This window comes from Balaenoptera physalus (genome assembly GCF_965194825.1).
Source record: "Balaenoptera physalus genome assembly, chromosome: 11".
NCBI classification, from domain to species: domain Eukaryota; kingdom Metazoa; phylum Chordata; class Mammalia; order Artiodactyla; family Balaenopteridae; genus Balaenoptera; species Balaenoptera physalus.
Window position 1 is genome coordinate 29511904 of NC_138896.1, and position 118518 is coordinate 29630421.

Sequence of the window (118518 nt, forward strand, 5' to 3'; positions counted from 1 at the left end):
AACAATCATCTTATGTTTTCCTCTGAGTCATATGTTTTCCCTTTTTCAAAAAGTGGAGAGCTGTAATTAATAGTGCGCTTCCTGCTAATGCCACCTTACACAAATAACGCCCTCGTGGGTCCTAGGTCTAGGGGTGTAATGCTGAAATAGACGCCGTCCATGACTTTATGGAATTTATAGCCCAGCAGGAGGCGTGGGCAAGTAACAGACCTTCACCACTTCGAGTTATGCGTGTTCCGGGAGAGATAAGCATGGTTGGCTACGGAAGAACACAGAAGGGGCCCAGGAATCAGAAAAGGACTTTCTAGAAGATGTGAGATTCAAAGGATTACGGGTTGGTAGAGGGCATCCTTCAGAGAGCGAATTCCAGGAGAGGATAGAGGTGGAGATGGAGAGAAGGAAAAGGGGGGTGAGGAGAAGGAAAAGGTGGGGGGAGGTGGGCTTTGAGGTCAGGTGCAAGAGGATAGCCAGTGCTGGTCCTGAAGGGGCTGTGAGCCATGCCCAAGCATTTGGCCTTTATCCTTAGGCTACTGGAAGAGTTTAAGCATGCTGATAATTCCATGAAGACAGCAATTGAGAGGTTGCTCTGACTTCGGGGAAGAGAATGGATGGGAGTGAGGTGGTGGACCAAAAAGCACTGAGGAGACCACTGGTGGGATTTTAACCCAGGGATGTGTTTGTGGTCTGTGCCCGCTCACACCCACAACCCAGCTTTTCCCCCCCTTTCTACCAGCTTCTGAGTACATTGCTCTTCAAAGGCTGACTGTCACCCCTCAGAACAAGGTGGCAATAGTCCAGGCCTCTTGATAACACAGCTTGTTAAAACCAACACGCCCACAGTTCCAGCCTGCTTCCTATTGGAACCGAGCAGGACCCTATGGGGCCATCCCAGGGCAGACCCCTCCCCCATGGCCTCTGCTTTAGCTCCTCTCTGAAGTACCCAGATAATCGTATTTCATGCATATTTCCTGAGTTTTTCAGATGCTAAAAACAACCACCAGATGGAAGAAATTAACTACTTGATGATCATGAGCATGTAGCCCCCGGGACCTTCTGGCACCTGATATTGATAATGTTCACCCCTGTGACCCCAGCCCATCAGAGAATTGTGCAGGAGCTGATCACATACCCTGGGACCCCTCTCCCTCATCTGGCCTTTAAAAATGCTTTGCTGAAACCCTTCAGGGAATGTGGGGTTTGGGGGACATAAGCCCCTCGTTCTTCTCGCATGGCCCTGCAAAAAAACCTTTCTCTGCTCCAAACTCCAATGTTTCGGTTTGTTTGGCCTCACTGTGCGTCGGGCACACAACTTGCGTTTGGTGACACAGTGGCAGGATGGGCTTCACAGATGTACCACCTACATAAGCCGCAAACAGCCCTGTTCTCAGAAGGGCCCGCACTTGGTTTAAGGTTCTACTGTCATCTAGAAATCCTTAATTTCTGAAGGAGTGACCTCACATTTTCATTCTGCACTGAGCCCCACCAATTATGTAGCGGGGAGTCTTGCTTCTAGCAATCTATGGATGTTTGCCTTCAGAGAATTCTTTAAACCCTAGGGTAAAATGGCCTGAGGACTTGAGGAAGTGTTCCAGAATTAGACACAGACTGTCATCAGCGTTTCCAGAGACAGAGCTGAGAGGGTCTTTGCCTTGGCTGGCAGGCAGACCCTTCTCAGGCCTGTTCCGGCCTGCCTCTTACCGACGGCTCTGCAGCATCGCATCTGGAGTGTGGCCAGAAAATTCTTCAGCTCGGTGGAAGAGGATGAGGACGTGCTTGACTTTTGCAGAGTTAAACACTTGGAGAAACTTCAGGAAGAGAGCACTTGGTACAAGGTAAAGCTAGCTGGCCCATCAGCCCCCCTGCCTGCTGCCCTGCTAATTCTCACTTCCACGATTCTTAGCATGTTTATTCTCTTCTTGCCAGTGGCCAAAGGACACGTTTAAATGTCTTATTTCCTCTGGGGAGCCCGGAGAGAGGTAACAGGCACCTACTACAGGAAATCATGCGGAGAGGATCTCTTATTTAATACGGTTCCCAGATTACTTCCCTTCCCCCAGCCTCCACCCCCCACCTCCAGCCACACCGAGTCACCCAGTTTCTTCCTGCAGCAGAGACTAGACGGCAGTTCACCTCTGCTCCCTGAGGTCCCCGTGAGCCGAGGAGCTGAAGTCTGGTCTTGGGCAACCCCACCCTCTCCGCAGCTGTGATTGAAGGGGAGGCCCTTCAGTTTCACCTCCCCAAAGAGGTTCTTGGGAAGCTCTCCAGTACAGGGTTAAATTTCAGGAGGCTGCAAAGCACAGACGAGTAAGGTAGGTTCCTGCACTCTTTTCTTTTGTCTTGTACTGTGAACAAAGCTGTTCTGAAGCGTGTGTCCATATGGCTTTTCCAGTTGGCTGCATGTTTTCAACCTCTGCGTCTAGTTGAGGTTTACTCATTTACAGGATGTGGGGAAAAAGAGTGAGAGGGGAGATGACTCTTGGGGGTTTTGCTTTTGTACATCTTTGGATACAGAATGCCACCCAGAATAGTACCTAGAACACGAAGCCGATTCTTCTTTTCTTTGGAGGGAAATCCCATTAGAAGTTGCACTTTGGGGGCTTCAGTATATGAGAAAATGTTTACCACCTGCCTTTCCTTTTCAACAATGTAGACCCTTCCCTTGATTTTTTTTTTTTTTTTTTTTTTTTTTTTTTACTCCTGTCTGAGTTTTTCCTTTCAGTTAAAGATGCCTTAGAGCTGATAGGGTATTTTCTGACAGGAATATAAATAGGTGTTTCTAATTTCCAGTGCCTGTGAGTTATAAGAAATCAACAAGCACTGTGTTCAGGACCAGGTGGACTGCCATGTTATTTTCCAGAATTTTCTATGAAACAATTGTTCTTCCTGAAGCTTCCTGAAACTAGATGCAAGTGTCTCTCAAGTGATGGCTGAGAAGGCTGATTTTATTTGCTCTGTTGTGATAATTGTCTGCAGATATGCTGCTCCCCTTAGCTGGCTGCTTTTTCAGTCATTACTGGGGCTAGATTTGACGTGTCCACTGAGACCCAGAGGGGGGTCTAGACTTATTCAAATAACACTACATGCTTCTTTGACTTTTTTTTTGCCTCTTATGCTTTCATTGTTTCATCTTCGTCCTCACAAGCCACCCTTCCTCTGGGAGAAAGATTTTATAGCGACTTCATAGAATACCAGTCTACACCTGTTTATTTGAACATTGACTGTTCTTTCCTAACTTTATTTAGTTCAGATGCTCAAAACTTCTTGCCACTTCTGTATTTTACCCCAGCAGAGTCTCCCTCCATTCCATCCTCCATATCCTGCTACAGGGTTCTTGGGAATATGCAATTCTCTTAATGTCACTCTCTTCAGTGAAATATCTCCATTGCACCCCATTGCTTACAGCCTTGCTTCCTAAAGGGTAGTCCAGGGACCAGCTGCATCAGGCATCATTGGGCAGCTTGTTAGAGATGCAGGTTCTCTATCTGCTCTGCAGATTTACTGAATCTGCATTTTAACCAGGTCCCTGGGTGATTCACATGCATTAAAGTTTGTGAAGCCCCAACTTAAGGAAGGTAGACAAGACCTTCAAGGTCTGGCCCTTTTCATCCGGCCAGCCGTACCTCTCACCCTCTGACTTTCCAGCTGTACCCAGTACCTTCCATTTCCCCAATATGAGAGAGCTCTAATGCCTACCTATGTCTGTGTGTGCTGTTCTCTCTGTCCCCGATAACTTCATTCATCTTCTCCACCCAACTACCCACTGCAGCCTGATTGTTCCTCCCCCCTCCCCCATCCACTTCACCTTAAACTAAATGCCCATCAAGTCTGCGATTTTATGGCAACTTAGCGAAGTGGCTTCTGCCATAGCCCTTAGTACATTAAGTGATCATTGCTAGGTTTATTATTTTCATCCTTGAGGAGTTACTGGAGATTGACTTCTGAATCCGTAACACTTGAACCAATGCCAGGTACATAGCCTGTGCTCAGTGTTTTTGAATTCATGAATGAATGAATGGATGAACAAATGAATGGATACATTGTCTGAAGAGGCCTAAATCATCCCCAGATGGAGGTCTATAGTTTGAAGTCTTCCAAGGAGATTGCCACTCTCTATAATATTTTTCCACACTCTCTTTTATGAGACTTGCTGGATTCATTTTTTTCACCAAATATTTTGAGTACCTACCCTGTGCCATACCTTTTCGAATCTATTTCTTTATGTCGCTGTGGATAGTCTCTCCCAGGAGGTGTTTCTCTATCAGTGCCCCTCATTCGCCACCACTCCAAGTCAGAGACTTACTCATTTTTCAGCAAATAGGTACTGAACACCTTTCCCGTACCAGTTACCGTGCTACCTGCTACAAATACGATGACCAGCGACACAAATGCGAGCCCTGCCTCCATGCAGCTCCCCATAGAGAAGATGTGCCTTTTATCATTCTCTGTCTTGTTTTTCCTTAGAAAGTCTGAAGGAAAACTGAAAGCCTTATCTTTAACCAAAGCTGGCACATCCAAGTAAAGACAGCAGGAGCTTGAAGGCAGAGTGATTTAGTAGAAAGGAAGCTGGGCTGTGTTTCAGCACCTTGATTTAGTCCAGCACCTGCAATTCCCTAGCCAGGTGACCCTGGGTGGGTCCACATCCATTTGCTGGACCTGGATTTTCTCAAGTGGTGAACAAGATGGAGAATTAGAAGGAAAAGAGGCCCCTGCCTTCTTGAGTGTACAGAGAAGATAATATCCAGGGAGCCTCTGCACTCACTTCTGTCATGTTATGTGATGATTTGAAGGGCAGGGCTCTGCCGTTCTCTGGGTCAAACTGGCAAAGGGGAGATCTTAAGGGAGACATTTCATGACTATGCCCATGGGCTCAGCTGTGACATTAATGTTGTCCTTTGGCACCTTCCATCAAACACTATGTGGCAATGGCTTCCAGGGAGCAGCGCCCTGAAGCTTAGAGGAATCCACTTGGTATTCATTGTTGGGTGGAGAGCTGGTTTGAAGTAGGGCAGCCGAGGAGGAAGGCAGTGTCACCCTCAGGCAGTCTCTGCTTTTGGAAAGCAGTCAGGAGAAAGGAAGGAAGTAGCTCCACCAAGTAGTGTAGGAAAAATCTGGAAACTTATAGACACAGAGCAAAGAAGGGATCCGTGACCCTCGCTGTGGCATAGTTGTAAGGACTCCCTTTCTGATTACACTTGGGTTCTTTCGAATTTGTGTTCATTTCACCTAGAATCAGAGGTTGGGGGCCGGGCATAGTATCCTTTGTCCCCGAGCTTTGCACCCTCATGGGGTGCATGCACAGCCGGGAGGAAACAAATACTTTCTATTTGTTCTCCAGATACAGCCACCAGGTTTAGGCTGCAACACACTCTTTAGGCACTCGCAAGGGTTCACCCTTTCCCTGTCTGAGCCTTCTCTTCCTGCTCCATCATTGTGTGCAGCTTCCAAACGAAATGCCTTCCAAACCTTCTGAGTTCCTTCTTGCTTCCTGTTCCTCGTGCATCTCTTTGCCTCCAAATTTCCTGCATACTCACCTTGTGTATAGTTGCCTCCCAGCAGGCAGAGTGTTTTTTTGTTTTTTGTTTTTAACAAATCTTGAAATTTGAAATATTTGATGGCTTTCCAGAATCCCTTTGAAGAAGATCCCTTTGATAAAATCTCTTTTCTTTTTTTTTTTTTTAATTTTATTTATTTATTTATGGCTGTGTTGGGTCTTCGTTTCTGTGCAAGGGCTTTCTCTAGTTGCGGCAAGTGGGGGCCACTCTTCATCGCGGTGCGCGGGCCTCTCACTATCGCAGCCTCTCTTGTTGCGGAGCACAGGCTCCAGACGCGCAGGCTCAGTAGTTGTGGCTCACGGGCCTAGTTGCTCCGCAGCATGTGGGATCTTCCCAGACCAGGGCTCAAACCCGTGTTCCCTGCATTGGCAGGCAGATTCTCAACCACTGCGCCACCAGGGAAGCCCAGGCAGAGCGTTTTCTGATGGTCATTTCCTAACTCCTCAAGTTAACATTAATCTCTATCAGTAAGCACACCTTGTAGCAACAGAAAAAAGAGGCTCACCTACATGGGAGGTTTCTAATGACCTACTGCAGATCTCGGGGTGTATCTGAGATCAACCTTGCCTGTACCTGACCAACATTTGTTTTTTCATCAGAGGCATGGAGTGGGCTAGACAGAGGTAGACCCATCTCCTTCAATAAGTGGTTGTATCTCATCAAGTCTTAGATTTGTTTCTGAAAATGCAGATAATATTTACCAAGCAAGGTTGTAGAGAAGATTAATTAGCTTAAGTACCTAGTATGTTGCCTCAAAAAATACATCAGCTCTGAAAAAAGGAGGCTGACCAAGAGGGTGAAAGTGAGAAAATTGTCATGTGCAGAATAGTTGAAAGAACCAGAGGACATTTGAAGTAAGAAGTAAGTCTTGCAGCCCGTGAAGGTTGCCTTCAAATATTTAAAGATGGCTCAAGGTGGGAAAAGGGGTCAACAGAGGATGGATCCGTGGAAATTACAGGGTAACAGGTCTTAGCTCAACATACAGAAGGATTTATCCACCATTTGAATTGTCTAAAACTGGGTGAGCTGCCTTGTGGCAGGGTGAACACCCTGTCCTGGGCAGTGTTCCAGCACCTTGGAAGACCATGGCCAGGGTGTTCCCAAAGGGATGCCCGTACTGGGTGGAGTCTGGGTGATGACCTCGAGGTCCTTCCCACTCAAAGCTACCAAGAGTCTCGTGATGCCAGGGTTCCAGCCCAAGCCACCAAATAAAAGTCTGCAAGAAAAAGCATCAGACTACAGAGTGATCGGGGCTGCCTTTTGACTAGCTAGCCCTACCCATCAGCTGAGATGCTTTTTAAATAGGGTCTTTGCAGCAACAGTCAAAAGGTTGGATTTCCAGGAAAAAGCAAAAAAAGAAACGAGAACAATGAGATGGGAAAAGTTCACTCCAAACCGCTCTTCTTGGGTTACTCTTTAACTAGATCGTGGGTTACTTCTTGTGCTGCAAACACATTCCTATTTGATGGAAAATTGCCACATTTTGGTACATTTTCAGCCAAACTGGGATCAAGCAAGTTAACAGCAAGACTCCGAGCTTTGTCCCTGATTTTTGCTTTATGTATAAAATGAAAACACGACGATATGTCTATGTATTCTTTGCCATCCCGAAATCTAATTTTAAAAAGTGCAAAATAAATGGTTCTACCATCCTCTAAATTACGGGGACTGTGAATGTGGTATTTGACTTTTGGGGGGAGAGGAGAGCTGGCTGCAGCTGGCTGCCTGCTCTGAGTCAAGTTCATCAGCCATTGTTTTCCACCCACCTTTCCTTTTCTGCTAAATGAGCCACATGATAACAGCCTCTCTGCCCGCCAAGGACCTGGAGGCTTTTACAAAAGGGAGAATTTAGCTTAGGGGGAGAGGGGCCTGCACATATCACTCACTGCTCCAGGTCTGCTCAGAGGCTTTGCTAATACTTCATCCTTCCAGGACTCAGAAGAACTTTCTGGTCTTGCAGTTTTGGACCCTCACATCTTTTCTGCACTTGCTTGGGCAGCATCTCCACGTGCTTTTCATTTCTTCCATCTTTGTTTCGAAATCTCAGGGAAAAGAAGCTGTCGCTCTTTCAGTAGAAGTGGATGTCAGTAAATGCTGCATTTTGTCAAATTGAAACAAAACTACAATATATTTTATTCTCCAGGTTTACCCAGGCTCACTTTCTTGAAAACAAAATTTTTAAAAATCTCTTGAAATATAATCAACTATGCAGGACAAAATCACAGAAACTGGTGCAGACCCGCATGTTTATTTTTAGATGCCGGCCCAGCACCACAAAGCAGCGGTCTAATGTCCAAACTAAGGCCCTGGGAATTTCCTCTAACAAGCCTGTGCTTCCGCGCATTGTCACAGTACAAAGGGCAGCAGGGGGCCTGAGTGCAAAGCTCCGGGTAACCCTGCCCCCATGAAATCTGGAACTTATCGTTCCCTCGGTCTACATGGTCCTCAGTGCTGGGGTCAACATGCAGGTCGTCCGGCAGCTCTGGGCACATGCAAATGAGTAGACGTGTATGATTATCTCATCTAAAAATATCCCAGAGATCAGTAATGGCATTTCGGAAATAAAGTTTCAGCTTTCTATTTGTAGTTGAGGATCTACTCAACCTTCACCCTTGTCGTGAAGTGGATTCAGGTCTAGCCCAGAAACGGGGTTGTCATGCTAAGATCCTGGGCTAGATTGCAATTAATAAAGGGGTTTTAAAGCATATTATAGTTTTTAAAAAGCATAGATGCATGTACACACAGCGCCAACACACACACACACACACACACACACACACACACACACACACACACACAGGAGAAAAGACACCTGAGTCACCTAGATCTTTCCTATTATCCTAGACCAGTTTCTGATCCTTGATTTATTTATCTACAAAATGGATGCAATAAACCTCACATCCTATTAGTTTTGGGAGAAATAAGGTGCAATATTACAAATAAACTGACCCAAACTAGACTTTTGCTCAGAGTTTTGCATTTTGGTCTTAATATGCTTTGAGCTCCTTCCAATAAATTTTTGTAAGAATATTTGCCATCAAGTCTCCAGGGGGTTTTGTTGTTGTTTGGGGGGTTTGCTTTTTTGTTTTGGTTTTGGTTAGGTTTGGGTTTTTTTCCTCCTTGCAGAGGAGGAAGCCTAATTTGTTACTTAATGGACACACTTTACTAGGAGAGGTTTCATGCCTTTGTCAAGCGCTCCCCACTCCTGGGAAGGTCACTGCACTATGAGTCAAGGTTGCAATGCTCAGGCTTGCGTCTGGGGGTTACTGCGGAAGAGGAAAGGTGGGTCTCAGGTCTGCACATAGTGGTCCATACCCACCCTGTGTGGGGTCTACCATCTGCATCCCAGCAGCCTGCTATGAGGATGGGGCCCCTGCACAATCAGAGACCCCAGGGGCCAGGGGACCTGCACATAAAAACGCCAGCCCTGAGCCTGGAGAAGATCGTCGGGCTTTGCCAGCAGGTGGATGGCCAGGCCCCCTCTGGGGTCTGCAGATGCAGGAAAAGCTGTTCTAGCCCTTTGGTGAAAAATGCGCAAATGTTAGTAAAAAAAACACCTTTATGGATTGTTTTGTTTGCAAGTGTTTATTATCAGACACCCCTGAGGGGTTCACAGGGCAGGTCATGTGGGGCCTGGGAATTTCCTTCCACAAAGGCTGTGCTTCCTCTCTTTGTTACTCCTCAAAGGACAAGTGGAAGCATTGCTCCAGATCCTTACTTAACCCTTTCTCCTGTCTGCCTGCCGCATTGCAGACAAATCCTGCTGCCAGCCTTTGAAGGAGCAGAAAGATTTCAGACTTGGGTTGTGTGTGGGCACCCACAAGTGCATATGCAGAACAGGCTTTGTGTGTGTGAGAGTGTGTGTGTGTGTGTGTGTTGGTGGAGGAGATAGGCAATAAAGCGTAAAACTTACTTTTTTTTTTTAAAGCTCTCATTCAATATCACAGCATACACCCAGGCATTGTTCAGACCAGGTACAATTTCTGCTTTATTTACCATAATAGACTTTTGTACTAAAAATGCTGACGCAATTTCAGTTCCCTGTCCCCAGGGCGGGATCCCTCTAGAATGATAGTTGCTCTTCCCTTTTGGAGTCGTGCTAAAGCAGGGGCACGATGAGTGGAAAGATCTTTCATGAACCAAGTTCTTTATGGAGCACATGCTACATACCTGAGCTCCACCAGGAACCGAGGGAAAGTAGAAGTTCTGCCGGCAAGAAAGTGCAAGCACATCTGAATTTTTATACCTAAATCCAGACACACACGCTCATGCGTTGTACGAGAGAGCACAAAGCAGCCAGGGAACACTGTGATCTAAGTCCAGAAACCTCAGAAGAGGCACCTGAGCCCTCATGCTGCTGGAGACGCTAATGATTCCCAGACACATTTCCCCACCCACGCATGGGGGACACACACACGTACGCACGTGCACACACACCTCACTCTCGGGAGACAGCTTTGCCATCTCAGAGGAAATCGCCTCTCACCACCAGCTCCACGAAAGTATCTCCTCCCACACCCATCTCTTCCTCCTCCTTTCCTGTCTCAAGGGAAGAGACGGCCCTTCCCTGCATCCAAAGCTCGGCTCTCACCCCCCCCACCCTCCCAGTGGTCTCACTACACTCCCCTCTGACTGGCTCTTTCCGCTGTCATTTAAATCTGCTTAAGACCTCCTCATGGCAAAACAACCTTTGCCGACCATGCAGCTACTCTTCCATCTTCCTTTCCTCCCCACCGGGAAATGCATGAAAGAACTGTGGATGACATCCTCGTGTCATCATCAACCATCCACCCAGGAAACCATTCTGTTCTGTCTCCTCATCTGCCCGACCCGCTGGGGCACCTTAGCTGCACCTTGGCACCTTAGTCTTGCCAAGACTCTCACTTCATTGTCTACGGCATGTGACCTCATGGACTGCCACCTTCTCTGCTCTTGTCCTGCCTTCTGGGATTCCACAGTCTCCTGGCTTCCCAACTACTACTCAGTTTTCTTTGCAGGTTCCTTTCCCTCTGCTGTTCCCTCCACTTCCTGATGGCCGTGATCTGGACCACCTTCCCTTCTCCATCTGCATCACCACCCTGCTGCAATTCATCTCTCTGTCCAGAGTCCTCTTTTCTCCCTTCTCTGTTAAGTAATCTATTGATCATCCAAAGCCTATTTTATTTTATTGTTTTATACAGCAGGTTCTTATTCAAAGCTTATTTTACATGCCACCAGATTACTTCCTTTTTACAAGTCTCTCCATCCACGTGCAGATCTGACCTCTCTTCTCAGAGTCGTCACAGTCCTTCATTATAGTGCTTTTTGTATTTGTATTCTCAGTAATTGTTCCCATGCACTTCTTTCCTAGGACATAGAGATGCCATCTCATTGATCTTTTTATTCCTAGCCCCCAGCACAGCACCTGGCACATTGGGTTTTCGATAAATGTTTGATAAAGAGTTGGGAACATCAGAGTGGCATTTAACAAACAGACATTTTGGTGAACTTATCCCTGAGCTTAAATAACATCTTTACTGTTTGAGGGTAAAAGTATTAGTACATTTTTATTTAAATATATAATTAAATTAAAAATATAAAAATTATATTTAAATATAATCTTTAAAGTTAAATTACTCACATTTAGACTACTAACAATATTTCACTTTTCCTTGAAATCAAAATCACAGTTCCGAGCACTTCCTATCTGAGTGTTCAATCTCTGTTTAAAAACCGAAAGGAATGACAACTTGATTTCATGTTAAATTTAAATTTCCCCTCAGGGAAAACGTCTGAATGTGTCCTGAATGACACCGCATTTTCGTGCACCTGAAGTGGGGTTGCCAGGTGGAACAGAGCTAATATTTTGTCAAGGTTTTGCCACTTCACTGTGCAGCTGGCATTATGTAAACTTTCCACAGCTGCACCTGCAGGTCCGTTGAAGCCACAGAGATTGATTTGCCGAGTTGTTTGAAGGAGAACCAGGGGGACCCCAGGACAATCAGCCTGATCGCTGAGTCAGGGCTGAATCCACCCAAGGTCCTGTCTCCCGGGAGCGCGTAGGGCAGGGATGGGTCTCAGAGGCTCACCCAACCCTGGGCGGTGACAGTATTCTGCATCCTCCCTGGGGCTATGAGGAGAAAATATGAGAATCGCTATTTATGTTGAAAAAGGTCATCCCTTTAAAATCTCTGTGTTAGGTTTTTGTAATAATGCATGTAAAATATTAGCACAAAACAACGGAAAATGGCATGTAAAATATGAGAGATACAAAGCATCGTTTGTCCAAGTGTGGTCTAGAGATCACCAAGAGGTGAACGGACTGGGGCACTGGTCATTGTGCAAATCGCCAGGCTCTACCTGGATCTATTAAATCAAGCCTGTGGGGGGAAGTGAGGCTGGGGGTGGGAAGGACATTTTATTACCCATCAGTAACAATATTTAGGAAATGCCTGCCAGCTTCTGTTTAGAAAAGTGTCTACACTGGGCCTCCTTACCCTCCGTGCGTCCCACCGGGTAGGTTAATGAGTTTGCCATCTGGGCTCATCTTTGCTGTGACATCCTTCCTGCTGAATTTGTAGCCCTTCTCTGGGCCACAAGTTTGGAAGAGAATCCTATACCGCTTTGTACCATCCTTCACACCATCGTGTGTTTAACTCTTTGTGTATTTAAATCTTGGCAGCTCGTCTCAGCGATACGAGATAGTATAGAGGCAAGAGCTGGGTTTGGAGTTTGGATTCTGCCTCAAATTCTTGCATGTGACCTCCAATCTATGTTGTTGTTGTTGTTGTTGTTTTTTAATTTAATTAATTAATTAATTAATTTATGGCTGTGTTGGGTCTTCGTTTCTGTGCGAGGGCCTTCTCTAGTTGCAGCAAGCGGGGGCCACTCTTCATCGCGGTGTGCGGGCCTCTCACTATCGCGGCCTCTCTTGTTGCGGAGCACAGGCTCCAGACGCGCAGGCTCAGTAATTGTGGCTCACGGACCTAGTTGCTCCGCGGCATGTGGGATCTTCCCAGACCAGGGCTCGAACCCGTGTCCGCTGCATTAGCAGGCAGATTCTCAACCACTGCACCACCAGGGAAGCCCTCTACGTTGTTCTTTGAACGGGGCTTGGCAAGTTGATTAACCTTTCCAAGCCTCCCTCCCTTGAGTGGGAATAGCTAACCAGTTCCCAGATTGTTGTGAAAATTAAATGACATCATGCACACACAATTTTTGTTAAAGGCACTCAGCACAGACCCTGTGACAGAGTAGTTTCTCAGCAAGAGAGAGCAATTAAAAATAACAACAAATAAACAACAAGCTCCCACTGTATAGCACAGAGGACTATATTCAATAACCTACAATAAACCATAATGGAAAAGAATATAAAAAAAAGAATGGATCTATAAATGTATAACTGAATCACTTTGCTGTACAGCAGAAATTAACACAGCATTATAAATCAACTATACTTCAATAAAAAAATAACAACAAAAGTTTCATCAACACCAACCACTGAGGAACAGAGATGAAGTCATTTGTCCAAACTTACATAGCTAGTAAATGGTAGAGCTAGGACATGAACCCAAGTAGTCTGGTGCTAAAGCCCATGCTCTTAACATTTTATAGCACCTCTAATAATGTGCCACCTGGGGAGTCATTCCTAACAGACAGTGATGGAGGACCAGCCTACGCTGTGTTAGATGCTAAGCACGCAGCAGTAGACAAACAAGGCCTTGCCTTGGCCGTGAAGGTGGGGGCTAGGAGAATCATAGGATAGAGGAGGAGCTCACAAATAAACCTCTCTAATGCAGTTCAGAAAATGCCTTGATGGAGGGAAGTGAGGGGCAGAGATGTATGCAAAACTAGATGGAGTCAAAGCAGATTCTTGCCTGGAATGACCTTGACTGGGGCCTTGAAAGACAATGGGTATTAGACCAATGAAAATGGGGCAAGGTGGCAGTTCTAGTCAGAGGCTGGAGGGCACAGTGCTTGGCAGGGCACTGAGGGGCTTCAGAGAGGGGAGAGTAGGAAGAGAAAAAAGTGATGGAGAGAAGTGAAGATGGGTGTGTAGGCAGAAGCTATAATTATTCAGGGTTTTAGCTGAAGATAGTTGTATGTCATTTTAGAGAGAGGAGAGACTTTCCACAAACTAATCCAGCAGCTCTCTATCTGCCAGTGTTTCTCTAAATGTAGGCAGAGCTTCTGATTCTACTGGCCTGGACCTGGAGACAAGGCATCAGTACTTTTGCAAAGTGAGAACCACCGTGGTAAAAATAATCATGCTATATCTCAGTGATTAGTAAGCTTTTGTGTGCATCAGAATCACCTCTGAGAATTTGTTTAAACACTGCTGACTGGATCCTACCCCAGAGTTTTAGATTCCGGAGGTCTGGAGTGGGCTCAAGAATTTGCATTTCTAAGGAATTCCCTGGTGGTCCAGTGGTTAGGACTCCATGATTTCACTGCCAAGGGCCTGGGTTCAATCCCTGGTCAAGGAATTAAAATCTCACAAGCCGAGTGGTGCGGCCAAAAGAAAAAAAAAGAGTTTGCATTTCTAGCAAGTTCCCAGGTGGTGCTAAGGCTGCTGGTCTTTGGCACTTTACAGAGCAGAATCTCCGAGTGTGAAGCCAGGAAGCCAGGAACTTAGGCCATAGTATTTGGGTGATTCTTAAGCTGCACTAAAATCTGAAAATTCCTGGGAGGAATGGTGATTGAAATCTCTTATCTTCTTTGCTGTAATGCTCCTTTAACTTTTAAATATTTCTGGAGCTTAAGAAAATCGAACCCCAATATTCCTGATATTCTGGTTCATTTTGCTCTGTAAATGGTCAAAAACTGGTGACATGTAGGGTTCTTTGGAATTTTAAAAATCAGCCCTTTGAAACGTTTGTTTGCAAAGCAGGAAGTCACTTGCTACCCAGGGCAAACACTCAGGTGGAGGGTTTGTCCCTTTGGAGGCTTTAGCTCTGCAGCTTTTGATCAAGTTTCTCTATGTTGTTTTTTGTTTTTTGTTTTTTACGTGTGTGTGTGTATATATATATATATATATATATATATATATACATGCATCTATTATCTATCATCTATCTATCTATATCTATCTATCTACATAGAGAGACCAAAATGAATACTAGTAATGCCTGCTGCTCTTAAAATATGAAATATTTAGTGATCTAAATTTGATATCTTGGAACAGCAAGCCACCATGCATGTGCTGTACGTGGCCACCAGTGACCCAGCCATTAGGTACGTTCTTGAGGCAGAGACAGCACTTGCATTACAGTAAACAAAACAAATAAACAAACAATAAAATCACTACACTCAAAAATTTTTATTGATTCCCTGGATAGTTACTTCCTTAAGTTAACAATAATCTTAATTAATTTATTAGATTTTATTTATAAATAAATTAGGAAAAGGTAATCCTTAAAGTTCTTGTGATGTTTAATTATTTTTTTTAATTTTTGAATTTTATTTAATTTATTTTTTTATACAGCAGGTTCTTATTAGTCATCAATTTTATGCACATCAGTGTATACATGTCAATCCCAATCTCCCAATTCATCACACCACCATCCCCACCCCTCCACCGCTTTCCCACCTTGGTGTCTATACGTTTGTTCTCTACATCTGTGTCTCAACTTCTGCCCTGCAAACCGGTTCATCTGTACCATTTTTCTAGGTTCCACATATATGCGTTATTATACGATATTTGTTTTTCTCTTTCTGACTTACTTACTTACTTACTTACTTACTTTGTCTCAACAAATGACCCAATTTCATTCCTTTCTATGGCTGAGTAATATTCCATTGAATATATGAACCACATTTTCTTTATCCATTCGTCTGTTGATGGGCATTTAGGTTGCTTCCATGACCTGGCTATTGTAAATAGTGCTGCAATGAACATTGGGGTGCATGTGTCTTTTTGAATTATGGTTTTCTCTGGGTATATGCCCAGTAGTGGGATTGCTGAATCATATGGTAATTTTATTTTTAGTTTTTTAAGGAACCTCCATACTGTTCTCCATAGTGGCTGTATCAATTTACATTCCCACCAACATGCAAGAGGGTTCCCTTTTCTCCACACCCTCTCCAGCATTTGTTGTTTATAAATTTTCTGATGATGGCCATTCTAACTGGTGTGAGGTGATACCTCATTGTAGTTTTGATTTGCGTTTCTCTAATAATTAGTGATGTTGAGCAGCTTTTCATGTGCTTCTTGGCCAACTGTATGTCTTCTTTGGAGAAATGTCTATTTAGGTCTTCTGCCCATTTTTGGATTGGGTTGTATGTTTTTTTAATATTGAGCTGCATGAGCTGTTTATATATTTTGGAGATTAATCCTTTGTCCGTTGATTCGTTTGCAAATATTTTCTCCCATTCTGAGGGTTGTCTTTTGGCCTTGTTTATGGTTTCCTTTGCTGTGCAAAAGCTTTGAAGTTTCATTAGGTCCCATTTGTTTATTTTTGTTTTTATTTCCATTACTCTAGGAGGTGGATCAAAAAGAATCTTGCTGTGATTTATGTCAAAGAGTGTTCTTCCTATGTTTTGCTCTAAGAGTTTTATAGTGTCTGGTCTTACATTTAGGTCTCGAATCCATTTTGAGTTTATTTTTGTGTATGGTGTTAGGGAGTGTTCTAATTTCATTCTTTTACATGTAGCTGTCCAGTTTTCCCAGCACCACTTATTGAAGAGGCTGTCTTTTCTCCATTGTATATCCTTGCCTCCTTTGTCATAGATTAGTTGACCACAGGTGCGTGGGTTTATCTCTGGGCTTTCTATCTTGTTCCATTGATCTATGTTTCTGTTTTTGTGCTAGTACCATATTGTCTTGATGACTGTAGCTTTGTAGTATAGTCTGAAGTCAGGGAGTCTGATTCCTCCAGCTCCTTTTTTTTTCCTGCAAGACTGCTTTGGCTATTCGGGGTCTTTTGTGTCTCCATACAAATTTTAAGATTTTTTGTTCTAGTTCTGTAAAAAATGCCATTGGTAATTTGATAGGGATTGCATTGAATCTGTAGATTGCTTTGGGTGGTATAGTCATTTTCACAATATTGATTCTTCCAATCAAAGAACATGGTATATCTCTCCATCTGTTGGTATCATCTTTAATTTGTTTCAACAGTGTCATATAGTTTTCTGCATACAGGTCTTTTGTCTCCCTAAGTAGGTTTATTCCTAGGTATTTTATTCTTTTTGTTGCAATGGTAAATGGGAGTGTTTCCTTAATTCCTCTTTCAGATTTTTCATCATTAGTGTATAGGAATGCAAGAGAGTTCTGTGCATTGATTTTGTATCCTGCAACTTTATCAGATTCACTGATTAGCTCTAGTAGTTTTCTGGTGGCATCTTTAGGATTCTCTATGTATAGTATCATGTCATCTGCAAACAGTGACAGTTTTACTTCTTCTTTTCCTATTTGTATTCCTTTTATTTCTTTTTCTGCTCTGATTGCTATGGCTAGGACTTCCAAAACTATGTTGAATAATAGTGGTGAGAGTGGACATCCTTGTCTTGTTCCTGATGTTAGAGGAAATGCTTTCAGTTTTTCACCATTGAGAATGATGTTTGCTGTGGGTTTGCCGTATATGGCCTTTATTATGTTGAGATAGGTTCCCTCTATGCCCACTTTCTGGAGAGTTTTTATCATAAATGGGTGTTGAATTTTGTCAAAAGCTTTTTTTGCATCTATTGAGATGATCACATGGTTTCTATTCTTCAATTTGTTAATATGGTGTATCACATTGATTGTTTTGCATATATTGAAGAATCCTTGCATCCCTGGGATAAATCCCACTTGATCATGGTGTATGATCCTTTTTATGTGTTGTTGGATTCTGTTTGCTAGTATTTTGTTGAGGATTTTTGCCTCTCTATTCATCAGTGATATTGGTCTGTAATTTTCTTTTTTTGTAGTATCTTTATCTGGTTTTGGTATCAGGGTGATGGTGGCCTCATAGAATTAGTTTTGGAGTGTTCCTTCCTCCGCAATTTTTTGGAAGAGTTTGAGAAGGATGGGTGTTAGCTCTTCTCTAAATGTTTGATAGAATTCACCTGTGAAGCTCTCTAGTCCTGGACTTTTGTTTGTTGGAAGATTTTAGTCACAGTTTCAATTTCATTACTCGTGATTGGTCTGTTCATATTTTCTATTTCTTCCTGGTTCAGTCTTGGAAGGTTATACCTTTCTAAGAATTTGTCCATTTTTTCCAGGTTGTCCATTTTATTGGCATAGAGTTGCTTGTAGTAGTCTCTTAGGATGCTTTGTATTTCTGTGGTGTCTGTTGTAACTTCTCCTTTTTCATTTCTAATTATATTGATTTGAGTCCTCTCCCTCTTTTTCTTGATGAGTCTGACTAATGGTTTATCAATTTAGTTTATCTTCTCAAAGAACCAGCTTTTAGTTTTATTGATCTTTGCTATTGTTTTCTTTGTTTCTATTTCATTTATTTCTGCTCTGATCTTTATGATTTCTTTCCTTCCGCTAACTTTGGGTTTTGTTTGTTCTTCTTTCTCTAGCTCCTTTAGGTGTAAGGTTAGATTGTTTATTTGAGATTTTTCTTGTTTCTTGAGGTAGGCTTGTATAGCTATAAACTTCCCTCTTAGAACTGCTTTTGCTGCATCCCATAGGTTTTGGATTGTCATGTTTTTATTGTCATTTGTCTCTAGGTATTTTTTTATTTCCTCTTTGATTTCTTCCGTGATCTCTTGGTTATTTAGTAACGTATTGTTTAGCCTCCATGTGTTTGTGTTTTTTACATTTTTTTCCCTGTAATTCATTTCTAATCTCATAGCATTGTGGTCAGAAAAGATGCTTGATATGATTTCAATTTTCTTAAATTTACTGAGGCTTGATTTGTGACCCAGGATGTGAGCTATCCTGGAGAATGTTCTGTGAGCACTTGAGAAGAAAGTGTAATCTGCTGTTTTGGATGGAATGTCCTATAAATATCAATTAAAGCTATCTGGTCTATTGTGTCATTTAAAGCTTCTGTTTCCTTATTTGTTTTCATTTTAGATGATCTGTCCATTGGTGTAAGTGAGGTGTTAAAGTCCCCCACTATTATTGTGTTACTGTCGATTTCCTCTTTTATAGCTGTTAGCAGTTGCCTTATGTATTGAGGTGCTCCTATGTTGGGTGCATATATATTTATAATTGTTATATCTTCTTCTTGGATTGATCCCTTGATCATTATGTAGTGTCCTTCCTTGTCTCTTGTAACATTTTTTATTTTAAAGTCTATTTTATCTGATATGAGTATTGCTACTCCAGCTTTCTTTTGATTTCCATTTGCATGGAATATATTTTTCAATCCTGTCACTCTGTCTGTATGTGTCCCTAGGTCTGAAGTGGGTTTCTTTTAGACAGCATATATATGGGTCTTGTTTTTGTATCCATTCAACAAGCTTGTGTCTTTTGGTTGGAGAATTTAATCCATTCACTTTTAAGGTAATTATCGATATGTATGTTCCTATTACCATTTTCTTAATATGTTTTGGGTTTGCTTTTGTAGGTCTTTTTCTTCTCTTGTGTTTCCCAGTTAGAGAAGTTCCTTTAGCATTTGTTGTAGAGCTGGTTTGGTGGTGCTGAATTCTCTTAGCTTTTGTTTATCTGTAAAGCTTTTGATTTCTCCATTGAATCTGAATGAGATCCTTGCTGGCTAGAGTAATCTTGGTTGTAGGTTCTTCCCTTTCATCATTTTAGGTATTTCATGCCACTCCCTTCTGGCTTGTAGAGTTTCTGCTGAGAAATAAGCTGTTAACCTTATGGGAGTTTCCTTGTATGTTATTTTTCGTTTTTCCCTTGCTGCTTTCAATAATTTTTCTTTGTCTTTAATTTTTGCCAACTTGAGTACTATGTGTCTCGGCATATTTCTTCTTGGGTCTGTCCTGTGTGGGACTCTCTGCGCTTCCTGGGCTTGGGTGGCTATTTCCTTTCCCATGTTAGGGAAGTTTTCATCTATAATCTCTTCAAATATTTTCTCAGGTCCTTTTTCTCTCTCTTCTACTTCTGGGGCCCCTATAATGCTAATGTTGTTGAGTTTAATGTTGTCCCAGAGGTCTCCTAGGCTGTCTTCATTTCTTTTCATTCTTTTTTCTTTATTCTGTTCAGCAGCAGTGAATTCCACCATTCTGTCTTCCAGGTCACTTATCCATTCTTCTGCCTCAGTTATTCTGCTATTGATTCCTTCTAGTGTAGTTTTCATTTCAGTTATTGTATTGTTCATCTCTGTTTGTTTGTTCTTTAATTCTTCTAGGTCTTTGTTAAACATTTCTTGCATCTTCTCAATCTTTGCCTCCATTCTTTTTCCAAGGTCCTGGATCATCTTCACTATCATTATTCTGAATTCTTTTTCTGGAAGGTTGCCTATCTCCACTTCATTTAGTTGTTTTTCTGGGGTTTTATCTTGTTCCTTCATCTGGTACATAGCCCTCTGCCTTTTCATCTTGTCTATCTTTCTGTGAATGTGGTTTTTGTTCCACAGGCTGCAGGATTGTAGTTCTTCTTGCTTCTGCTCTCTGTCCTCTGGTGGATGAGGCTATCTAAGAGGCTTGTGCAACTTTCCTGATGGGAGGGACTGGTCTATGTTTTTAGAACAACTTGAATCTGAGTCTTGATGGAATGGGCTGTGAATGTGGAAATGTGAGATGTGGAATGTAGAAATGTGGGTGTCTTTGAGGGTAGCCATGGCTAAGGCCAACATGTGTCCCAAGGGTTGTTATTTCCTCCTTCATATATAAGGCAGGAAGAGGCTGGGAAACCCAAAGTCACCTAGAACAAGAAAGGAGGGAAAGGATAGATGGGGAAAAAGAATCCTGGATGTTTAATGTTTCCCTTTGCCTATAAAAAACAGAAACCCCCAAAACTACCATTTTTTTAAATGTCATGGTCACAAACTAAATTTCTCACACCAAAGATTTAGAAGAAAATATTCATGTGACCAAATTAACAATCCTTAGTACAAGTGAGTGGTGAATCAAAGCAAGTCTCCCAGGAACAGAAATAACTACAAATCATAAAAATCCAAGTTCCTCTGAGGGTTTTATTACCAGTCTGGTATATTAAACTCTTCTACGTGGAGTATTGAAATGCAAATGCCATTCTGAATATCTGGAAGCATCTCTTTCATCCAAAGTAGAATCAATTCTATTAACTATCTCTGTTTCAAAAAGAAGAAATGGGCTAAATATATGCTTTAAGATTTTTCAGTACTACACAGTTTTTCGCCTTCATTTACCAGGAAAATTAATTAGTGGAGTTCCACATTCTATATCCTTACAATAAAATTCAACCTTTACTGAAAGTCACTTTGGAGTTTTGAAACAATGAGGTCAAAGGGAAATTACTAAAAATAATCAGAATGAACTGTGATTGTATGAAAAGGAAATAAGCAGAAAAGTACTTTCTTTGAGTCCAAGAAACAATAAAATTTTATTAACTTGCTCTTTCCCCTCATTTGTTTAATTTTCACCTAGGGATTTTAGTGGAAGCCCCCCAAATACACCAGTTTGGTTGTCTAGTTACCCTGTGCCTCCCCAAGCTCACAGGTACCCGGTGCTCTCACATTTCCTGATGTCTCCCCCACACCTTTGAACTCACCTGGGTTCCAGCCCCAGCTTAGCCCTGCCCGCTCATGTTCGATCCAAATGCCTGGAGCTTGGCCACTCAGCTGACTGTGTTATGGCACGATTCCTACACATAGAAAAGAATCACTAGTTAAACGAGGGAAGAGTGGGTCTCTTTTGCTTTGCAGTCATCTGAAAAATGGGGGAAGAAAAGGAAAAATAAGGTGAACTGAGGGGAGAGGTAAGGTCCCCTGCAAAGCCCTTTGTGGTGGAACAGGGTGGGTGGTCTCTAGGACAGTACTTCTCAGAGTTTAGTTTGCACAGGAGTCACCCAGAGAGCTTGTTCATAATGATTCTGGACTCCACCCTGAGATTCTGGTGAGAAGGTTGCAGGCAGGACCAGGAAGTCCCGGTCAGTGGACCACGTGGGCTTCTTAAGCATCCTCCCCATGAGAATCACTGGGATCCAGTCCAGATGCCGATCGGTACCCACCAAGAGCTTCCCTCATATGGTGGGAAGAGCAGTGGGCCCCAAGGTCTCACTCATGGATCTGAGGTGCAGGGGAGGAGAACAACAAAAAATAGAGAAATAGATGAGCGTGACTTGGCAGTCAACAAGTGGTCTAAGACCAGCAGAAAGGCAGGGCAGGAGAGGAAGATACTTTGAAGGCACCCTGAGCATTGTCCTTTTTCTAGCAAATAGTTTCCAGAGCAAGTATTGGAATTTGTTCTGTAGGCTTTCCATGGTTGAAGAGTGTACAGGCTTCCCAAACACAGAAAATTAAACTATGAATCATGTTGACTCACGAACTACATGTCATAAAAAACATTTCTGGTTGTCGATAATTCGTACCATCACCTCGGAACTAGGATGGTAACTGGTGGAGGGCACTTTGCTTGGGAAATTGGGATACACATTTGAAGGCTGGCGCTGTCATAGGCTGACCTGCCCTGGTTAATACAGATAAGAAAAATTGAGGACCCAGTGGAACACACAATAACGTGAGGTTTGAGCTAGTGAGGCTGGGGAGGGATGGGGCAAGGGTTGGAAACGGGATTTCCAGTAACTTGTTAGAAAGAGGGGCGTGACGCCACCTCCACCAACTCATGTGAATACACACACATACTCCTTACTGCCTTTATGTTTCTACATAGCATTTTTGCTCATCTGGTACATAACTTATTTGTCTGTTGATTGTCAATATTACTGTATCAGTCAAGGCCACACCAGGAAGGAAATCGCTCTCAAAGGTTAACTGAAAAGGTGAAGGCATTTGGTCAACAAGCCGCTAGCAGCACCAGGAAGCCCTTGATCACCTCCCGTAGGGCAGGAAGGGGCCAGAAGTTTTGGATGGGGTGTCAGAGGAGCCTGGCAAGACCTGTGGATGTGGGAGAGGGGGTTCCCCAGAATCCATGGCTGAGGGTGGAGCCCCAAAAGGAGGGGGGGAGTACATCCCTGGCTCCCCTTTCCTCCCATTCTACGATCTCCTGCTAGCATCTCCCGCTCTCCCAGATGACAAGGCACTGCAGGGTGTGGGGTGGGTCCCCCGGGGCACAGAGCAGGGCAGAGAAGGGTGGAGATAAACCGAGAGGCCAGCCAGCACGTTCCTCCAGCTGGAATGAAACTCCTCGGGGACAGTTGTGCTAGTTACTGCTTATCTCCAAGGCCTCCATTAGTGTCTGGTGCACAGGTTTTCAACAACATTTGGTGAAGGAATGAATGATGCATGACTTGGAAGAAGAGGCATATTGAAAGAATTCCACAGAATGTGTGATGCAAACCCCACACACCGTCCCTATTATGAGATTTAACTCAATTCATCCTTGCTCACAATGCTTTCATGCGGAGGGATATTTTGAGGGGCAGGTACAGCAGGAAGACCTGGATGTAAGAATGAGAAGATGCCCGGCATCTGATTATACACATATTATACTAATAAGTTATCAAGAAATTCACTTTGCCCATTTCTCTTTTTATGTTTTAAAAAAATTTTATATTAGAGTATAGTTGATTTACGATGTTGTGTTAGTTTCATGCCCACTTCTCAGTCTTACTCTGTGAGCAGCCAGACTTGATTCACAGTAATAGATGGGCCCCAAAGCTGTACATCCAACAGCACAACAGCAGGGGTCTGAAGGTTCATGCTCTGGTTTCTACAGATGCTAGAGGCATGGGAGGGTTCACCCCCAGCCAACCCTACCCCAGGCAGGACAGATAGGCCTAGGACATGGGCTGCTCTGGTTCTATCTTCGCCAACTCAGAGGCTCTGAGGCTGAGCTTTACAGACTTTCTGTGAAATGGGGATGACAATCGTCCCCCCCTTTCAGAGATGTGAGGCCCAGCTGGGTCCTGACCCACTGCCTGGCAGTGTATAAACACTTAGTAGTAGCCTTAAGGATTGTTTCTTGTCTCTGCTCCTGGGAGAGGCGTGGGACATGCGGCAGAGGCTCTGTTTTTTGCACTGGATCCTTGATCAGTGAGAGGGTCAGGAGGGAACAGGATAGACCGCCCTGGAGGAGGCTTTGCCCAATCCCCAAAGCAGGGCTTCCTGCTTCCTTCCTTCAGGATTAAGTGGAGCGAAAGCTGGTTTCCCTTCTGACCCCCAGTCAGCACCACACACACACTTTTTTTTTTTTTTCCCGGTGGCCTAGTGTGGCTTAGAAGTGTACTGAGAAAGAGACTGTGCAGTTCTTCCTTCCTCAGGGTCAGGGAGATGTTTCCAGAGGGAGCTGAAATGAGGAGCAGGTGGGGGACTCTGGGAAGATGAGCTTCCCTTGGAGAAGATGGGCAATGCCTTTAGAGTCTGGGGGTTCACGTGGTCTTCCTTTACTAAGGGCTCGCCTCCACTTACATTGGCTGGTGGCAAGTCCTTCCTCCACGCTCTTCGGGTCTGTATCGCTAAAATGACTGCTCCAAGTTAAAACAGAGGAGGCTGATAAAGAGAGAATGAGCTCCCCTTTGACACCAAGGTCTCCTGTAGTTGCATGACAAGCTTACAAGAAACACTCTGGAATCCGGGGCACGAGGGTGGGTGGTGGGGAAATGTCCCCCCGGGTACAGGCAATAAGGTGGTACATGTCTTGAGAGAACTTAAAATCAATAATAAAACCAACTAAAAGTACTTTTTTTTTTTTTTTAATATGATCACCATTCAGTGGCAATTCCAAACAATGTCAAAATACTCTTCCAAAAAAAACTTTTGTTGGTCTAAGTTCTAAACAATTGTTGTCATCACGGGTGAGTTTCAGTAATAGAATCTAAGCTACTAGTTACCATATTTGTATTACTTATTTTTTATTAAATTTTATCAGAGTATAGTTGCTTTACAATGTTGTGTTAATTTCTGCTGTTCAGCAAAGTGTATCAGCCATACGTATACACATATCCCCTCTTTTTTGGATTTCCTTCCCATTTAGGTCACCACAGAGCATTGAGTAGAGTTCCCTGTGCTATACAGTAGGTTCTCATTAGTTATCTATACATAGTAGTGTATATATGTCAATCACAATCTCCCAATTCATCCCACCCCCCTTTCCCCCCGTATCCATATGTCTGTTCTCTATGTCTGTGTCTCTATTTCTGCTTTGCAAATAAGTTCATCTGTATCATTTTTCTAGATTCCACATATACTTAATAAAGATTGTGTTCTACATAGAAGTTAATTCAGAAAACTCAGTCATATACTGGCTCCGGGCACAGAGGGACTCCACTACATGTTCTTGTTCCACGAATAAGTTCCTAATGGTTTGGAACTGTCTGAGGTTGCTTGAAGTGACTCTATCTCCTGGGGCATGACATATCCCTGCATTTGAACAGTAGGCTAAAAATAAGTAATATTAGCACAGTAATTGTATAGACAAATAAACTGAACAAGAGTTGCTTCAATTCTGTCATTCTGTGGGACTTCATAGAGTTTTGATTTGTGTTTAAAATTGAAAACAGTGAAGGAGAGTACTACCCGCATGGTGTACTCTTTTTATTTGATAACTACACATTTTAGCTCACACCTCAATGTTTTACCGAAAATTAATATTTAAGTGAAAAATTTTTCTCTTTTTTAGTTGTTTTAAATCTAAAGAATTAAGAAAATAAGGACTATTACTGAAAATAATGTTCTCATATAAAAGAGGGTAGAGTTAATAAAAAATCTGGTCCAGATGTCAAATATACTAGATGCTTCCATGGTCCAGAATTATGAGTGCGGGCTGTTGCCTTCTTCAATTGGATTTTACAATGCAGAGAAGTGTGTGTGTGTGTGTGTGTGTGAGAGAGAGAGAGAGAGAGAGAGAGAGAGAAAGACAGACAGAGAGACAGAGAGACAGAGAGAGGGAGGTGTACACGTGCATGTGTGTGCCCGTGTGCATGTGTGTATTCATAGGTTTAGGGAACCAATTTTCACTCTTTGTCGTTACGTGATTCCTGGGAAATTTTATGATGCCAACCATAGAAGTATACTTAAATATTTCTCCTGTTAGTATACATATAAATATCCCTGATCAGGCATTTGATGTATAAGGTGATTCTGGCACTTCAGAAGGGACGATATGGGAACATTTCTCATGTAGACCAGTAAGTGATCCAAGGGCTGGAGCTCATTCATAAGAGTGCCCTTGTTTAGTGAGGGTCCAGCCGGTTCAAATAAAGAGTCCCAGGAAGAGGTATGTGTGTGAATATCCCACTGGGTAAAGCACAAAGTCCAGATCTCACTGACCCTAAGTCAAATGGAAAATGGAACAACATTTGAGGAATTCAGGAAAAGACTAAAAATATCAATATATGTTGTTTTCCCTCTCTTAATCTTCCAGGTCAGACAAGGTAAACTAAAGGGGTGTGGTCCTGGAATCACCATGTAATTGTTAATAGGTAGCTATGTTTTGTGTACTATGCATCAGGTCTAAAAATAGTTCAGTGGTCCCAAGAGGCCAGGTTTAAATTATAGATGGTGATGTAGTTAGGAACGGTCTTAAACTTGGAAACCTGGACTCATTGTTCTGGGGTAGGTCGTGGAACTATGGGGAGCTGGGCAACTTCCATGCATCACAGTGACAGTTTGCACAGTGCTGGGCCATTGTCAAGGGCTGTAGCGGCCACTGTGAACACCTTTCCCTTCATCTCTTAACTCCATCTGTCCCTGAAACACTCATAAAGTACAGGCTAGAATGCAGGGCAACTAAACTTTGGGTTTACCAACTTGATCACCAAGCACACTGGAAGGTCAGACAGGGTCTCAAGAGTTTGCCATCATGGTATGAAATGGAACAGACCAGTGAATAAAGGAGATTCCAAAGAGATAGCTTATGCACAACTTAGATTTTGGGAGACAGAATTTCATAAACCTATGGGTAGGGCACTCGAAGTGAACAACTAATGCTTTTCCCAATATTAAAACAAGCAAGTTGTTTTGAATAGGAGCTAGTTTACTGAGTAATATGTGTAGCATCTGGAAAGGGAGTGCCTTTCCATTTTCTTTAAAAGAGATTCACTTCAGGTAAAATAAAAAGTGGTGCTCGTGGTCTAACAAGGTCTTGCTAATGATGGAATAGCTCGTTTCCCCAGGGCTCAATCACAAGCCATCTGGTTTTCCAGCATTCCACATCTCTAGGCTTTTAAAAGCACATTCTTCCTGCTCCCCAAGTAGCTGAACTTCAGAAATGTTGATTAATTTCCATTTGTGCTTCATTTTCCATTCTCACCACTGTTCTCCCAACTTTATGCTTCTCCTCAGTGAGCTTATTTTAGGCCCCTTCTTGGGGTTGGAGTTCAGAACCATTGTTGTTCACAGACACAGGCATCAGCCCAACCTTTTCCGAGTTCTTTCTCAAACAAATGTTGTCATTGTGCCTGACATAGTATGTATTCTTGAAAGAGCATTTTAAAAAGAATACATCATGGCTCTGAAGAACTGAGGGAAGTGGTGGTGGAGGGACCCCACTGTTAAGACGCAAACCAGGAGCCATGGAGCAAGGACTCAGGAGGGAGGTGGGATGTGTCCCTGGGGGATGGGGGGTGGCCATCTTTAGCACAGGGATGGCCTTCGCTGGTTGACCAGAAGGTGATATTGACCTAGTAGTGTTACCTTTGCATTGTAGGTCTTGGGAAATTTATTGAGCACCTCTTATGTGCTGGGGATTTCTAGCTCTACCTTAGAAGTTATTTTTACTCTTTGGCTAAGATGGTGGAATACCTCCCCATCTATGTAGGGGGACTCCTGCAACCCTACTGGGGGGCCTTGGTGGGCATGGTGTGTTAGCAGCCAAAACCACGCCATGACTGTGCCCTTGAAAACACAGGATTCTCCTGATGGTATAGACATCCTAGCCCCTGAAAAGGGGATGAGCCGTAAAACAAAATCTCCCCTTGATTCAGTCATTAAAAATGTATTCGTTGAATACCTACTATGTTCCTTGTCACAGCTACGTAGTAGTTTCATATTTTCTATTATAATCTCACCTCCAAATTAGTCATTTTAACTAATAATTTTAAAAACTAATAGTTAAAAAATAGGTTTTAAGTGATCAGTTCTTGAGTGTCCATTTTTCTTTCTTAACTACATTATCTTAAGTTCATGGACGTCACATGAATAAAATTTGGCGGTGCGTCCACAAACTTGAATGGGAAAAATATATCTTTACTTTTACTAACCTCTAACTGCAATTTAGGATTTCCTTTAATTAGGAACCTAGGTAACAAGCTACAGCAGTATTAGCGGTACCTATGACTTTGTCACCAATAGAAATCGCAGATACTTTAGTATCACATTACTATGTTGCAGACCCTCAAAAATCTAATTTATTCCCATCACCACATGAATTGTGTGATAGTTATTAAAGCTGCCTCATTAAATCTTTTAATTGATTAAATTAAGAAAGAAGTAAATATATTACTAAATCACATCGTTTTAATATTTTGATAACTATATTTCAATATAATTATTTTCTCTTGTAATCCTATGTATTTTGTTCTATACATTTAAAAGTGTTATTCTGAGAAAGAATCATAGTCTTCACCAGATGGCCAAAAGGGTCCATGCCCCAAAATCTTTTTTTTTTTATCCTACAGTCCTTTCATCCAGGGCCAGGGAGATACAAACTCTTTCAGTCTTTATATGTCTAGAAATATCTTTACTTTGTCCTCATCCATGAATGTTTTTTCAAGTGTGGAACCAGGTGAGGCCACCCTGGAAGAAAGTACAGGTGGAAAAGGATGGTGGGACCATGGACAAGGCTTGGGGCAGGCTAAATTTAGAGGGCAGGTAGAGAAAGAAAGGGCACCAAGGGGATTGAGAGGTGGGAGGAACCCGTGGGGTAGGAAGAACATCAGAAGTCTGGATGCCACAGAAGCCTGAAAAAAATGGGATTTCAAGGAGGCAGGAGCAGCCAACTCTGTCACATGGTGCTGCAGGGTCAAGGAGGATGAGAACAGCAAATGGACCATTGACCATGGTGATGTGGAAACCATGGTGACTGTCATGAGAGTCGCTAGTGCAGAACTAGGGAAGGAAGATGGATTTGACTGACTTGGGAGCCAAAGAAGAGGGGTGAAGAAGTGGAGACAAAGTCAATGTATTCAGCTCTTTGGTCAAGAGTTGCTGTAAAGGGGAGCAGAAAAATATTGCAGTCAATGAGGAAAGAGACAGATGTCAAAGGCTTTTCAAGAGAGATTCTAGAGCATGTTTGTGTGCTACTGGGACTGATCCAGTGCTGAAGATGAAACAGGAAATGGCGCCCAGAGCCGAGTGGAGGAAGAGGCAGGTCGTCGGCAGGAGCAGGGCTGAGTCATCCTCTCAAACCAGAGGGCAGAAAGGGCAGTTCAGGTGCAAGAGTGTGGAAAGTTTGCACATAGGAAGATGAGCATTTGATTGATTCTGTTTTCTCAATGAAGTAGGAGGCAAGACTACAGCCAAGAGTGAGGAGAGAAGAGAAGATGTGAAATGGTGACTTTGAGGAGTGAGAAAACTAACATAAATAAGAGGATTGTCGGGCCATGTGATTGAAGCAATTCCACCAACAATTAGCAGGATAATTTTAATAAATAAGCTGTTTGTCTGCTCTCAGGCACAGATAAGAACTGCTCTCTGAAATACTCCCCCCTTTCCACTATCCCCCACTTCTCTCTAACCCCATTGCCCTCTTTTGAAAAAACATTTTATTGGACTGTAGTTGATTTACAATGTTGTGTTAGTTTCAGGTGTACAGCGAAGTGAATCTGTTATACATATACATATACATATATCCACTCTTTTTTAGATTCTTTTCCCATATAGGCCACTACAGAGTTTTGAGCAGAATTCCTGTGCTCTGCAGTTGATCCTTATTAGTTATTTATTTTATATATTGTAGTGTGTATATTGTCAATCCCAACCTCTCAATTTATCCCTCCCCCCTTACCCAATTGCCTTCTTGTTATTAAAGCCACTTTGATGACTTAAACTAATTCATACTTGTATGCAACTCATTGGAAATGGACAATACGTCCACCTTTCAAAGGCATTTGAGTCAGAGCAGAGGTTGTTCCTTCACTTAAAGCAATTTGTCTCTAAAAGTGTAAGTTTAGGAATTAGAGGCAGGTGGACATAGGTTTTTCTATTGCTTCTCAAATCCTCCCACAGAGGTGACAGTCTACACTGCTGATGTTACCTGGCGCCATATTTTTCAGACCATTATGGTGCCCTTCACTACACTTTCAGTTCAGCTGTATCCTAACACAATAGAAAGAATCATTTAACATTCTTTCTTGAAAGAATATAGGCATTGGGATAATTTATTTAGAGCATCATTTCTGGCACTAATTAAATTGTGGACCAAGCATCATAAAGAAAAGACTACAGGTTTAACACAAGTTTAATACTGTCTCTCTCTACTCAGAAATCATCACTGTATCTTAGGCATTAGATATAGGGATCAACCCCTTACCTGTACCTGGGGAATTGTCTTAATTTAGAGGTAAGAAGAAAGGGTATCTGAGTATCCAGGGGGGGTTGGGGCAGGCGCCAAAGCACAATGTTAAGAGTCCTGCCTGGGAAGACAGGAGATAGCAATTCCAATTCTGGTTCTGACACTAATGGATGTTGTGACCTTGGTGAAGCCTCTCAACTCCCTCTAGCATGGTCGCTAGAATGAATGATCACCAGGTCCCCTTGACTCTCAAATCCTGTGATTCTGATTTTTCTCTTGGCATGTATGACTCTTCAGCTCATATTTGTCTGGTGGTTTTAGCATCATGGCTATTCACTCATTGACTTGATGAATTCTGAGGAAATCACCTCTCCAATCAAAGGCAAAAATGGGGGAACCTTTGTTTTGGTGGCAGAGGAAGTGTTGAGGCCCTGAAAACAGTAAAGAGCCAGGGAATCTGGATGGAAAGTGCCCTTATGGGGACGAGGGTCTGCCGGATGTTAGCAGATACCCTCACTGCTGCCTGAGGCATATGATACCTGCCGATGCGGAGCACCTGCACCCAGGACACACAGTGAAGGAGCAGAAGTTAGGAGAGGAGTGACCACCCATGTTCATGTACAAAGGAACTTGCACACTTGAGACCAGATGCAGCTTCCTTCAAAATAGCTTCCTTCCCAGACCAAGACAAGAAGGAATGCCCATGTCCTCAAATACCTAGCTCTTCTCCATGTTGCTGAAAGTGAGGGTAGTGGGGATGGGAGCGGGAATAAAGGAGGAGGAGTCAATGATACACGTGGTCCATCAATAACTCTGACATCCATGCGCATCAAGGCTGCAGCATGTGGCTGACTTATGGGCAACAGTATGCACTTCCTGCTACATGGATGGGATAGTGGGTCACCTGTAAGAGCCAAAGGTGGAATCTAAAGGCTAGAGATGATTGCCAGGCCATTGATGGTCAACCCTGCATAAGAAAAGGCCAACAAAGGCCAAGAAAGGGCTGTCGATGACACCTCTACAGATCTGTGTCCTGAATCTGTCTCCATTTTCCCATATGCTGTCTCTCCCTCTTCCAAGAAAAGGCAGGGAAGGTAGTCTTGGCAGTGGTCCAAAACAGGACTTCACTTGGAGGGTTCTTTGGATTTCTGACCAAAGCTAGGACCATCACGGGAGACATAAGAAGGTGGGTAGAATATGGCAGTCAACTGTATCCAATTGGTCCAAAAGATGGAAAGCTCTGGGATCTACCACAGCAAAATAATATAAGTATCTGAAAGATACTTACGCCAAGAAGGCATAGTAAATCTGTCTATTGGTGGAATGGATCCAGTAACAGCAAGTGCAAATAAAACCTGAGAGGCCGCAGCTGAGTACAAATATGACCAACTCCAATTAGCAGAGTCTCTGCCAAGATATACACACGAAAGATAAGAATAAGACCATTTGTATACCATAAAACCGCCCAATTTTCTGTCGGTTTCTTCCTTGCATAAGGACAGGTCAGTGCCAGAGGGGAATTTTCCTGGCCTCGTTATAGAAATAACAAAGGAGAGCTGACCCTGAGTCACACTGGGTCAAAAGCGTTACCAACATCTGGTTGTGGATTAAAAAAAAACAAACAGGGCCTACCCTGCCAAGACGTGGAAGTGTGAGTGTTTTACAAGTAGAATAATTATGGACTTTGGTGTATACTTCTGCTGTGTATATACTAGCATCATGGCATTCTTACCTTTGCTTGCATGTTACACTTTCAAATACGCTTCTTTAATGAACCAAATAGGCATCTCTCCCCTCAGGGAGCTTACACCCTAGTGGAGGGTTAGAAGGTGGAGACAGCCAATAAAATAAATAAGTACATTATAGTATATTAGAGGTGATATGTGATATGGAAAAAATTCATCAGGGAAGGGGGTTGGGAGGACTGAAGTGTGACATATGGTGGTCAAGGAAGGCCTCACTAAGGAAGCAATGTTTGGGCCAAGGTGGGAATGAGGTGAGGGAGTGAGACACGAGGATATCTGGGCTAAGAGCATCCAGGCAGAGAGAATGGCCAGTGCCAAGACTCTGGGATGGAACAAGCTGGCTCACAGGAAAGCCAGCATGGCTGGAGCAACGTGGAAAGAAGGAGAGGAATTAAGGGAGGATATGGTGGGAGGAGCAAGGCTGCCAGTGGTGTAGACCTTACAGGCCACTGAAAAGACTTTCACCTTGACTGTGTGAGATGAGAGCACGGCTGAGCACAGGTGGACATTACATAGCTTATATCTTACGAAGACCACTTTAACTGCAGTCTTACACAGAGACCAATTAGAGGTAATGATGACCATCCAGGCAAGAGGTAATGATGGTTTGATGAGAGTGATAGCAGTGGAAGGGGTAAGAAATACCCAACCACGTGTGTATTTCGAAGGTAGACAGGATTTGTTGACAAATTAAATATAAAGTGTGCAAAGGAGGACTCAAGGATGAGTCTTAGAGGTTTGGTCTGGCTAACCTGGAAGGATGGAGACGCCCTTTCCTGAGATGGGAGAGACTGTTGGAAAAGCTAGCTTGGGAGGGAGGATCAGGAGTTTCGTTTTGGACATGTTCAGTCTGAGAGCCTATTGAAGATCCAAGTGGATTTATCAAGTGAGAAGTTGGATATACTGGTCAGGAGTGCAGGAGTGAGGTCTGTGATTGAGGTAGATGTTTGGAAGTCATCAGCACAAAGATTTAAACCACAAGACTGGTGGAGATCACCCGGGGAATAAGTGTCAACAGAGAAGAGTTCCAAAGACTGAGCCATGGGACATGCCAATGTTAAGAGGAGAACCCAGCAATGGAATGAGATGAAGCAGTTTCCTTTTGTTTGCCTTTTAAAAAAAATTTTATTGGAGTATAGTTGACTTACAATGTTGAGTTAGCTTCAGGTGTACAGCAAAGTGATTCAGTTGTACAAATACATATATTCATTCTTTTTCAGATTATTTTCCCATATAGGTTGTTACAGAATACTGAGTAGAGTTCCCTGTGCTATGCAGTAGGTCCTTGTTGGTTATCTATCTTATATATAGTAGTGTGCATATGTTAATCCCAAGCTCCTAACTTATCCCTCCCTCCCCACATTTCCCCTTTGGTAACCATAAGTTTGTTTTTGAAATCTGTGAATCTGTTTCTGTTTTGTAAATAAGTTCATTTGTATCATTTTTAAAATTAGATTCCACATATGAGTGATATCATATAATATTTGTCTTTCTTTGTCTGACTTACTTCACTTGGTATGATAACCTCTAGGTCCATCCATGTTGCTGCAAATTACATCATTTCATTCTTTTTTTATGGCTGAATAATATTCCATTGTATATATGTACCACATCTTCTTTATTCCTTCCTCTGTCACTGGACATTTAGGTTGCTTCCATGGCTTGGCTATTGCAAATAGTGCTGCAGTGAGCATTGGGGTGCATGTATCTTCTCAAATTATGGTTGTCTTCAGATACACGCCCAAGAGTTGGATTGCTGGACCATATGGTAGTCCTTTTGTTTGCTTTTATAGATCACCTAGGACATGCCAGCACCGAGTGAGGAGCTGGGCATACGATAAATAAGACAGGGCCCGGCCCTCAAGGCGCTTACAATCAATGCATTAAGCATTAAAATGATCATTTGAGTGCAGTCTGGTACCTGCAGAAAGACACATACCTGATAGTTTGGGGTCAGGGAGAAGAAACACATGGCCCAGCCGGGGAGAGCTAGGAGGGTCCTTGGAAGAAATAACATCTGCAATTTAACTGGACATTAAAAGTTAGCCAGATGAAGAAAGGAGAAGGGCAGAGGCGTGACACAGCCTGGAGCATGCTGGGAAAGACACATTTATTTGGTGCTGACATTTCTGCCTGAGCAAATAGCTCTGTCTCCAATGAGGTTATCCCCTCAAGTCCTAAGAGACGCCTCATACTAACGCAAACATAGATTAACACGACTAGTGAATTAGTTACTCAGGCTGCACCATCGCAGTCTGGTTGAAGTCTGGGTTCAATTTGCCACCAATTACAACATCTTAGAACTCAGGAGAAGGGCTCAGTGCCAGCCAACGGCAGGGCAGCTGTAGCTGCGACAGGGCAAAGTCTTCCCATCAGAAGTGAATTCTGGGTTGCAGACGAGACCATATGGTGGTTCCGTTTTCTATTTGTCTTTGTTTTCGTTGTAAAGTGAGTGCCACGAGCACAGAGTGTTCCTAGCAACAAACAGGATGATGGATGAGAGCGGAATTGCTCTTCAGTGAGGCAAAGGGACAGCCACCTTGACAGCGCCCTGTCCCATGTCAGAGTTGATGGGGTCCCACAAACCAACGCAAACAGGGAAAAGACAGCGCTTTCAAAGAAGCATTAACCCAGGAGCTGACTGACAACAGGGTGTTTTTTAAGACAAGATGCATCCGAGTCAAGGTCCCCCACGTCGTCACTCTTTTTTGAAGTATCAAGGTCTGCAAGCTTTTCTCTCCTGGAGTGGGCGAACTCTGTCACCAGACATTCAGTTCTCTCTTACAATTACTTTCCAAAGCCGTCAGCCCGCAAAGTTCTTTTAGTGTCATTTACCCCCATGATAATGTACAGGTTCCTCCTACGTTTTCTTCATTCCTTCCAACACAGCTGGTGTCATTCATCTACATCTATACTAATCCACTCAAGATACCCCCAAAGGAACCACATCTCATGACAAACACAAGAAGGTATATTTTAGAGGCATCTTCAAAGTGCCAGTCTGTGCGGAACCAGAGGCAAAGCCAGCAGAAAACAAAGGCAAAGACGGTACCAAATCCCTACATGATATTACAACAAAAACCTCTTTTCTGCAGAAATAACAATAGCTAACACACATGCTCACTAAGTGCCAGGCACTGTTATAAACCTTTATACATGTTTGGAACTCAGTTAATCTTCCCAACAACCCTGAGGTAGGTCTTATTATTACTCTGATTTTACAGATGAGAAAACTGAGGCACAGAAAGATGAAATAACCTGTTAAGTTTCTGAGGAGCTACTAGTGGGCAGATCTGGTGTCCACACGCTTAACCCCAGGCTACTTTGCGTTTTCAAGACTCAGGTGTTTTCTACTACTTAAATTTAATATTGTAAGTTTTTAGTGTAAAAAAGAATCTGGAATGTCTTTGTCCATTTCATATAGAAAAAGTCAATACCACAAATATTTAGCATAAGAAATTTGGAATACATTTGACCCTTGAACAACGTAGGGGTGAAGGGCACCCACCCCCGCGCACTCGAAAATCTGTGTATAACTTCACAATCAGCGCTCCGTATCCTGGTTCCACATACAAGGAGTCAATCAGATAACTGTGGATCGTGTCATACAGTCATGTGTAGTTAGTGAAAAAAATCGGCGTGTAAGTAGACCCACGCACTTCAAACACACATTGTTCAAGGATCAACTGTATTCTAAAATATGATTTAAGCTATTTGGCTCTGTGTGTATGTGTCTTAATAATCTTCTTATTTATTTATTTACTTATTGGTCAAGGGTAGTATTTTATTTGTTTATTTTTTATAGAATTACTCTTTAAATTGAAGTATAGTTGATTACTATGTTTTTTAAAAATGTATTTAAATTTATTTTGAAATAGAAATTCACAGTTCTTGTTTGTGGGTAAGATTAGGCCATGTTTTCTTATCTGTAGGGATGTTATTTTGCTCCTTATTCTTTTTTAAAAAATTTTTATTGGAGTATAGTTGCTTTACAATGTGTTAGTTTCTGCTGTACAGCAAAGTAAATCAGCTATATGTATACATATATCCCCTCTTTTTTGGATTTCCTTCCCATTTATGTCACCACAGAGCACTGAGGAGAGTTCCCTGTGCAATACAGTAGGTTCTCATTAGTTATCTATTTTATATATAGTAGTGTGTATATGTCAATCCCTATTCCCAATTCATCCCACCCTTCCTTCCCCCCTTGGCAACCGTAAGTTTGTTTTCTACATCCGTGACTCTATTTCTGCTTTGCAAATAAGTTCATCTGTATCATTTTTCTACATTCCACATGTAAGCAATATTATATGATATTTGTTTTTCTCTTTCTGACTTACTTCACTCTGTATGACAGTGAGTATTTTCTATAGAATCAAAAGATTTATTTTTCATAGTGATTCACACTTTACTATAGGTAATGCCATTAGAACTGGATTAAATAATAAGGCCCCCTTTACTGTGCCACTGACAGTAAATCCAGAGGTAAAGTACATCCACAAACGTGCCACATGTCCAAGCACACCCAGGGCTCAGCAAGGAGAATGACATCACTGTGCTTTAAACCTATCACAATGCACCCCCTGAGCACAGCCAGGCCCAGGCTGGCAGCAGGGAGGAAGTGGAGAGTAAGCTGTCAGGGGGCAACCAACAACATCTTCCACAATGGCATGGAGTGGGCTGGAGGATACAATTGAGAATCAGTACCGAGAAGTAGAATAATAATATTTTGAAGTTTCATCTTCTTTTTGCCAAAATACTTCACCATTGTCCCCAGCCTGAGTACAACTGGTGGTTGCTGACTTTCCTTCGGGGCAACAGCTCTGGCTGGAAAGGAAGGCTGGCAAGGAGGGAGGGAGACGGTGTGGGACAGGGAAGGCCCGTGAGCTTGGAGGATTCGAGCCCAGGTCTCCAGTTCTGGAGCTCTTCCTCTATGCCAGTCTTTTACCAGAGCCTATATAATATACGGCCTCAGCAGTATTATTATTCCACTTTCACACATAATAAAACTGAGTCTCAGTGAGGTCTCATAACGTGTCCAAGGCCACAGAAATAGGAATCAGTGGCCCTATGGTTTGAATCCCTACAGTCTGACTCTGGGGTCCTGGCACTTACACACAGTCCTGACACTAGGAGGGTTTCTCTCAATGCGGTCTGGGGACAGCCTGCGTCAGAATTAATGGAGCACTTACAATGCAGGTTCCTGGGCTCTAGGACAGCCATTCATCAGACTTTCTGTGGGCAGCGTTTTAGAGTAGGAAATTGAAGATCATTCCTCACACTGAAGTTTAAGAACAATTAGATGACCACCTATTACTTCCCATCTGTGTTCTGACCTTGGGCAAGTCACTGTTTCTCTTTGGACCTCAGTTTCCTCCCTTGTAAAAAGAGGATGAGTAAGGTCACTTTCGGCTCAAAAACTCTGATTCTGATTCTAATTCATTTTTAAAAAAATTTTTATTGGAGTATAGTTGCTTTGCAATGTTGTGTTAGTTTCTGCTGTACAGCAAATTGAATCAGCTATATGTATACATATATCCCCTCTTTTTTGGATTTTCTTCCTGTTTAGGTCACCACAGAGCATTGAGTAGAGTTCCCTGTGCTATGCAGTAGGTTCTCACTGGCTATCTATTTTATACGTAGTGATTCTAATTCATTTTAAACCCAACTACCTGACTGCAGCCTGCCAACCTGCCTTTTTCCAGGTATCTCCTTATCTTTAAACATTAGTGTTATTGAGATGATATTTTAAGTGTTACAGAATTTGTAGTTAGATGCACAAATATTCATAGAGTTTCCCTGGAAATCTGGATGCCCCTGAATGTGACATATTTGAAGTGCAACCCTCCCTTAAGCCCAGGGCTAGGACTGAACAACCTCACTAGGTCTTCTCATATTCAAGATTCTTTTAATCTCTGATTTCTTAGTGCCACTAGAAATGAAACTCATTGATAATTTTAATTTCCCTTCTGAAAACACAATCTCATTTAGTGGACGTCTTTCAAAGGTTTAAACCAGGCATCCTACACCGGACATGAGCTCGAACACATTTGCGGTTCTCTCTGGTTTCATTTTCTGAACTTTTTCTTGGAGAAAGGGAAGCAAAAACTAGGGCATTGGCCAAACAAGTCCGGCCACTCAGTGAATAGGTTTCCAGATAAGAATGACCTGAAGGACTTCCCATGGGCGTGAGGGAAATCTCATACGCCATCCAGGGAAGAGGACCAGGAAATCACTTCTTGTTTTCAAACAGCGGCTAGCCATCGGGGATGGCCCTGTGAGGCTCGGAGGACCACGGCAGGAAGGCACTGGTCAGCAGTGAGACTAAGCTGGGCTTGGAGCTGCCGGACCTGCCTGAGCCCTCCCAATGAGTCCTGCTTGACTCTCCCTTCACTGATCATGAGGCTGTGGGGTGAATGGCCTCGTAGTGGAGACCTGGAAGTTTGTTAGGCGTCTGATCAGAGCAGGAGCCGGCCTGGGACAACGGTGCTGGGCAGGTAACAGGCATTTCTCCTAATGGGGGTCTGTCTCCCTTTGTAGCAAGACCTCAGGGGCAGCTAGGTCACTCTGACACTCCTTTAAGGCATCTTTCAGTTACGACCCTCTGCCTGATTTTCTTTTCTGTAGCTGTGACATGTATGTTGGGAGCACAAAGCATGTCTGGTCAAGGGCATTTTGCATGCAAGCTGTTGGTTATGTTGGTGAGACTGCGTTTAGGGAGACTGAGTGTCAGGCAGTGAGCTGGGATGCTTTTAGGATTTCCTCTAAAATAAGAAAAGCTTTCTTTTTCTTTTTCTTTCTTTTTAACGAGTTTTCCCATCCCTGAGCCAGAAAATACCGTAAAGACCAGAGCATTTTTGAATTGCTATGTGAGTGCTTCCGTGCCAGGCAGCAGGGGAGGCCACCCCAAGTGTAGCAGGAGGGCCATGGGTATCCTCAGGTCTCAGGCAGTCCTGGGAATGTGAAATGTAAGATGCTGCCCCACCCAGACTGAGGGGAAAGGGGTTTGCAAGTCAGCGCTGGGAAGGATGTCAAGAAAAGTGCTGGGATCAAGAGCAGGCAGGCTTGTCTCGAGTGTTCTAGAAGGAAGGAAATGCCGTATGATGTGTGGTTTGCTTAAACCATTTTTTTTTTTAACATCTTTATTGGAGTATAATTGCTTTACAACGTGTTAGTTTCTGCCGTACAACAAAGTGAATCAGCTATACGTGCACGTATATCCCCATATCCCCTCCCTCTTGCGTCTCCTTCCCACCCTCCCTATCCCACCCCTCTAGGTGGACACAGAGCACGGAGCTGTTCTCCCTGTGCTATGAGGCTGCTTCCCACTAGCTATTTTACACTCATGCCACTCTCTCACTTCGTCCCAGCTTACCCTTCCCCCTCCCCGTGTCCTCAAGTTCATTCTCTATGTTTGCGTCTTTATTCTTGTCCTGCCCCTAGGTTCTTCAGAACCTTTTTTTTTTCTAGATTCCATATATATGTGTTAGCATACGGTATTTGTTTTTCTCTTTCTGACTTACTTCACTCTGTATGACAGACTCTAGGTCCATCCACCTCACTACAAATAACTCAATTTCGTTTCTTTTTATGGCTGAGTAATATTCTGTTGTAGATATGTGCCACATCTTCTTTATCCATTCATCTGTTGATGGACATTTAGGTTGCTTCCGTATCCTGGCTATTGTAAACAGAGCTGCAGTGAACACTGTGGCACATGACTCTTTTTGAATTATGGTTTTCTCAGGGTATATGCCCAGTAGTGGGATTGCTGTGTCATATGGTAGGTCTATTTTTAGTTTTTTAAGGAACCTCCATACTGTTCTCCATGGTGGTTGTATCAACTTACATTCCCACCAGCAGTGCAAGAGGGATCCCTTTTCTCCACACCCTCTCCAGCATTTATTGTTTGTAGATTTTTTGAGGATGGCCATTCTGACCAGTGTGAGGTGATACCTCACTGTCGTTTTGATTTGTATTTCTCTAATGATGAGTGATTTTGGGCGTCCTTTCATGTGTTTGCTGGCAATCTGTGTATCTTCTGTGGAGGAATGTCTATGTAGGTCTTCTGCCCATGTTTGGGTTTAAACCATGTTTTCTTGTACTTTGTAGAAAGCCAGGCCACACCACTTCACTGCAGCCCAGTTTTTCCCTTCATAAAGGGCTAATGTTTGGGGCCTTTCATTTTTGAATTACACAAGTAATGCATGACTATATTCTTACTGTAATAGACTATGTCTAACAATTTTTCAAGCCCCGCACACCCGATATGCATTAGTTTTTTCCCCTCCCCAAAGTTATCCCAGCAGTTGTTTGCTGTGTGTATTACCAGTTAAATGACTTATTTTTCTGTCTTCCCAGCTCTTAGGACAAGTCAGGGCACGTAGGAGTACAAGAAATTCTCATTGTCAGATCCATGTATTGGTCTTTAACAATACCTTCCTCTCACTGGAAAGAAAAAATAATACATGGGGAATGTGAACAGCTCTTTTAATATTTAGAAAAGTTTGAAAGAGTTTTATTCATTTTCAGCATTATTATTTTTGTGTTGGTTTTGGCTTTGGCAACTAATAGTATTCATAACAATTTCCCAGGGATTAGATTCTAGATTTTTCAACTAGTAGTTTGGGCTTCTCTCCTGAAGGCCATCAAAGGCATTCTGTTCTGGAAAATAAAAGAAAAGAAAATTAATCGGATAGATAGATGGATGGGATGGATGGATGGATAGATAGATAGATAGGTAGATGATAGTTAGCCAGCTAGATTAAGTGGTTGGCTCTGGAAAAATGCGGAGAGGGTGGGAGAGATTCCCTTTTTATTTAATGGATAATAGTTGGGTTTAACAGATGGGTTCATTTTCTATTTCTTTTAGCTTTCTGTAAAAAGGTGACCTTTTATTTTTTTCCTTCCATACATTATTATGAGACAAGTGAATAAGAAAAAAACACTGTGAACAAGTCGATATGGGTCATGGAGAGAGGGTCTGGAATGAAGTTGCATGAGCAATGTCAAGTCCAAGAATAATCACAAAGTACTTTCAGTTGCTATTTGGCATTTTCTTGCCCTTCCCAAGGTTTGTCTACTCCAAACTAGAGGGCCAGTTGGCCCTGCTGATTTTGGACATTCTCTGGTGCTTTCTTGACCATCCTGTTAAATTCGCCTGCCTTGACTCTTTCTCGGGGTAATTCAATTAATCATTTCACCCTGCTGCACAGTGCTAGCCCCTGATAGAGACCTCCTCATCCTTCACCATGTCGTAAGTAAAGCAGGTAGCTTGTTCCCATTTTATGGAATACAAAAATGAGAGGCTCAGAGGTTTCGTTGTTTGCTCAGCATCTCTCAATTAATCTTTTGGGGGCACTGAAATAAGAAGAAGCCCAGATCTCTGCCTTTCCAACATAAGGATAAAAGTCATGTGGAATAGAGAATGAATGTGATTGACTAGATTCTATCAACTTGGTAGCAGCATGGATTCCCAGTTGTGCTGGAAGTCTGTAGACAGATTAAGCTATTACCTGGTCCAGATTTTAGCAGATTCTAATGCCTGCTGTCCATTGGTATCACCCCCCAGAAACTTAACAAGAAGAAAACAATGCCCAGACACTTCCTTGGAACAACTGAGTCAGAAATCTCCGGAGAAAGGGCTCGGGCATGGTTTTTTGTTTGGTTCGTTTGTTTTTAAACCTCCAAAGTGATTCTGTTACGCAGTGAGGGTTGAGAACCACTGAGTCCAAACTGTAAGAGATAAAGTCTAAATTGAGAAGCAGAAGTGATACCGCTTCATGGAGCCGAGAAGTTGGGGCCAGAAGTGCCAGCAGCTGTGAACATCATGTATTAGGATTCTGGCGGCTCCTATTTATGAGAGGAACAACCCCCTCTCATGTCTGCAGGTGAGAATGAAGAGGCATCTCCACTCCCCAGACAATGGCACTGCCTTTCAAGTTTAAATCCGAACAACCCCACTGGCTTCCCTGCAGATTCACTGGCTCCCTGTTACTTGCAGAGTTTACAAAATCAGATGAAATGTTTTAGGTAAACAGGACGTGCTCTTCTACCGCCAAATGACTACGGGGGTGGGGGTCATCTATTCTACTCAATGTCATTTTAACATGTGTCTCAGTTCCCAGAAAAAGAAATACTAATTATCCTTTGCATGATCCGCCACTTTCTGGATGGATAGACAATAATTCAGAGCTGTTTGGTTTTTTTTTTAATAGATTTTATTTATTTACTTATTTATTTTTGGCTGCGTTGGGTCTTCGTTGTTGCGTGCGGGCTTTTCTGTAGTTGCAGCGAGCAGGGGCTACTCTTCATTGTGGTTCGCAGGCTTCTCATTGCAGTGGCTTCTTTTGTTTCAGAGCATGGGCTCTAGATGCACGGTCTTCAGTAGTTGTGGCACGCAGGCTCAGTAGTTGTGGCTCAGGGGCTTAGTTGCTCCGCGGCATGTGGGATCTTCCTGGACCAGGGATCAAACCTGTGTTCCCTGCATTGGCAGGCAGATTCTTAACCACTGCACCACCAGGGAATCCCCAGAGCTGTATTTTAATCAGAAGATGTGTCCCTAGAAACTTCCTCGCCGACATTTCTCAGTATAATCCAAATTAGTATCACTCATCGCTGTAATTTTTGTCTCCTTTATAAGGAGCACTGGGTCGGGGGGGGGGCCCTCTCAGCCTCAGTTTCCCCAGGTCCTGAGAGTCTCAACACAGAGTAGGTGCTGCAGGAAGGCTTGTTGGGTTAAATATCTGTGTTGACTGTGGAGGCGCTATGAATTCACACGTTATTTACCAGCTCAGCATTTCAACTCACATTGTCTGATTCTAGTGATGATGGTTAAAATAACTGGAGTCTTGCCTATTTCCTAAAAGATAATCACAAAGGTGAAACCTTTAAAGTCACAGCTTAGTGGAAGCATTTACGTTGATAGGTGTGCAAAGAGCTGTGGAATTACAAAGACAGAGAATCCTTTCCTTTAATCAGCTTATACTCGGAATGGGAGGCAAGGCACAGGCCTTGGGAATTTTAATAATAACAGGCAATATTTACTGAGTATTTATTATGTGCCAGGCACTGTGTTCAGTGCTTTACAAAGACTGTTAAGTCATACAGTTATTCCAATAATCCAATACCTCAGGTACTATTATAATACCTACTTTATAGACAAAAGGACACACAATTTTAAATACGTTGCCCGAGGCACACAAAGCTGGCAAGTAGTGAAGTTGGGATTCCAGCTCAGGCAGTCTGACTTACCAGTCCAGAGGCCTAATTACTATGCTGTGCTCCAAAAACCACAATAGTGCTGCAAAAAAATCCAAATGCCAGGGCCAGCAGAGTAGCGGAGGAGAGAAATGCAGTGTGTTCCAAAGAATGATGTATCTCTCGAAAAGACAAGAAAAGAGGCATGTGCTATAAAGGGTAAGAGCTCAGATTCGGCAACAGAGTTGGCTACATACTGTGTGACTTGGGGTGTGTGATTTAATTTGCCGAAGTCTCAGTTTCTCCATCAGTAAAATGGGGATATTGCTACTTCAAACAATATAGGATTTAAGGATTAAATGAGCCTAGTACATACAGAGCGCTTAGTCTAATGCCAGCATATAGCGAGGGCTTGATAAATGATAGCAATTGTTGTTACTAAGGGAATAAGCAAGACCTGAAATAATGAGTAAATCTCAGAAGGGAGGAATGGGTCATTTCAGCTGCCAAGAATAGTGTGAGAAGAAGCTAAGAGGTAGCAATCCATTCAACGAATATTTGTTGTTCATATTTAGGACACATTTTACAAAAAAAGGTACAATAAAAGCTTGTGAGTAGGTCAGCCTGTTCTGTATCCAAGTGTCATGGAAGAAAAATGTAGCAGGGCTGGGGTTTTCCTTAGGTGGCGGTGACCATGCTTGCCAGGTGAATCAGCCCAAATATTCTCTGGGCATTTGAGAATGTTCAGAGTACTTGAATGTGGTACAGTAGCAATCTATGAAAAATAGTGTTCTAGGCAAATGAATCAGCTGATGGTACTGGATATTGGACAGGGAGGAAAGGAGGGAGGGTTCAGGAGATTGCTGCAGTCATCCCGGTGATAATGATAATGACGAGATAGTAGTGTCCACACCAATATGGAGGCCAAGGAAAAGAAAACATGGCAGTGGAGGTATTTACAGGACTTAGCAAATGGTGGAATTGCTCCTGCCCTGGATTCTTGTAACCAAGAATACCTGTGGGGTTGTGAGTCTGTGAAACTGAAGAATGAAGCCAGCAGCTGGCAAACCTGGGAAGAGGTGGGTTAGGAGAGAAGAGACACATTAGTTCTGGATGAGCTGAATTTAGACCCAGGTGGAAATAGTCCAGTTGGAAAGATGCTCCTAATATTTAGCAAAGAGATCAAGGTGGAAATAAAGTTTGGGGACTTTTCATGTAAATTGATAATTAAAACTATAGATGTGGACAAGCTCCCTAAGAGAAAGGGTGTCAAGGGAGATCATCCAAGGACCCAAGGGAAGTTTGGAGGGCCTACAGTGAGACAGTGTAGGATGAGGCGGATGGAATCATAGGAGGTGAGAAAGGAACAAAGACTGGAGCGAGGAGAGACCCCAGGGGAAAAGAGGGGGCTGTGAAGGAGGAGGTATTAAGTGTGGTCAGAAACCAACAAGAAACCAGGGAGGACGAGCGCTAGTGAAGAATGTCACACTTTAGAAAATACTTTTTTTTTTTTTAAACATCTTTATTGGAGTATAATTGCTTTACAATGGTGTGTTAGTTTCTGCTTTATAACAAAGTGAATCAGTTATACATATACATATGTCCCCACATCTCTTCCCTCTTGCATCTCCCTCCCTCCCACGCTCCCTATCCCACACCTCTAGGTGGTCACAAAGCACCAAGCTGATCTCCCTGTGCTATGCGGCTGCTTCCCACTAGCTATCTATTTTACGTTTGGTAGTGTATATATGTCCATGCCACTCTCTCGCTTTGTCCCAGCTTACCCTTTAGAAAATACTTTTCATAATAAGGTGAGGACTAAAGTCAGACTATCCAGATTAAGGAAATTTTGGAATGGCCATGACTTCTCAGGCTACTGTATTTGGGGGGAAAAATGATACTTTTTTCATTTTAAGTAGCACACATACATACATTATTCTTAAAGTCTAACAAAATGGAAATTTAAGAGAAGTGAAGTCACTGGCTAGGGACACCCATGCCTGATGTCAGAGATATGGAGTGAATGGGGGCTGGGAAAGGAGGGAACACAGAGGGCTAAGATGGCCCTGCCGAACATTAAAATGTTGTAATAATTGCAACCACAAGGTAGATAAATAACTGCTGCCCCGGGGGCCCTGGAGTGTCCGGAGTGCCCCCTCCCACCTCTGCCTCGGTCACCCAGTTGCTTGCCTTGGACCCTTGCACAGACCTCCCCACTAATGGTAATGAGGGCCCTGAGGCCCCTCCTCTTGCAGCGACCGGGGACTGCTCTGATTGGTCCACTATTGTTTTTATTAGAATACTCAGTATTATTTTGAATCTCACCTCGTAAAGAGTAGAACCACAGAACTGTAAAGGTTTGGACCAACACCCAAGCCCCCTGAGGCTCTATACAGCCTGGCAGCCAACCCCAGGGCCACCCTCCATGGCAGTCGAAATGCATTGTTTTGCCAGGGCTTAGGGAAACCCCTCCATGTGGTAAATGAAAGTAGCAAGATGGTTGAGATAAGAGCAGAGTTAGGAACTTAGTGTTTTCATGGAGATGGCAATCTCTTGCTCAAAGGTTAAAATCCTCCAGTGATTTACAAGGAAAGAAGGATAAAAGGTTATCAATGCCACACACATGTGCAGTGTGTTTTAGAAAGCTTGACCCCATTGTGTACAAACAAATGTTCCTCTGTAATCTGATAGGACTGAGCTACCCTGACACAATGCTACTGCAGGACTTTATTTTAAGGCAAAGGAAAATTAAATAGAAAAAAAAAATTTCAAGGCAGTTCTTTCATTGGTATTGTGTTTCGTGTTTGTGTTAAATAAATATTTAGCTTATAGTTCTGCATGTGTGACGGATGAATCATCTCATTAGATAAGGTCAGCAAAGGTAAGTTTTATCACTTCTGTGTTTGAAAATACAGATCTGTGAAGGCGGGCTCTTAAAGTGGCCCTTGAGGGGCACTTCTGCAATTCAGGAGGGAGGTTATTGATGACATCCTGTCTTAATTGCAACCCCGAGCAAAGAATAATAATCTCAGTCAAATTTGCAATGGAAGTCCTGAAATTTCGTACTACCATTCATCATCTGCCATCAAGAGGAACTTTGCTTTGAATTATTCTCTAGTAGTAGTATAATATAGTATGTGCCCCAGAACATAGGGAACCGGGCATAGGAAGATATACCATTGGCTTTTTCAAAGGATACAATACCTGTCCAGTTAGTCACACACAGGCCAAGGGTTAGTAAGATGCATGGCTTCCCCTGTTAGTGTCCTAGCATGCAATGCAATTCTTCCTTTCTTAAAAAGAAAGCCACGCATATAACATCACCTTCTGTGCATGACACAGAAACCAAGCAGTTTACCTATGGGAAGAATCGCTACTCTCTCTCCTCCACTTTTTAACCAAACATCTTGAGTTTTATGTGCCCACCATATTCACAAGTCCTGACCTCCCATTTATAGCTGAACAGAGCAGGGAATCTCCAACCAGAAGACAGTCGTTTGCCTGAGCATTAAAGGGTGGATAGAATTTGAATCTGTGGTGATTATGTTGAGGTGAAGGGGCAGGAAAAAAAAGGGAGATCAAGAAACCAAGTAAATGATGACAGGATTACTTTGGTTTTGCCAAACACTGAAAGATAGTTTGACCATAATAACTACCCTTCCCCACTCCCAGGATTAAGTCTCAAAGATTAATGTTCATATTATTACTTTTGCATGAACACTGGGAAATCTCTTGCACTATTTTAAATTATGAAAAAGCAGCCAGCTACAGTAGTGAAAATATGATAGATGCTTATGAAATAAGCCAGCTCCAGGTCACGAGGGCCTTCAGCATTAGCAAAAGCCATTGCCTTTGTTCCGAAAGCAGCTGGGAGCTGAACAGAGGTAACACACGAGAAGAGCACTTCCAGAAGGTCAATCTTGCATCTACATAGGTGATGGGCAGAGAGGAAAAGAATCCAGCCATCGCAGTGGTGCATGTGAGGGGCAGTGAAGGCCTGGACTGTGTAGTCAACCAGAGATGGGAGAGATAAGTGCAAGAGATAGTTTCGATTAGGCTCAGAAGCCTAAGTGAGGTTACAATGGATTTGAAATAATTGTGAGAAATTTTAGACTCTTTGAACAGCATTGGCACCTTCAGAGGCCAATTCCTCCACCCCAAATTTGAAATCACCAGGGGCCATCAGCTCCCTGGCTTTGCTGAGAAGAAAACTGAGACTCAGAGAGGTGAAGTGACTTGCCCCAGTTCACGAACCAATCGGTGCCAAAGTGAGGCTAGAATTCAGTTGCCTGGTCTAAGGTCCATATAGAGGAAGTTTTTCATTTATTCTCATTGATATCCCACTGAGAAGATCTCATAGGCCAAATGGTACCTTTTCCCAATGGAATAGATTGCAAAATTTATAATTTTGTCACTACCACATATCAACTGTGCAATCTTGGTGAGCTACTCATCCTTCTAACCTTCCATTTCCATTTTTGAATATGGAATAATTAGGGATAATTTAGTGGTATCATAGGATTATTGAGAGGGTTAAATGACGTAATCCTTGGAGAGAGCTTAGCACCATGCCTGAAACAGATCCAGTAAATGACAGGGATCTATCACCATCAGCATCACCATCATCATCACCATCATCACCATCATCATCACCATCATCATCACCATCATCACCATCATCATCACCATCATCATCACCATCACCACCATCATCATCACCATCATCACCATCATCATCACCATCAGCATCATCATCACCATCAGCATCATCACCATCATCATTGCTGATAATTATTCTCCACCATCCTATCACAAACAACTTGTCTGACTGTAGGACAACATTATTATCTATTGATAGAATTTTAAGAATCCTTGGTTGAGCTCTTCAGTCCTGACTGACTCAACGCCTAGCTGCCTTTGAGACACATAGCCCTTACCAAGCCCTAGTTTTCTCATCTAAAAACTAAGAGGTGTATGTGTGTGCATGTGTGTGTGTGTTAGTGTGTGTGTGTGTGTTTGTAGAGGGCTGGCAAGAGTGCTTGAACTAGAGATGAATTCTCATTTGTCTTTCAGTTTTAAACTGTGTATGTTTTATGCTCTATTCAGACACACCAATAATCCATTTTTCAATTTTCATAAAAACATTCCCAGAATAAATAGTAAATACTGGGCAGCAGACCAGAGGGCCACACTCACACTTTCTGAGTGATAAAAAATAAAAAGAGGTATCATTTTTATTGAATTCTATATTAGGAGCACTGTAATAAAGTCCTGCAGATTGGGTAGCTTAAACAACTGAAATTTATTTTCTCACAATTCTGGAGCTTAGAGGTCTGAAATCAAGGTGTTGGCAGAATTGGTTTCTTCAGAAGCCTCTCTCCTTGGCTTGTAGATGCTGTCTTCCTCTGGTGTCTTCATGTGATCATTCCTCTGCATGGGTCTGTGTCCTAATCTCCTCCTCTTATATGGTCACTGGTCATATTGGATTAGGGCCCCAACCATATGACCTCATTTTGATGCAATGACCTCTTTAAAGACCCTGTCTCCAAACAAGGTCACATTCTGAGCTGCTGGGGGGTTGGAATTCAACATATTAATTTTGGAGGACACAACTCAGCCCTTAACAAATTCAGCTGTGACCAGGCATTTTTGTGCTTCGTGGGCACGATCTCTAATCTTTACAACAATGCTGCAAAGCGGGTACTGTGATCCCCATTATTCACATCAGGAAACTGAGGCTCCATGGGGTTAAGTGTCTCACCAACAGTTACTAAGTGATGGAGCTGGAATCAGAACATAGGCCTGTTTTGCATCAAAGCTAGTGCTCTTTCCACTACAGTCTATTATAGGAAGGAGAGAATCACTGGACCCCTAATGTCATTACATGCGTTTCCTTTCCAAGTCAGAGCAAAAAATAGCTCTGCCTTCTCTGTTGATGGTGATTGCTCAGGAGAACAATGCACTCCCAGGGACCGTGGCCGAGCCTTCATCACAGTGGTTGGACAAGCTGACCCAGGCAACGTCCACAAGGAGTTCAAGGGACAGCTAAACATCGCCCTTTGGGCTGCTTTGTTCCCTTTAAACAGAGACAAGGGCCTCTGCTTATGCTCTTCTCCTTTGCCTGGGATTCTCTTTTCTTGCCCCGTTATACATTAAAACATTGCCCATCCTTCAGGGTCTGGCTGGCGACCTCGGTCACTCCCAAACTCACCCAACTTCCCCCTGTCCAACTTCCCCCAGTCATCTCATCCCTTCACACTGCAACTCACTTTGGAGACACTTACTTACTAGCTGGGCGGCCTGGGCCAGTTCGGTAACCCCTCTGAGAGCCTTCACGTTCTCATCTATGAATTAGGATTAAACACCTACCTCACAGGCTTATTGTGAGAGGCAAATTAAATGAATGAACATATTAATTGCACTGAGGGCTGTGCCTGGTACCTAGTAGGCATTTAGTAAATAGCGTCTTTTATGCTTACATTTTTTCTTCCAGTCTCTGTTTATGCCTTCCCGATGAGATTGAGAACTTCTTAGGGACAAGGACCATGTCAATTCATGAATGCGTAGCACGAATTTAGGCCTACAGAAAGTTCTCAATGTTTGTTGGTTCGTAATTGTGCACCATGATTGATTCTACGTAAGATATATAATACAACCTCAAATAACAGACTTGGCTGCTTAATTGCATCAAAAACTATTGGGTAGATCACATTTGAGTCCATACTCCCATGAAACCATTCATTCATCCACCATTGGTTGACTGCCTCCTAAATGCATCCCCCTTAAGATTCTGTTTCTACGTAGTTTCTTTAGCAGACAGAGGACTATAGGCTGGTGATGGAAAGTGACAGGAGTGTGGATAGAGCAATGGGATGCTGAAAACGTGGACCTGCAGACCTCAAACCTCCCTCTGCATCAGAAACAGCTGGCACAGATACAGATGCTCAGCTCCCTACCCTGCCAGAAATGCTAATTCAATTGGTCTGGCATGATATTAAAACAACAAATCAACAAATGAAAAGAGGAGAAAAAAAAAGAGAAATTCCCCCAGGTGCTTGTTCTGATGTGCAGCCAGGGATAAGAACCATTTAAGCAGATGAGGCTCAAATACTCCAGGGAACTTCCTTCCAGGGTGGTGGTACCCAGGCAATGTTAAGGGGAGGGGCTGTGCTCAGGGACCAAGCCAGGGGCAGAGCCCTGGACTGCAGGAAGGACGAGGCACCTGGGCAGAGGCTGATCAAATGTGGGCATGCTTTCACCTCTTGCCTTCCTTCTCCCCAGGAGGAGCCAAGGAGAGTATCGAGGCTGGGGTCCCCAGGGGAGAGGGGCCAAGAACACCAGAGAGCACAGGAGGGCAGAGCTGTGTAGAGCTTAGGAAATCATTTCCAGAACGAGTCTCACGATTGCCCTATTTATACGGAGCTTGGGATCATAAATTGATGATGACATTGGGTCATCAGACCACACAGATGTGGCCATTTCAAGAACAGGCTTCTAAACTTGCAAGGTGTACAAGCCTCTTGACTCCTCCTCCCACCCCCTCGATCAAATCGCGGCAGCTCAGGGCTGATGAAGGGTTTCCTGGAGACCAGTTGATTTGAAGCACTGGTTGTTTCAAAGATTTGGGAGAACTGTTCCCTGATGTGTTTCAGGTCAGTTTCACAATGAATATTCCTGGTGCACATCCCTCCAAAAGAGAATGTTGTCAAAGACTGCTCCAAGGAACCCAGACCCTCGTCCTCCAAGTGCAGTGATGCTGAGAATCTTGGCGACTTCCTCCCGGCATATGAGGCATATGATGTCAGGGTGCTTGATTTCCCTCCCCCTCTCTTCTAACTTCACAGACAGGAAAACAAGAGTCTGAGGAACCAGGAAGTTGCTCATCACCCCAGGGTTACTACTGAGCATGAGGTCATATCTCCCAGCTTTTTCTAAGATACAGCGGGCTCATATAGGTTGGTGAGATTTAGTACACAGTGTCCAGAATTTATAATCTAAAAGAAGAAAGAAATTGGAAATGACATCAGATATTTTTCTTTCTCTTTCTGCCTCTGCTTGTCTCTGAGTTTCTTAGTTGTGGTCTGCCATTTACTCCAGGAATTTGGAATAAATATAAACTTCTCAGGGATTTACAATTAAAGGGGCCCTACTGAAGATATATTGCCTTGACGTGGGGTGCTACTCTGGGCTTTTCGTTGGATGGATTTGGATTCTCTTCCCCGTTAGCCAAGTTAAACAGCCTCCACCAGCTTCCTCACTGACGAGAACAGCTGGACGGTTACTGAGACGTTATTGATATAGGCGAGAATAGTGTGTCTTCAGAAGGCTCTCCTCAAACATAGCAGGAACCCTAAAAACTGAACTGATCTTCAGCTGGTATCACTGTTCAGATTGGTCAGGCTCGCGCCATATTGGTTGTCAAATATTTTTCATATTACCTCTCCCTCAAAATGATGGCCTTCTTCCTTCAAGTGGAGGACCCGCCCTTCACCCTTACCATGTAATTGATGACTGTATGTAGCTGTTATCTTTCTTCTGTATCCAGAGAACATCCCCTTCCCACAGTGCAGTCCTTCCTACATCTATAGTTCTACTGAATTGTGATTTTGTGGCCACAAAATAGGTCAACAGAGAAAAGGATGTCAATTTCATCAAGAACTATGTCCAGGGAGGCTGGGGGAAGATGGGGACAGTGGACAGTATTGGACAGTGGCTATTATACAAAAGGACCAGACATGACCATTTAGGTTGTGACCATTTATTTGGTCATTATCATGCCCAAGATAATCCTTGCTAACTCTGACAAAGGCCAACATTGGGAAACGAGAGAAAGATGTGGAGTCAGCTTGAATTCCTTTAATACCTGAGTCCCTCCACGGCTGTCACGTACTAAGGGAGGCTCATTAACTATTCAGTTACTAACTCTCGTCTCCTTGATTAACTGCCTCAAAATGGAACCAGCCAATACAGTGCACTAAGTCAATGCCTAAAAGATTAAATTCCCTCCAAAATACCCGATTCATCCGCAAAACAGCTATTCTCCCCAGGCTAAATCAGCCTGCTCCACGCTCACAAAAGCCTACTCCCTTCAACAAGGAATAAGTGGTTATGTTTTCCCTGCAGTAGATGCATCTGGTCTTAAATATATATTCCTGTTACCCAAATTGCAAAGCATTTTCCAAAAGCCATTGCGTTGTAGAATTTTTAAAATGTATTTGATTGCCAGATCTGCAAATTGGGTCAGTTTTCCAGGGCCTTATTCTTCCTTCTTTTCCACTGGGGAAGAGGAAAAGGAGGCAGCGACAGCTGGTGATTGAAACACAATCCTCCCTGGCATGTAAATCTTGGCTATCTCTCCGTGTGTTATCCTGGCCAGGTCCCCTGGTGCCCCCGGCAACGCCTGGACCAAGGGCTGTCCTTCTTGATGGCTGCCCTCTGGATTCCACTAAGGTCAGGGTGAAACCATTGCAGCCGGCATCCCTGGAGCTCTGCATGGCTTTTAGTCACATCTGAGCCTCAGAGAAGTCTGTGAGAGAATTAGAGGAGGTCTAAGTATCCCCATTTCATAGATGAGCAAACTGGATGCAGAGAAGTGTCAAGGATGCAACTAGTTTGTAGTCATCCTGGATCCTAAGCCATATCTCCTTAGTCAAGTATTCTTTTCACAAAAACACATGGACATAAAAATGTCAGTAAGGAAAGGAATCTACACAAAGCAGTGTGTCGTGGTCCTCAGACCCATGAGAGGTGGGATTATTCCACGTGATACTCTAACTTTCAAATGCAACAATGATTAATCTGGTCGCTGAAAAACTTTGTTTTCATTGCCAGCATTGCAAAGAGATAGCTGTAAAAAATCAATATATTGAGATATATTATATGTCAATATTCCATATTATACACTCTAAAAATTTCTAAAATACAACTTGTATTTTTTTGACTAAGTCCAGGATTTTTCATACTAATGGGTCATAGCCCATTAATGTGGGTCATAAAGTCAATGTAATGGTTTACTTCCAGAATTAAAAGAAAAAAAGAGTGTAAGATAATAGAATAGAATTGAAACTATCAGAGTGTGTTGCACATAGCAAAGGGAAGTACTGTTCTCTGAATCCTTTTGTTCATATGCTGTGTACTGAACCACAAGGTTAAAAGTATTTTGTACTGAGTAGTCTTTCCCTTTTTCTTGCTTTCCCTCTCTTTCCTCTTTCTCCTTTCTCTTTCCTTCTCTCTCTCCTTCTCTATGTCTCTAGGAAAGGTACCCAAACATCTGCCATCTTTGTCCTGTTTGCAGGTACCATCGCCAGCCCTCCCAACCCCCATCCTTCCTAAAATCATCCTTCCCTCACCCGGGGTCTGGAGCAGACACTGTTCTCTACAGTTGATGTATTTATGCTCTTTCCTTTCTCCCCTTCACTGAAAAGGTCCTTTTGTAGTGCAAACTTTGAGACAGGGTTTGCTAGTTCTTTCTGTGGTTGATAAATGAATTACTGTATCTCTAAACCATCTTATTTCCATTTCAGGCAAGGCAACTCAAACTTGAAGACATGAAATCCCCGAGGAGAACCACTTTGTGCTTCATGATCATTGTGATTGTTTCTTCCCAAGCTACACTGAACTTGAATTTCGAGTCTATTGTTTATCCTTCGGTGAGTAAATCCTGCTGTAAATGTCTGCTGTGAGTAAATATCTGCTGTATTTTCCCTGTCACATTTTTCTGATTTCCTGGGAATGTCACAGACGGAAATTGCTTTAAACAAATGTTTAGGGTCTTTGAGAAAATGTCACAAATGGTGGGAGGGGGTGGTGAACATAAATGGATGTTAAGGTATCTACTGGGTTACAACTTGCCACACTCTGAAATCAGTGGTAGCGTCAAGGGAACATCCTCCTGGCTTCCCTCCTTAATGAATTTGCCACTTCTAGGCCTGAAGCTCCACCCTGTGAAACTGACAACAACACCTATAAAGCAGATTTTGAGGACTGAGCAGGACCTATGTTCCCAAAGGATTCACTTGAACAGGAGCATCAGACTAGAACACATTTCAAAAGGTGTTAATTTGTGTCTGTGTTATAATCACAGACTGATATAGTTGAAAGGGCCATAGATATCATCCAAGCTTTTTGCTAACAAATTAGCCAGGTCGTTTACCTTTGGGAAGTTAATGGGAGTTTAGCTTAACTCAAGAGGGTGATAAGTACCCCCTTGTTCCTTGTGGGAATCCTTGGGATCTTCTTTCCTTAGGTTACTCCATGCACCAGAGACAGGGCATGTTACTGGTCATGAAATCTCACGAGACTGATGTGATTCTCTCTGTGTCTCAGTTTTCTCATCTGTAAAATGATGAAAATAAGAGTATTGATTTACTGATCTTTATGAGAATTAAATTAGTTAATATTTATAAGATGCCTTAGAACTGTGCCTGATACTTTTTTTAAACATCTTTATTGGAGTATAATTACTTTACAGTGTTGTGTTAGTTTCCGCCGTACAACAAGGTGAATCAGCTATATGTGCACACATATCCCCATATCCCCTCCCTCTTGCGTCTCCCTCCCACGCTCCCTATCCCACTCCTCTAGGTGGTCACAAAGCACCGAGCTGATCTCCCTGTGCTATGCGGCTGCTTCCCACTAGCTATCTATTTTACATTCATGCCACTTTCTCACTTCATCCCAGCTTACCCTTCCTCCTCCCTGTGTCCTCAAGTCCATTCTCTATGTCTGCAACTTTATTCCTGTCCTGCCCCAGTTTCTTCAGAACCATTTATTTTTACATTCCATATATACGTGTTAGCATATGGTATTTGTTTTTCTCTTTCTGACTTACTTCACTCTGTATGACAGACTCTAAGTCCATCCACCTCACTATAAATAACTCAATTTTCTTTCTTTTTATGGCTGAGTAATATTCCATTGTATATATGTGCCACATCTTCTTTATCCATTTACCTGTCGATGGACACTTAGGTTGCTTCCATGTCCTGGCTGTTGTAAATAGTGCTGCAACGAACATTGTGGTACATGGCTCTTTTTGAATTATGGTTTTCTCAGGGTATATGCCCAGTAGTGGGATTGCTGGGTCATATGGTAGTTCTATTTTTAGTTTTTTAAGGAACCTCCATACTGTTCTCTATAGTGGCTGTATCAATCTACATTCTCACCAACAGGGCAGGAGGGTTCCCTTTTCTCCACACCCTCTCCAGCATTTATTGTTTGTAGATTTTTTGATGATGGCCATTCTGACCGATGTGAGGTGATACCTCATTGTAATTTTGATTTGCATTTCTCTAATGATTAGTGATGTTGAGCATCCTTTCACGTGTTTGTTGGCAATCTGTATATCTTCTTTGGAGAAATGTCTATTTAGGTCTTCTGTCCATTTTCAGGCTGGGTTGTTTGTTTTTGTGATATTGAGCTGCATGAGCTGCTTGTATATTTTGGAGACTAACCCTTTGTCAGTTACTTCATTTTCAAATGTTTTCTCCCATTCTGAGGGTTGTCTTTTCGTCTGGTTTATGGTTTCCTTTGCTGTGCCAAAGCTTTTAAGTTTCATTAAGTCCCATTTGTTTATTTTTGTTTTTATTTCCATTTCTCTAGGAGGTGGATCAAAAAGGATCTTGCTGTGATTTATGTCATAGAGTGTTCTGCCTATGTTTTCCTCTAAGAGTTTTATAGTGTCTGGTCTTACATTTAGGTCTCTAATCCATTTTGAGTTTATTTTTGTGTATGGTGTTAAGAAGTGTTCTAATTTCATTCTTTTACATGTAGCTGTCCAGTTTTCCCAGCACCACTTATTGAAGAGACTGTCTTTTCTCCATTGTATATTCTTGCCTCCTTTATCAAAGATAAGGTGACCATAGGTGCGTGGGTTTATCTCTGGGCTTTCTATCCTGTTCCATTGATCTATATTTCTGTTTTTGTGCCAGTACCATACTATCTGGATTACTGTAGCTTTGTAGTATAGTCTGAAGTCAGGGAGCCTGATTCCTCCAGCTCCATTTTTCCTTCTCAAGATTGCTTTGGCTATTCGGGGTCTTTTGGGTTTCCATACAAATTGTGAAATGTTTTGTTCTAGTTTTGTGAAAAATGCCATTGGTAGTTTGATAGGGATTGCATTGAATCTGTAGATTGCTTTGGGTAGTAGAGTCATTTTCACAATGTTGATGCTTCCAATACAGGAACATGGTACATCTCTCCATCTGTTTGTATCATCTTTAATTTCTTTCATCAGTGTCTTATAGTTTTCTGCATAAAGGTCTTCTGTCTCCTTAGGTAGGTTTATTCCTAGGTATTTTATTCTTTGTGTTGCAATGGTAAATGGATGTGTTTCCTTAATTTCTCTTTCAGATTTTTCAACATTAGTGTATAGAAATGCAAGAGATTTCTGTGCATTAATTTTGTATCCTACTACTTTACCAGATTCATTGATTAGCTCTAGTAGTTTTCTGGTAACATCTTTAGAATTCTCTATGTATAGTATCATGTCATCTGCAAACAGTGACAGTTTTACTTCTTCTTTTCCAATTTGTATTCCTTTTATTTCTTTTTGTGCTCTGATTGCTGTGGCTAAAACTTCCAAAAGTATGTTGAATAATAGTGGTGAGAGTGGGCAACCTTGTCTTGTTCCTGATCTTAGTGCAAATGATTTCAGTTTTTCACCATTGAGAGTGATGTTGGCTGTGCGTTTGTCATTTATGGCCCTTATTATGTTGAGGTAAGTTCCCTTTATGCCTACTTTCTGGAGAGTTTTTATCATAAATGGGTGTTGAATTTTGTCGAAAGCTTTTCCTGCATCTATTGAGATGATCATATGGTTTTTCTCCTTCAATTTGTTAATATGGTGTATCACATTGATTGATTTGCGTATATTGAAGAATCCTTGCATTCCTGGGATAAACCCCACTTGATCATGGTGCATGATCCTTTTTATGTACTGATGGATTCTGTTTGCTAGTATTTTGTTGAGGATTTTTGCATCTGTGTTCATCAGTGATAGTGGCCTGTAGTTTTCTTTTTTTGTGACATCTTTGTCTGGTTTTGGTGTCAGGGTAATGGTGGCCTCGTAGAATGAGTTTGGGAGTGTTCCTCCCTCTGCTATATTTTGGAAGAGTTAGAAAAGGATAGGTGTTAGCTCTTCTCTAAATGTTTGATAGAATTCACCTGTGAAGCCATCTGGTCCTGGACTTTTTTGTTTGTTGGAAGATTTTTAATCACAGTCTCAATTTCATTGCTTGTGATTGGTCTGTTTATATTTTCTATTTCTTTCTGGTTCAGTCTCGGAAGGTTGTGCTTTTCTAAGAATTTGTCCATTTCTTCCAGGTTGTCCATTTTATTGGCATAAAGTTGCTTATAGTAGTCTCTTAGGATGCTTTGTATTTCTGCAGTGTCTGTTGTAACTTCTCCTTTTTCATTTCTAATTCTATTGATTTGAGTCCTCCCTTTTTTTCTTGATGAGTCTGGCTAATGGTTTATCAATTTTGTTTATCTTCTCAAAGAACCAGCTTTTAGTTTTATTGATCTTTGCTATTGTTTCCTTCATTTCTTTTTCATTTATTTCTGCTCTGATCTGTATGATTTCTTTCCTTCTGCTAACTTTGGGTTTTTTTGTTGTTGTTGTTGTTCTTTTTTCTCTAATTGCTTTAGTTGTAATGTTACGTTGTTTATTTGAGATGTTTCTTGTTTCTTGAGGTAGGATTGTAATGCTATAAACTTCCCTCTTAGAACTGCTTTTGATGCATCCCATAGGTTTTGGGTCGTCGTGTTTTCATTGTCATTTGTTTCTAGGTACTTTTTGATTTCCTCTTTGATTTCTTCATTGATCTCTTGGTTATTTCATAACGTATTGTTTAGCCTCCGTGGGTTTGTATTTTTTACAGTTTTTTATCCCGTAATTGATATCTAGTCTCATAGCGTTGTGGTCAGAGAAGATACTTGATACAATTTCAATTTTCTTAAATTTACCAAGGCTTGATTTGTGACCCAAGATATGATCTATCCTGGAGAATGTTCCATGAACACTTGAGAAGAAAGTGTATTCTGTTGTTTTTGGATGGAATGTCCTATAAATATCAGTTAAGTCCATCTTGTTTAATGTGTCATTTAAAGCTTGTGTTTCCTTATTTATTTTCATTTTGGATGATCTGTCCATTGGTAAAGTGGGGTGTTAAAGTCCCCTACTATTATTGTGTTTCTGTCAGTTTCCCCTTTTATGGCTGTTAGCATTTGCTTTATGTATTGAGGTGCTCCTCTGTTGGGTGCATAAATATTTACAGTTGTTATATCTTCTTCTTGGATTGATCCCTTGATCATTATGTAGTGTCCTTCTTTGTCTCTTGTAATAGTCTTTATTTTAAAGTCTATTCTGTCTGATATGAGAATTGCTACTCCAGCTTAGTTTTGATTTCCATTTTCATGGAATATCTTTTTCCGCCCCCTCGCTTTCAGTCTGTATGCATCCTTAGGTCTGAAGTGGGTCTCTTGTAGACAGCATATATGCAGGTCTTGTTTTTGTATCCATTCAGCCAGTCTACGTCTTTTGGTTGGAGCATTTAATCCATATACATTTAAGGTAATTATCGATATGTATATTCCTATTACCATTTTCTTAATTGTTTTGTGTTTGCTTTTGTAGGTCTTTTCCTCCTCTTGTGTTTCCTGCCTAGAGAAGTTCCTTTAGCAGTTGTTATAAAGCTGATTTGGTGGTGCTGAATTCTCTTAGCTTTTGCTTTTCTGTAAAGGTTTTAATTTATCCATCAACTCTGAATGAGATCCTTGCTGGGTAGAGTAATCTTAGTTGTAGGTTTTTCTCCTTCCTCACTTTAAATATGTCCTGCCACTCCCTTCTAGATTGCAGAGTTTCTGCTGAAAGATCAGCTGTTAACTTTATGGGGATTCCCTTGTATGTTATTTGTTGCTTTTCCCTTGCTGCTTTTAATATTTTTCCTTGTACTTAATCTTTGATAGTTTGATTAGTATGTGTCTTGGAGTGTTTCTCCTTGGATTTATCTTGTATGGGACTCTCTGAGTTTCCTGGACTTGATTATTTCCTTTCCCATATTAGGGAAGTTTTCAACTATAATCTCTTCAAATATTTTCTCAGTCCCTTTCTTTTTCTCTTCTTTTTCTGAGACTCCAACATAATTCGAATGTTGGTGCATTTAATGTTGTCCCAGGGGTCTCTGAGACTGTCCTCAATTCTTTTCATTTTTTTTTCTTTATTCTGCTCTGTGGTAGTTATTTCCACTATTTTATCTTCCAGGTCACTTATCCGTTCTTCTGCCTCAGTTATTCTGCTATTGATTCCTTCTAGAGAATTTTTAATTTCATTTACTGTATTTTTTATCATTGTTTGTTTGCTCTTTAGTTCTTCTAGGTCTTTGTTAAACGTTTCTTGTATTTTCTCCATTGTATTTCTAAGATTTTTGGATCATCTTTACTGTCATTACTCTGAATTCTTTTTCAGGTAGAATGCCTATTTCCCCTTCACTTGTTTGGTCTGTTGGGTTTTTACCTTGCTCCTTCATCTGCTGCGTATTTCTGTGTCTTCTCATTTTGCTTAACTTACTGTGTTTGGGGTCTCCTTTTCGCAGGCTGCAGGTTCATAGTTCCCATTGTTTTTGGTGTCTGCCCCCAGTGGCTAAGGTTGGTTCAGTGGCTTGTGTAGGCTTCCTGGTGGAGGGGACTTGTGCCTGTGTTCTGGTGGATGAGGCAGGATCTTGTCTTTCTGGTGGGCAGGACCACGTCCGGGGGTGTGTTTTGGGGTGTTTGGGAACTTAGTATGATTTTAGGCAGCCTCTCTGCTAATGGGTGGGGTTGTGTTCCTGTCTTGCTAGTTGTTTGGCATGGGGAATCTAGCACTGGAGCTTGCTGGTCGTTGATTGGAGCTGGGTCTTAGCGTTGAGACGGAGGTCTCTGGGAGAGCTCTCGACAATTAATATTACATGGGGCCGGGAGGTCTCTGGTGGACCAATGTCCTGAGCTCAGCTCTCCCACCTCAGAGGCTCAGGCCTGACACCTGGCCGGAGCACCAAGACCCTGTCAGCCACACAGTTTTTAATTCTTCTGATTTCCCGCAGCTCTACTTCCCATCTGTGATTCAGCCAGTCGCACAGCTGCTAGTGTTGGAGGGTCTCCTGCAGAGGCGGGGCGTGGCTGTGGCTCACTGCGGGGACAAGACACTGGCAGCAGAAGTTCTGGGAAGTACTCTTTGGTGTGAGGCCTCCCGTAGTCCCGATAATATAGTTTTTATTTTTGCGGTAAATCTTTTCAGCAGCAGTGAGCAGAGCCAGGAATACGCTTGGTCAACAAAATAATGTTAAACACAGTCCTCTTAAAATCTGATGCAGCATCAATAAAAGTAAAATTATAATGATGGAGCAGAAAAGGAAATTATAAAACAGAATTTTGGAGACAAGAAGACAAATAGTCAACCGGCAATCAGATTGGAAAACTCAAGAAAGCTGAATCTTAAGCCAACAGTGGAGAAAGCTAGCTTAATATTCATCAGAATGTCCAATAATTGATGAAACCCTCTGAAAGTGGGGCATGAAGAGAATGCTGATACAAGGAGACCGGTTGAAGGATGTGGGAAAAGTGGTGGGGTCCCTATATCCCCTCTCCCATGCCATGCACTTGGGCAAGCTGCCCTTCCTCCACCCTGGCAGAAGTCTGGAAGTTTATTCTCTGGAGAGGGTAAAATGCAGGGTCCCTTTATCTGATACACTCGAATATAGTCACAGATGTATTCTTCCAGAAGCAGAAACATTCACAACTGACTCACACAGGTTACATGAGATTTTCTCCAACAGGCATTTGGAAAAAAAGAAAAGAAATATGAGTCCTGACCGCCCTCCATCCACTGACCCAGTAAACTCCCTGTGCCTGATACATGTTTAAAAAGGCTCTGTCGGTGTTTGCTATTATGATTTCTCCTCTTGTAATAGTATTTTTTTCTACTGACTTTTTAAAATACTTTAGTGCTACTTTATCCAGTCTGTCACTATAGTTAGAGCTTCGCTGGTAGATTTTACCATGATAAAATGTCTCTTTTTGCCCTGTTTGGTACTTTTCAATTTTAATTCTTTGTCTTATATTCCAGTGGTCAGTTCTGTTTTTTATTTGTGTTTGCCTGATCTTTGTTCTTTATTTTTTGTTTAGCTTTCAGTATATTCCTTTGTTTTACTGGTTCTCTTATAAACAAGGAATGTTTGAGGCTCTTTTTTTTTAATCTGACCGTGATTTGGGGAGTATAATTTATTCACATTTGATGTCATATTTAAAATGCTTGCTCTTACTTTCAGGATGTTGTTTTATGAGTTTATGCATTTCCTTCCTCTCTTCTGTTTTTGTGTCTTTCTTTATTTGGACCTAGGTTTTGTCTTTTTTATTTCTCTTGGGAGGTATACTTTGTATGTCTTCTTCCAAACTCCGATATGCAAGATGCAGCCCATGCAATCATATGCAGCAGCTTGCTCTTATAAATAGAGGAGGGAAACAATACTTCCTGTGAGTTTGCACGGTCAGTACAGAGCTCTACTTACCCCAAGCATGTGGGGAGAAAGCCGGAGCCTGAAGTGATCTCAGTAATGGGCTCAGCCTTACCTCTGTTCCAGAGTTTCCCAGTGTTCCTAGCTGCAGCAGTACCCTCCCACTGGGCCAGCTTGGCCCTCATCACAGCATCCTGACAAAGCCCCTCCATCTGCCTCGTGGCCCAGGCTGATCAGGGGATAGGCCTCCCAGGACTGCGGGTGGAACTTTAAATTTCTCTTCCTGAAAGCTCCCACCACCATGCCAAAAGGCCCCAATTGTCCCCCCCCCCTAGATCTGCCTTCAAGATATAATATCTTCATCCAGCCTAGAGGCTGAAGACCTCCATTGGAGAGGTGCCCTTGAACCTGCCTTATCAGCTCATGCTGCCCTAAGTGGCCACTCAGCTCCCCCTTTTACCATTTTAAAAGCAACATGGGGTGATGAGCTTTTAAAAAAAACTGTGGTAAATACAAAATTTACCATCATCACCATTTTTAAGCGTATAGTTCAGTAGTGTTAAATATATTCACATTTTTGTGCAGCCAATCTGCAGAACCATCTTGCAAAACTGAAACTCTGTATCCAGTAAACAATACCTCCCTAGCTCTGCACCCCCTAGTTCCTGGAACTCACTATTCTACTTTCTGTCTCCGTGATTTTGGCTACTCTAAGTACCTCATGCAAGTGGAATCATACAGTATTTGTCTTTTCATGACTGCCTTATTTCACTTAGAATAATGTCCTAAAAATATATCTATGTTGTAGTAGGCATCACAATTTCCTTCCTTTCTTAAGTCTGAATATGGATCCATTGTATGTATACCCTACTTTGTTGATCCATTTATCCATCAAATGGATCGTATGGTAGTTTTTTTAAAATTAATTAATTTATGTATTTATTTCTGGCTGTGTTGGGTCTTCGTTGCTGCGTGCGGGCTTTCTCTAGTTGTGGCGAGCGGGGGCTACTCTTTGTTGCAGTGCGCGGGCTTCTTACTGCAGAGCACGGGCTCTAGGCGAGCGGGCTTCAGCCGTTGTATCACGCGGGCTCAGTAGTTGTGGCACACGGGCTTCATTGCTCCGCGGCATGTGGGATCTTCCCGGACCAGGGCTCGAACCTGTGTCCCCTGCATTGGCAGGTGGATTCTTAACCACTGCGCCACCAGGGAAGCCCCTAAAAAAGCAGTTTTCTTCACCCGATTCTAGACCTGCTAAATCAGATTAGGGGAGGGAGGGAGGTGATCCTTAATGCTCACAAAGATTTGAAATGCTCTGCACGAGAGGATTGAAATGTACCTTGATTTTAACCCACAACTGCCGGCAGCAAGTCCTTAATTTTTTAGCACCCCTGGAAAATGGGAGAAATGAAATCTCAGCTTGGGAGAGCTTCCCAAAGGTGACCACCAGTAGTCACCTTCTCCTGGGCTGAGTTCCCCAGCAGCAAGCCATGAAGAGTGGACAGAGAAAGCTTCCTAGTGGCTCCCCTTCCCCACCCCCAAGCCCCAGGGAGGATGGAGGCAGCAAGGCAGTGGAAGAACCTTTCCTTCTGCCCAGGCACAGAGCCAGAGAAGGCTCCAGGGCAAGCCGCGCAGGAACCAGCCCTATACATTGCCTTTGTTATTTCTTGGTTTCTGCACATTTCGGTAGAGCTGAAATAATCTCACTGCAAACGAAGCAGCACCCTGGGCTTTGGAAATTCTAATCGTCAGCCATCATTCCTCTGTTCATTTCTTCAAGAACATTTGTGAACTCTCAGGTCCCTCCACAGTTCCTGTGGACATGAATACTAGTCGTTGAAAAGAAGGAGGGGGTGGAGGAGACAATAGAGAAAGAAAGAGAAAAGGCACTAGTTAAGAGATACTGGGTCTCCGAGAGGAACCCAGTTCCCCCACAGTTTCCGGGGTATCTCCTGATAAGACAATGCGATGCCTACGTGGATAAGCGCAAACTTAGGGTGCAGGCTAGCTGGGTTTGAGTCCTGATTCTGCCATTTCAAGGCTGTGTGACCTTAGGCAAGTTATTTGACCTCTCTGCGCCTGTGTTTTCTCATCCGTGAAATGCAGATAATAACGGTATCTATGCCTCAGATTGTCATGAGGATTAAATAAATAAGCACACACCAAGTACTTAACAGTGCCTGGCACAGGGTGTTGAAGAAGTCTTAGGAATTATTATTTTTGTTATCATTATGATGTGAGATAACTAGGAAAAAATGGTAGAGACCACAGATGGCAGAGCGAGCTGTCTCTCGGGTGGTGTTCATTGGTGTGTGGGGTTCATGGTAAAGCACACACCCTGGAGGGCAGGGGTTATTTGGCTCTTCTACTGAGACTTAAGGAAGTTTGGATTGGGAAACACATCACAGGAAAATTCACTTGGAGGCAGGGATGAGCTAGGAGCCCCATATCAGGTCAAGGTAAGGTTATAAGCTACGGAGCTGGCAGTGAACTCAGCAGCAAAGCCAATCAACGTCAGTTCTTAAACAAAGAAGCCACATGATGACAGTAGATGAGCCTTATGGAGATGAAGCAAGTAGCAGTATGCAAATAGGGGGGGTCCATGTGAATGGTGCCCCCAGAACAGTGTGATGCCCTGTCCCAGAATAGCACTTACTCTGTCACCAAAACTATTCTAGTGTTTTACATTGATTAATCATTTGATCCTCACAACAACCTCATGAGGTAAGCTATTTTTATCCCTTTACTTTATGTGAGTACTGAGGCACTGAGAGGTTAAGTAACTTGCCCAAGGTCACACAGCCATTTTATGGCAGAGTTAGGATTTGAATTCAATTTCTGCAGAGTCCTTATGCTTAATTATTGTACTATATGATCTAACTAACATTTATTAAGAGTTTACTATGCTCCATGTTGTGGTTGGCTTATTTCTCATAACAATTCTATCAGGTCAGCACTATTATTATTCCATTTTACAGAAAAGAAAACTGAGGCTCAGAGAGGACAAGTAACTTCCTCAAGGTCGCGTAGCTAGTAAGGGCCTGTACCCAGGCATTCTGGCTCTAGAGCTGGCTCTCAAAGCCCCCGCCTCAGAAGGCAACCATCGAACCATCTAGGAGAAAAAGGGCCAGAGGAGGAGAAAATAATTTCTAAGTGTGCACAATCTAAACAGCCCTAATGTTGCAAAAATATTGGGATGGGGACAGGCTGAGTGTGGAGGAGAGGTCGTGAGACTCGTCTAAAAGGTCATGCGAATGACTCAGGGTTCATGTCTCAGTACAGTGGAGGACAGCACCATTTATATTTCTTGACAAGCCTCAGGCTGCAGGAACTCTGAGAAACTCAGATAGGCTGATTTCTTCCGCTCCTGCATCTAGAGACTGGTCTATAAAAAGTCGATGCCCAGATCATACCACAGAGACGAATCCATTTCATTTCCCCGACCCTTCAATCACCGGTTGCCCGCCATCCCCGGGGCACAAGGTGCTGACCCAGAATCTGCAGCCCTACCCTCAGCTTGAACATCCCGGGGCACGTGAACAGAGAACCATCGTGAAAAGACGTCTCTAACACTCACTGACTACTTTCTAAAATGTTCTTTCAGCTTCTCCGTGAACACGAACTAGCAGGGGAGGACCCAGTAAGGCAAAAACGAGCCGGTATGTAACCCTTTGCTTGGCCATTTTTCTAGTAAATCCCATCAAATGACATTTGTTTTAATTTTTTGAAACACTGGGATCCACATAGTTCAGTCTCTGAGCATCTCAGGGTTCAATTTCTAGAAGTAACTGCAAAGGAACTGCATTCTCTATCAAATGACATTAAAGGGATCTTATCAGCACATTCAAGGCTCGTGTCCTCTCCCATCACCTCTCCTCAGAGCCTGAAGATTTCCCCGAGGCCCCTTCCTTCAGCTGCCCTCCGCCACCACCAAAAAGCCTGCTTCTCTCTTCTCAACCCAGCAGCCTTGCCTTTTTACTTTTTTTCTTTTCTTTTCACCTCGTCTCCTCTCACTCAGCACTTTATTTTGTGGATCAGTTGAATCGCTAGACCCAAGTCCTTTTCTGCCTGCCACTCCAGTTTCCCACTGAATTCCAAAGAAGCTGTCTGGAAAACACAGGGCTCTGCCCTTTGGAGGGTTGGGGGCAGGTGAGAGCTGTGAACACCTGCCGGTCCTCAGTTTCCCCTCCCTCCTGTGGGACCCTGAGCAGGTGGGTACATCTGGAGGCTGCATTTTCCAAGGACCAGCTCCTTCTTCCACCACAGCAACCTTGCAAAAGCATCAAGCTGATTTTCTCATTTCCCTGCAGAAAATCCTTCAAGGGCTGCCAATTGCTTTGGAGATAAAATCTGATTATCCGCTCACTGGACCCTATGTGCTTTGCCCACTCACTCTCCTTCTGCTGCTTTTCACAGAGTCTGTATCCCACCCACCACCCCGCTTTGCTTGTCTGGGGGACTCAGTTCCCATGGGCTCCTGCCCTGGAAGGTCTTCCATCAATTGCCCAGACAGGGAGGGGCTGTTTTCCTGGGTTCCCATTACCCACAATACATCCTCGTAGCCCAACATTTATCCCAATGCATTGTAATTCTTTTGCTTCCTGTTTGCCACTCCCAGGAGACACGAGCTCCCTTGAACCCTCTTCCTCTCTGCAGCCTGGCGTGTAGCCCAGTGTCCCAAAAGATGAGTGAAGAAATAAAGAGTCTCTGTCATAGCTGCCCCTGTGTGAGTTCAGAGGATATGTTCCTTTTTGCTAAGAGTCTGCTGGCTTCGTGGCTGGACCAACCTTCTAGAAACTTCTTCACTTGTAACATTGGGACTGAATCCTTTTCCAGGCATGTTGGGACTTGGTCTGTTCAGTCTAGTGGTCTAAAAGAGACTTTAGGCTGCCAGAGGGAGCAGGCTTGCCCCGAGGGCAGGATAAAGGCATCTGGTAGAGCCCTTTACAGGGCCATAACAAGATCCGCCTGCAGCCCCGTGCGTGAAATGAGAATTCAACCATATTGTATTAAGCTCTTGAAATGCTCGCCGCAAGTTCATACCATTGGTCCTCTCTCCTTCCCTTCCTTCCCTTATTTTTTCTATTTTAACCTTGTTTTATATCCCTATGGGATCCTCACTTGCCCTCCTCTCCTTCCCTAAAGTGATCTACAGCACAGACTGTACTTCCTGTGCTTTAAAACAAGCATTATCACCTCTACCCCCTCCCTGACAACCCCTTGAACCCTCCCACCCCCATGACAGGAACAGGACCAGAGATGTCCCCACTCAATATTTTGAAAGACTTTTCTTCTTAAAATCAAACCACTTAAGTACCAGCTCCAGGTTCTGCCAGCTTCTTCTAGGGCTCAGGCTGCCACCTGCCTCAGGACCAGTTGGTGACCTACACCTGGAAAAATAACATCTTTCTGCACTTCCTGGCCTAGCTATTTATGATCTTTGGTGACAGCATGAGAGGTTAGCCCTCAGAGAGGAAACCACTTCCACTTCTAAGGATTTGACATTCCAAAATTTTTCCAGACATGCTTTCATTAAAAACAGTCACGATGATGATAAATCACCATGAAAACATGTTTTCCATTTTTTATACATGGTTTGGGCCTCTAGGGTCACTTTGGAAGTGTTAATGACTCAACCCATCATCTGCAGAAGAAGGATTGGCCTTGGTACTTGTACAAAATCACTGAAGTAAGAACTGGTCATGGAAAGGCCCAGGCACTAGGCAGCAGATACTCAGAATATAAGTTGCAATTAAGAGCATTGCTCTCCAGGAAAACTAGGAAAGCAAGCAATAGGAGGGTTACATTCAGCAGATGCCACACAGAAGTGTCTGTGCTCTGGAGCCTTCATGCCAGAAAGGGGCAAACAAAGTTTCCAAGACAAAGAGAATTCTCAAAAGGAATTTCCTTTTGAGGCACTGGACCAACTCTTTAGAACTTTAAAGTTTGATCCTATAAAGGTAGGATCAATACTCACATTTATTCTCAGAGCTATGGACTTCTTCCTCTACCACATATTATGTATCACAAATATATCACACACATCCAAACACACACATATATATATACATACATACAAATATACAAATATCTTTTTACTGTACAGGGTTGTTGAGAGGATTAAATAATATTATGTACTTATTTTTTAAATGTTAATATAGTTATCTGGGGTGGGTATTTGATGTTTTTGTTTGTTTTAATGGTTTTTAAAATTAAAAACAAATTTAATTGATTGATTTATAAAATTATTGCCTTTGACAGAGCCTGAAATATCCCTGGTACAGAGAAGGTTTTGTAGAACTACTGAAGGCAGGAGGTTGAATGCCACAATATTAGCATTTTAGGAAAACTATTTCAAAATTCTGTGGGGGCAGAGAAACCTTCACCAAAAACTTGGAGGCCAGAGGCAAGAAGAGTATGAACCTGCTTGTTAGTGGCTATTGGGGAGCAGAGGGAAATAAGCATCCGTCAAAGCCTCCAGAATCCTGTCCTGATTCCACCAGGAAGTGGATTCTAGACCAGCCGAGAGGCTGGCACAGAGAAGGCATTGGTGGAAGCCATCTGAAGTGAAAATTTGCCAGATGGTTGCGGTTGAAGGAATTAGATGAAGAGGTTAGTGCTGGGAGACCAGCAAAGACCCTCAGCACTGTGGACTGTCATTGGCCCTGGTACCTGGAATGACGTTAGGAAAGGAACATGGCGAACGCTTGTGAGGGACATTTTGAGAATTGGATCAAAAGGAGTTGGGGACAGACTTGACATGGGGGTGACAGGGAGGGATGATCTATATGATACTTGGGAGTGCACAGACCCGGGTGACTGGGGAGGTGGAGGCCACAGGTAGAAGCCGGAGCTGGAATGAAAATCTTATTTTGGAAGTGCAACAGTCAGAGGGAAATTTAGTCTTAAGGGCAATCTTCACGGGGAACTGAAAGCAGAAGTTTCTTGGGAATTCCCTGGGGGTCCAGTGGTTAAGGCTCCATGCTTCCACTGCAGGGGGCACGGGTTCGATCCCTGGTTGGGGAATTAAGATCCTGCATGCTGCATGGTGCGGCCAAAAATAAATAAAGTGCCGGGATGGACTGATTTTAAAGTTTTTTTTTTTTTAAAAAAGAGGCTTCTTAGGTTGGAAGTAACGCAAATGTGTCCTCAGCATCAATTATGAAGTTCCCCAGGTCAGATTTCTGAGCTTAACTGGGAACGTGTCTTGGGTCCTGGGCTGAAGAGTCCCCACTGGTTCTTCTTTGGTTTCAAAAGGAATGTCTCGTAGGAGAAAGGGAGACCCAGGATGTCCTAAGCCCGAGCTGGAGGCACTTACATCTTCACAGATTCAGTGAGAGCAAGGTTCCTACCAGATTAGGCTGCCAGCTGCCAGCTCGGAAATCCTGACCTTTCTGCAGACCTGCAGCCCGGCCGGGTGTGCTGTCTCTTTTTGATCTGTGTTCAGGAAATGCTGTGCATTCTCCAGGTTGAGGAACAGATTTGGGGATTTTCCTGGCTTTAATCTTTCTTATGATAACATGTGGCATTTCGTGCTCCGAGCAGGCAGTAGTGGAGGCAAAGTAAGAAGAGAAGGCTGGTGCTCTCTGCCTGGTGGGGATTTTCTTTGCTTACCTATCTCAAAAGTGAGACCTGATTGGAAGAGAATTAGGTTTAGTTGACCTACCAGCAGACGGCTGCATAGATGATAATCCTTTCACTTATTATGATCAGTATTATTATTTCTACACGCTGCTTCAGAATGGCTATTCTATGCCAGGCAATTTGCTAGGGGTCTTCATACCCCGACTCCTTAACAACAAATTCTGCAGAGAAAATAGTGCTCCTAATTTACAGATGAGCAAAGCTTGGCTCACTGGGGTTCAGTAGCCTCCCAGGTGAGAGGGCATTTACCCCAGCTCTCTCTGGCTCCAAGTCCTAGCTCATAGTTAAGAGTCAGAGTTTTCAACATGACTTTCTGGATCTTGCCTGTGAGATTCCGTGCCATGATTTTTTTTTTTTTTTTTTTAGCAAAGAAGGGTTTTTAATATTTAATTAGTATACATTTATTAAGCACCTATTGGGCACAAAAAACATAAAACATGCTGACTGCTGCTATCAACTTTTAATCTGGTTGTAAGGATAGGATACGCACGCATCATAAGTTAAATTCAAAGTCTGTAAGATCCAAAGCAGAGTCACCCCATACTGGAAGCCTGAAAAAGGCAAAGCTACTGCCTAGAAAATGGTAGGAGCTACAGAGAGATAGATCTGGGCTAAATGTAAGTTTCTAACAGAACTAACTAAAGGTGGGTTGGACCGTCTTATCTGGAGGTGAGTTTCGTGTCATGCAAGGTATTTAAGCCAATCTGAATAAGCACCTGGCAGGAGTGTCTATAGGGGGCATCATGGCATCTGATGAGATGATCTTTAAAATACTCGACTTCACAATGCCTTGATTCTGTGAGTCCTCAGGTCACTGAACACGCATAGACTCAGAGAGTGACCAGGAGAGAATTGATTGAGGTTGAGGCATGAAAGAAGGAGCAGAAATGGGACAGAAGAAGGGAGGGAGGCGGGAGCTCCAGGCAGAGGGAATACGAGGAGATTAATGACGGTCTGGGGCTTTTTCTTATGCATATATTGCAGAAGGAAACTGCATTCTCTCTAACCACATTTAGAGGAAGTTTACGCAGCTGTGATTCTCGGAGCAGATTTGTTGAGTGAGGGCCACTAGCATCGCTTTACATGGGGCTGACTTTGATGACTTGGGTGTACGATGAGCTAGTAGAATTGATTCTTTTGTCCAGGCCTCACAGCCCATTGTTTTATGCCACAGTGCTGCCCTCCGTCTCCCCCATCCATGCCTGCCCCCCAAGACCATAGCCTGGGGTTCTGGCAGTTTTCCTCTGTGTGAACAAACCTTTCAAAACCTAAAGGGAGAACAGGATCTTTGACTCTCTGCTGACAAAGGTACAGCAGATCCAGAAGAGGCTGCCACATTGGTACCTACGAGAACACGTCAAGAAGAAAGCAGAGCAGGTAGCTTTTAATATTTACCTGCTACAGGACTAAGGGGGAGAAACGAGAGCCAAATCTTCAGTGATAAAGACGCACGGGCCCCTTTGGTCAAGAGAAAACCATACGAACCTCATCTCTCCCGAGTGATGTCAGCAGGCTTCACTCTCTTGCAGGTGACAGATTCATTTATACATTGACTTAGGCCCCGACTTCTGAGAAGCCGTAGTTCCCAGGAGAGTGGCCAGGCAAAAATAGTCTTGTTTGCTGAAACAGCTGTGATGCAGACCCAGAACTGCTTGTCACAGTTTGTGGCCAACTTTCCAGAAACGTCTCTTTAAGATAAGCGCAGTGTGGCGGGCAGTGATTGATTAATGGGAAAGGAGAGGGGAAATCCTGGTTGGTTTGTGCCTCCCAGGCCAGGGGTAGGCCTGCGTCTGTGACACTGATGACCCCTGGAATGTGTTACCTTCCGCTGGGGCATCGGTAAGTCAGAAGAACTCAGACAAACAACACCAGGGCGAAGGAGCCCGAGGCAGAGAGAACACACTGAACTGTCTGGAATCAGGTGGTCCAGAGGCAGCAGAGAAGCATGGAAGGGCCTCTAAAATACACACTTACACAGAGCGGGAGGAAGCGTCCTGCTCCTCCTGGGTCCCTTGTAGCCTGGGGCAAGCCCACCAGCATCGCTTTCCGAAGCTCTGAAGTCCTCAGGTTTGCAGGAGGTGAGGTGGAGGGGGCGTGGCCTTTCGACCCCAAATCTTGGGCCCCTGACCCCACCCTACACAAGTCATACTAATCCTGAGCGTCTGGGCTTCTTCCCTTAAACTCAGATGCTCTCCCTGGGCATTACAGGGACCGGAGGCCCAGTGGTGTTTCTGTGTCCTGCTTGCCCGTAACACCATGATGCTTTGGGTTCAGGGCCAAGCCAATGGTCCCTGGTAGGTCCAGCCGAGCTAGCTCTATCTTTGAAGTTATTAATTACTGCACGCCCACCCCACCTCCAAAACATCCTTTATTCTCTTTTCCTGAGGAACACATGGCACCATTAGGGGTGATATGATTCTATCAGTCACACTGTCAGAGTGAGGTAATGGAAAGAACCCCATTCTAGAAGTCCAGAGATCCAAGTTCTGGGCACCACCAGCAAGCAGCAGGAGCTGGGGCAAGTCATTTACCCTTTGGGGGAATCATTCTTCTCATGCCTAAAAGCAGAGATTTCTGGGACTAACTTATAAAGATTCTACTTTGACTCACCTGGGTTGAGGTTCCACAATATCTGTGTGTGTAGAATCCCTACGTGTGGATAATCACCAGTCAGGAGTGGGGACCACTGGAATAGACGATTTCCAAGGGCAAGCCTGTAGCCTTCTGAGTTACTATGGTGTTTTTGAGCCTGTTTTGAAGAATTGACCATTTTTCAAGAAGACATTTCTTTCTCTATTAAATGTTCCCCATCCTTACCAGTCTCTATGGAAAACTGGTGCTCAGGCTGAGGGTTTTTCTGAAACTCCCTTAGAAGTTGTCAAGCACATAAAAGGTGGCTGAGGGGAAGGGGGTCTTAGAGGCTGGTGCTTTAATTAATATTTGCACAAATGCCATAGACTAGAACTCGCTAAAGTCACAGGAACTGTCCTCTTAGTGGTATTTTAAGCTTTTGGCTCAGCTCCTTGTAGGATCTCAGCGGAAGAACTACCTTGGCTTCAGTGGGGAATGACGACATCCAGGAAGCACCATGTGCTTTTCAGGCACACTGCTCATTCTCCAATTACGTCTGTAAAGAGCAGAGAGAGGTGGGCTCAGGGATGGGTGATACTGACGACCCTCAGGCAGGCATTGAAATCATGCTGGGATCAGACCTTGGGAGGCAGTAATGCAGGTGACGGAGTGGGTGCTACGGGATTGTTACTGACCTCACTCATCTCAAAAGCAGCTACCGTCCAGGAAATCCTGTTTACATTCATTCCTGGGAGGAGAGTAGACTGACCACAGCAAAGAGGATCCTGGAGCTTCTGAATCCTCCGGAGGGTATAAACATTGCTGCATTACTTTTCAGGAAAAAGAATGTGCTCTAAAACAGACCTTATAAATATCATGCAGCCGCCCTCCTTGCAAATGTTCCCAGCAGGCCACATACTATGTCTAGGGTTAGGATCACTCAGATTAAGATTAGCAGTCCTTCCAGGAAGCTTGTTTGCATCACAGAACCGTTTGCAAATCAGAAAGAAAACAGGAAATTTCAAGCAATGCCATAATATCGTGACAAACTGAGATTCCGCACTGGGTTTTAAAAGTCACTGTGTTCTACTTGTAAATATATTTTTATAAGGAGGAAACATACCTTAAGATGCATTCCTAATTTTAAGAAAATGTGCCCAGACATTTTTTACAGCAAGTTAATTACAGCAAGTTGAAGGATGCCAAAATGAAATAATTCTCAACAAGGTTGATAAGTAAAACCAAACTCCTAGACAAACATAGTTTACAGCTGTAAGTGGACAAATATTACCATTTTCTACAATAAACATTTATAATTTGGAGTTTCCCATGGTAAACTTACTCCATTTTAGTGTTTCTCATAAATAATCCTTGGAATATTTAAAACAAATCTTGTGATATTATGGGGGAAATTCTTTGTCTTTTTAGAAAACAGACATAGAATTTTAATGTTATGGTTTTATATATATACATATATATATGTATCATACTTCCAGATTTTACTTATATTTTAAAGTAAAAGTCTTGCAGGTATTCACTAATCTTTTCCTTATTTGACTGACAAGAGAAAATAAGCCACAACTTGTCTTCTCAAGGCATCTGTATTAAAAATTCTCCTATTTTTTTGAAGGTTCTTCATTAGCTACTAACCAAGCCCATGGCTTCTGCTCCAGTTATATATTTCAACCAGGAATGAGCCAAAGATTCTGGCCATGACAGAAAGGTGAATCTGTGACTCAACTCAGAAATCACAGGTTTATCAAGAATTGATTGGACATGAATTAATTATGTGCTGGGCTCCATGCCAGATGGAGGGGGTAAGGCCATGAGAAGTGAAAGAAGCAGTTCCTGCCCTTGAGAACTTACAACCAACAGCCCAGACATGATGTAATAGTGGTACTTATGCAGGAACATTCCAATAGATCTATTGTCTGGCTTGCCTGGATTGGGAGGCAGACTCATCTAGAATGCCAGCCGGGCAACCAGTCTTGAGACAATTTGGAAGAACGATGAACTGCTGAAGATCTCTTTCATTTTAATTTCCAATTTGCCAATTTTGCTGTCGTTGAGTACCTAGCATGTGCTGGACACCAGAGATACAGAGTAAGAACAAAGAGCCCACGCTGTGCACACAGGCTAAGAACAAAGGGAATTAACTACATGACTTTTCCCAGAGGTCTTCAAGCCGTGCTTGCATCCTTCAGCTCTCAAAATACATGCGTGACCATTGAATGGTGTCAGAAACATACTGACTCATTCTGGTGAGTCAGGACCGTGGCTTTTATTGCCTAGACGGTTGCCAAGCCTCCCTGCTGGGTCTCCCTGCTTCTATTCACGTCCCATTCGAGTCCATTCTCCACACAGTCACCCTTGGCCTTGGACACCAAAAGGGGTGTGGGAATGGAGAGGATGGACAAGTCCTGAGCTTGGCCTGTGAAGTTCTCAAATGGCCAGAGACCACAGCGCTGATACAAGCTAGATCTGTTTCCTTTCTCCTCTAATATAGCAAGAGTCATAGACAGGAAGAATCATGAAGGGAGGGCTTGGTGGTGATCAGTAAACAAACTTCTTCTTCTCTAAAAAAGTTCATTAGAAATTCTTAAAGGCTGATGTGTCTGGCATCCACATGTCCCCGTCATTAGCTTTTTTTCTTTTTTAATTTTAATTTCTATATTTATTTATTTATTTAACCGCACCACACGGTATGCGGGATCTTAGTTCCCCGACCAGGGATCGAACCACCCCCCTGCAGTGGAATTGCGGAACCCTAACCATTGGACCCCAGGGAATTCCCAAGAAACTTCTGCTTTTTGTTTTATATTGGAGTCTAGTTGATTTACAATGCTGTGTTAGTTTCAGGCGTACAGCAAAGTGATTCAGTTATACATGTACATATATCTGTTGTTTTTCAGATTCTTTTCCTCTATAGGTTATCACAGAATACTGAGCAGAGTTCCCTGTGCTCCACAGTAGGTCCTTGTTGTTAATCTATCTTATATATAGTAGTGTGCATCTGTTCATCCCAACCACCTAATTAAAACGTCATTGGCTTTAAGTGCTGAAAGGTCCATCATGTTCTCTCTCTGCCCGCCGCAGTGAGTTCTCACAGCCTTCGTATGCTTTCGTTCCAGTTGCCATGAGCCGTCCTGCAGCCCAAGAGTTCACTGTTGATGTTGAGGTCAGTTTTGAAGACGCCTCCTTCCTGGAGCTTAGCAAAGCTTACTTGAATAACCTCAGTTTTCCGGTTCAAGGGGATGACACTGACCCAGCTACCAACATTTTGAGCATCAAGGTGACAACAGGTGGGTAAAAGACACATTGCTTGAAATAGGAGGATTGGGCCAATCAGGAGAAACGTTGCTCTGAGCTCCTTCCTTTTAGAGGGGGATGTGGGGTGTGGAGGGGGGTAGCCTGGGGAGGGTTGACCTCAGAGAGGATGCAATGGGATGGCTGGGCTGGGTAAGGAAGATTAGACTTAATGACCATGATACTCATATCTAAGCACCCCAAATTTTCTCTGTTCCCCTCTTCCTGTGCCTCCCCTACCCACTCTTCCAACAGCTTACCTTATGATCCTTTCAAGAAAGGCATGTTTTTTGATCAAATTTTTTAAATTGGAGTATAGTTGATTTACAGTGTTAGTTTCCACTGTACAGCAAAGTGAGTCAGTTATACATACACATATATCCACTCTTTTTTTAGATTCTATTCCCATATCGGTCATTACAAAGCATTGAATAGAGTTTCCTGTGCTATTCAGTAGGTTCTTATTGGTTATCTGAAAGGCATTTTTAATCACAATACACAAAACTGAGGATTTTTAAGACCAATGTGTATCAAGCACTAAATGCGGTTAGGTGGTCCAGGGGTGGTCACTTTTGCCATCCTCTTAAGGCACATTTGTATTTTACATGGGAGTCAAAAGTTCTGTGAATACCACCTCCACATCCATCTCAAAAATAAGTAAATGAAAAACAACAACAAAAAAAATAAAACAACCGAAAAAATGCTTTTCACGTCAGCGAGAGAGAGATTTTGACAAAGGGGATCTTGTTGGTTCCCTTCGAATTACCCCCGGCCAATGTTCACCACACTCACTAGCAGCCTTGACTTCCTCCATTGCTTCTGCTTCTGCTTCACCCCCTCCTGCTGCTGGAACACAGGACGGGAGCGATGTCCAAGGATTCCGGGGGACTTGGTTGTCCCTCCTATTTCAGGAACAATTATTTGATGGCTTTCCTTTGGGTGGTCACTCTGTGGGCCTTTGCCTAGATGCCCACCTGCAGAACAAACAGCTCACAGTGATGTGGCTTTAGTCCAGTTTTAGACATAAATTCCAAGCCCTCTGTTTTCAGAGCATTTTTCAATGTCGATTTTTAATGGGATTGAAGTCTAGGCTGTTCACATTTGACTTGAAATGTAAAAGGCACAAGTTTAGAATTTTACTTATACTCTATATTTGTTATCTATTGCTGCGTAATAAATTACCCCCAAACTTAGCATCTTAAAACAACAAACTCGGAATTCCCTGACGATCCAGTGGTTAGGACTCTGTGCTTTCAGTGCCGAGGGCCCGGATTTGATCCCAGGTTGGGAAACAAAGATCCCACAAGCCGCACAGCATGGCCAAAAAAGAAACCAAAACAAAACAAACAAAAAGCAACAAATGTTTATTATGTCACACAGTTTCTGAGGGCCAAACATCCAGGAAGAACTTAGCTGGATGGCATTGGCTCTGGGGTCTCATGAGATGGTAGTCAAGCCATCAGCCAGAGTTGCAATCACCTGAAGGCTCAACTGAGCCTGGAAAACCCACTTTCAGGCTCACGCATGCGGTTGTTGGCAGCCCTCAGCTCCTCCCTAGCTATTGGCTAGAGACCTCAGTTCCTAATCATGTGGGCCTCTCTATGACATGTCCTCATGCAATGCAGCTGGCTTCCCCCAGAGCAAGTGATCAGAGAGAGAGAGAGCGAGCATAGCCAAGAGGGAAGCCACGGTGTCTTTTATAACCTAATCTCAGAAGTGATGCACCGCCACTTCTTTCTATATTCTCTTGGTCACACAGACCAACCCTAGTACAACATGAGAGGGAGTTATAAAAGGGTGTGAGTACCCAGAGGCAGGGATGGGTGGTGCCATCTTGGAGGCTGGCTGCCATACTCTCTAGTCCGGGAATCTGTTTAGCACTTCATCATTGTAGGCAGCCCCTGGGATAGTCAGAGCTGTCATTTTTTAGGTGGCCGTGCCTAACAGCAAGGTGACATGTACTGGAATCATGAGAATCTCATGCAGTACTACTGAACCTCCCAGAAGGGCAATATGGAGTGGAGTTAGGGTTTCCTACAAATATAAATACTTGTCATCTATAAACACAAAGGCGGTAACTACCTTTTCTCTCCTCATTGTTCTGGTTGATGACAGTCTGCAGACCTATTGGAAATGAAACCTGGTGCTCCTGTGAGAAAGGCTATAAGTGGCCTCAGGAAAGGTGCCTCCACAATCTCACTTGTCAAGGGCATGATGGCTCCCCTTCAGGGCATCATTGCAGTTGCCTTAAGGGACTGCCTCCCAAGGGACCTTTTTGCCAGCTCCAGGGAGGTAAGTAACTGCTCACTGAATGTTTGTTTGTTGAGTGGCTATTTGATATCAACTCAACCAAATGCTCCTCTGTCCTGTGTGTACTCAAATGCTGACATGGGATTTTTAAAATATTGCCCTGTGTTCTTCAGCAGATATTACCCTGCGAATGTCGGTCAGACTCAATGTGGGCTTTCAAGAAGAACTCAGGAACTCTTCCTCTGCCCTCTATAGGTCCTACAAGACTGACTTGGAAACAGCGGTGGGTTTTGGTCCCAGGAGGCTCTTAACCAACAAACTCTGAGCTGAACTGAATCTATTGCATTTACAGTGGGTCGTTTGCTTGAATCTGTCAGAATTTATGAATGTGAATGTTGAAATTATTTCTATACCTCTGGGATGATGAATTAAGAAGCGCTCAAATCAGACAGTGTTCAGGGGATGATTTGACATCATCTTGACCTATAGGTGGAACTTCTTCCCAGGATAGAATTGATTCACATAAAATTTGATGGCATCAACTCACAGAAACCTACTAAAAGGTCCAAGAACCTGGTCTAAAAGCACCAGATGGTGCATTTCTATTTGTCTTCACACATCACGTGGGTGAAAACCCTAACATCTTTTGTGCAGACCAGCCCAAGTCTGGCACAGAGGATTCCACACCACTCTACACTGGAGGTCCCAAGGCATTCACACTTAAGGCAGATTTAAATTTACTCATGTAGATAGGTTCATTTGTGTCATATTGTAGATTCCACATAACAGAAACAGACCTAGAGAACAGACTTGTGGTTGCCAAGGGGGAGTGGGGGAAGGGGAGGGATGGATTGGCAGTGTGGGGTTAGCAGATGTAAACTATTATATATAGAATGGATAAACAACAAGGTCCTACTGTACAGCACAGGGAACTATATTCAATATCCTGTGATAAACCACAATGAAAAGAATATTAAAAAGAATGTATACATATGTAAATTTACTCATGCAAAAAAAGAGGATATTCTCTCATTGTAAACTGTGTGCCAGACACTATTCTAAGTGCTTTACATTAGATTAATTCATCTAAACCTAAATGCTTTGCTTGAGTCAATTCATTTGGAATAGAGCTTCTCAACGGGTGTGGTACAAATTGCTACAGGTGGGCTGAGGTAATGACTCCCCTTAACTCTCTGGGCAGCCAACCCTCTGCCTCAAGCCGGGAGCAGCCTCTTGCTTACCCAGTCAAATATTGCCATTGTTCATGGGCGCCATGATGAAACTCTGATACAGAAGAGCTGTAGGATATCTGATTTGCATATCCGACATGTAATAGTTCTGCACAGCATGAGAATTCTCCTCATGCACACACATGACACACTAAATTATACACTTTTGAGGAAAAAAGGAGAGTTACATGTTAATCTTTGGATCCCACCCATCCAGCTACTTAACACAGCACTTTGCACATGGCATCCGCCCTGTAAATATGACTTGATTCAAATTGAATTTCCTGTGGGGTTGGAATTCAGGGAAACAAAAGGAAGTAAAAACATCAGTAAAAAACACATTGGCTCAACCAAAGCTGTGATATGTTAAGTGAGGGATCCGATCCGGCATTGTGGCAGCCGCAAGAAGGCACCTCGAAGATTTCCAACTACAGGAAATGCAATTGACTGAGGGCCCCGGCTGCTACCGCGTGGAAGTGCTTGCTGCCTGCTGCTAGTGAATGAGCAGGGAGGGTCTGTCTAGCAAACGTGGGACTCCTTTGAAGGCTGTACTGAACCTTCCCAGGCTCAGTCTAGGATGATTTCATCCAGCCTCCCCTCCTGTCCAATTTCACTCGGGTCTGATGGCTCTTCCTGCCTTCCCCACTGCCTTCCCATTTTTTCCCCCTAGGCATTTCCCGAAGTACATTTTTTGCACATTTACTCTGGTGTTTGCTTCCTGGAGAACCCAGAATGACCTAGGTGGATAGGAATTACTTCTTCAAAGATCTGCCAGTGCTAGCGCTAACAAAATATACAGGAGAGCATTTTACCCAGGGTGATAAGAAATAGACACTTTTTACTCTGTTTCAAATTGTTGACCCGTCTCTCAGTGGACCTTGATCTATGACACTTGTCTTGCTTGATTTTCCAGTTCCGGGAGGGTTACAGTATTTTACCAGGCTTCAAATTGGTGACAGTGACAGAGTTCAGGTAAGAATGCTATAACTGGGTCATTTTTACCCAATGGCAGCTACCAAAACGTTAGTGAAAAAGCAAAAGCCCGTTAGAAGGGCACCATCTGGGATGCCCAATGGGAGCAGTCTGGTCAAGGTGAAGACAATGTCAGATTTCCAGGGCTTAAAGTGAAAGGAAATACTGAGAACAGCAGCTCACTCCTTAGAGATGTACCTACTTAGAAGGAAGGTGAGAAAAAGACTTGTGTTCATTGTATGCACGCAAGAATTTTGCAAACAAAGATGTGGGATACGTTTGTCATCTAGGGAAGTCAGAAATACAGAAATGAAATAAAGTCATGCATGCAATGATGCCTTTATTAAAAAAAGTTAGCCAGCTAGCCCTGGCCACAGAGCTGCACACTGTCACGTGAATGCACCCCTGTGGAGTTAGGCACCGGGCAGCCCTGAGTGTGTTTGCACAGTGTTTCAAAAAGTTAGTTGCCAATTAAAAAATGCAGAATGTTTACAGAAACATTGAGGATTTGGGCTTCACTGGATATTCAGCACAGCTGGTAACCTGGGCCAGCAGACTGTGTGACAACAGTCTCTACCTTGTGGCTTATATCCTTTGACCCCCTTGTAGGATTCAATTCACTCTGCCCCATCTGGCTATTCCAGTCATTGATGTTACCCATCCGCAGACATTTGAGTGTTCGAGCCCTGCCTCAGGCTTTCAGCTAGAGCTTAGAAACAGGTTGGATTTCAGTGGACCCTTGAAGATAAAGTCCCCGGGCTCTTCCTGCCATTTAGTTTTCTTTATGCAAATAAACCATAAGGATCTAGACTCTTCCAGCTCACTCACTGCTTTACTGAACTGAGCGGTCTCCATCCAGGCCTGGAAGTGTGGTTGTGGTGTATGAAGTCACGACATCAGCAGCATCGCCTGAATTAATGCGCAGAGCAAACGAGCAAGTAACACAGAACCTCAATCAGACCTACAAGATGGACAGCAGTTCCTTCCAGGTTACTTACAGCAGTAAGTAGAACATCGCTACATTTTTCCAATATGTAGATTCTACTTAGATACGGTAACAGCATTTATCGTGATGCTTAAACCTGGGAAATCACATTACAGTGTCCTCCGTGGAGAGAGGACTCTCCAGTTCCTGGCATAGAGGTTTGGTGCCTTCTCCCCAACTTAGGCCAGTTCAGAGCCTCCTTACACTGCTAATACCACTGAGACTGGGGAAGGGGGGCGGTGCCAGGAGGGAGAGATTTTACAAGGGGGCCACAGAGCCATCTGGGTTTATGGAGTTTTTTAAATTAACAGACCCCCAAACATCCAAAAAAGTAGAACTAACGTTGTGGTGGTGGAAGTGTGGGATATTCATGAAATGCACTGATATTGACTAGGGGGACCGTTGTTACTTTAGAGCAGTAGTTCTCAAAGTGTGGCCCCCAGACCAGCAGCATTGGTACCATCTGGGTACTTGTTAGAAAAGCAGATTCTTGGGGCCACCCCAGACCAACCTGGGCCAATCTGTGTTTCGGCAAGCCCTCCAGGTGATTCTGATGCATGGAAAGTTTGAGAAACACTGCTTTGGATCAGAGGTAGCAGTGGTAAGAGTCCTGGTATTGTAGATGCTCTCCCTCATTTTACAAGTGGGGTATAGAGTTGAGCTCTGTTGTGTAATTAGGTGGGTGAATTGATTGTTACTTGGGGGATAGAAAGGGGAGCCAACTGAGCAGAGATTTGGTGGACCAGCAATGCCCAGTAGGTGTTCTGTGTAACTCAGGTCCGTGGTTCCAGAGTGAAGGTGACTCCCCTTTGGAACAACACAGGTCACCATGGGGAGGGCACTGCAGGGATTGTCTGAGGCACAGCTGGAAGGAAAAGCGCCCCTTCTCAAGAGTCAGACCATCCTTACAACAGGTTCATACTCTTTTTCTTTACATTCGCTGCTAATATTTTTAGACATCGGATCATTTTTAAAAATAAAATATTGAAAGGGATATACACAACGGTAAGAAAGTGCTACAACATAAGAAAGAGAAAAACAGCAAGATAAAAATTCAGAATGAATAGGGCAGCAACCCCATAGATGAAAACTGAAAAATTCAAGGCAGGGAAATAAGTGGTCTCCAGGTGCAGACTCACATGGAAGTAATCCCAGCATCGCCACCCCCTTCCTGAGTCCTAACGCCACCCCACCAACCCCGGCAGATGCTTTGGCCTGAAAAAATTTTTTTCTTTATGGTTCTGAGGGCACAGGAGAATAGCAAGCTCTAGCATACATGAGCTTCAATTACGATGACTCTTCCCCCAAAATTTCAATTGTGCTGAATATAGTCAGCCATTTACAGGAATAAGTATCCAGCACTTTTCCTGATCGGCGGCTGACAGTCCAAAACCACCAAAGTGCTCTAGTGTCTGTGGCTTATTCTTCCAAAGAGCCATGAAGTTGTTGTGAATGACACTCGATGCCCCTTTTTGCAAGAGAATCTACCATTCATCTCTGTCCTTGATACGCACAGCCTTAGACCAATGACCATGAACTATGTCACATGCAACTCCACCCCCCGGGAGCTTAAATACCAGTCTGCTCTCCATAGGGTTAGTGGGGTTTATCCAGAATACAAGTATCCAAAAAAGTCAAGTAGCTGAGTAGGTTTGTTTTTTATTTATTTATTTTTTTGGCCGCGCAGCATGCGGGATCCTAGTTCCCCAGCCAGGTATCGAACCCACGCCCCATGCATTGGAAACGCAGAGTATTAACCACTGGGCCGCCAGGGAAGTCCCTGGGTGGGTTTTTCTTAAATTATAATTTTATCTGGCGGCAGGAGTGAGGGGTGCAGGGGAGAGGAAGAGAATAAGAAAGAAACATGCTGAATGAATGAGGTGGTATCAGGAAATTATTTTTAAGTCCATCTTCATGAAACAGGAAAGGCACATGGCAATCTTCAGAATAGTCCCTTTTATTTTGTCATATATTAATCCTCTGGTGATGTTTGATCAATCAGCAGGGTCCCTTAACCAGAACACCCCTTTCTTTAATCACTCCCAATATATTTATGATCAATTCCATATAACCATGGAAATCCGGCAGTTTTCCTGATCATTGTAATTAACAAAGGTACTAATGAAAAGCGGGCACTGTTATTGTATCTTTTCTATGTTAAACCCAGTGTGTTACACATTTTTCATCTTCATACATCCTGTGAGGTAGATACTATTATCACCATTTTACAAGTGAGGAAACGGAGGCTTAGATTTAAATCATTTGCTCAAGGCCACATAGTAAGTAACATAAGTTTGTGTGCCTTCCTGGTCAGTTCACTACATGAAATATTCACAGATGACCTTGCTTCCTAATAGTTGAATGAGATTTTCTGAAATCTTATTTTATCCAGGAGCCTAAAAAACGGGATAAGAAATATTTAGATACCTTGATATTTTGACCAGAACATCATAGCACCCTAAATTACTTGTATGGTATTTTAGTCCCATGTTTACAGTACGAACAGGGTGTGGTGTGAGCAAACCAAAAGAACCATCCAGAAGAGGAGTTGCCAGACCTCCTTCCCCAGCTCCTCCGATTTTCTCAACACGTGGAGCTCATGAAGGACATAGCACAGCTTAGAGGGAAAAATCTGCATGTTGTGTAAACAAGGGACAGCCATAAAAACACACACAAAAATAGCAAATACTGTGTTTTCATTTCTGTCTGTGAAATGGCTTAATACCAGGGTTCCCCAGGACTTTACTGTGAAAGCAATAAGAATAGTTACTGTTCCTCCAAATCACCTCCCGTGGTAGCGCTCACTGCTCCTATTTTCCAGGCAAGGGAGCTGAGGCTCAGAGATGCTAAGCAAGTTCCCCAGGGCCACACAGCTATGCCTGGTACAGAACCAGGATTCAAATACAGACCTGTGTATCTAATAAGCTCCCACTCTTATGGGCCCATGGGTGTTAGGTCTTTAAAAACATTCTTATTTCCCAAGCATACTTTACTGTAAAAAATTAATTTATTTTCCCACTCTTAATTCATCAGAGACACAGGACAGAGCTTTCAGTCAGCATGAGGTATCAGTTATCAGTAAGAAGCAGTTGCTATCTTTCAAATCAGTAGCAAAGAAACTTGATGTTTAGATTAGCTGGGGTGGCTTTTTCATAAGCAAACATGCAATTTTCTACCAGACTATTTAAAAATTTTTTTGCATTTTTATTTTATTTTATAAATTTTATTGAAGTATAGTTGATTTACAATGTTGTTTTAATTTCTGCTGTACAGCAACATGGTTCAGTTATACATATATATTACACATTCTTTTTCATATTCTTTTCCATTATGGTTTATCACAGGATATTGAATATAGTTCCCCGCGCTATACAGTAAGACCTTGATGTTTATCCATCCTGTATATAATAGTTTGCATCTGCTAACCCGACACTCCCAGTCCTTCCCTCCCCCAACCCCTTCCCCCTTGGCAACCACAAGTCTGTTCTCTAGGTCTGTGACAGACTGTTTGAAATATTGAAAATAGCTTTGGGATCCCCATTAGTACCATTGAGGACTGTTAAACCTGCAAAGATCCCAAACTGGGAACCATGTCCCTAGTAGCTGGCAGACTGTCACTCTGGGGCCTCAGATCCCAGCTGCCCAGGGATGGAGTGAGGAAGACGTGTTGCCTCATTCATCGCCATGGAGATCTTTTGAAAACCCCAGTGGTGGTGGCATTCAGGGAGTAGCATTAATTCCATTTATTTGCTTTGGGACCCTAATACCTTTTGTTTGGGTTTCCAGATGAAACAAAGTTCTCCATCACCCCAGAAATCATCCTTGAAGGGGATACAGTAACTCTGATGTGTGAGAACGAGGTCTTGTCCTCCAACGTATCCTGGCAGCACGTGGAAACAGGCTTCGACATCCAGAACAGCAGCAGATTCTCCATCTACACCTACGTGCTCAACAACATGACCTCCGTGTCCCGCCTCACCATTTACAACATCACTCAGGATGACGCGGGTGGGTTGCCACCCAGTAACCAGGGCGAGGAAAGGAATGAAGGGCTAAGAAAGAATCAAACCGTGGTGGTGTGTGTAGATAGCCTTTTCCTCTTCAAAAAGAAGTCAGCAAGCTCAGCTTTTCAAAACTGAAAATTAATCCCATGACAAATGAGCCAAGCAAATTTAGCCTTGGGAGACAAATATAATTTTCCACATTTACCGAAGCTTATGAGTTGGAACCTAAGACAAAAAGTAGACTCCTTTTTTTAACATTATAAAAAAATTTAGAAGAGCCTTGTTGAGGTAGAATTGACATGTAATAAGCTGTACATATGTGAAGTGTATAATTTAGTAAGTTTTGACATGTGTGTATACCCGTACAACTATCACCACAATCAAGGTAGTGAACATACAGGTCCCTGCTCTCCCCCTCCCCATTTTCTTGTCCTCTGTTTTAATCCCTCCCACTTGTCCCTCCCCAGCAACCACAGAAGCATAAGTTTTATACCTGACATTCTAGAATTTAATAGCCCCATCGTAACCCAGATGTCAACAGGGGCATCTCTTTTTCTCTGAATGAGAAACTGGGCTGCAGACACATGGGTTCTATCATATGTTTGTTGACTCTGACCTGCCACAGAGTTAAGTAGGATGCCAGAATTATCCATGATCTCCTAATTCTCCAAGGTTTTCCCATTTTCCCTTTCTACCTCTGAAGCATCCCCACACTTTTTTTCTTACTAGCGAGGACTCAGATTTCTGCTCTTTCCTGAGAACAGCCCTCTACTCTTTTACCTATGGCATCAGAAATATCTGCCTTGACCTTCTGCACTTCCTGAATGTTCCTTTAGGGCTGTTTAGACCAAGTCTCAGATGCTTTTGAAAGTGATGTTTCATGAAGTACCATCATGACACGTGAGATGAGGCTATCATTCTTCTAAGGAAATAGACATATGTAATAGTAATCATAAATGCCTTTGTGTATTCGATACAGGTGAATATATTTGCAAACTGACATTAGATATTTTTGAATACGGGTCCAGAAAAAAAATAGATGTTACATCCATCCAGATTTTGGCAAGTGAAGACATGAAGGTGATGTGTGACAACAAACCTGTGTCTTTGAGCTGCTGCAGTGAGATGACGGTGAATTGGAGTCAAGTTGAATGGAAGCAAGAGGGGACTGTAAACATTCCAGGTGAGACTGTTAGAAGCCCTTTCCCAAACAGGTTTTTGCCTCTTGGCCAAGTGAAAATGGGAGATGCGGTCGGTGAAAGAGCAAATGTCACGTGGCTGGGTTTTTTTCCAGACTGAAAAAGTATGAGGTTTGATGCCAGCTCCAGCTTAGCCATTCTAAAACAAAATTCCCAAAATACATACACACAGGTTTCATGCTTGGGTTGTAGACAAGATTCTGGCAGAGAAGACCCAAGAGGGAGTGACGGGATGATGTAGGTCCATGGTGTCCTGCCTACAGACAAGACAAGCTTGTCCCCACTGCCCTCTCCTTTCCCTCTTCAGCAAAGAACCAAGGATGAGGTCATTGGCTTTGCTTTGGGGTCTGACTCTGAGAGTCTCATTCCTGTGTCTCTCCTCTTGGTGTCTGTCCTTCCCACTTCTCTGCCTTTGTAACCACGTCTCTTTCTGTATTATCTGACTCCATTCTTCTGGTTTTATATCTTTCTCTGTCAACCTGTGTGTCTCTCAACCAATGTCAATTTCCAATACTGTCTGCAGATCTGAGATCTCACTGGAAATTCCCCACCTTCCAGTTTATACTGGTGAATGATAAGAAGAAGAAGAAATTAAAATAGCATCGGTGATTCTGTTTTGTATACTAGTTTATGATCAACCAATTTTTAAAAGATATGTTACCACTTTTAATCCCATTTAAACTTGACCACAAGTTTGAAGCTGGCATTTTTTTGCCTCCCAATTTCAAATAAGGAAATCGAGGTTCAAATTAAATGACTTATCCAAGGTTGTCATAATTAGGAAAAGAAAAGAATTGGGACTCACCTTGTTTCACAGCCTTTGCCTTGGTCAAACTATATCACACATGCCTGGTGAGCCAGCACTAGAGTGAGTTGATCCAGCAGAATTTGTATTGAAACAGAAGACTGTTTTCTGCCTAGAAACCTCACATAACAAGATCCAATCTTTTCCTTAAGAAATGACAGTATTATTTGCTCACTTTTTTTAGTAAAAAATCCTTAAAGCAAAATGTGGCTTTACCCATGAAATACATCAGTGTGGTGGAGCTTTTATTTTATAAAGCCGTTGCTATCAGACATTATTAAATCATAAATAAAATAAGGATCAATTTGGATGTAACGTTTTCTGAGCACATCTAGTTTGAAAAGCACATTTGTTTTCTACCTTAAAGTGCTCCAGAGAATGGGAAAAGCATCTGGTAACTGTTGAACATATTGACATATGGTCCATTTAGTCACTTCCCTAACTTTTAAGGAAGAGGAGGTGTAGGCATCCTGGAGGAACTGCCAGATGGGAGATGGACCTTGCACAGTTCCCGGAGCACTGACTTAGACGCTTTCAACTGTGAGAGGTGAAAAGCCTCCCCATCCGGCAGAGGAACCAGGAAGTCTGCTGTGCAGACACTCAGGAACTTCTCTGTGGCCACCCCTGCTACAGACATTCGTAATGCCCAGGGTGGGCTGAACCGACTGGCAGAACAATGGATTTCCTGCCACAGGGCTGGCCGCCGGGGGATCGCAGGGTTGTTTCTCTGATGAATTTAGCCCCTGCTTTCAACACCCTGCCCTCCTTCCGCCTCCCTTGCTATCCCCTCTCTGTGGCAGTCTTTCTCCAAATTCCACCAGTTCTTTTATCACCTGTTTTTCCAGCTCAGCAGAAAGCAGTCTAGCTAGATAATTCACCCCAGAGCTTCTAGAAGTGAAAGTATTACCTCTTCTCAGAAACGGTTGCACTGGATTTTCGAAGCATTTCTGGCAAAGGATAAGACAGAAAGGAAGTAATCTGCAGTGACAGAATTTTTAGCTTTAAGAAGGTGGTCTTTTTCGAATAGAGAGGGCTTTCTGGGGCTATTTCAAATCATGGGGCATGGGTTGATGATATAAACGGTAATGGTAACAGAAGTAATAGTATTAATAGTACTACTACTAGTAGTAGAAATAACAGAGGTACTAATAGTCATTAGTACAGCTTCTAGTTTGCCTGTACTTAGCACTAGCTTTGCCTGTATGGGAAGGTACTGACCACTTGGGGAAATTTAAAGGCAACAGCGTTTGTATTCTCACCGTAGCTCTTGTTATGTGATGATGAAAAAATAACAGAGTCTATTCCCCCTTTGACAAAACAGTTTCCAGACGAGTTCGTCAACTTCTTCTTTGCCCTGCCTACCATGTTCCCTGGGCCCATGGTCACGCAGAGTATGCATAAGAGATTTGAGTCTTTACAAGAGGGTGTAAAGTCAGCCCTCTTGGCTGACTGTCAGGGTGTAGATGACCACATGGAAGAGCTCCCTGAGTGACTCATGGTGGGGAGACAGGCTCAAACGCCACAGTCTCCCTTCTTGTGTCTTTTCTTCCCAATGACCCCACTGACATTTTTAATTGTGTGTTATTATTTATGCTTCTGTGCCATCTGAAATGTTATGTTTGTAGCTCAGTAGGGCATAAGTAAGAGATAAGTGAGACTTTTTTTTTTCTTTATTGAGTAGAAATCGGTCTTGTGGCCTTCAAGTCACATTATAAAGGGCCGCTAGAAACAGGCCTGCCTCGGGGGCTGAGGCGAGACCTAGAGAAGCAGCTAGAAGTGGCAAACAGCCCCGTCAGAGGCGGCCTCTTCCAGCCTGGCTGCCCCGAGGGTGCCCACAGTTGTTTTTTGAAAAAGACCAGCTGTCAAGGTTCCACCTGAGAGCCACTCATTCACAGTCTCCACGTTTGGGCTCCAGGCAATTTAATTTTCTTCAGTTTCACAGGAGATGTTATTGTGAGAACCACGGATTTCATCCCATCCCTCATTTTACGCATGAGGAGACTGAGGCTTTCCGTGAGCTGCCCACCATCTCCCCGAGAGCACCAAGGGTTCCCCTCCTCACCCACCGCTCTCTCTCCTCCCCCTCCGCGCCTCTCTCTGTGTTCCTAATGATGCCGTAGACAAATCTGATTTTAAACAGTGATTTCTCTATTTGTAGGAATGCACACAGAATTGGGCTTAAAAAAGGAAAAAGAAAAAAAAGAACTTGAGCCCAGTCTTCTACTCTAGAAAAATTAGCCTTACAACCCGTGCTTTCCAGTAAGATAGAATCTGGTCCTCAAGAGCTGTCATTCCAGCTCTGCCCTCTTCCTGCTGCAGAGCAAGTTGGGTCATCTTGACTCTGAGAACTTCCATCTTTTTTTTCTTTTTTTCTTTTTTTTTGGCTGTGCCGCACAGCTTGCGGGATCTTAGTTCCCTGACTAGGGATTGAACCTGGGCAGCGGCAGTGAGAGCACTGAATCCTAACCACTAGATCGCCAGGGAAGTCCCAGACCTTCATCTTTTAAATAGTGACAATGGTACCCACTTTGCGAGACTTTTGAGAGGAGAAAAAAAAAGAAGATAAATGTCAACATTTAAAACAGAGTTGTATACTTTGCATCTGCCACAATAACTGCTTTCTGGTAAGGATGAAAGCTTTGCAAACCATGCCTTCACGTATCCTCAGTGTCGTGAGAAATTTTCACTGGATATTATTTAACCTTGAGCAGCAAACTTGTAACTGCCTACCAGCTCTACTCCAGAAAACAGAGCGTGAACTTATAGGCTGCATTCAGTAACTTCCATTGTTCTGCAGTCAAGGGAGAGGAACGATAAAGGATGGAGTGAGGTCCTGGAGGAATTAGAGAAAGTAGGTTTTCCAAAAATAAGTAGAGGGGTGAGCCTTGGAGATGAAAGGGACATATGCACCTATGAACTAGGAGGTAATTTACTCAAGGTGGGAAATCAGTTTGGTATTCTGAACAACCATTTTGGGGACTGGGGAGAAAAACTGGTGACTTATCAATCAAAATATTTTAAATATCATTGATCATCCAGCCAAGGCTGGATGGAGTTCATCAGAAGGGTTTTTTTTTTTCTTTAATTTTTGGAAGACTGCCAGTGTTTGAAGAATGCCTGGCAGAAGTACATGGCAGAAGTACATGGCAGAAGGCAGGGTTGGAGGAGAGAGAGTGAAGGAACAGGAGTAGAAAAAATGGCCAAGAAGCTGTTATAGAGCCACAGGCAGGATGTGAGGATGGCTTGGAGGGCACAGCATCTTGGGAATGGAAAGGAAGATAGGGAAGAGCAGCTCTTCTGAAGGGTAGATTGCTGTTACCCTGAGAAAGCATGACGTTGAAGCTTCCACTAAAACATATATACTAATAAGAAGGAAAAAGTTATGAAAACAGGTCTCAAATGAGGTGAATATCAGAGCTCCGTGTCCTGTTTCTTCCTCCTTTCAACAATAATAATAGTCAAAATAATCTGACATTTTTTTCCTTCCAGTTGAAGTCATATCCAAACACATGGCTTCTTTTTTTATTTTTCACACTCCAACTGCCATCACGAAGGGTCTTTGTTAGGGGTCAGCCCCAGCCAGGCACTGTTCTAAGTGTTTACCCAGTAACTCCTTTTACCTGACTACAATCCCAGGTCACAGCTGTTATTATTTATTCTCATTTTACATCTGGAGAAACTGAGGCACAGAGTGATTTAGTGACTTTCCCAGTAGTAACACCCTGCTGGTAAGTAGTAAAGTTGGAATCTGCAGCCGGGCCACCTGGATCCTGAGGTGGCAGGGCTAACCATTACACCATCCTGCCTCTCCATTCAAAGAGAAGAAATCGAATGAAATAAGAATTCTTTTTCACTGATTTGCCTTCTTTGTTACCAAATCAGACAGTCAGCCAACTGTGACAGTGAAAGAACCTCTTATGTTGTTGCAGGAAGCCCTGAAACAGACACAGACTCTGGCTGCAGCAGATATACCCTCACAGCCGATGGCACTCAGTGTCCGAGCGGATTGTCTGGAACGACAGTGGTCTACACGTGTGAGTTCATCAGCGCCCACGGAGCCAGAGGCAGTAAAGACATAAAAGTGACATTCACCTCTGTGGGTAAGGACTCTTTCACTAGAATTTTTTGCCTTGCACTTCAAACTAAGGGCTGCCAATCAACTGCGAATATCCATGAGCAGTAAAGCAGGGCCTTCCATGGTAGTGAGAGTGTGATTGGGGTAACGACGTAATGAGATTTCCATCTCTGCCATTTAAATTCTTATGAAGTCTTTAAAAGCAGGAAGGGTAGGGGTAAGAAACAGCGGTTGCAGGGAAGGAACAGCCTGCATTGTACTAGAAAGACAGAAAGTGGATGGGAAGTAGGGTTTCACACTCAGATTAGTCACTGAATGAGGATAACACCGCTAATTTCCCACTTTTTCCTCCCGTAATCCCATTCTCCCTCCCTTGAATTCCAATAGGCTGGCTCACTCCCCACCATCCTTCACCCCCTCTTTCTCTCCCATTTCATCTTTTCCAGAGAGAATGCTGCCGGAAGATTTAAGAGTCTGGTATTTTGTGATTATTTTACAGTTGTAACAAGTGGGTTTTTAAAAATATTTTAAGTAATTCTAAGCCTCTTAAAAGTATCATTTCTTCTGCTCATATCATAAAGCATTATAACTTCATCCTTATCTGCCAAAATGGAGCAGACAAACGTGTTTTTCTACCCACCCATCATACAAAAACAAACTATTATATTTAGATAAATCCTCAGTTCCGCCTTCTGAACAATTTGGAGAAAGGACTGAGATAAACATACTTGTTACTCTTGTTTCCATTTTCTGCTATAGTGACTTAGCACTTTTACAAAGATCAAGATTAGATTTATCTGAAACATTTTTGCTATAGAAAAGTTCAGGGTGTTTTGAGGTATTTGTGGTTTTCTAAAGTGAGAGCAGTTATACTCTGCAAGTTTTAACTCAGAGAGTTGTGTTGATTCCGTGGGCTTTTGGCTATCTCAGGGATATGCTTAGTCTTCGCTGAAAACCACTGGTCTGGTAGTTTGATTCGCATCTGAGAATCAAGAGAACCAGATTGAGGCTTCCACGCGCCTTTTCCTTTCCATCCTCAGAAACAACTCAGCCTTAGAAAAACCATCTCAAGATCCTTATAGCCAGGGAGGGCAACATGGGGGGCATATGAATCCCTTCTCTGTGACTTTGGGGCTGCATCTGAACATTTGAATCCCAACTTCTGGAGGGTACTATGGAAAGCCCTGATTTCTTTTGTTTATGACTAAGAATAAGATTTCACACTGATTGGAAAAGCTGGCCAGCATCTGTGGGCTCAAGGTATAACATTGTTCACGTAGAGAAGACAGAGTGAATGACATTCTGAAATGACAGCTATGCTCAAAGAGGAGTAGAAAGTGAATCAGAGGCAAAACCAGTGGAATGTTCATAGAAGCTTTTATATTTATAAGGGTCTTGTTAACAGTTTCGGTGACTAGTTCCTCATGAACTTACAAGGAAATTCTCAGAAATAGGAGTAAATAGGGACTTAAATTAGGGTGCCTGTACTTCCCAGCCCAGGTATAATTATTTGGGCAGTAAACGCTGTGATCCCTGTACTTAACATGTAATTCCAAAAACCACTCGTCTGCTTAGAAAGCAGTGGCTGGGTACTGGACCCAGTGCTAATGCTGGGGATGTGAAGACGCAGATGAGAGGGTCCTACTCTTAAGGGGCTCACATTTTTATGGAGAAGAGATACAGAAGAAAGAAATTAAAATACAGTATGGTATTTTTTGAAGTTATTTTAAAAGAGTAGAGAATGATGTGGTTATAAGAACTGAGGCATTGAGTCCCCCTTGAGGCGCCTGGAAAAGGTTGGAGGGGAGTTCGGGTTAAGTCAACACCGTAGTTTACAACCTTTTGCCCTGCTGATCATTAGGAGATAATGCCAGCCACAAAGGGGAAGTGCACGAGTTCCCAAGGCATGTGATGGAAATGGGTACAGTTCAGAGCACCACCGAGAACAGCCTAGAAACAAGTAAAGCTCCGGAGCAGCAAGGTACCAATCCCGCATTGACCCAAGTAGAATCAGGACAGCCCATGCTTTCTGTCTCTATGTGAAATTTCACTCAGGTGTTGATGTCACCAGAAAGACTAAACATTTTACTTGTTATTGGTTTTCTTTTGTCTGTTTTGTCTGCATTCTTTTAGCCAACCTAAAAATAACCCCGGACCCAATTTCTGTTTCTGAGGGACAAAGCTTTTCTATAAAGTGCATCAGTGATGTGAGTAACTATGATGAGGTGTACTGGAACACTTCTGCTGGAATTAAAATATACAAAAGGTTTTATACCACGAGGAGGTATCCTAATGGAGCAGAGTCGGTGCTGACAGTCAAGACCTCAACCAGGGAGTGGAATGGTGAGTGGAAGCCCAGATACTCTGGACCCTGATGCCTGGACCCCTGGAAACACACTGTAATCATTACCATCCATGGAGGGCCTGCCCTGGGCCATGCCTGTGCCAGCCACTCTATATGACATATGTACTCACACTAAATGCAACAGTCTTCTGGGGGAAGATGTCACTATTCCCATTTTACAGATGTGCAAAGTGAGCCTAGGTTTCCACAACTTAAGCTGTAGAGCCAGGATTAGAACTAGTCTCTTTGATTCTAGAGTCTGTGCTTTGCCATGAAGAGGATTTTTTTTTATTGAAACATAGTTAATTTACAATGTTGTGTTAGTTTCAAGTGTACAACAAGGTGATTCAGTTTTATACAAACACACACACACACATACATATGTACTTTTTTAGATTCTTTTCCATTATACGTTATTACAAGATATTGAGTATAGTACCCTGTGCTATACAGTAGGTCCTTGTTGTTCATCTATCTTATATACAATAAGCCCCCTACACATGACCGAGTTCCGTTCCAGAGCGCGTTCGTAAGTCCAATTTGTTCATAAGTCCAACAGAGTTAAGCCTAGGTACCCAACTAACACAATCAGTTATGTAGTACTGTACTGTAATAGGTTTGTAATACTTTTCACACAAAAAATACATCAAAAACACAAAAAATAAAGAAAACATTTTTAATCTTACAGTACAGTACCTTGAAAAGTACAGTAGTACAGTACAACAGCTGGCATACAGGGGCAAGTTTGCATCTTTGAAAGTTCACAACTTAAAGGTTCGTATGTAGGGGACTTACTGTATTAGTGATTTGTATATGTTAATTCCAAACTCTTAAGAGGATTGTTTTTTTAAAGTATTTTTACCAGACTCTTGTGTTTCACCCAACTGAGGTATAAAAATTCTGCCTAAAGATTTTATATGCCTGGTTCCGAAGGGGGGAAAAACACATTTTTGTTTTTCTACTTATCCCTAGACATTGTTTAGGTTGGGAGGAAATGCAAATTTTTGAAAGAAAAGGGAATTTGATAGAATTGCTTCAATAATAGCTGACATTTCTTGAGCTGTTGCTATGTGATAGATATTGTTTTAAGTAGTTAAGTGTATGAATTAATTTAAAACAATAAACCTAGAGGAGAGTGCTATTATTTTCTCCATTTCACAGATGAGGAAACTGAGGCCCAGTGAGGTTAAGGAAACTACCTGCGGTTATACATCTAGTAGACAGCAAAGTCAAAGGGAAACAGAGACTGTTGCTACAGAGGCCAACTCTTAACTACTCTATTCTAAAGCTTTCATGCATTATAAGCTTAATCAGTCCAGATCCTGTGAGTTCTTTACTTTTTCATATAAGACCTAGGCAGTATTGTAGAAATAACTACTTATTATCTGGCTGGACTTGGTAGATACAATCAGGAAATGGGAGTCTTTTTCTCCTGTGCTGAACTCACACAGGACAGCTGCTCTGCCCAACTGACCTTTCCTACTATCAGGCAATAACTTAGGAAGAGCTGTGGCCGGTCCGGTCACACTGAACTATTAAACAGTCCCAGACTCAGGTGCTAAAAATCATCTAGTCTCATCTAAATCAACTACACTTTTATTTTATATTCAATGTAAATTTCCCCTCCCTCCCAATGGGAATCAGAAAGCGTTTCCTCTCTGTTCTCGTTCTACGTGTTTTCCCTCAGGCTAGCAGCTGCTCTGGCTCCTCCAGAGTCAGGGCAAAGAGAAGGAATGTCAGGAACATTGAAAGGACCTGCTTAACTGTAGATGCTGTTATAATCTTCCACTGTCCCGACGACAGCTGATCCAATGGTGGTTCATCCTCTGATGGGCTCTGGTGTGAAGTCCAATAGGAAAAGTTCCTTTCATGAAGCTCAACCCAAGCCCTGTCCGCAGTCCACTCTGCTTCACCAAGCACTGGGCATGCAGGCAACTCCTGCTGCAGCCTTCTCTTTTCACTCCTGCAAAGTCGGCCCACTCTCCTCTTTAGACTTTTCTAGATAAGAGTCAGACATCTGATCGCAGAGTCCACAGACCAAGCTCTTCCAAGAACTCACAGTCAACCTCTCTCCCTCCCTCCCCGCTCCCTCCCCACATTCCTTAGTGGTGCCATGAGGTCCCAGACCAGAGGCACCTACTCCCTTAGAGATGGGGAGAGGGGGCCTCGCAAGACCACAGCGCTCCATCTCCCTCTCACTGACAACTTTCCTCAAAGAACTCCCCAGCCCAGCACACACCAAAATTTGCATTCCGCCCCCCGTGCAACCCCTGTTAAAGAAAGAGCCTTGGAGTAGGTATTGTGAACCAGATTTGAAATTCAGTTCCACCCCCAACAGGCTATATGACTCTGGATACGCCACTTGATTTTATTCGAAAGTAAGTGAATATTTAGGTGGCGATGAGTCAGTCCTTCAAATGCATAGCGAACCCAGGAGGGGAACCGATGGAGCATTTTCTAGTCCAGGGCCCGGGGGTGGGGGTGGGGGGGTGCTGTGCCTGTGCCCCAGCTTGACAAGGAAAACCAAGCCTCTTCTCAACTTTCTCAGCAAATGTCTTTTTGGAGCGATGACTTCGTTCCATCTCCTCTTGGCTTCCTTCCACTCAGGAACCTATCACTGCATATTTCGATACAAGAATTCATACAGTGTCATGGCCAAAGATGTCACCGTCCACCCGCTGCCCCTAGAGCCCGATATCATGGTTGATCCTTTGGAAGCTGTCATTCCATGCACAAGCTCCCGTCACATCAAGTGCTGCATTGAGGAAGACAGAGACTACAAGGTCATTTTCCAAGCTGGTTCCTCGTCCTTTCCGGCTGGTAAGATGCCCACTGCTGAATTGTAAGGACACATGATTCCGTATATGTGGAGTCTAAACATTTACTCTTAAAATAGGGGTAAAGAGACAGAGGGATTGCTTCAGAGACATAATGTAACAGAGGGAAGCCCATGAGGCTTTATTGCCTTCTATTTTGCTATGTGACCAGTGGCTCATTGGTTTGTGACAAAATCTTGAGAGTCTGTGAGGGTGGAGCCCACTGTTTTTAGTGACAGCTGTTGAAGACAGTATTAAGTGACCGTCACAAGCCTTCTACGCACTCAGTATAGTAGACTCGATATTCTGATCACCCCTCCCTCTATGCTATGAGTCAGCATGCAATAAAAGTATGGCAAAAATCCTTTTAAATGCCCAGCTGAGCAGGCAAGAGAGTAAGAGAAATAACCAAGGGTCAAAAACATAGAAGAAAAGAAAAATAGAGGTGATGCTTTAGCTAATTCTGGAGTTTCCCTGAGGGCATCTGCCAATATCAGAAACCTCAGAATCCTGAATTTGAATTTTAAGGCTCTGAAGTGTATGAAAGAAAAGGGCTTGCTCCCAGCGCAGTAACTAAGGCAACCCACCCCATCAGCACAATGTCAGGACCCTCAGACAATGACATGCTCAGTAAAAGAAGAAGCTAGAAAAACAAAATTCATCTGCCAGAGTTAAGAGCTTGGCCTCAGTGCTGGGTGGGCAAAAATTTCCCCTGAGACGTATAACTGTCCTGCCTTCATTCAGGTTTGGGGCTTGAATTTATACTACCTATGTGGTCCAATAACTCCAAGCTGAGGAGTAATCAACTTAAAGTAGCCCGTTGGTAGCACTCAGTGGTACCTGGGCAAAAAATTTAAATCCTCTCTGGTAGAATGTACCCTCCATCCAGATCCCTCAGGATTCCTGTAGATTAAGGTCAACCAAATATGAACTCACAACCGCAAATCGTAATGCATGGACACCTTCACGAGGGATTTATAAGCTCATTCATACTTTCAAGGACTGTTCTTTGGAACCTATGCTTAATACAAAACATAACAGTAGGCAATGAAAAGGAGATGAAAGAAGTGGGGCATGTATATCAATATCTAGAAGGGCATATGTTGTAAAAGACAATACATAGAGCATTAAATATACAAAATGAACACTACAGATAGAAAGAACAACGGAAGTTCAGAAAAATGGGGATCCCCTAAAGACAGGACAATTTAGAGAAGGCTGCATGGTAGGGGGGATATGAAATCAATCTGGGTACCGAGCTATTTAAGCGTTTTAACATTCTGTGTTCAACACGCATGCATTCACTGCTTTCTTTGTGTCAAATACTGAGCTAGACACTGGGAGATGCAAAGATAAATAAGACCAGGTATCTTCTCTCCAAGAACTTAGGGTCTGGTGGAGGAGACAGATCTGTAAAAAGATGACCTCTAAACCTATGCGGCAAAAGCAGGATAGGATAAAGGCACAGAACATGATGGGATTTCGCTAGGTAGAGGGAGGTTGAGAAAGCATTCTGATTGTCCAGAACTGGGTGGGCACAGATTTGGAGCCATGAATGGTGGAGGTAAGGTTTTGGCTAGCACTTATGCCAATGTGGGCTTACTTACTTCTAGGCTAGAGGCATTTTGAAAACCACATTAAAATGAATGTGGCACATTCTTGGGGAAAGTTTGGACAAGTTTATCCACATTGGATGATTTTAACAAAATTTGTGCTTTGAATACTAATGCTTTGACTTCATTCTTTCATTGTACCTTAGCAAAAGAAGTTAATGGAAAGCAAGTGTGCTACAAACACCATTTCGTGGCAAACTCAATTTCCTGTCCAGAAAATATGGATGTGTTTTGTCACATTACCAATACCGCTAATAATTCAGTCCGGAGCCCATCTATGAAGCTTAATCTGGTTCCTGGTGAGAGCATTTTAAATTATTTTAAAATGTTATAGTCATGAGCAGGGATTCATGTATTCATTCACTCCCTCATTCATCCATCAATAGATATATGTTAATCACTTTCATGTAGCAAGCCTTGAGCTAAGCATGGGGCTTTGAAAAGCAATAAGCTATGTTTCTTGGCCTCAAGCCTAGGGGAGAGATAAATGTGATTTAAAAATGTTATCACATATAATGTGGTAGATTCTAAACTAGAGACAGTTGTGGGTGGCTAGAAGAGGCTGCCTGGTTTAACTCTGCTAGTGATTAGGTGGAGAGAAATTGATCAAGAAAGCCTTGCAGATGAAGCCATATTTCCGTACATAAAAAGGATCAGAAACTATGTAAAAAGAGTCACGTAAAAAGAATCAGAAACTGTCTTTCCCATCCTTTGTCATCAGTGAGCCAATATCCCCCTAAATACTATTTTCAAGGTAAAAGGTCGTGATTTGTGGAGCCATCTCTGTAATAAATAACCCATACCGAAGAGCTCTCCTCAGTAGCAACCGAGGGGCAAGTGGATAAAGGATGCTCCTGGGCTTGCATCATAAGCAATCCCCTCCCCCCAGAAATCTTCTCTCTAATAGAACCCGTGATGTCTGTAGGATCCATGGCTCCATTGCCAAGCTTGTTTGAGTTTACTGAGGGATCTGAGGTCCTTCTCACATCTGTTGGTATCTGAGCCCTAGACAACAAAGTAGGAAGCAATTTAGAGCTCCCTATCTCTCTGAGTCACGGTCCTCTGGACCCCACCAAGCACACCTCTTCCAGGGGGCCGCCAAGGTCATTTCTCCACTGTCCCCCCATCTTAGCCTAGGCATCATCATGTTTTATTCACTTACCTTTGTTCTGCTCTTCTTTCTTCATACCAAGTCTGATTCCTCTTCTTTTTCCTAATAGAACATTACTTAGGTATTCCAAGATTTTACACAATGGCTGAGAACTCAATTCCTGCTCAATTTAAAAGATGATGAGAAGGGGGGTCTGCTCATCAGAGAGTCAGGGTCCCCTGGAGACTAGAGATTCTGCAATAAATGCCATTTTCCCATTCAAGTCTGTCTTGAGTAGAGGTAAAGAAAAGTCTTCCTTAAGGGAAACCAGAAGGAATAAATGCTTAGGAATATTGCCCAGAATATTCAGGTCATGGGTGCCTGGAATTCCTACCACTAATTATATCCTTGGATTAAGGTGGTGCTTCTCAAACTTGGCTGCACCCTAGAATCCCCGGGGAAGCTTAAAAAACTGCTGATGCCTGAATTCCAGCCCAAGAGGTTTTGATCTACTTGGGCTGGAGTGAGCCTGGACATTGGTATTTTCCAAGCTCCTCTGGCGATTCTAATACACCAGAGTTGAGAATCCCTTGGATTAAGTCATTATGTCCCTAAGACCCTTGTTAACCTGCCTATCTTTTATCTGGATGAGTACACATCAAGCTCTCATTATTTTCCATGGCTTAGATTTTACAGACATCAGAGAGAAGATTCCTGGAGGTCAGAGGTGGGAATGAGGCATTGAGGAAATAAATTCTGTTAGAAAAAGCCAGCGCAGATTAGAATCGGATTTGCATGGAAAGCACTAAGGGGCTTTAGAAAATCAGGGGCAAAATGTAGAAACTGGGCAACTCCGAAAAGGTCACTAAAAGGAAAAAAGGAGATGAGTTCAAAGATCAAAACTCTACCTAAGCCTGACCCTATTTCCACTATCTTTTCTCCTCTTTTCAATTGTCCTTTTTATGTCCATTTTTCCAATGCAGGGGAGAACGTCACATGCCAAGATCCTATCATAGGTGTTGGGGAACCCGGAAAAGTCATCCAGAAGCTTTGCCAGTTCTCGAATGTTCCCAGAATCCCTGGGAGTCCCATTGGCGGGATCATAACTTACAGATGTGTGGGCTCCCAGTGGAAGGTCAAGAAAAACAACTGCATCTCCGCCCCAATAAATACTCTGCTCCAGCTGGCTGAGGTGATTCTTAAACCCTTGACTCTGAACTCTTGGTGGGGAGATGTGTCTAGCTGATCCTGTTTCTCAGCACTTAGGAAAATGGGCTTTGAGCTGCTTTGTGTTGCTCTCAAAGCTATACTTATTTAATTCCAAAGAAGATGCAACCCTAGAAATGCTGAATATTTTGCTTGAATCCAAATATGGAGGCAGCGAAATACGTGTTCTGCTCTAGGACCAGCTGTACAGCTTCACCTTGACTTCTTAATACCTTGTTTCCATTACTGCCAAGATGGAAGTCGTGTTATCCCCTCTAACTGCTCTCCTTTGAAGAATTTTTATATCACGCTAATAGCGCTAATCTTTTCAGAAAGGGGAGCAACACAAAAAGTAAGGTTCATCAGTCAGAAAAAATAGTTTGGGCTTTATGTTTTTACAAGTCTGAGATTTCCTTAATCCTTAGAGTTAAACTATAGTTATAGAAGGGCCTAGCTGACCTCTCTTACCTAGAATAGAGGTTACTGCCATGTGGTAGAAAAAACATGTTTCACTTCATCAAAATAAATATAAATTACCTCTCATACTTAAGTTGCTGAAAGTTCGAGACTCCTAAAATTCCATGAGTTACAATAAATGAGGCAATTAGTGGGGTTATAGCTCATGGTAACATCTTCAGACCATGAGCTATATTTGGAGCTAACATCTGGTTAGCTCCAAATCCTCGCATCCTGAGAAGAAGGACTGAGAAAAAAGGGTGATATTGGTTTGCATTTTATCTAATTATCTCTTGTCTTACATCAAACTCATTAAAATACCGATTATGTATAAAGCATTATTATAGGTGCTATCAGGGTAAAGAGGCCAAATCAGAACTTGACCTCTGATTGGATACGGAATGCAGATGTTATATATGTATTAATTTGGGCTAGGATAATCAGGAAGTTCTGCTTGAAAAACTTGGCATCTGAGTTAGACCTTGATGGGTAAAGCATCGGGAATATAAACTATCCCAATTGAGGAAGATAGAAATTATAATTTGAACTCAACATTGGGCCCTGGTCCCAATTCTAGATACTACATACCCTTTCAATGGAAAGGGGGCATGCTGACCTGTCATGCTCCGTCTAATTTATCCATTCAACATGTTATTGAATACCTACTACATACGAAGTTAAATGACTATGTTAGGGGTTATGGGATATGAGAAGGATATAAAGAAATGCAACACATGGTTCCCATTGTTAAGGAGCTTATCATTTAATGGCAGAGAGACTGAAATTAAAACATAGGATGACACTGGTAGAGATGTCACAAATGTAAATTCTTTTAAGTAAAACAAATACTTCTGCATTCAGAGGAAGAAACTCCCCTGGGTTAGAACACTCATCAAAGTTCTTTATGGAGAAGACCAACTTTTAGTTCATTCTTTAATTATAGTGAGGAGTCAGATAGTTAGAAAACACAAATGTGATCATTATAGATAAGGTGACCATATAGTTTATCATCCAAACCAGGATACTTTTTGCTTTTTGGTTTTTTTGTTTGTGTGTGTGTGTGTTTGTTTTATTGAAGTATAGTTAATTTACAATGTTGTGTTAGGGAAAAGAATCTAAAAAAGAATATTTCAGATTCTTTTCCCTTATAGGTTATTACACAATATTGAGTATAGTTCCCTGTGCTATACAGTAGGTCCTTGTTGGTCCTAATTTTCCCTCCCCCCCCTTTCCCCTTTGGTAACCTTAAGTTTGATTTCTATGTATATGGGTCTATTTCTGTTTTGTATATAAGTTCACTTGTATCATTTTTGAAAATAAAAGAGGGCACTATTTATAATTACACTGGGACATCAGATATAAACCAGAACTGTCCCAGGAAATTTGGGATAGAAACCACTCTCATGGTCAGCGAGGTAAGTGATGAGAAAAAGCAGAGTGGCAAATGTGCTTTCATCCAGACAATCAAGTGACAATTTTATGCAACTTTAATCTAGTTCTCTAGCAATCATATCTACTTCCCTTCCTTTTTCTTTTCAACTAGTCATCAGGTTGACATATACTCTACTGTTCCCCTTCTGTGTGTGAGGTCTCATGTAATATTCCATTCTGAAGAGCAAGCACAGTTTAAGAGATAAGTACATTACCTTATGGGATATACTTATGAGAATGGAGGAATCAAAAAGGAAACTCAGATGTGAGAGATTTTTGTCATGGATGTATCAGCAGTATTTGATGACTGATGGGCAAGTTTTTTGGTTTTTGTCTGTCTGTGTCGGCTTTTGTTTTACTAGGCTTTGATGAAGAGCCCCTCTCAGGATGCGAAGCTCCCTTCATACCTAAAGAACCTTTCCATTAGCACAAACCAGGTGAAACTTGAAGTCAACTCATTTCCTGGGAGCCTGGGAGCCATTATTAACATCCTTGATTTGCTCTCAACAGTTCCAACCCAAGTGAATTCAGAAATGATGATGGTGAGTTTGCTTAAGCCTTGCAGGAATTTGGGGTCTTGCCTTTTCCTCCCGCAGGACTTGGGGTCAAGAAACATAACTTGTCTCCATTGCAACTTCTTCTCTGTCTTTTCCCGAGCAACGCTTTGCCAGCTCTGGCTTTTAGCATATCAGTGAATATTTTCAGTGTACATTTTGGGATCTTAAGAAGATTTCTTTAGAGAAGGTCTGTTTTAGTTTCTTCATTAAAAGAGAATGAAGTCTTACCTGCTTTCTAAGAAAACTAGGAATGAAAGGTTTTCAGAATATGTACGAGGTGGGATTCTCAATGGTCTCTCACAAAACATGATCTTTGAAGCAATCAGCGTTCTGAGAGGAAAGAGAATTCACCCACCAGAGTTCAAATGAAGAGACTTTAATGAAGGGATACTTACGGAGGTAAAACCAGGAATTAAAAAAAAAAAAAAAGGTGTCAGGCACCCAGAGACGATCTACATTTAGAAGCCCTTACTACCCTAAGGACTAATGCAGAAAGGAGAGGAAATAGTGCACCCATAGCCTTGGCGGAGGGATCACTGAGCAGGAGTTACAGTATTGGAAGTAGGTAACTATCACCAAAGGTGTGCTGAGAGTGAAATGAAGGTGCAGTGGGTAGCAGGAAAAATATATCTCAGCTTCTTTCTTCGCTCACCCTCTCATCTCCTGCCGATGCTTCTCATTGGCCAAACCCAACCAGAGGTAACTGGCAAGCAGTTTGGGTACCAGGAGTCCAAGGAGCTTATACAGATTTCCTAGGGCTGCTGTAACAAACTGCCTCATTCTAACCTCTGACTTTGTCTTCACATGACCTTCTCTTCTTCTCCATTTACCTTCTCCTCTTCTGTCTCTTATCAAGATACTTGCATTTAGGGCCCATTTAGGTAATCCAGGTTGATTTTTCTCTCAAGATCCTTAATTACATCTACAAAGACCCTTTCTCCAAATAAGGTTTTCTCCAAATAAGGGCCACCATTCAACTAACTGCAGAGTTCATCATTTCAGAGAACAGAACAAGGCAAAGAAGGGCAGAGAGAAGAAGCCACTTCTCTCCATGGAGAGAAGCCACAAATGACAATTCCAAGTTTATGGGAGAGAGAATCAAAATGTTGAGCTAAAAAGAAAGATGCCTTTAACAACACTCCCATGGCTTACTTGATGCTCAGCATTTGAGAGGGTCTTCTGAGACTACCTCACCCTTGCTGGTGAGATACCACCCACCCAAAAGCCTTTACAGGCTTGAGATTTAAAATAAAATAAAACAATTAATAAATATCTCTGTCAGCCTGCTGAGTCGACCTTAGTGAGAGGTGGGGGTAGTTCTCACCGTCACGACTGCTAAACGTTTAGTAAGTCTCGCAGTTGTGAGGACCCATCCCCTGCTAATTCCCTCCATAAGAAGGTGGATCACAGTATTCCACAGCCTGTGATGCTGCATTTTTCTCTTCTCTTTTCTTCTTCCCTGTACCCACTTTGCCAGTTTCCAGGGAGATGTTCTCTTTTTTCTCTCTTATGATTGAAAACATTCGGTTGGTTTGATCCCATGCCTTGTCAATTACAGCACGTCCTCGCCACGGTCAACGTCATCCTCGGCAAACCCATTTTGAATACCTGGATGACGTCACAACAGCAAAAGACCAATCAGAGCTCACAGTTACTGCATTCAGTGGAAAGATTTTCCCGAGCCTTACAGTCAGAAGATAGCACCATCTCCCAACCTAATGTTCAGATGAAGAGCATGGTCATAAAATCTGGCCACCCCAAATCCTATACAAAGAGCTTTGTTTTCTTAGACTCTGACCTCTGGGGCAATGTGACCATTAATGAATGCCAGCTGGAACACCTGCAACCAGATTCATTTATCGTCACCGTGGCTTTCCCAACTCTCAAAACCATCCTGGCCCAGGATGTTCCAGGAAAGACTTTTGCAAACAGCTTAGTGATGACAACCATTGTCAGCCAGAATATAACCACGCCATTCAGGATTTCGATGACTTTCAAAAACAACAACCCTTCGGGCGGGGTACCGAGGTGTGTCTTCTGGAACTTCAACCTCGCCAACCACACAGGGGGGTGGGACAGCAGTGGGTGTTATGTTAAAGAAGTCACCGAGGACAGTGTGTCCTGCAGCTGTGACCACCTCACATCATTCTCCATCCTCATGTCCCCTGATTCCCCAGACCCTGATTCTCTCCTGAAAATACTACTGGATATCATTTCCTACATCGGGCTGTGCTTTTCCATCTTGAGCTTGGCAGCCTGCCTCGCTGTGGAAGCCGTGGTGTGGAAATCGGTCACCAAGAACCGGACTTCCTCCATGCGCCACATCTGCATCGTGAACATTGCCGCCTCCCTTCTGGTCGCCGACGTCTGGTTCATCGTGGCCGCCGCCATCCACAACTACCGCTACCCACTCAACCAGACGGCCTGTGTGGCCGCCACCTTCTTCGTCCACTTCTCCTATCTCAGCGTCTTCTTCTGGATGCTGACTCTGGGCCTCATGCTCTTCTACCGCTTGGTTTTCATCCTGCATGACACGAGCAAGTCCATTCAGAAGGCTATTGCGTTTTCTCTCGGCTACGGTTGCCCTCTGGTCATCTCCGTCATCACGGTGGGGGCCACCCAGCCCCGGGAGGTCTACACGAGGAAAAATGCCTGTTGGCTCAACTGGGAGGATACTAAGGCCCTGCTGGCCTTCGTTATCCCAGCACTGATCATCGTGGTGGTCAACGTGACCATCACGGTCGTGGTCATCACCAAGATCCTGAGACCTTCCATCGGGGACAAGCCAAGCAAGCAGGAAAAAAGCAGCCTGTTCCAGATCACCAAGAGCATTGGGGTCCTCACACCACTCTTGGGGCTCACCTGGGGTTTTGGTCTCGCCACCGTGTTCCAGGGGAGCAATGCTGTGTTCCATATTGTATTTACCCTCCTCAATGCCTTCCAGGTACGTTCTGCAGGGCAGCGCTCTCAGGAAGGATCTATAATGATAGAAACACAAACAGGGGTAGGAACGGGGAAGGACTTTTGTTCATAGGAGGCCCTAGCCCTAAAGAACGGTAATGACAAGAACTCAATGAAATAGAAAGGGCACATTCCTCTGCTCCCATGGAACCTCATGCCTCTTATCGCCTGCATTATAATTTAGTCGCATATGCACCTCTCTTCTAAATGCCCTGATAATGCAAACAGGAGGAAAGTCCCTTCCCTACACTGGATTTTGCTATTTATCTAACATTATCTTGATGCCGTTTATTATCTCCTAAATGAAAATACCACCATTAAACCAAACAATCTCTCCAGTTAATTTCCACAAGCATTAAATGAGCTCTGCCTTGGTGAGGTCAGGGGCAGCATCTGTCTTATTTATCAGTACATTCCTAGTGCCTGCAAAGAGCTTGGCACAGCCTAGGTGCTCGGTAACCATTTGGCAAATGAAATGAATGCTCTGTACCGCATAATGGGTTCTCAGGAAACATTTTTCTGAAGGATGAAAGAATGAATGCTCTATGTAAGGCAGACATTTTGCTCCTTTATGTGAAAATGAAAAAGACATTCTCTTTGCTCTCCAGCCGCAAGTAACTATAATACAAGCCACATTGTTAGGAGGGCGTTAGCAGAGGTACAGACAACAAGCCTTTGGAGCCCAAGGAAGGGGATGCTTAATTCTGATTCAACCAGTAGATCAGTGGTAGGCCTAGGTCCCCATGAGCTGGTGAGGATCAAGGGCATCTGGAGGTGATGTCGAGACATTGCCCTAGATGCTAATGCCAAGACCATGCAAATCCTAACTTCTGCTACTGGGTCCACAGCTCCAAACTCTAAGGCGCATGTCTAATGATGTTTATAATATGCCTTGACTAGAAGGGACTGATTATTCCACCTCATGCCCTATGTTCTCATCACAACTACATGAGGGCTACTGTAGACATAAGACGTATGTTTAATAACATAACCAGCAGGATCTCCAGTGCACAATTGGGTGGAAATAGGGAAATTGAAAGTATCCTTATGACATTATAACATCAAAGGTCCCTTGGTGTGGACCTACTACATCATTGTCATCTACTGGGCCATAAATGCAGATGTGGAAAGTGGTAGTACAAACTCTATGGCAGGTGAACAGTACTTCCTATTTTGCTAGACTAGAATATGATTAATATAATTAATATGGTTAAAATGCACTTCTTCCCAATTCTTTTTTCAGGGATTATTCATTTTACTCTTTGGATGCCTCTGGGATCAGAAGGTAAGAACAGTGACAGTCATGATCCTAGAAAAGTCTAAATTGCAGTGACATGTTGAGTTGACAATGGCTTCTTTTAAATGATGCAGGTACAGGAAGCCTTGCTGAATAAGTTTTCACTGTCGAGATGGTCTTCACAGCACTCAAAGGTAAATACTTCCTTTGTAGAGACTTTCACAAACCCCTCTCTCTCCACTACCAATTATAACATAGATTATTCCACTGTGTTTGCTTCTTACCTGATTCTGCCTATTAAACGTAGTCATGGAACGGAACTAGCATTAAGATGCTGTCCCCACATCTTTAAATAGAGGTTACAAATAGCACAGATAATATCAACTGGAGGTTAAAACCAAATTTCAATGAGAAGCACTCTTCTGGGGAAACTCAAGGCCATAAAGAACAAAATTTGAAGAATAATGATGAATAGAATTATCTGTAGTTCATCTTGGAAAATAACTATTGCACTTAAATATATTTGTTTTCATATGTCAGAAGATAATAAACCCTATCAAACAGTAAAAAATGTATTTGGAAGCTATTTCCCTAATACCGGTGGTGATATTACAGTGTTTCAAAAGGTGGCTCCCCTGCTTAATTTGTCTGAAATAGAAATTCATGCTCATCCAGCCTCTCTCCTTAAAGTGAGATGAAAGATGCTGTCAGCAACCACTAGCAGGCAGCAAACAAATCATCCTACAGATCAAAACTGGGCCTTGGTCTAACACGTTTGCTTTGTAATTCTTTTTTTATTTTCTAGTCAACATCCCTAGGTTCATCTACTCCTGTATTTTCTATGAGTTCTCCAATATCAAGAAGATTTAACAATTTGTTTGGTAAAACAGGTACGTGCTGACCTCTAGATGTTTCCTGGGTTGACCTAAACATATTTGCCCTGGGGGGAATCTCACACCCCTACTGTCCCACTGCCCACTTCATGGCATTGACCCATAATGGCCTTATTTGGGGCAGAGGTTAAATACTTGCTTATATTTTCCCAAACAACCAAGAGGTTGGTACAGAGGGCAATTGCCTTCAACCTGTGGAGAGTTCTCCATAAAAACTGTATCCACCATAAAACTGGGAACTGTAAATTGCTGGCCTGGTCAAACACGGAGTTCTTTTCTATTCCTGTTATATAAGAATAGGTAGGTCATGTTTATGCGTTACAGTGCAGCGAAGAATATATTTAGAGAATCCTACTATAGGATCCCATGCTGTGAGTTTCATTTCCCTTTTTTTTCCCTTTTCTTTTTTTGGAGTGTGCTTCTTTTACACATCGACATTTATAAAACTGTGCATACATATGCGGGATCACCCAAGTTAGCTGTTCTATTAGGGGCATGGCGCAGTGAACATTTCCTCCTTGTAGACATAAGATAAAGAATGTTAATGACTTTGGGCAGTGGGTCTCAGCTATTCTGGCAAGCTGAAACTCCTGTCCCATGTCACCACCACCTCCTCCCCTTTGGAAAATAGGCACCAGACTTCCTTTCAGCTCCTCAAAACTGAACAAATCTCACAAATGAAGAAATGTATCAAATGTATCAAAAGCCTTCCTGACTAAGGCTTTTCATATAAAGCAAATTTTGAGAATGCCTATTAATTATTGAAACTCTGGAGAACTTGGGGTTTTGAGCTTCATTTTGATGCATTACTCATGAAACTGGAGGACCTTCACTTTTGCTTGGACCTGTTGTGAAATGATCAAATCTCCAGGGTATGTTAGAACGATTCTCTTTGGCCAGCACCGTCCCTGGATCATGTTTACCATTTGCATGAAAGCAAGAACAGTGAAAACTCTATGAAACGATTCCACAGAATCAGAATTATGCAATATGTAAGGTCAATAAAATGTGTTCATTGTTTCTGAACCAGTCAGATCAAGAGCTGGGGTCCTGTTCCCGAGGTCCCGGGGCCTGAGAGCCCCGGCCATTGCCACTCAGCCTTTCAGGGTCATTAATGCAGATCCAGGTTGGCCTATTTGAGGGTTCCATAATCACTGTAACTTTGGTTTGTGTTGTCAGCAGCGACAAAGGGCCCCCCAGGCAATGATGGAAACCTTGTTAGCCGTGGCAGTCCGCCCATCTGATGGTAGGGTGGGCACTGTGTCGCTTCCCCTGCCCAACACACAGCCCCTACCGTCCCTGTGTTCAGTCCCCACCCCCCTGCTGACACGAGCCTGTGCAGTAGCTCGCGGGCCACCCGCCCTGCTACACCCACCCTCAGCACTTTTGTTGGCATTCTCTGACTCCTGCTGCTTTTTTGGTCCTGCCTTTTCTTCTGTAATTTTCTCTTTTCTTTCCTTTTCTCCCTTTCCCCAGCTCAGCCCCCAGGCCCCTCCCAAGAGCTTCCCAAAGTCACACCAACCCAAAGGGACCAGGGATATTCCCTCCCACGGATGCCCCCAGGCCAGTGCATGTGGTGGCATGCCGAGGGCTGCCCCTGTCGCAATCTCCCTGTCTTTTGTAGAAATCTGGCTGCTGGTATGATGTGAAATAGTTAGTGCTTGTCTTGTCGGCTGCCACGCATGCTTGAGAACAGCTTTGTTTGTTCTCCAGGACTTCTGGGTCTGGGGAGGAGGGCAGGCATGTGTTCCTATCCAGGCATGGCCTGAGCTTACCTGGCTCCTGGAGTAGAGCGCCCCCTGGGCGGTTAGCAGAGGTTCACACCCCAGTAATCATGAAGACTTGGCCTTCCCCTGAGCTGCTGTTCTGTTTTTCAGGAACATACAATGTTTCCACCCCGGAAATAACCAGCTCATCCCTGGAAAACACATCCAGTGCTTATTCATTGCTCAACTAAGAACAGGAAAATCCAGCCCATGGAACCTTTTGGGGAACAGTGGACGTTCTCTGAAAAAGAGATCCTTTCCAAGCCATGGATAAAATGTTTTCTCCGCAGGCTTCTGGGAGCAGATGCTGAAGAGACTTTTTCATTAGGGAAGGGGCTTTCTTTTGTAAATACAGACTAAAAGGAATTGTTACATTTATGTTGCAGCCCTACCCCCACCCCTTGTGTGATACCGAATGTGTATAGTATTTAAGTGAAACTCAAGCCAACTTCTCTGTCTATATTGTAAAATAGAATTTCAGAGACATTTTTACTTTTCACACCCTGGGCCCAAAGATAAGCTTTGATTAAAATAATAAGTGAAAGGCTAGGACCTAGGAAATACTTCAGTGAATTCTAGGAAGGAAGGAAGGAAGGCAAGAAGAAAGGAAGAAAGAAGGGAGGGATGGAGGAAACTAGAAGGAAAAGAAAAAAAATAGAGAAGAACAACATAAGGACCACATTTTAAGATTTCCATGTTAATGACCTAATACAATTGCTTCTCATGTGCTGCAACACTGAAAATTCAAAAACGACTCCAAAATGGAAATCGAAAATTAGCCGTGGAGAAACTTCAATATCTTCCTGGTATTTCCTTAGTTAAGAGGGACCAAAAAAAACAAAGGCAATGAAAAACTTAGGGAGGAAATTATATCAAAGATGCTTTCAAGTGGATGATAATATTTACAAGAAATTCATAGAAGAAGACATGATTCTCCTGATGCTAAACACATACATATATGCTACTGTATGTTAAGGCTGGAGCTAAGTGGAATGAATAGACAGAGAAAGTGTGATGACCATGTTTTATTAGATCACAGCAGACCAACTGCTGATTACACTCTTATAGTTTAGCAGAAAAACCTTATGTTTTGCTTTGTTCCACTTTTTGAAAGCAAAAAATATATTTTTTATATCCATTCATTTCCAAATGTGATATATTGCACTGAAATACAGAACCTCCCTCAACTGTCATATATTTAACAGCTTTAACCAGGTACTTTTCTGTGCATGATAGAATAGATTTTAATGACCTTACGGCATTGTATATTATTATTGTAGTTACTGTGGATTTAGGGGCCCTGGGTGTGTTGTATAGCTCTCTATGTATTAATTCTTTCAGTTCCTAAGTTCCTAGACCAATATACATTAAGAGTTTTCTACTGTCTAATTTGTGTTTATTCCAACCACCTGGAAATCTTCTAGAAAGAAATTTTACAACCGGCTAGTCTGTGCTCCTGATGACACTTTACCTTGATGAACAGATGGTGAAGATTGTTTGTGAATTATGTGCATGTGTGTATTTTGCTTGTGTGTGTGCATTTCATAAAAATACAAAGATTACAATAGCATCCTTATCAAAGTTAACCATGTAATGCCGCGGAGCAATGAAGCCCCTGTGCCACAACTACTGAGCCCACGTGCCCTAGAGCTCATGCTCTGCAACAAGAGAAGCCACCGCAGTGAGAAGCCCGCGCACCGCAACGAAGAGTAGCCCCCGCTCGCCGCAACTAGAGAAAGCCCGCGTGCAGCAACAAAGACCCAACGCAGCCAAAATAAATTAATTAATTAAAAAAAAAAATGTTAACCATGTACTGTAGCCACAGCAACCATACATTCCAAATCAAAGTCGGATCCCAGGGAGACAGTGAAACAGAATAAAAATGTGGGGCTTCTCTGAAAATGTGGGTTGTGTGGTCTTCATAAGGACAAATTTAAATGGGTCCAACCACCAGGAAGAAAGGCCAAAAAGAGTCCGAGATTCAGCAACCATTTATTTATTGAGGCTCGAAAGAGTATTCTGTAAATGTTTTAACTCTTTAAAATCTCTTCCGTTTATTTTAAATTTTAAATTCTATTTTCATCTCTCTTTTCTTTATGGAGAGGGGGAGGTGAGACAGAAGTCCTAATGTTTCAAGGAAATGAACTCTTTTTTCATACATATTCACAAACGAGGCAGACATCTACGCCCACATTTGCCTGCAAATTGTCACGTCATTATCCCAGCTGAATAGTTTATTATTTAAAGTCCCTAAAGGAAATGATTGTCAGGCTTAAAAATTTTCAGGGAATGATCAACTTTGGGCAGAGTTTGGTACTTAGAAGACAGACCCAGAGGTTAGGTTGGAGGATCAACTGAATTAGGTTTAGCTATTAGGGAAAGAACGGCTTTGCTGATTTGGTTTCTGGGGTTCTATCAGTGAGGACTGAGGCAGGGTTAGACAGTATGTTAGCATGGCCACGTTGATGTGATCGGCCAAGGAAAGCACAGCACACTGGAGGCTGTGGGTCTCATGTTCAAAACCACAAAGGGACAAGAAACACTGACCTTCCACCCAGTTCTGTAGGGATCCTTTGGGAATCACTGTGTTTGACTTTGTGAAGGGGACCTCTGTAATGACAGGAACCTCCGGCAGGGCTCCCCAGGATGTGGATCTGGCTCTCTGCCCACGTTCATTAACATGGGGGGGGGCGCGTTCACTTACCCCCAACACACACACACACACACACACAGAGGTGTGCATGTACCTCCCACCTCTCCAGTCACAGCGCCGGATCCAAATTCCAGGAAAGCTATACAAACAGAACATTGGAGAAATACAATAAATGCTGGTTTTCGGCTCAGCTGCAAGACACATAGTTCAGCCACTGCTCTTTGCCAAGAAGGTCCTAAAATAAGCAACAGAATTCAAAATTGTAAAGAAGAGTGGTCCGTGAATCTGTAAATTACATGAAAGCAGGAGCTGTGCTTGGCCCCAAGGTCACCAGTTCTCAATCAGCAACGATTCCGAGGCTTTTCACAGCAGATTTCCGAGGGAAGGGAGAACATGGGCTCTGGTTTTGATACAAAGTGAGATATGGGGTCAACTTCACTTGGAAAGTGGGCAATACTTCCCCACGTCCCTGAAATCTCTCAGTATATAAAGTCAGTTCCATGGGCCAAAACCTTGCATTAAGGGATGTTCTATTAAGTCAGTTTCTTGCAATGGGATCTGTGCTAATGCTTCAGAGGTTGTGAGGTTGGAGCATTCACCAATGAGCAATGAATATAAACTACAGAAATATTCTAAGCCCAGTATAATATTCTAAGTCCACTGTAACACATCATCTCTTGAATGAGTCATGTATCTGCCATCCTCCTCCCCATGCCTTATTGTTTACTTGGAGAAAGAGGTAAATACAGGTCCATGGGGATTTCAGGATATAGGTTGCTAAGGCCAGAAATTAAGAAACACTGTGGGAAGTCATAGCCCTTTGTGGTTTGTCTAGGGACCCTCAGAGAGGTTGGAAGACTGAAAAAAACAGTTTCATGGAGATGAGAAAGATTATAGTAACCAGCAAGAACAGAGGTGGGGGAAGGAGTTATTCTGAGGCGAGTGGAACAGAAAGTCACAACCATTTGAGAAGACAAAAGGAAACAAGTGTGGTCATAGAAATGCCATGTAGGTGGAATGCATTTTATTTGTGGCAGGTGAAGGTGATGTCAAATGGGGCTCTGCATCCCTAAGGGAAAGTCAATAACCCAGGCCAACAGTACTCTGATTCCCTGAGTGTCCAAAATAAAGGAGGGGCTTTCAGTGGATCTGTCTCTCTCATGTATTTTTTGAACGTCAGTGAAAACAGTGTCTCATCATTTCAAAGATGTTAGCTTTGAAATGAGATGCTATAGGTTTCTAAATTATGACTTGGGATTTTCAGTCATGTCTTAATAGCATGCCAGCATACAGCTCTGTGTCTTTTCTGTGCTTATAACAATAAAAATCTAACAAGATCAAGTGAAGTTTTCTTTATATAAATTGTCTGTGCTCTTGGAATAGGCTACAGCTATTGTTTCAGGCTTCCCCACGTCCACCAGAATTTAATTCCATCTTCTACAGTGAATGGTCACATCTATTCTCCAGGTATGGGGGCGAAGGTGAGGGGTGTCAGAAGTTCACAGCTGAGCTCAGTTAGCTGGCAGAGCTGATGTCTTTCCTCACACCATCCACACTCCCACTCAGCATGTGGAGTCCAGAAGCTTAAGAGGCTTTAAACAGGGGACCTGGAAGTAATGCTTTCAGGACCTGACTGTCTGGGAAACAAATAAACAAATGTCTGTTCTGACATTTAGATGTGGCTTGGTTGGAATTTTCATGGACAGCCAGAAACAGAGCCCCATGGGTTCTGTTAGCAATAGATATTTCTGCAACACGGTCCTGTATTTCCTGTATTCGTTTTCTACTGCTTTGTAACATATGACTGCAAACTCAGAAGCTGAAAACCACACCCGTTTGTTATCCCGCAGTTTCTGGGCGTGGCTTAACCTGGTCCTCTGCTCAGGGTCTCATCAGGCTGAACTCAAGTTGTTGGCCAGGGCTGCGGTCTCATCTGAAAGCTGGGGTCCTCCTCCGAGCTCAGTGATTGCTTGGCAGAATTTTATTCTTTGTAGTTAATAGGACTGAGGTCCTTAGCTCCTGGAGGCATCCTACCATCCCCTGCCATGTGGTCTTCTCCCAATAAGGCAGTTTGCTTCTTCAAAGTCAACAGAAGAGCTTCTATGCTGCTTTGAATCTCTGTGACTTCTTCAGTCTCTGATCTCCAGACCCTCTTTTAAAGGATTCACCTGATTAGGCCTGGCCCACCCATGATAATCTCCCTTGAGATTAACTCAAAGCCAGGTGATTAGGGACCTTAATTACATCTGCCAAATTCCTTCACCTTTGCCCCGTGATGTAATCTACTCATGGGAGTGATATCTCATCAGAGTCACAGGTCCTGCTCTCAGTCCAGGGGAGAAGACGATACAAGCTATTTCTTCAGATTGTTTAAAAAAACAAAGTTAAGGATTTCCCTGGCGGCACAACGGTTAAGAATCCGCCTGCCAATGCAGGCGACATGGGTTCGAGCCCTGGTCCGGGAAGATCCCACATGCCATGGAGCAACTAAAGCTATGAGCCACAAGTACTGAGCCTAGAGCCCATGAGCCACAACTACTGAGCCTGCATGCCACAACTACTGAAGCCCGCGCGCCTAGAGCCCGTGCTCCACAGCGAGAGAAGCCACCGCAGTGAGAAGCCCATGCACCGCAACAAAGAGTAGCCCCCGCTCGCCACAACTAGAGAAAGCCCACGCACAGCAATGAAGACCCAACACAGCCAAAAATTAATTAATTAATTCTTAAAAAGTTAAGGACCCAGCACTGCTCTGTAGAATCTGTATGAGGCCTAAGCTGCAGATATGTGACCTGCAAACTTTCCTTTATCCATAAGTGTAATCACACTGAGAAGGGTCTCTCTGGCAGTATCAGTAATAAGGCTTGTGTGCTGCAAATATGTCAACGTTATTCTGTCTGCTGAATATGCAAATGTGACAGAAGGCACCCTTCCCAAGGGGATGGCTTCCAGCTGTGTGGAAGTTCAGGGGAAGTGCCGCGTGGGAAAGCTTGATTTGTCCAGATGAAAAGAGGCACACAGCTCCGTAGCAGACAGCCTTCCCCACGTGGTGCGCGTCCGGTGTGGCAGGTAGAGTGAGCCCAGGAGCTCTAATGTACTCAGTCTAATGTACGTTTGACATTTAGGCCAACAGGGCAGAGATCTGAGCACACAGGTGCTGGCCTGTTCTCTAAGCTTTTGTTCATCTGACCTCCCACTCCTTAAAAACCAAGTCAAAATGCTCCTGCTATGCTGGGCACTTCTCATCCTTCAAGTCCCCCACCCCCAATGAAGTGCTGCCACCTGCAGCCCGTGCCTGGAACTGGAAAAGTTTTCATACCTCAGGAGACACATCCATCTCTCATGGGGTTAACCTGCCATCACATTCTTGCATGGGTCACACAGTACTCTGTCTGGAATTTTCTGCTCTTTTGCCCTGATGTTTTCCTTTTCTTTTTTTTTTTTTTGTGCGTGTGGATATTTTTACATTTATTTTTTGGCTGCACCTCACGGCACGCAGGATCTTAGCTCCCCGACAAGGGATGGAACCCGTGCCCCCTGCACTGGAAACATGTTATGGTCCAGCCATAACCACTGGACAGCCAGGGAATTCCCTGCCCTGATGTTTTTCTTTGTAAGATAATGTATACATCATTTAGAAAGGAAGATGTTTAGTTTTGTATATTGAAGAACTTTCCCCCTGGCTTTATGAAGTTTATTCATATAAACAGGAAGAAAAGCATGCTTCCTACGAATACGTTATGTGAAAAGGAATGCAGCCGTCTTTGAACTATTCAGGAATGCTGGGAGGGCTGCACGGTCTGGTAGAATGATAAGTCACGTGTATTTTACATTTTTTAGGAGCCACTTTACAAAAAGTAAGTTGATAAAATGAATTGCAGTAATACATTTGACTTAACCCAACAGATCTAAAATCTTAGCATTTCAAGATGTAATTTATGTAAACTTCTTAATGAGATATTTTACATTCCTTTTATTTTTAAATACTAAGTGTTCATAATCTAGTGTGTGTTTTACACCACAAGTGCCCAGCACATTTCCAGGGCTAAGGAGCCACATGTATCTAGAAGCGACTACACCGGGAAACACATATTTAAAGCATAAATCAGAGATAAATACGTTCTGCTATTCTGCTTCCTTTCTCTATATGAACAGCAGGGTAGGAAAATGAATTTAAAACAGGCCTGTACCACATCATCCGGGCTGGTCTTTGCAGAGATGCTTACACATATGGGAGGTGGAGGGGGCATAAATCCGTAAGGCCCCAAATACTTCTCTTCCATATAACTCCTGCCCCTCCAAGCTGGCCTGAAAGCCACACTGTTATAAACTGTCCTTGGAGATTACTGACAAGCACGGGGTATCAGCCCCAGAAAATTGCAGCCTCGCATCTTTCCCAGAAAGGAGGAAAGGGCCGGGAGATCCGCATCAGCCTTCTTTCTTGGAGGACGAGCTTACTGGCTCATTGGTGTGGCGTAGCAGAAAGAACACGGCTCCCGGAACAGAAAGACACCTTTCCTCACTCCCCTGGGCCTTTCACTAAAGTTCTCTGGTCCTTGGTTTGCTCATCTGAAAAATAGGGATCATTCTAATTACCTCTCAAGGCTGTTGTCAGGCCCCAAAACCATAGTTTATAGGAACATGTTTTGGAAACTAAGTATCATGCAAATAATAGATTATTTCCATTATCTCTTTGAAAGGCAGAGAGAGGCTGACCACAGGGGAGCTTTGGGGAGGGGACAGTAAGCTCTGATGACCCTAGTGAGAGTCCAGGGGCATTCTAAGCCTGGGTGTCATCAGGAGAGCCCTGAATTAGGATGGGTAGGGCACGCTTCATCCGGTACCCATGAGGGAGTGCGATGGCACTCAACAAATGGTTGACTTTGAAGATTTCCTTCAAGCTAATCCTATATGTGACAAGATGATTTTTCTTAAGAGGCCCAAAGCACACATGCTGGTTGGCAGTCTTTGGGCAATGTTGCCCCAAGACATACCTTTACATTGACCTTCTGTGCTTCCCAAAAGGGTCCAGTGCCTCTTCTGGAGTCCCGGGCGTGACTCAGCCCCTGGCACACACAGTCCAGTGGGCATATATTGGGCCTCTGTTGCCCAACAGTGTAGGGAGGACCATCAGAGGCCCAGGCCTGCCCCACGACCCCAGGTGCCTTCAGAACCCTCCTGCAGGTGGGGACCCCCTGGAGCTCAACTTCCAGCTGTGACTCCAGGGCCCTTCGAGCTCAGGTCCCAGAGGATGAAAGTCTGGGGAAGTGGGAGAGCCTGTGATGTGTGGGTCCCCAGGGGAGGCCTGCTCTGAGCACTGTCTCCCCAGCTTCAAATGCGCCCACGTGGCAGATTTCAGGCGCCCTTTCTTCCCGGAGAAGCAGCGTCGCTCACAGGCCACCTGTCCCTCTGGAGGCTCATCGCAAACCGTCCCTTATCTCTGCCGGTGTCAAGCAGTGGCCAAGAGAAGAGAATGGAATTGCCCCCTGGGCCAGGCCTGTGACATAGCCCCCCCACCCCAGTACCCCCATCCGTGGTACTGAAGGAGTGAGGTGACGATGAAGCCCCTGATTACTTCCCATTTACCAAACTCACCACCCCACCTTTCCTTATGTCCGGGTAGACAGATGTCTAAGTTTATCCTCTGGCACATTCTAGAGAGGAAACAATTTTCAGGACTCTATTCTTAGTGAATATGGAGCAGACAGAAAAAGAAAGAAAAAAGATGGGCACGATTACAAAAGCCCGCCCTGTGCCAGACCCCTGTTATTTGTCTCCGAATACTATTTTCCCATGTGGGCTGTGTGTGGTCTACATACAGGCATCTTGTCTATTTTTAGAATAATGATCTAGACATCTATTCTTTCCGTTTCACCTGTAAACTTTGAGATGAAGAGTTGAAAGGTCATGAGTGTTCCCCCTGCAAGAATGGGCCAAGGATGGGGGTTACTCAACTCCGTTCCCACCCCAGGGTTTTTATTTTTTAATGCAGAGCCAAGTCCCAAAGGAAGTATGCTGGTGACTATTAGAAACTAAATAGAACAAACCCAGGAGTCCAGAAAGAAAAAAAAAAAAAAAAGGCTTTTTCTCAGCATGAAAAGAAACAGGAACTGATTGGGCAAGTCCTGGGCAGACTGCTGTCACAGCCCACTTCCCAGGATCCAGGGATGACTCTGGGCCCCGCCTTCTTGGGAACTAATTTTAATGGGTACCATCCTCGGTCCTCCATCCTGCCAAATAGCCCCAACCTCCAGCAGCGGTGGCAAGAGGCGTTTGGTTTTGATTAACCGAGGAAATTCGTACATCCCTTTACTGCTTTTCTGGAACTGTGAGCGCTTCCCATGCCCAGAGGCGCTCTGTTCACAGCTGTCCTGGTCAGGGCAGTCCTGACGGGATGGCCAGCTGGGCTGATGAGTGACAATTGGCCTCCAAGCTCCGGCTCCTCCCCAGCAGCCCGCCAGCTTCTCCTGAGGCTTCATCGCCACCTGGTGGTCATTAGAGGAAGCGCCTCCCTGAGTCCCTTGACAGACCCTCAAAGGTGTGCAGCTACTGTGGACCCGTGGATGAGAGCCTGGAGGGCAGCGTGCGGAGGACAAATAACTCGAGACTGTGAACAGAATGGCAGAAACCAGGCACGAAAGAATCACTCTCTGTCTCCACCTCCTAACACTTCTATATCAATATTATGATCCTTGCAGGAGGAAAAGAAATGATGTAGAAAGAGATGCCAAGGTATGGGGAGAGCCAGCATTCCAGGCACATAGTTCCAGTAGGTGTGATGGGTTTACTGGCAGGTGTACATTTCTGCGAGATACTAGCCAGGATAGCTCCCTCCTTCTGTTTTTTCTCCTTCCTCACGGACGGAATCTTGTTTATAGATCTAAAGGCAAAGCTAAAAGCAGCCCCAGAAATCACCCAGTCACCCCATTCCAGACAGGAGTGTGGAAGGTAGTTTGAGAAATAAAAATGGGTGCCTTCCATGCTTCACAGGGCCTTCACACTTGCCCATCAATGCACCTTCAAGAGGATGAGCCAGGATGGTCTTATT

The 118518-nt window shown here is 43.2% G+C and overlaps 1 protein-coding gene across 8 annotated transcripts; it reads left to right on the forward strand.

Annotated features, from left to right (window-relative positions):
- The first annotated feature begins 1202 nt into the window (after positions 1 to 1202).
- ADGRF5 (adhesion G protein-coupled receptor F5) lies at positions 1203 to 110722 on the forward strand. Of its 8 annotated transcripts, XM_082413841.1 has the most exons (23): positions 33805 to 35845; positions 53449 to 53574; positions 65015 to 65069; positions 74757 to 74927; positions 77047 to 77223; positions 77355 to 77464; positions 79324 to 79382; positions 80242 to 80384; positions 84154 to 84375; positions 85351 to 85554; positions 90305 to 90475; positions 92312 to 92431; positions 92584 to 92793; positions 95402 to 95614; positions 97370 to 97522; positions 99297 to 99505; positions 101769 to 101948; positions 103522 to 104907; positions 106168 to 106209; positions 106296 to 106355; positions 106967 to 107051; positions 108234 to 108300; positions 108932 to 110722. In XM_082413841.1, the coding sequence occupies exons 1-22, from the start codon at positions 35804 to 35806 to the stop codon at positions 108296 to 108298; spliced, it is 4203 nt and encodes a 1400-aa protein (XP_082269967.1). In that variant the 5' UTR covers positions 33805 to 35803; the 3' UTR covers positions 108299 to 108300; positions 108932 to 110722. The 8 variants fall into 8 exon arrangements, with proteins under 8 accessions (XP_082269970.1, XP_082269969.1, XP_082269967.1 ...); XM_082413844.1 differs by lacking the exons at positions 33805 to 35845; positions 108234 to 108300 and adding an exon at positions 1203 to 1832; XM_082413843.1 differs by lacking the exons at positions 33805 to 35845; positions 108234 to 108300 and adding an exon at positions 1934 to 2309.
- The last annotated feature ends 7796 nt before the right edge of the window (positions 110723 to 118518 follow it).

Coding starts and splice junctions, on each gene's coding strand:
- ADGRF5 (XM_082413839.1), top strand. CDS start 35,804: ATGTCACCACAGAGCACTGAGGAGAGTTCCCTGTGCAATACA. Junction 85,555..90,304: donor GGGGACTGTAAACATTCCAG/GTGAGACTGTTA, acceptor ATGTTGTTGCAG/GAAGCCCTGAAACAGACACA. Junction 99,506..101,768: donor CTCTGCTCCAGCTGGCTGAG/GTGATTCTTAAA, acceptor TTGTTTTACTAG/GCTTTGATGAAGAGCCCCTC.